This window comes from Coregonus clupeaformis, unplaced genomic scaffold, assembly GCF_020615455.1.
Source record: "Coregonus clupeaformis isolate EN_2021a unplaced genomic scaffold, ASM2061545v1 scaf1033, whole genome shotgun sequence".
Lineage (NCBI taxonomy): Eukaryota > Metazoa > Chordata > Actinopteri > Salmoniformes > Salmonidae > Coregonus > Coregonus clupeaformis.
Window position 1 is genome coordinate 77,270 of NW_025534487.1, and position 115,134 is coordinate 192,403.

Below are 115,134 nucleotides of genomic sequence, written 5' to 3' on the forward strand. Positions count from 1 at the left end.
CTGACGACATGACTCTTGGTAATAGCCTGAAATGCACATCTCCCATGTAGATAGAGATCATGAACATAACTCTCAGTGTTCAGCCCTTCTTTTTTGCCAAACATTCCTTTGTTCATTGAGCAGCTTTTCTGCATGAGCTAGGCGGTGGAGACCATAGAGAATGATAGAGGGCTCTAGTGGCCAAAAGGCTGTGTTAGTATGGGCAACGCCATTGAGGACTTCCACCATTTTATGTAGCCAACTGGATGTGACTTCCAACTTCATTGGCTGATCCTTCCTGATGACCCAGTTGGAGTCATGTCCAACCGGGTCATCAGGAGGGATCAGCCAATCGTGAAGAAGAAAATGGACTACTATGTGAAGAATGGAAATTGCCTCAGTGGTGCTGCCCATGCTGTCACAGATGCATACAGACACGGATACAAAGGTGAGTCCTCTATCTGTCTATATGATGGAGACCAACTTCAGCACTCTGCATAGCCACAGGAAGTAGGGGTGCTGAGGGTCCTGCGGCCTCCCCTGATAAATCTAAATTAAATAAATAATAGTACAAAATCAAAATCAAAATGTGTGAACTAGGTCTTTATCACTCCTGTATGAGTAGACAAAAATCCTCAAATTTTCTTGAACACTGGGACACTTTGGTCTATGAACCCAGAATGAAACGGCAGAGTTCTCCCATTTGTTGTTGTGTCTCCTCACATTAGCTCAGGTAGGAGCCCAAAAGACTGTAGCCATAGAGATAGATAGAGGACTCATCTTTATATCTGTGCCATTATATCGTCTGTGACATCATCGGCAGCGACACTGAGGCTACAACCCATAGGAATCCCCACCCAATTTACTACTTTAAAACATTGGAAGCCCTCAATGGCAATTTATTTGATAACAAAATAGATCAGTTGGTGTAGCACTTGCGAGACACAGCTGAGCATAAATTGAAATAATTAGCTTTATTTTATTTTACTGGACTGATAGTACCTGCGTCTGATGGTCATGGTGCTTTCAAGACAACTTGAAACTCTGAAAAAAAGCTAGGTACAATTATGACGTCAGTGATCTTCAGGTTGGAAAGTCGGAGCTATAGAAAGATGCCATAGTTTCCGACTTGGAATTCCGAGTTGAATGACCGTTCAAAATATTTTTCCCAGTTGGATCTCGTTTTTTCCCGAGTTCCCAGTTGTCTTGAACGCACTGAAGTCGGAAGTCAGAGATTTCCAAGTTCACAGTTGTTGTGAACACGGCATTAGTCTCAGTGAAGGGAGGGAAATAGCAGCAGAGGACCCTCCTCTCACGGTCCCTGCTCTCTCCTTCCTTTCCTCCGGTGAGACTGACCAGAGAGATGGGACACAGTCTTCCACCTGATGGCGAAACTCGAGTCGCACCGCATTCCTATGACCAGAGAAAGTGAAATACTCCTCGATATCAAACTAGACACGACGAGCTGCTAATGATAATGCAAAAGCGCAGGGGTATCGATACACTTGGCTACTCATTCATTGCAGCAGCAGCGCGAGTGGTAGTAAGGAGAAGCGCGTTTAATGTTTTGTAATAGTGTTGAGAAAAAACAGTGCTGAATAAAAACTTTAACATGAACTGACTCGTAAAAAAGCATGAACTGACTCGTAAAAAAGCAGCTATTTGCAGTATTCTTTGACAGTCTCTCTGGTCATGGTTTTTAAAAGTTATGAAATCTCATGTAGGCTAGTATCAAACTTTTCTGTTAGCTGTAGACACAGTGAGTGAGTGATTTGAGCAGTAGGCCCACTTGATTTAGCCACAGATCTCCCAGTTCGCCGGGTAGGCGGAGTTTGTATTTTCAGACAAATGAAAAGGTTCATATTGGGAACACTTTGCCTACCTGGTGCGCAGGGCGTCTGAATCAAGTGGTCCTTCCGTCAACTGCGCAACACGAATACAAAAAAAGGGGCAAGCCTTCATAGTTGGCTTTTCTGCAGAAATGTTTGGTGATCGACTAGGAATGCCTTAAAGATCGACCGGTTGATCAATTGGTGACCAGTGCATTACGATAGCGTGTTTTCTGGTAGGGAACTGAGTCGGATGTATTTTCTGGTAGGGAAACTGAGTAGGATGCACTCTCATGCAAAGATAAAGATCATAGCTACAAAGCATTCCAAGCAAAACGTTTGAAGCACACTTATTCAATCTTCCATAATCAAAATTATAGCAAATCGTTTATTTAATTTTCGTGCCTTATCAAAAATAACTTTGATATCAGGGGTAGAGTGAGGCTAGCCTAGCGAGGGTGCTGTTTAGCAAATGTTCAATTGTGAAAGCAAACACAGTACACACGCACGCACACACACTCACAGCAAGATCTAAGTGAGATATGTCTTTCTTTGTATTTCAATAGAAATATTATCAATTTAAAAAAGTGTTAAATAGCTCCATTTACTTGGCTCCCACATTCTTTATCTTTATAATCGTTTTAAGTAGTTATATTACAGTGAATTTGGAAGACCCTATGTAAAAATGTTTTACTGTAATAATGGCTGGTAGACATTTTTTTGTGTGCCACTAGTAGATCATTAATCCAGTGTGATGACCACTGTATACCACACGAGGCCCATATTATACCAGCTTAAAATATGAGGTAAAATAATTGGTTATTCTATATTGCAGTGAACGTTGAGGGTATATAACGACAGTTTTTCACAGACAAAATGGCTGTTAAACATATTGAGATGTGTGCCGCTAGTTGATCATTCATCCAGTGTGATGACTATTGCATACCATAACATGCCCATATTATGCCAGTTTAAAGAGAAAAGTCAAAAATGTTCAACTCCATATTCATCTTCTCCAGCACCACCCCAACATCATCATATGTGAAAATTGCGTTTTTCTATGTTTTAGAGTAAACAAGATAGAAGATAAGCGTTTCCAATGACATCATCAACCAATTAGTAGACAATTAGTAGGCAATGCCTACTCATAACTGGTTAAAATCACATGATGTGAGGGCCTCCCGAGTGGCGCAGCGGTCTAAGGAACTGCATCGCAGTGCTAGCTGCAGACACATTGGTGCGGCTGGCTTCCGGGTTAAGCGTGCATTGTGTGAAGAAGCAGTGCGGCTTGGCGGGGTTGTGTTTTGGAGGAATGCACGGCTCTCGACCTTCGGCTCTCCCGAGTCCGTACGGGAGTTGCAGCGATGGGGCAAGACTAACTACCAATTGGATAATGATGAAAATATATATATATTAATCACGTCATTGGAAACACTTATCTTCCTCTATGTTTTTTACCACAAAACATAGAAATGTGACATTTTCACATATGTTGATGGTGGTGATGGAGATGATACATTTGTAAGTCGCTCTGGATAAGAGCGTCTGCTAAATGATGTAAATGTGAATGAATATGAAGTGGAAACATTGTAAAAAATGTCCCATTAAAGATGTTTTGGATTAGATCAATAATCCATTGTCATTAACATAGCAAAGCATAACATGCCCATATTATGCCAGTTACAAGATTGGAACACTAGTTTACTGTATGTTACAGTGAACTTTGAGGTAACATAATTCAATTTTATCACAGTAAAAATGGATGGTAAAATGATGTCACGTGTGCCGCTGGTAAATCAGTGTGATTAACAAGGCACACCATTTGAGACATTCTTATTTCAAGGTAATACACACCTTTCCCTCTTGATGAACCTGTTTCTTCATCACACTCCCAGGTCACTGAATGTCTCTGGTCCCTTTACCCCCTGAGGAGAACCACAGCTCAGAGACAGTCATCACAGACAGGAACTGGATCTCACCAGTAGGGGGCAGCACTAGTGGAGGGAAAATATATCTTGGTATTACAGTTTTTCTCAATTGCTAAAACACTAAAACCCATTGGCTGAACAAAGTTCTCAGTTGCCTGGACTCATTTAGCTAATTATGCTGTCTGTTGTCAATACCTTAAACCATTTCACATGGTAAAACACAATTTGCAGATCTCACTTAGACTTTTCAGCAAAACTCTAAACACATTCTCATTCTCAAAACACATTCTGCACTCTAATGCACATGTCATCCATAATGGTAAACACAAGTGGCAACAATCAAATACAAATAGAGAACACATGTCATTGATTGAACACAACCACTCAAAATTGATTTAACCTGTTTCAAATGATGCGACACAACCAATATAAGCCAGTTCAGAGAGCAAACAGGTTGTTGAAGGTGGGAAGGAGAAAGTCTGAGAATGGATAGAAGAAACAATGTGAGAGGACGAGGACGAGTGCGTATGCGAGGTGGGCAACGAGGAGGAAGAGGAGGAGGAGGGCAAGAAAGAGGAAGAGGAGGACAAAGAGGAAGAGGAAGATAAAGAGTGGAAATATCTGATGATATTCAAGCAACAGTCATAGACCATGTTCTTGTCCATGGACTGACAATGAGGGAAGCAGGACTTAGAGTGCAACCCAATTTGGGCCGATTTTCTGTGTCCACCATAGTAAGGACATTCAGAGAAGAGAACAGGTACAGTATACTACTGTATTTTTGTAATGCAAATTTACTGTACTACACTATATGCAGCTGTTTCAATAGACATTTGTAAAGTTAATCACTGTATGTATTGTACTGCATGAATATGTTTTGTAACTACACAACTACAACTACACCTGCATGCTGCCACATGCAGGTGGAAGGACAGCTATATTCACTCGGGAGCAAGAGGCCGTTATAGTTGGCATGGTCCTTCAAGATAATGCAATACGACTCAGAGAAATCCAGGAACGAGTGATACAAGACAACACACACTTCCAGGGAATCGACAGTGTGAGCATTTCCACAATTGACCGTGTCCTCCATCGTAACAGGATGCGAATGAAACAAGTATACAGAGTACCTTTTGAGCGCAACTCACCAAGGGTGAAAGAACTGTGAGCTCAGTATGTGCAAGTAAGTGTACATTCAGAAACATTTACTGTAATCCAGATTGTCTACAGTACTAACACATACTATGTGAATGACATTACTCTTCAGTACATACAATGTATGTGAATCAGAAGTGCATACAGTTGGCCTAATTGTACTCTACAGTATAGCACTGTCTCTGTACGACTTACAAAATCCTACATACAGGATATTGTATTTCTACACAGACAATATTTGACTTGGAATCCTTGGACAGACCCCATGAGTTCATCTTTGTCAATGAAGCAGGCTTCATTCTAACAAAGAGAAGAAGGAGAGGCCGAAACATGATTGGACAGCGGGCCATTGTTGAAGTCCCTGGTCAACGAGGCGGCAATGTCACAATCTGTGCTGCTATCAGCAACCATGGTGTTCTACATCACCATGTTACACTCGGGCCATATAACACCCAGCACCTTCTAAGATGTATTGCCAATCTAAGAGATATTTTATTTGAGCAGCAGGTTCAAGAGCAGCAGGGTCAAGAGCTAAATGAGAATCCCATTCCCTCAAGAGCTAAATGAGAATCCCATTCCCACCTATGTGATAGTGTGGGACAATGTCAGTTTCCACCGAGCTGCTCAGGTAAGGGAATGGTTTAACATCAATGGGCAGTTTATGACCTTGTACCTCCCTCCATACTCGCCTTTCCTGAATCCGATTGAGGAGTTTTTATCCTCTTGGAGATGGAAAGTGTATGATTGACAACCCTACACCAGAGTAAATCTGCTGCAAGTCATGGATTTAACCTGTGGTGATATAGGTGAGGAATCATGTCAGGGCTGGATACGGCACACAAGAGGCTTCTTCCCCGTTGCCTCAGGAGGGACAATATTGCTTGTGATGTCGACGGAAGTGCTCTGGCCTGACCCAGCCCAAAGACAAGAAGAAGCACATTGATCACATGTTTACTCCTTTGATTTTTGTCCCTTTTAGTATTGTATACTGTAGTACAGTATGTGGTCCTCTGTAGCTCAGCTGGTAGAGCACGGCGCTTGTAACGCCAAGGTAGTGGGTTCGATCCCCGGGACCACCCATACACAAAAAAAAATAAAAAATGTATGCATGCATGACTGTAAGTCGCTTTGGATAAAAGCGTCTGCTAAATGGCATATTATATTATTATTACAGTGCATTGTAGGCTGTATACTGTACAATGGACAAATTGTATGGCCCTGAACATTGTGCTTTCCATTTGTTAACAGTACTGACTGCTCAATAGATTTTGACTGGTTGCAGGTTCATATCAACAAAGAACAAGAATCACAGTATCACAGAGACAAAGGACAAGTTTGTGAGATGCAGGGTACAGTACTGTAAAAATAGGGGTACAAGGAGGAGGAAGAACAAAAAACTAAAGTAGTAATTTCTGATCAATTTTGAGCTACTATGATAGAACATGTTTTCGTTCATCAAAAGACAATGACGGAAACATATGAAATTTGTTTTGAGATTTAAAATGTACTTCTCCCTGAGAACTGTATGTTTTGAACAATGTGTTTTCTATTTTTCGGTGTATTGTTTACTGACTGCTTGAGAGTGTTTATCATTTTGATCACTTTGTTTATGATTTGAGAGCAGTGTTTGATTTTGAACACAGGTAAAACTGTTTTGAGGCGAATGTTTCATTTTGCGAGAAGAGTCAGAGGTTTTGTAAACAGTGCTTGAAGATGAGGTTTTGTGTTTAATGTTTTCAGGAAATGGAGCAATGTTTCAGAAATTGAGTTTTAGCAATTGAGAAAAACTGTAAGATGAAATGTGGCAAATTATTAAATTAGTTTTCAGCATTTGTGCATGAAGATATACAATTATTATATCTTTATTAATCTTGAGGAAGTTACAGATCTCATTTGTGTATTATTTATTTTTTAGACGTGCGTAAACGAGGAGGAGTATTATAACATTTGTAAACCTACCTTCAACTAAAAGGCTGTAAGTTTCCGTTCCTGGAAAAAGAGGGTTATCCATTGACTGGTCACTTTTCATTGATAGGCAGTGTTATAATAATGAATAGGTGACTCTGGTCCCTCCAGATGGAAGAAACAGGGGGCTGCAGTAGGTTTACTATAGATAACTGTGGGTTGGAGACTCTGCTCTCTCCACATAGACCCTGCACTTAGTAAAAGATAAACCCCTACTGAGACAATGAGGGCGACATTTTCCTGACGCTAATTGTTTTGCATTCTTTACATTTCATGGCTAAATCATTGCTGCTCAATGATTTGATTTGAAATGATTTTAGGTAATTTGGGCATGACATTTAAAACATGCTGAATGGGGAGAATGATTTAAATCAGGTAAATCCTGAAACCTACGTCTTCTCCATCTCCATCTTCTCTAACAGGTCATTGTCCTGGAGGAGTGTCCCCAGGATGTACAATGTGATCTTCAGGGCTCCTTCTCTGTAGACCTCAATGATCTTCCCCACCATGTATGTTACATCATAGTGTTCACATGTAGGCAGATGACCTTTTTGGGATGTGTTTGAAACCCTCCAGAGTTTGGTCAATAAGATAAAACCTGAACCTGTTCAGCTCATCCTGCTCCAGGTGATCCAGCAGGTCAGTTAGAAGAATGAGGGCCGTACTTTTAACACTGGCAGAAAACCAGAACCACATGATCAGTTCAGGGTCAGATAATGACATGATGGTTTTAGAGTCCATTTATGGTGAGAAGTTGCCAACCACAGATCTAGGTTCAGATTTCACCACTGTCAGTACAAACCTTAATAGGAAGTGTATATTCATCTGGCAGATCCAAAGGTTAGGGTTATTAGGGATACAATTGGTTACATTTAGGCTAAGAGTTAATGTTACACATAGGGTTATAGGTTTAGGGTTACACAGTGTTATAGGATTAGGGTTACACAGTGTTATAGGATTAGGGTTACACAGTGTTATAGGATTAGGGTTACACAGTGTTATAGGATTAGGGTTACACAGTGTTATAGGCTTAGGGTTACACATAGTGTTATAGGATTAGGGTTACACAGTGTTATAGGCTTAGGGTTACACAGTGTTATGGGATTAGGGTTACACAGCGTTATAGGATTAGGGTTACACAGTGTTATAGGATTAGGGTTACACAGTGTTATAGGATTAGGGTTACACAGTGTTATAGGATTAGGGTTACACAGTGTTATAGGCTTAGGGTTACACAGTGTTATAGGATTAGGGTTACACAGTGTTATAGGATTAGGGTTACACAGTGTTATAGGCTTAGGGTTACACAGTGTTATAGGATTAGGGTTACATAGTGTTATAGGATTAGGGTTACACAGTGTTATAGGCTTAGGGTTAAACAGTGTTATAGGATTAGGGTTACATAGTGTTATAGGATTAGGGTTACACAGTGTTATAGGATTAGGGTTACACAGTGTTATAGGCTTAGGGTTACACATAGGGTAATACGGCTCGGCTACCAATACAGTCACTATCCCCCAATTAGCATGTGTTAAATTCCCATGCCCAAATCATACCAACATTTCTGAAATTGATTATGTAGCTCAATTAAGTAATTTTAAGATGATTTATTAAAACATGCTAATTTGGGGGATATTGATTTAGGACTAGGTTTGTTTTGGTTCCAGAGTTAAGAACCGAGACACATCAAAAATACTTCTACTGACTACCTTGGACCGGATTCTCTTACGAAATCTTATTTTATTTTTTAGTTAAAGATGCATTGGAAGTCACAGGTCAGACTTTCGTTTTGTGTAATTTGTACAACCCAATCGCCAAATAAATCGGCAACCCGTGGCATAACTGCAACAATAGAATTACGCCTCGATCACACCAACAGTGTTATCGCGTTTTAGTACACCAGAAGTACATTAATATCCAATGGAACGCTGCGTTTGCCTTGCAGCATTGCATTGCAGAGGTAGTTGCAGTGCGTTCTGTGTGGTGCATACTTTGGATTTATCGAAAGTATGCGTCAAACTGGATGCGTAGACGGCTTGACAGCAATGGTAGCAGAAGGTGAATGTTGAACTTTTATTGCACACATATCCAGATGATGCCGCATACCGTTTTTTGCTGTTGGTGTTATCAAGGCATTACACCATGGCTTTACATTTTATTACGCCATGTGGTGCCGTATCTTAGCTGTCAGTCAAACTGTGCAAAAGTTAAACTAAAACGTACGTTTAGCCATTAATTCCGAATGATTAATGTTATGGTTAAGGTTTGTGAAAGGCTTAAAACAAAAAAAAAAACAAGTGCCTAGCACTTTGATTAAACATGCGACCAGTGGCGGCTGGTGAAAAATATTCTCGGTGGGGCTGTGCCATACTTTTTTTTCCTGTAACCATCGCGATATATTTTAACACAAACTGCAGGACAGCAGTGCTCAGTGAAACATTCAGTAATTATTTAATGCCAATATTAAAAAGTTGAGGCATTCTTACACAAAAACATATTACACAAACCCAAGCCTTTCATTTGCATTTAAAGTGAACTTTTCACCATTGGTAGTAAACAGGCAACGCAACAGGCATGCTGTCAGAACAGAGTGGAAAGTGGACAATAACATGAAATTATTATAAAGTTTATAGGAAATCTTACACTGTATGAAAGGATGTATAATATAGAAATGGATATCAAGTGGATGAACTCAAACCTTTGACTGGAAGAATAGCATACAGTATTTTATGATCATACTAAATGTGACTAATTGTTAATGTGCTCCAGAACTGCAACAATTAATTGATACAAAACAACATATATACAGTAATATTAGCAAAGACACTATTAAGACTTTCTAGAGTACCATATATAACTGGATTTTTTATGCTAAGGTCAACTATATACAAAGAAACATGCGGCCAGAGCTGCTCTGTGTGTGTGTGTCTGTCATCTTATTTGTACAGGAATTTTGCCCGTCTGTCCTTCTGAGTGGCAAACCTCTCAATGACCCTTTGATTAAAGTCAGGAATGTCCCTGACAAGTTTCTTCTCCATGGAGAGCATGGCCAGAGCGTTCAGGCGATCCTGTGTCATGCTGTTTCTCAGGAAGGTCTTGATCCTTTTCAGTGTAGAGAAGCACCTTTCTGACTCAGCAGTTGTCATGGGTGTGGTGATGAGGATCTTGAGGAGGCTGGCAGTCTCTGTGAAAGTGCTCTGAAGGTTGTTCTCCATGAAGAACTGGTACAGGGCACTGCACCACTACAAGCCTTGAACTCACTGTTCTCATAGATGAGGGACAGTTTGGTTTTGAGCTTGGCCTTGTTCAACATGGGGGTACGCCTCCACGGTTGTTTCAAGCGCTGTATCGGGGAACTTCACACTGTGTTGTGGGAACAACTCTCCGTGCAATAGTGTTGCGCTGATGAGGTGCTGGGTGAAGGAGAACCTCTCTTTGGCATGACTCAGGATGGTATCACATACCTGTAAAAGATACATCATCAGCTTTAATTTGCAATTAGCTATTTTGATGCAAGTGATCCTGACTGACACATGCCTATGTCCAACTCAAGTATATGATTACCAAGGTGCTGATTGTTCAGGGTTTTGGCTACATACTACCAGGCCTGAAAAAAAGTTCTAGGTGGGAAACACTGACAATTACATCACAACTTACCTCTATAGCCAACCTCTGTTGTTCTCCTGGTCCCAGCATCCTCCGTCGCTTGATGGGCTGTTGCTGCTCGTCAGATGCGCTGTCCCCACACAAAGAGGGAATTGAGGCCCTGGGTCCAAAAAATAAAGTTTAATTTGATAACTTGCAATCAGACTTCTTAACTCACTGTAATTCCCCCTCAACACACAACCAGTGACTTATATATATATATATAGACAGACAGACAGACAGACAGACAGACAGACAGTGTGTATATACACACAAACTATGTCTAGTAACTGCTTTTAACCTGTGATGTACATAATTAACTGATGTTATTACGTTTTAAAGCCTTTTCTATTACATTTGTGAGAGGGATGCAACATAATTTTGTTCTGCTGTTCACTTAGCAATAAAGTTAATATTCAATAACAACTAGGCCTCTTCTAGAAATTGACCTGGTGGACACCTGAATAATTATTACAAACTGTGTAGTACTTTCCTGCATTATTATCAACGTCTGATTGTGTCTTCTCTTTCCTTTTAAAATACTAAAACAAATATAATTGTGACGGCTCTATGATAATCACTCACACAAGCACCAACTGGCAGTGGGTGGAAACGTCAGTCGTCTCGTCAGCTTGAATGGCGATAAAATCAGCACTCTTTACTTCCTCCAGGATGTAATCCTTAAGCATTGACAGCATACAGTCCAACAGCTCGTTCTGTATCGTCTTTGACGTGCCCTTAAAAACGGTAGCTGTCTTCAGGTGCTCCTCCAGCACACTGTCGAGGGAGGCAACAAAATCCACTAAGCCCCGGAAAATGCCGGGGTTGTCTGAGAGTCAGTCTCCTCGTGCCCACGCAAGGCCAACTCAAAAGCCCCACAGAACTTCACACAATCGATAATTTTGGATAGAATGTGCCTGTTTTTATCCACCTCCTCATTGTGTTTCCTCACCGCAATCCTGTGGCCGTCATCCAGCTGCGTAGCAATGTTCACCCTTCCTAATACAGCTAGCTTTACAGAGTTGTCCATGTGTGCCCTGGTGTTCTCATGTTTCTTTACCTTCTCTGACAGGTGCTTCATATCCCTCACTCCGGTACCTGTCCATGCTGAATCTGACCCCGTCGTTTTAAAAAGCAAGCACGGAAAGCAAAATAAAGCATTAGCATCAGTGCACCCAGCTAGCCAAGCCTTCCTGGTGTACCAGCTACGGGAGAAGCCGCGCATATACTGCTTCCCTTTCTCGCTAGCCTGCTGTCTGATTGAGAGGTCAGGTTGATCTGGGCCCAGCTCTTTCACCCGAACTTTCTCTGACAAAGTTCTCCTCTCAAACGGATCTTGGAGGAGAGATTTCACCGAGTTAGGGTTGGGTCTTGGAGGAGTAACGTTTGCGTTCAGCCATTGTTGTCTAGTAAAAATGGCGTCACTGGACCCCGGTCCTTATTTTATCAGGGGGCGAGCTTGGGGCGGTAAAATAATCGCCCTCCTTGGATTCGATTTAAGATCGCTTATTGACTACATTTTATGTCATACATTCATATCTTAAATTAGCAATTGGCTTAACTGCTACGTAGACCCGCCTCCTCGGGGCACTTTCTGTATCGCCCAGAGCTGACGAGGCGTTTGACAGGCAGAGGAAAGGTTGCGAATATGATTTTCTATCATATCTTACACATATTACTGTGTGCATTCCATATTTCAAACACACAAATATTGACATACTGATGTTTTTATTATTATTATTATTATTATTTTTATTTTTTTATTTTTTAAAATAATTTTATTTAAGGGGCGGCGCCCTAGCGCCCTCTATCGGCCAGCCGCCACTGCATGCGACCCTCGGAACCGGACTCGATCCGGTGGAATACGACAATATGAGCGCTTATTTCAGAGAGCTCTCCATAAGCCACGTCCCAGTGGGCAGAGCTAGTCATGTTGGACTGGGACACGTTTTAATATGGTGAAAAGCCTCGTTTTACAATGGGTCCACCATGGTTCTGTGTAGCCTAGTTATGCTAATATATTCGAGACCAGTGTATTGCAGTTAATTTAGTCTTTGACTTAATAAGTAAAATATCTTCTAAAGGCTTTCCCCAAAAACCTTCCCAGTTAGAAAGTAGGCCTACCTGGCAGAATGATTTCACTCTGATTTGTATCAATCGCGGGGAATTTGTTTAGCAAACTCTGTCATTACATGCAGCCTACACTGTACATTGTAGCCTACAGTACAGAAACACTGAATGGTGTCTTGCTAGGTGCACAATTGAATTAAAGGGCAACTACCCAGATAGCAAAAACATTCCCCGCTTGCTATTTTCCACTGGCGCTGCTCCCAAGGCTAGAAATTCATACCGCCAGCGGGCGAGTGGAGTTTGCAGTTCAAGACATGATTTGCATCTCTGGCGGGTAGCCCCCAGTCAGAGGACAGCTACAGTATAAGCCCTAGGCAAGCCATTTAGCCATGAATTCATTTCAAATTCGGCCTGCTACCTTCCAGCTAACCACAGCCAGCCAGAGGCTGCAAGCTGTTTTTGTTGTTTCTATAAATACCTTACATATGTTGTGATTTTAATTTGATTTAATTTAGTTGCCCATTTAAAAACTAAATAAAACCACACATTTGGACATAATCCATTTACAAGCATTGGGGATGGCACAAAAAGTCATAGGCCTACATCTAATAATTAGCAGTTTAAGTAGATTCATTATATTAATTATGCCCAATAATAGGCTACATTTTTACCATTGATGTAATATAGGCTACTATACAGTATATGAGGCAATACAAACGCTTCCTTTCTAACAATAAATGACACTCCCTAAACCCACTTGAAGAGAAGTGTTGATCACTATGTACAGTAGATGGCGGCACCTCTTAAACACCACAGAAGAAGCCGAAAAGCCTCAACAGGAAGTTCTTCGTAGCAACCATCCTCCATGGTCATCACTAGTTACCACAAACACAAAGTCATATACCTCGCCTATTTCTACATATGAGACACTACAACGGGCCAACGGTGCTCAAGTTTGGGCCGCAGACATGAAGGTAAGAACATAACTGTTACACAGTTGTCTTTACTGTCACAATAAATATAACATTTAGGGTGTGGAGGATGGAAATGTGTTAACATAGTGTGTCATTTCTAATACTGTAATGGGTGCCAAGGACCTGAAGTCGACAGTGTGGCGGATACTACCTTGCATTCTGTCAAACAGTCTTGCCATCGCCACCACCTGAGCAGGGGATGAGGTCTGTTTCAGGAACTTGTTTCTTCACGTCTTGATATTAAATATGTTACATTTGTTTTGTGTCCTATTAAGTAAATTCTTAAACTGGTTTAAGACCACGTGTGATTCAAATATAACTCGCACGTTCTTACTTTGTGTATAGGAGTAATTAGGAAGAACCCGGGATGCCACGGATGAAGGTGTCCAGATTCAGATCACCCGTTACGTGAACGGGGACTCTGATTGTGAATGCGGGAGTCGGCAGTGCACAGGGTAGAGGGATCCGCTGCAGTAAAGGTCAACATCAAGTCTCGGACCACCTGTCCCAAAGCCAGCCTTTACTCCCAAGCCTCAAGACTGTTCCAACAGCTGGACCCTGTGCTGACTACCTCACCCTGCCACACACTTACCATTTGTTCATATTCTGTACACACTGAAATCAGTTTTGTCTACCGGACAGTTTTGTTTCCCGTGTGTATCAAGAATGGTCCACCACCCAAAAGACATCCTGCCAACTTGACACAACTGTGGGAAGCATTGGAGACAACATGGGCCAGTATCCCTGTGGAATGCCTTCGACACCTTGTAGAGACCATGCCTCGACAAATTGAGGCTGTTCTGAATCAAAAAATAAAAGTGGCGATAGGGAGCATGCCGCTGGCTTGATGCTGAAAAAGTGTCTTGCCTCCGACTGGCAGCTTTAGTGTCACCGGTCGGGAGAAGGGCGGGTGGGCTGTGTAAGGAAAATGGCACGTGTTCGGCAGGAGTACGGCTGGCATATCGCGGGCATCCCGTGAATGCGGCGATGGGCAAAATGAGGCGATGGGCCTCCCGATTGCTCATTGCTAACTGGGCACAACCTAACAATAAATTCAACCACACCTTTCTTTCATCACAAAACCGGAGAGCAAAGTCCACAAAGCATATTGCATGTGTAGTAGTGTGATGTTGTTCCCCTAGATTATGCACCAAGTTGCACACAAGGACAGTTCAAGTAGGCCAGGTGAAGAGGGGATGTTAATAATTTAATAATAATAATAATAATAATTCAATGTGTTTTCTTTATTTAATTACAGCTGCATAGCTGATGTTATTTTTCGGTGTACAAACATTATTTTGATATCTCTATTGTAAATACACCTGATTGTAAAAGTTGTGTATATTTTGGTTTGGTCCATCGAGGGTTATCTGTACTTACTTATTGTTCTCTTTAGCCTGACCTTCAACTAGCAAGGTATGTTGTCCTTGGCGCCATAATTTGTCATTATAAAACTGTGGTAAAGTTACACAAAGTGCTGTTACGCAACTATAGGTTTTGTTACAATGTGGACAATTATAAAGATTTATGTCAACAACTTTCACCGAGCTCGCTAATTAGGGTACCTATTGTAACTCGTGAGTATTTGGGACAGTGTTTGAGTGAGTTTCTATGTGCTCACGCAGGTGCCCGAGAGCTGTGACTGCACCAAGGGCTAACATATTGTGTGTTGTCTCTTCGTGTGCAGGTCGAATAAAAATGATCCAACCATCAGAATTCCAGTTGTGGCAGTGTCCTAAGTAAAAGTACACAACGCAGAACGAACCACGCTACAAACTGGTGCCGTGACCTGCCGACTGGTCAGCTCAAGCCGACCGCTGGAGCTGTGCATGTGGATGAGGTGCACGACCTGCGCATGCGCATTTGTTGATGGTTTACTGTAAGTGAATACAGTGAGGGAAAAAAGTATTTGATCCCCTGCTGATTTTGTACGTTTGCCCACTGACATAGAAATTACCAGTCTATAATTTTAATGGTAGGTTTATTTGAACAGTGAGAATCCAGAAAAACGTATGTAAAAAATGTTATAAATTGATTTGCATTTTAATGAGGGAAATAAGTATTTGACCCCTCTGCAAAACATGACTTAGTACTTGGTGGCAAAACCCTTGTTGGCAATCACAGAGGTCAGACATTTCTTGTAGTTGGCCACCAGGTTTGCACACATCTCAGGAGGGATTTTGTCCCACTTCTCTTTGCAGATCTTCTAAAAGTCATTAAGATTTCGAGGCTGACGTTTGGCAACTCAAACCTTCAGCTCCCTCCACAGATTTTCTATGGGATTAAGGTCTGGAGACTGGCTAGGCCACTCCAGGACCTTAATGTGCTTCTTCTTGAGCCACTCCTTTGTTGCCTTGGCCGTGTGTTTTGGGTCATTGTCATGCTGGAATACCCATCCATGACCCATTTTCAATGCCCTGGCTGAGGGAAGGAGGTTCTCACCCAAGATTTGACGGTACATGGCTCCGTCCATCGTCCCCTTTGATGCGGTGAAGTTGTCCTGTCCCCTTAGCAGAAAAACACCCCCAAAGCATAATGTTTCCACCTCCATGTTTGACGGTGGGGATGGTGTTCTTGGGGTGATAAGCAGCATTCCTCCTCCTCCAAACACGGCGAGTTGAATTGATGCCAAAGAGCTCCATTTTGGTCTCATCTGACCACAACACTTTCACCCAGTTCTCCTTTGAATCATTCAGATGTTCATTGGCAAACTTCAGACGGGCATGTATATGTGCTTTCTTGAGCAGGGGGACCTTGCGGGCGCTGCAGGATTTCAGTCCTTCACGGCGTAGTGTGTTACCAATTGTTTTCTTGGTGACTATGATCCCAGCTGCCTTGAGATCATTGACAAGATCCACCTTTGTAGTTCTGGGCTGATTCCTCACCGTTCTCATGATCATTGCAACTCCACGAGGTGAGATCTTGCATGGAGCCCCAGGCCGAGGGAGATTGACAGTTCTTTTGTGTTTCTTCCATTTGCGAATAATCGCACCAACTGTTGTCACCTTCTCACCAAGCTGCTTGGCGATGGTCTTGTAGCCCATTCCAGGTCTACAATCTTGTCCCTGACATCCTTGGAGAGCTCTTTGGTCTTGGCCAAGGTGGAGAGTTTGGAATCTGATTGATTGATTGCTTCTGTGGACAGGTGTCTTTTATACAGGTAACAAGCTGAGATTAGGAGCACTCCCTTTAAGAGTGTGCTCCTAATCTCAGCTCGTTACCTGTATAAAAGACACCTGGGAGCCAGAAATCTTTCTGATTGAGAGGGGGTCAAATACTTATTTCCCTCATTAAAATGCAAATCAATTTATAACATTTTTGACATAAGTTTTTCTGGATTTTTTTGTTGTTATTCTGTCTCTCACTGTTCAAATAAACCTACCATTAAAATTATAGACTGATCATTTCTTTGTCAGTGGGCAAACGTACAAAATCAGCAGGGGATCAAATACTTTTTTCCCTCACTGTTTATACTGTAAATAGTGAAGGTGAATGTAGCATATTCATTAGATACAGGTATTCGTGCTTATTTGTATGTTTTGGATGAATTTGTTTATTGCAATAATTTTTTTGTATTTGAATGCAGTAAATTACATTGTATTTTAGTGCTCTGTTGAGCCATGTAAGATTCTCAAGTCCATAAATTGAGTTATGCTGGGGATTTTAGTGTGGGTAGAGGGAGGGGTGCCCTTCCATTTACACCAATTGTACAGTCAGCTCCTGGGAGTAGAGCGTTTGCTAGTCCTGAGTTTGCAAGCACTGGGAGGGGTAGGCTGTTTGTTCCACCTGACCAGGGTATCCCACCTCTGTCTTTTGATGTACCATCATCCACAGTCCTCAGTGATAATGGGACGCCTCCGAGTCAGCTTAGTGACATTATTAAGCAGATTGGTTTAGAGATAGGAGAATCTATCAGAGCGAGTTTACTGCAGCCTGGGGTTTCAAGTCTTTCTCCTGCCCGTCCCCCTCACCAACCCCAGCAGTTTCCCCTGCCTGAGCAGTGTGGGTCAACCTTTATTGATGCGTCCAAGCTGAATCTGGTTGTGAAGTCAGATGTTAGTGCTCCACCTTTCTTTAGGGGTGATGGCTCAGATAAGTACTCTGTCTTGGAGTGGGAGGAGCTAATGGGAGTCTACCTAGAGAAGAGGGGTTAGACTGGGTCTGAGAATGTTGGGGAGGTGATGTCTAGGCTCATGGGGAGGGCTCGGGATGTGACCAAATTCTGGATGCGTAACAACCCTGTTGTCACAGATGTTAAGGCGGTGTTCAGTGTTTTCAAGCAACACTTTGGGGATACTGTCTGCTCAGGTATGCCATTAGCTGATTTCTATTCAATCAAACCATATGCTAATGATGGTCCAATAGATTTCTGGATTAGGCTCAACACAGCTGCAGAGGCAGCCGAACAGTACCTTGTGAGTGAGGGCAGGACCTTACCCAATCAATGCTCAGAGTTGGCAGTCATGTTTGTACGCAACTGTCCTGATAAAGAGTTGGCCCAAGTGTTCAAGAGCAAACCCTTTCCTGACTGGACAGCCAGTGAGGTACAGGATCGGTTGGATGAACTGTTAAGGGAACGTAAAGAATGTGGAACACAACTTTCACAGCTGCCATCTTTGACTCCCCCCAGGAGGGAGTGGGTCCTGTGAACAGACCTAATGTGTCATCTTTTTCTCAATGTGGCTGTGAACCAGACCAGACACCATCTGTATCTGAGGGTGAGACATTAGAGAAAGTTTTGACTTTGTTAGAGAAGGCTCTGGTCAGCAATACTCAGTCTGTGAACAGAGGGTCTCGTAAACAGTTCCACAAACGTCAGCGTGAGTGCGCTGTCTGTGGAAGCACTTATCACTGGACCAAAGCTCACTGTCAGATGCACCAGCTGTGCTTCAAGTGCTTCTCTCCGGGCCATATGAGCTTTGACTGTAGTGAGGCTGGGAAGCGACAGAGCCCTGGATGTGGACAGACTGGCAGGTCTCAGGAAAACTAGAAAGCCTCCATTCTGAGGAGGGCAATGTGGGGCATTCTTATTTTTCCTCCATTGATGATGATATCGAATCTGTTTATCCTTACTTTTGTGAGTCAGTACCCAAGACCAACACAGTAATTTTTCAGAACACAATGAGAATTACTCAGAATGACAGTTTGTTTTACACCACCGTGCTAGTACAGGATAAAGTTGAGCTGAAGGGGATGTTAGATAGTGGGTCCATGGCTACTACTCTGCGCGCAGATATTGTACCTCGGTTGAGGGAGGCAGGAGTGGTAGAGGGGAACTTTCTAGCTCCTTCAGACATCATCCTGGTGGGTTGTGGTGGGAAGCATACTAGCCCAGTGGGCATGTGTGACTTAAAAATGCAGCTTTATGGCTTCAGTTATGTAGTCCCCGTGCTTATTGTAGATGGGCAGGTTGATGAACTCATTGTGGGCACTAATGTGTTGAAGTCTCTGATTAGACAGTTCAAATCAAATGACAGCTACTGGCGGGTGGCGGGTACACCAGGTTCCTCTAGCCAGTGTGATGTCAAATCTGGAGAGATGGAGAGGAGACTCCATCCCAGATAAAGTGGGCACCATTAAGTTGAAGAGAGCAGTAACGCTCCAACCCATGAGTGAGCATCTGGTGTGGGGCCGCCTACCCCCAAAGACAAAACTCTCTGTGGGCAGTACTGTTGTTGTCGAGCCCAGCACGTCTCGTTGTGTGAATCGATACATACTAGTGAGGAGAGTAGTTACGCCTCTGTGGGGGGATGGATGGCTCCCTGTGAAGATTGTGAATCCAACAACATCGCCAGTTACCCTGAGATTAAATGCTAAAGTGGCGGATGTGTACCCTTGCATTGCATTGGAGGATTTTGATGATGTCAAGCAGCAAGCAACTTATCAGAATGTGGCAAAGGCTCAATGTGACAGCTCACATGGCAGTCTGACAGCTAAGAGTTCAGTTGGTGGCAGTGTAGTTAATGGCAACAGTACACTGAGCAATCTTGGACTCCAAGGCCTGTCTGTTGAGGAGTGTCCAGTTTCACAGATCTGGAAAGATAAACTTGTCAACTTAATTGGGAAATATGACACAGTGTTCTTTAGACATAGCCTAGATTGTGGCGAGGCAAAGTAGTTCTGCCATCGCATACGGCTGACTGATGACAGCCTACGATAAGGTAATCGAAATGGGCAGTCTCCAGCTCATTACTAAAAACTCAGGGAAACACTGGATGATATGGAGGAAAAGGAAATCGTTAGAAAGTCCAGCAGCGAGTATGCCTCACCATTGGTGCTGCTATGGAAAAAGAATGGGGACTTGCACCTATGTACTGACTTCAGGTGGTTAAATGCCCGCACAGTAAAGGATGCTCATTCCCTGCCTCATCAGGCTGATGTACTGGCCGCGCTGGGAGGTAATGCCTTCTTCAACACAATGGATTTGACGTCAGGGTATTACAACGTGCCACTGCATGAAGAGGACAAGAAATACACTGCCTTTTCCTCCCCTTTAGGTCTGCACGAGTACAATCGGTTACCTCAGGGCCTCTGCAACAGCCCGGCTACTTTTATGAGAATGATGCTGACCATCTTTGGTGACCAAAACTTTCTAAGTCTCCTTTGTTACTTGGATGATCTGATGGTTTTTGCTAAGACGGAGGAAGAGAGTCTGCAGAGACTTGAGATGGTTTTTCAGCGGTTGCAGGAGCACAACCTTAAACTGTCTCCGTCTAAGTACAAGTTTCTGAGGAGGTCTGTTAAGTTTTTGGGCCACGTCATTTCTCAGGAGGGTGTAGCCACTGACCCTGCTAAAGTTCAAACCATTTTGAATGTGACTGAGAGTGAGATAATGGAAGCTGATGGTGTCACGCCGTCTCCTAGCAAAATCCGTTCTTTCCTTGGTATGGTAGTATACTATCAGCACTACATTGAGAATTGTTCCATGGTTGATAGGCCATTGTTTCAGCTAACTACAGGTCAGAAGAAGCCTAGGAGAGGCAAGGGTAGGAAGAGGCCTGGTCCCACTCGCAGGCTCACTGCTGCAGACTGGACTGCCGAAGGTCGACTCGCTTTTGAAGCTTTGAAATCAGCACTAGTTGACCAGGCACTGCTGGCTCATCCAGATTTTTCTCAGCCATTTCTACTTTCCGTGGATGCATCTACTAGTGGTTTAGGAGCTGTACTATCCCAAGTGCAAGATGGGAAGGACATAGCCAGGCCGATAGCTTTTGCTAGAAAATCTCTTAATCATGCACAATCCAAGTATCCTGCTCACCGGCTGGAATTTCTAGCCATGAAATGGGCCATTCATGATAAATTCAGCCATTGGCTGAGAGGGCATTAGTTTACTGTGTGGACCGACAACAATCCACTCAAATATATTCTTACGAAGCCGAGACTTGATGCATGCGAGCAGAGATGGGTTGTAAAGCTGGCACCCTTTGATTTTGATATCCAGTACATACCAGGTCCCAAGAATGTTGTTGCTGATGCTTTGAGCAGAGAGCCATTTGTCAGCTCCACAGTTCTGCACCGACTGACAAGAATTCCATATGATGTCCTGCTGGAGGAAGCCAGAGGTCTTCAAGTGGATGATGTTCAAGACATGTTCCGCCTCTCCTGTGAACAGCCCGTGGATGGCTGTGGAACGTCTATGGCTCCTGGGAATGAGTTGAGTAGAGCTGGAGACGATGTCAGTGGATTGGTTTCCTGTGAAGAGGTGTCTGCTGTCCTCCATGCTCACCGCCGATGGGATGATGGTGCCACAGTGAGGGCCGTTTCACATGTGCAGCACCTTAAGAGGTTGACGTCCATGGGTCAGAGCCCTTTACCTGTCTATACACACAAGGAGCTGTATGATAACCAGTCACTGGATCCTGTCATCAGCAGAGTCATGTTCTTTGTAGATAGAGGCTGGCGCCCATCTAGGAGAGAGCGAGCCCTTGAAGCTAAGGAAACAGTTTATACTCTAAGACAGTGCGGAAAACTCACCACACGGTTAGGGATTCTGTATCGTGTCTCAAAACACCCAGTGAGTAAGAAGAAAATATTCCAGTATGTCGTACCTGTGTCTTTGAGAGGCCTTGTGTTGAAGGGAGTTCATGATGATGCTGGTCACCAGGGCCAGCAGCGCACATTGTGGCTTATGAGACAGCGGTTTTACTGGGACTCTATGGAAAAGGATGTCAAGGAATACGTGGCCCACTGTAAGAGATGCGTGTTGAGTAAAGCACCCGAGCCTGAAGCAAGAGTTCCACTTGTCTCCATTGTGACAACGGCACCTTTGGAACTCGTGTGTATTGATTTCTGGACTGCAGAAGATTCAAACAACAAGTCTATTGATGTGTTAGTAGTGACTGATCACTTTACTAAGCTGGCATGTGCGTATCCACGTCCAAACCGGTCTGCTAAGACTGTGGCTCGTGTTCTCTGGAATAATTTATTCTGCATTTATGGGTTCGCTGATTGTATCAGGGGTGGTAACTTTGAAAGTTCACTTATTGCAGAATTACTTCAGTTATCTGGTGTTGGAAAGTCCCGCACCACACCTTATCATCCCATGGGGAACGGTCAAGCAGAACTTCTGAATCGCACACTGGGTGGGATGATTAGAGCTCTGCCAGCTAGGTCCAAGGCTAAATGGCCTCAGATGTTGAACACATTGACATTCTCCTATAACTGCACTGTTCACGAGACTACTGGGTTTCCGCCCTTCTTCTTGATGTTTGGACGCACCCCTAGGTTGCCAGTAGATGTTATGTTTGAAAGTGTGCTGTTGGATGGGGACACGGTAGATGTGGATAAGTATGTCCAATCTTTGGGTGAGGATCTGAGAGAAGCCATGACATTGGCTCAGCAGCATGCAAGTAACCAACAAAAGAGACAAGCCAAGGTCTACAACCGACGGTCGAAGGGTCATTCAGTAGAGAAGGGAGAAAGAGTTCTACTTGCTAACAAGGGAGAGAGGGGCAAGAAGAAACTGGCTGATCGCTGGGACAGTGCGGTGTACATAGTTGCTGCGAAGAACAGCTCACTGAACACATATCGTATACAGCACCCTACCACTGGATGCATCAAAACTGTGCATAGGAACCTGACTATGCCAGTCAACTTTCTGCCTTTGCCTTCTTGGGAGGAACCTGAGAGTCACGGATCTCTATCGAGTGGTGACATGATCTCTGAGATGTCTGCAGCGTCCAGCAAAATGGATGGGAGTGACGCAAGGACTGTCCACTGGGTAGCAAGCCTTCCTGAGTCTTCTGGGAGGATACTCCAAGAGGATGGTGAAGTCCCAGCTGATGGAAGTGAAGTGGAACAACTGTATGAAGTCCCCTTGAGTGAGGTGTGCTCAACAGAAGTGGATCAGAGAGAGATCCCCAAAGCCTACAAGAGATCTGGTAGTGAAACTCCACTCAGCGGGGATGGTGCTGTGCCTGATGTTGTTAACTTGGTTGAAGATGCTTTGTCAGTGTGGTCTGTGACAATCTACCAGGATTCTGATCAGTCGTCTGACACTACTAGTGTTGAGTCGGAAATTGAAAGTGTGCTGGCTCCGGATATGCCAATCTGTAGTACTCCCCAACCTGATGTTAGACCTTTGAGCACGGTTAGTGCTGTCCGTAACATTCCTGCTAGGTTTTTGGGTGAGGGTGTTCGGACTAGACTAGGTAGACTTATTAAGCCAGTGAATAGGCTAATTCAAACTATGTCTTCACAGGGAATGAAACAATTGTTGGTTTCTCAGTGATGGTAGGATATTGCCTACCTTTTCTTCTTTTTTTTGTGTATGTGGAGATTTAAGTGGGTCTTAGATTTGTAGGTTTGTCTAATACTTTTGACAATTCCTGTAACTTTGTGTGTAGTATTTGGCATTTTTTGTATATGGTTGAATAAGGGATTAGCTACCTCTTATTCTTCCTAATCCTTCGCGGGATAGCTTTCCAGCTGATCGAGCATTTGTGGGTCTAGAATTAAGGGACTACACTGGGTTACTCTGTCGCCCTGTGGGTGTGAAATGTTTTTTTTTCTTTCTTTGCTTTGTTACTTTCGAGGTAATGTGTTTTGTCTTGTGCTTATAATCTAGTGTAAAACAGTGGGGGTGAATGTAGTAGTGTGATGTTGTTCCCCTAGATTATGCACCAAGTTGCACACAAGGACAGTTCAAGTAGGCCAGGTCAAGAGGGGATGTTAATAAATTAATAATAGTAATAATTCAATGTGTTTTCTTTATTTAATTACAGCTGCATAGCTAATGTTATTTTTCCGTGTACACATTTTTTTTATATATCTATATTGTAAATACTCCTGATTGTAAAAGTTGTGTATATTTTGGTTTGGTCCATCGAGGGTTATCTGTACTTACGTACCCTCTTATTGTTCTCTTTTGCCTGACCTTCAACTAGCAAGGTATGTTGTCCTTGGCGCCGTAATTTGTAATTATAAAACTGTGGTAAAGTTACACAAAGTGCTGTTACGCAACTATAGGTTTTGTTACAATGTGGACAATTATAAAGATTTATGTTAACAACTTTCACCGAGCTCGCTAATTAGGGTACCTATTGTAACTCGTAAGTATTTGGGACAGTGTTTGAGTGAGTTTCTATGTGCTCACGCAGGTGCCCGAGAGCTGTGACTGCACCAAGGGCTAACATATTGTGTGTTGTCTCTTCGTGTGCAGGTCGAATAAAAATGATCCAACCATCAGAATTCCAGTTGTGGCAGTGTCCTAAATAAAAGTACACAACGCAGAACGTACCACGCTACACATGTAACAAACAGTTATATGACCTACAGCATGGTCAAGCAAGTTAATGTTTCTGACATTTTCGCACCACTAAACAACTATTGATTTAGAACCGCAGAGAGTTACCGAAGAAAAAAGTTGCAAAGAAAACAGGAGCTGCCTCCACTATTCCAGCACCATTTCAACTTCAACATTTCAACATCATCAAATCACCTATGCTCAGTCTAATACAGTGACAACTAAGATACCAAAAACTATTTATTCCAATCAATATGATGTGGCTGTCCATGGTTCTGATTTATGTGTGTTTGTGTGTGTGTGTGTGTGTGTGTACATTAGTGCAAGTAGAAAAAACATGTTGACTCACCCTATTTGTAGAGAAACGCCAATGCCATCCTCCTCTCTTTCATGTTGATGAAACGGTCTATCACTCTGTCATACAGTACAGGCTTTATTTTTTGTTGTCCTAGGCTACCTGGCTAGAATGCTTACTCGCTTGCCTAACTTCCTTTCATGGGCAACGCTAGCTAGTTAACATTAGCTTTCTACATCTAGCTACATATTGAACTTCCATCCTCTCAGGTCAGGGGCACAATGTATGAATTAATGGTTGGATCAGAATCGCCGTTATAATCATTGGCCAGTAAGGAGAATTAAGTAAAAAGTCCAAATCCCTTTCTCCATCCATGGCTAATTTAGAAAAAGGCAAGTTTTAGCTAGCTAGCTAGCCACCGGAGGACAACAACACAACGAGATGCAACAATTCAAGTTGTTTCTGTCAATGACGTATGCTCTTGGTGCGATGTGATTGGAGTGAAGCCAAATCCAAACTGGCTTCCCTTGACACTTTTATTTGGTGCGCCAGGACCATTCACAGTTGAGCTCACTCAGTTTAGCTCAACGATGGTTGGCTATTTATTTTATTTATTTTCATCAAGGGAGGCCAAATGTTCGGTGGCTTCCCTTGCAATCAATGCTACGGGCGGCAACGATGTCATACCAGACAGCATCAGATAGATGGCCTACACATACAGAGACAGAGGGGTGCTGTTTTGCTCACTCTGATGCTTCCTCCGGTGAGATATATTCAGCCTCTTGCGAATTGAAGGAAAATTATGAAAACACAGAGAGACTAAAATATACATTATTTTATATATTTTGTTATTTATTTCTTGGTCAGTTTTAAGGGGAAGCCTGGCTTCCCTTGGCATCCATGAATACACGTCACTGCATATAGCTAATCCTGGCAACCAATGTTCTAGTATACATGTATTGGGGCAAGCAGCTCAGGGATGTCAAGTTGGTACCCAATTTACAGTGTAATTAACAACTATCAATAGCTCTACTAAATTATAGACATATAGTCAATCAAATAATTACTCTGGAAAACGAGGAATGCATTTACTCAATTTAACTAATATAATTTATTAGTCACAAAATTATTGACACAAACAATGAGTGTACATGAAATACATGTTACATTACAGAATAACACAGAATAAATGTCTATCACCAATAGGCTAAGATTTAATGTGGTTACACTGTCTTCAGTTCAGAATAATCTCTAAGAGAAAAACTGTGTGTCTGATACACAGGAGCTTGGTAGAAAGTATGAGCGAATTCACTGCCCTTTTAACGAAATTCAAGCGGGAATGCACCCCCAACCTGAATTAACATTTCTAAGCACTAGAAAAAATAAGACAAGAAAACACACCCAGATTCTAATCTAATCAACTCAGTTTGAATGTTCTGACCAGACAACATGGATGTGCCTGATAACCAGTGAACCCAGCATACAATTTCAATCCAGTCACTTTAAAAATACATCAACCAGAAAACATACAATGCAATAAGACATATCAAAATGTGCAGCTCTTTATCAGCTCTTGAAACAAACCAAACTCAAAAATATAATTCACACAGTAACATTAATTGAGTCAATTGAAGATTTCATCAGTCTTCACACCTCTCCTGGTGACAGTGACCCCAGGATTTCTGTGAGAACGTCTCATCCTGGAGATTGCCACGGCGAAGGTGTGACTCTCTCCTGTGAGATGGAAATATACAGCCATCCGTCCAGACATATTGAATCAACACGCCAGGCTGGCGTCAGCAAGTCGCTAGACGCATCTTCATCACCTGACCTTTATCATCATCACATTTGTTCACTCTCTAGTTTTCCACAACATTGTGGACTTTGTTGTTTAAAAAAAAAAAAAAATACTATAGGAAAACTCATTTAAAAAAGCTATAGGAAACATACTTTTTCACACAGGGCACATTTCCAAGCCATTTGGAAATAATTTGGCAAAATTAGAGTTACCCACTTCTCCAGGCTCTACTACACCACTGGCAATAGTTTGGTATTCAGCAAAGACATTCAACATATCCAGTCATCCATTACATACCTAAGTGTCTGTCCCATGTCTATGCTTTGGAGTTACAGTGCTGGAGTTATGTTCATGAGCGGGCTGTCGTAAATGCTCTTTGTCAAAGCACTAATCAATCCATGTCAAGACCATGTCTCATAATTTACAACAGGCCTCAAAGTCTGTGAGATGTGAGCAGAAGTAATGTACATGTTCCTTTCCTATATCACCTCTTCTACTCAAGAGGGGAGTTGGTTACACTGTTAACATCAGGGTCTCATATTGTTTCATGTTTGTGGACGGAAACTTAAATGAATCTTCTTTCAAACTCTCTTCATGCCGTAGCTAAATCATATATATTTACATAAATTCCAGTGGAGCCACACCAGACCATGCTGTCTTTCCTAGGATCAGCATGACACGGAACTTGTGCTCCCCTAAATGTTTCTCCGAAATGTCTCTGTCAAGCTTTTAAAAGCCTCTTCACGAGTGATGGAACTCCAGTCTCTTGGCAAAGAAGCTGGCAAGGCATTGTGCGACTCTGCATACTCCACATTGTACTTCACAAAGAGGAACTTCCAGTATGTGGCCTGGGAATTGCCTGACTGGAAGATCCATCTCATCTCAGCATGAAAAAAATACCACATCAATGTGTTTATCATTCTAGAAAAAACAGATTGTGAGCATATATCTGTAGAAAGTCTTCCTGTGAATGTACTTTTTTCACAACATCCAAGTCCTTTAGGTCTATGAATCAAAGCTGAGTGCCCTCTATGGCCCTCCCCCTCTACATCACAGGGGGCTTTGCAGAATGGACACTGTCTCCCACAACCAAACAACTTATTAAAAAGCTTTGCCTGAGGAGGATCAGGTAGATTGGCCAACTTCTCCAATATATCTTGATCTTTGTGAAATTCAACACTGAGTCGGCTCTCCATCTCTTCAACAGATGATAACAGCATGTCAGAAAACTCTTTGGTCTTGGAATTATCTAAAGTCATCCCTGTTGTATCAGTGGGAATAACCAGCATGCTAGACAATTCTGAGTGTAAATCCTGAATAAACAGATTAAAATTCAGGTCACCATCACCATCTTCATCTGGTCTGTCAGAGCCAGTTTGCAGTGATTTCTCAACAGCCTTCTTTATCTGTCCACTGATTGTCTTCAAGTGTTGGACCTCCATGTTTGTAATGATGCTGATGCCCTTATCTTCCCTGCTTCTCTTTGAAAGGTATTCAACTGTGTTATCCAAAATGAACTCAAATACAAATCTCTCAAAGTCGTCTGTGTACTTCACGAATGTCGAAAAATCTCCAGATAGTAGGCGTTTTAGCATGGAACACTGGAAATAACTCCTTGTGCTGAAAACATCACCACAGTTTGAAAGCATTTCATTCAAAATGTCTGGTCCAAGGGATTTGATGATGTACTCCTTTACTGCAGGTTCCAGACAGTGTTTGGTGAACTCTTCAGCCTTCCTTTTGCACTGGTCTCTCTTGTAGAATAGGTCCTTGAAGTCAGCCAAGAACTGCTGTTTCAGTTTCTTCAGGCTTTGTTGAGGATCATTGTCTATAATGAAAGCCTCATGCATTTTTTGGAATTCTCTTGCTGCATTACCACAGATGTGTATCTTAAGAGATGCTTCAAATTCAGCACTGATTTGCAATTCCTTTTCCCTGTGAAGGTTGTTCTTAATCAATTCTAGTAGTTCCTGGATGTAAGTGTTATGGTAGTCAGTTTTTTCTTTGACCTTGTTCGCAACAAACCTCTCACTCTGATTAATGATGTTATTGGCCATGTGTTGAATTTCATCCTTTTTAAAAATCTTACTCTCATATGACTCTATCTTCTTTAAGAACCTGTACACTATGTTGTGTTCATTTTTTACTTTAAATTTCTTAAGTCCACATTTCTCCAGGGGTTTTGCTTTGACCAACATATCTTTGACCGCACTACTTTGCATTTCCAAGTTTTTCCCAAGGGCAGTGTAGATCTCGTCTGAAACATTTCGATGCTTTAGACCATTGAATTGGCGCTCCTTTATTGTTTTGTCCCACATGTTATCAAATTCTTTCCCCAGTTGTTCGTCATCCATTGGATTTTCATCTCCACTAAATTTCTTAACAAGGTCAGACACGTTCTTGTCAAGAGCATCCCGGTTGTTTTTCTTAATGTTGTCTAACTGGTAGGTGCATTTTCTTAGGTCCACTGCAGCTTCCAATTTGTTCTGTACAACTCTCTCTGACTCGCTCACGCATAACTTTGCACTAATAATAAATTCTTCCTTATACTTCTCCACAAAACACATATTCCTCTCTCCTCTTTTGTAATAGGAAGTCACATTGTCAATAAAAATTTTTGTTCTCTTTGTAGCTCATTGCTGGCCTCAGTTTTCAGATTGCTTAAGAGGTCTTCCAGGCCAGACTCCTTTTGAGACCTCATTAAGCCGTAGTTTGCAATGCTGTGTTCCGCTGTTGTCAGCCAGCTGTGCATATGTTTTTGGAAAGCCCAGTCCCATCTATTAAACTCCACACACAGTTTGCTGTACGCCTCAGCCACAATACTATTGCGAAAACTAAAGATGAACTTCTCATACTTTACAGACTCCCATAAGCTTCTGATCCACTCAAGGAATTCAGGGATAGTTTGTGCTAAAGCAGTCTCCTCTTTGCATGAATATATCAGCTTCCTTTTGAAATTGGCTACAACTTCACTGTAACCTTCATTAACAGGTGCCATGGGTGGACTGCCATGCCAGAGACCTGGGATGTAATAGTTGTCCTCAGGTTTGTAGTCTATGATGTCAGTGAATTTAGTGTCATCACCTGCATTTTCCATCCTGCTTGCAACAGCTGTCATCTCATTCAGCTGCACTAGAAAACAATTCCTGTCCCTGAGGTTTTTGTCATGAGCAGATATATCTGCAACATTCTGGTGCACAAACTGACAACTGGTCTTCTTCCCTAATTCTTTCATTCTGAGGAAGGCATGGGCTACAATCTGCATTGTGTCTTTCATATCTGTGGTGTTCTCCATAGCAATATTCACAATTGATATGTCACTCAGTCCTACCAAAAGTGTGGCTAGTTCATTATCATGCTGATAATTGTCAGTAAGGTGGGTAGATTGAAGTCCCCTTAGCCCCTCTGTGTCAATGACCATGATGAAGTCACATTTTAGTTCATCCCTGAATTCCTCTTCGACTTTGATAAGCTGCATGAAGGCACCTCTGGTGCATCTTCCGCTGCTGACGGCAAACTGGACCCCAAACATGGTATTCAGAAGAGTGGACTTTCCAGAGCTTTGGACCCCTAAAACAGAAACCACCCGGATCTTATTGTTTGGCGTAGTCAAAGAGTGGAGCTCCTGCAGAACATCTGATATCCACTTCATTGGGATGTTTGATGCATCACCATCCATCAGCTCCAGTGGAAACCCCTCCAACATTAATTTGGCACAGATTATTGGCAGTCCTTGAACTTTCTGTTGAGTCTCACTGCTTTCAGAGAACATGGTTGCTTCGTATATCTGTCCAACTTCTCTTAAGAAATGTTCTGTTCCTAAGGAACTGTTTGAGATCTGTTTGTCTAAATCGGCAATGAGGTCTTTCTTGTCTGGGGTAATCTGACACAGTTTTTTATATTCTTCTCTGAGAGCGGACAGACGTGTTCTTGACAGGTTGTCCAGATTGAGCTTCATCCACTTTAGGAAATAGGAGCGCTCTTCTTTGGAAGTCCTCAAACCTTCCACAAAATGTTTCATACTATCACTAATTCCAAGAGACAGCTGCTTCTTCCTGAGTTCATATTTCTCTTGCTTGAGTTCACTCTTGTACATTTCAATATCCTTATCACCTACATTTTTCAGCTTGACCTCCTCTTTCTCCAGTTCAGTCAGACTTTTCCATATCTCTCCCTGTAATGGCAGCTGGCTCTCCTTATAGCTTGATATGCAAGATATTTTATCTGTAATTAAAGCTGCACTTTTCTTGGCTCTCAGACAGATATAATCGTCTTCATCCACAGGGATACCCAACTCATGCGCAACAACACGCATTTCCTCCACTTTAGTTTTGTGTGGGTTTGCCTTCATGACGTCTGTGACTGCAGACCGGAGCTTCTTCACAAGCTGTGCGTTGTTTATTTTCCTGTCTTTCCTTATTATGGCTCCAGAGTGTTTCTCAAATGTGGCTGCATCATAGCTCTTAGCCTCAGAGTTGCACACAATGACGAGTCGATCTTTCATCTTCTGGAGGTTCAGAATACTGCTGTCAGAGCCCAAATCATCACAGAACACAAACACTGCTGCTGACGTCTCGCAGAGGAAAGAGAACTGGGTCTGAAAATCCTGGATATCACCACGAAGATTAGCTACAGCCACAGCTTCAGTGAAGACGTCAATTTTTGGGTTGCCACTGGGCAGGTACCAGCTGATTTCCACTAACCCATCAGAAATAGTTCTTGGAATGTTGCCAGCTGGCATGTCACCATGAACAAAGGTGTTGTAATTCTGCTGAGAACAGCTTAGAACATCATTCAAAAGCTGAGACTTTGATAATGTGCTGTTGCCCAGTCTAACAAATGACACCATAGGGAGGTCAGTAAGCACAATACTGTTCTCAACATACCCTTTCTGGTCTTTCATTGAATGAGGCCTGTACTTTTTCACTATGTCCCTCATGGCCCACAGCATCAAAGTGCTTTGTTCTGTGTCACAGTTGGGCAGCAGGAGAGGAACAGCAAATTGACACATGGACATTTTCAGGGCAATATCCTGCTGCAGGAAACCATCTGAACACAGAAACAGGGCTGTTATGAGGTCTAGAGGGTTCATAAGATCTGTATCATCAGACTGCAAATCCCTTGCTGACACATTCACCCTCATCAGTTCTTTCAGAAAACACAATGGTAGGGACTGTAGAGTAGGAGCATGGTTGTCCTCTAACATCTGGCCATCGACTGCAAGTACGGTATTCAACGACATCTTCTGTGTGAAATACTGTTTCAGTCCAACTTTCTGCATATACAGTTCCAGACTGAGCTCTGCAATAACAAAGAGAACAAAATAAAAATCCAGAGTTTACCACTGAGATTGAGGCCAGGATTCACTCCAACGCAGATTAACGACATGCACACAGTGATAGACTTTTGAAGGCAATTTTACTGACGTTTGCCGAGATCCCATTCACTGTTAATGCCACATATTTTTGCTAAAGTAGAAATCCCCTTAAAAAGTTAATCACAGTGCATACATAGTTTATCTGTGATTGTTTGAATCCCAGGTCTGATAGTAAGAGTGTCATTCCACGAATAGAGTGCCTTTTATTTCCCTCAGACATTGTGTGTAAATTTTTATAACACTAAATGTAACAGTTGGATCACATACTGAACATCTAAACTAAAACACGTTAAAATGTCAAATAGCAGTGTGTTTTCATTCAAATAAATGATTTGTTTTCTCTGAAAATCCCTGTTTTGGAAATTCCCATGCAAGGGTATTATAGTTGTGTTTTATATTAGTTTTTATTTCTATTCGTTTTAGATTTTTATTCGAAATTACATTCAGTTTCAGTTAGTTTTCAGAACTGATTTGTTAGTTTTTTTATTTAGTTTTATCAAAATATTTATAGTTATATTATTTAGTTGAAATTTTTGTTTTAGTGTTAAGAACAGAAAGCATGGAAAGCTAGGAGCCATTTGTGTTGTATAGTTATGTGGGTGTTTCTTGGGATATCACTTATTCCAATGGGGTGGCAGTAATACATAATGTGATGGGTCAGGTTAGCTTTAAATCACAAAGTAAATCTCAATATGACTTGAATCTAAAAGGAATAGCACCGAGACCAAAAAATGGTGGAATGAAACTCTCTCTCGCCCATATTTACACAAATCCTATGCTTTTTCACCTCTATTTTACGCATACATTTTTCTGGTCCCCCTCCCCGCTGGGCAGAGACATCAGTTCAACATTTACACAGACTTCACTTTTGAGTTATGGCCATATGAGAGAAAAATGCGACCATTCGCACAATCATCCTGAGAATTTATAAGAAATGAGGTGGATTTTTTTGTCTTACAGTAAGATGCTATTATATTCGGTTATTTTATGTAGAATACTAGCTGTTGGAAAGAGGGGTCGTGTAAAGTCCGATCCGCAGCCACTGTAATAGTACATGTAAGAAGAATCAAGTTAGCTACCTAGCCGATTTATTCCCCGGTTCAAGGTCAATCCTGTAATGTGAACTGAACTCATGTTAATATGCTAAAAACAATTTATTTAAAAACATTTGTTTAAAGAAACATTGAATATTAATAGTCAAATCAAAGTATAAAAACAGGTGAGTTGGTTCTACTCTTTTTGGGCATTTTCTGGTGTTTTGTGATGGAAAACTGAGTGGCTTGAGCATAACATGTCAACCTTGTTACCCATAGATACAGTTGAAGTCGGAAGTTTACATACACCTTAGCCAAATACATTTAAACTCAGTTTTTCACAATTCCTTACATTTAATCCTAGTACAAATTCCCTGTCTTAGGTCAGTTAGGATCACCACTTTATTTTAAGAATGTGAAATGTCAGAATAATAGTAGAGAGTGATTTATTTCAGCTTTTATTTATTTCATCACATTCCCAGTGGGTCAGAAGTTTACATACTCAATTAGTATTTGGTAGCATTGCCTTTAAATTGTTTAACTTGGGTCAAACGTTTCGGGTAGCCTTCCACAAGCTTCCCACAATAAGTTGGGTGAATTTTGGCCCATTCCTCCTGACAGAGATGGTGTAACTGAGTCAGGTTTGTAGGCCTCCTTGCTTGCACATGCTTTTTCACTTCTGCCCACAAATGTTCTATAGGATTGAGGTCAGGGTTTTGCGATGGCCACTCCAATACCTTGACTTTGTTGTCCTTAAGCCATTTTGCCACAACTTTGGAAGTATGGTTGGGGTCGTTGTCCATTTGGAAGACCCATTTGCAACCAAGCTTTAACTTCCTGACTGATGTCTTGAGATGTTGCTTCAATATATCCACATCATTTTCCTCATGATGCCATCTATTTTGTGAAGCGCACCAGTCCCTCCTGCAGCAAAGCACCCCCACAACATGATGCTGCCACCCCCGTGCTTCACGGTTGGGATTGTGTTCTTTGGCTTGCAAGCATCCCCCTTTTTCCTCCAAAGGTCTTGGCTGATTTCTTTTGATTTTCCCATGATGTCAAGCAAAGTGGCATTGAGTTTGAAGGTAGGCCTTGAAATACATCCACAGGTACACCTCCAATTGACTCAAATTATGTCAATTAGCCTATCAGAAGCTTCTAAAGCCATGACATCATTTTCTGGAATTTTCCAAGCTGTTTAAAGGCACAGTCAACTTAGTGTATTTAAGTTCTGACCCACTGGAATTGTGATACAGTGATTTATAAGTGAAATAATCTGTCTGTAAACAATTGTTGGAAAAATTACTTGTGTCATGCACAAAGTAGATGTCCTAACTGACTTGCCAAAACTATAGTTTGTTAACAAGAAATTTGTGGAGGGGTTGGAAAACGAGTTTTAATGACTCCAACCTAAGTGTATGTAAACTTCCGACTTCAACTGTAGGCTAGAAAAGTTTTAACAAGTTCATATATTGTCTTTAAGCTTGCATTAAAATGCACACAACAAGCTTCCATTCCCCCTGTCACAAAGGGATTCATGGCTGATTTAAGATGAAATTGTCAACCCTGTTATGGTCACCCCTGTCACCTTTCTGTACTCCGAGCATGTGCTGACCAACTGGCAAGTGTCTTCACTGACATTTTCAACATGTCCCTGACTGAGTCTATAATACCAACATGTTTCAAGCAGACCACCATAGTCCCCGTGCCAAGGACTCTAAGATAACCTGCCTAAATGACTACCGACCCGTAGCACTGACGTCTGTAGCCATGAAGTGCTTTGAAAGGCTGGTCATGGCTCACATCAACAGCATTATCCCAGAAACCCTAGACCCACTCCAATTTGCATACCGCCCCAACAGATCCACAGATGATGCAATCTCTATTGCAATCCACACTGCCCTTTCCCACCTGGACAAGAGGAACACCTACGTGAGAATGCTATTCATTGACTACAGCTCAGCATTCAACACCATAGTGCCCTCTAAGCTCATCACTAAGCTAAGGATCCTGGGACTAAACACCTCCCTCTGCAACTGGATCCTGGACTTCCTGACGGGCCGCCCCCCAGGTGGTAAGGGTAGGTAACAACACATCTGCCACACTGATCCTCAACATGGGGGCCCCTCAGGGGGTGCGTGCTCAGTCCCCTCCTGTACTCTCTGTTCACCCATGACTGCATGGCCAGGCACGACTCCAACACCATCATTAAGTTTGCCAACGACACAACAGTGGTAGGCCTGATCACCGACAACGATGAGACAGCCTATAGGGAGGAGGTCAGAGATCTGGCCGTGTGGTGCCAGGATAACAACCTCTCCCTCAACGTGACCAAGACAAAGGAGATGATTGTGGACTACAGGAAAAAAAAGAGGACTGAGCACACCCCCATTCTCATCGACGGGGCTGTAGTGGAACAGGTTGAGAGCTTCAAGTTCCTTGGTGTCCACATCACCAACGAACTATCATGGTCCAAACACACCAAGACAGTCGTGAAGAGGGCACGACAAAGCCTATTCCCCCTCAGGAGACTGAAAAGACTTGGCATGGGTCCTCAGATCCTCAAAAAATTCTACAGCTGCACCATCGAGAGCATCCTGACTGGTTGCATCACCGCCTGGTATGGCAACTGCTTGGCCTCCGACCGCAAGGCACTACAGAGGGTAGTGCGTACGGCCCAGTACATCACTGGGGCAAAGCTTCCTGCCATCCAGGACCTCTATACCAGGCGGTGTCAGAGGAAGGCCCTCAAAATTGTCAAAGACTCCAGCCACCCTAGTCATAGACTGTTCTCTCTGCTACCGCACGGCAAGCGGTACCGGAGTGCCAAGTCTAGGTCCAAAAGACTTCTCAACAGCTTCTACCCCAAGCCATAAGACTCCTGAACAGCTAATCATGGCTACCCGGACTATTTGCACTGCCCCCCCACCCCAAACTTTTTACGCTGCTGCTACTCTGTTAAGTTAAGTATTTATGCATAGTCACTTTAACTCTACCCACATGTACATATTACCTCAACTACCTCAACTAGCCGGTGCCCCCGCACATTGACTCTGCAACGGTACCCCCTGTATATATAGCCTCCCTACTGTCACTTTATTTTACTTCTGCTCTTTTTTTTTTCTCAACACTTTTTTTTGTTGTTGTTTTATTTTTACTTTTTTTGTTTAAAATATATGCACTGTTGGTTAAGGGCTGTAAGTAAGCATTTCACTGTAATGTCTGCACCTGTTGTATTCGGCGCATGTGACCAATCAAATTGGATTTGATTTGATTTGATTTGATTACATTGCAAAAACGAACTCAGCAAAGGGACTCGGCTCCACCTCCTCCTGCTGCGTCGTCTATTATTTCCAAGGTAATGTACAGAACGTCAGCGTTTATCCCTTACTTATTTGATGACTTTATTATTTTTTTCCAATTCATCATCTCAACTCTATAGAGCTGCTGCCTATGCTGTCTGACAAAATCACTATTTTAGTAGTTCTTCAAAGTAAATAAGGCATACTTTTATGACTACTGAATACCAATTATCAATCACTTAGATCATGTATTTTTAGGTAGAGATACCTTGAAGCAACTGCTATCTATCCCTCTCGGTTGCGCTTTCTTCCGTCTCTTCTTTTGGTCTCGTTGTCTCGCCCACACAACCAAACAAGTAGGCGCACAATTGATTATGGTCATTGTAGTTAATTACCACGTTTTCTGCGCTAACCTATGTAGAATATTGGCCTTTTGGAAACTACAACTCCCTACTACATTGCACAGTTTGGGCTTGATCTGATTTATCTCTAGAGAAACTATGCATTGAGCTCACAATTTATTTTTCTTTACAAAATGGAATTCAATTAATTGAACAGATGTGGGTCAATTAGTTGTTTAAAAAACAAACAATTTCAGAAATGTCGGTTAATCGCTCAGTAATAATTGTGAAGTTGAACATGACATGAATGTTAACATTTGGTGAAATAAATAGATATTTTTGACGAAATACACTAACAAAAAGGTACTCTATTCATAGAATGAACCAAGTAATTAGTTCAAGGACCATGTCACGCCCTGGCTCTGGGGACTCTGTTATGTTGAGCCAGGGTGTGTAGAGTCTATGTTTTGTGTTTCTATGTTCATTATCTAGTTCATGTGTTTCTGTGTTGGTCGGGGTGGTTCTCAATCAGAGGCAACGAGAATCAGCTGTTGCTTGTTGTCTCTGATTGGGCACCATACTTAGGCAGCCTGTTTGCCACAGTGTATTGTGGGATCTTGTTCCGTGTATGGTTTGTGTATGTAACCAAGGACTTCACGTATCGTTTTGTTGTTTTTGTTCGTGTGGTGAATTAAAATATTAAAGTATGTTCGCTTATCACGCTGCGCATTGGTCCACTCTTTACGACGATCGTGACAGAAGATCCCACCAATACAGGACCAAGCAGCGTGCCCAGGAGCAGACAGCCTGGACGTGGGAGCAGATATTGGACGGGCAGGGGTCCTGGACTTGGGAGGAAATCCAAGCCGGGATGGATCGCCGTCCGTGGGAGGAGACGGTGGAGGCGCGCCGGAGAGAGGGCAGCGGCACCAACCGGGCCGTCGTCGGACAGGCGAGAGGCACCCCCAATACATTTTTAGGGGGGGGCACATGGCATGGGCGAAGGGGCTGCTGGAGGCAGATAAAGGGCGAGTTAGTGGACGAGGAGAGAAGGCCAACGGGTTACGGGAGCCATTGGTGTGTAGAGGGAAGGAAAGTGTAGAGGCACGGCGAGAGGTACTGAGGTGTGTTGCCAGTCGGTCCGGCCCGTTCCTGTCCTTCGCACCAAGCCTGTGGTTCCTGTCCCTCGCACCAAGCCTGTGATGCGCATCGCCAGCCCGGCCCGGCCTGTTCCTGCTCCCGCACCAAGCCAATGGTGCGGGTCGCCAGCCCGGCCCGGCCTGTTCCTGCTCCCCGCACAAGCCAATGGTGCGCGTCGCCAACCGGCCCGGCCTGTTCCTGCTCCCCGCACCAAGCCAATGGTGCGCGTCGCCAGCCCGGTCCGGCCTGTGCTTGCTCCCCGCACAGCCAGTGGTGCGGCGTCGCCAACCGGCCCGGCCTGTTCCTGCTCCCGCAAGCCAATGGTGCGCTGTCGCCACCCGGCCCGGCCTGTTCCTGCTCCCGCACCAAGCCAGCGCGTCGCCAACCAGCCGGCCTGTTCCTGCTCCCGCACCGGGCCAATGGTGCGCGGCCGCCAGCCCGGTCCGGCCTGTTCCTGCTCCCGCACCAAGCCGGTGCGCGTCGCCAGTCCGGCCCGTCCTGTTCCAGCTCCCCGCACCAAGCCAATGGTGCGCGTCGTAACCGGCCCGGCCTGTTCCTGCTCCCGCGCAAGCCAATGGTGCAGGGTCGCCAGCCCGGCCCGCCTGTTCCTGCTCCCGCACCAAGCCAATGAGTGCGGCGTAACCGGCCCGGCCTGTTCCTGCTCCACGCACCAAGCCAGTGGTGCGGCGTCGTCAGCCCGGCCCGGCCCGTTCCTGCTCCCGCACCAAGCCTGTGGTGCGCGTCGTCAGCCGGTCCGGCCCGTTCTACTCCCGCGACCAAGCCAGGGGGTGCGCGTCGTCAACCGGCCCGGCCCGTTCCTTCTCCCCGCCCAAGCCTGTGGTGCGCGCTCAGTCAACCGGTCCGGCCCGTTCCTGCTCCCGCACCAAAGCCAGGGGTGCGGGTATCAGCCCGGTCAGGCCCGTTTCTGCTCCCCGCACCAAGCCTGTGGTGCGCGTCGTCAGCCCGGTCCGGCCCGTTCCTGCTCCCCGCACCAAGCCAGGGGTGCGCTGGCGTCAGCCTGGTCGGCCCATTCCTGCTTCCCGCACCAAGCCTGGGGTGCGTGCCGTCAGTCCGGCTCAGGCCGTGCCCGGTTCACCGGTGCCTGGTCAGGTACCGGTCAGCTGCTCCACACCGGCCTGTTCCTGCTCCCCGCACCAAGCCAATGGTGCGTCGCCGCCAGCCCGGCCTGTTCCTGCTCCCCGCACCAAGCCAATGGTGCGCTGCCGCCAGCTCGGTCCCGGCCTGTTCCTGCTCCCGCACCAAGACAATGGTGCGCGCGACCGGCCCGGCCTGTTCCTGCTCCCGCACCAAGCCAATGGTGCGCGCCGCCATCCCGGCCCGGCCTGTTCCTGCTCCCCGCACCAAGCCAATGTTGCGCTGCTCGCCAGCCCGGCCCGGCCTGTTCCTGCTCCCCGCACCAAGCCAATGGTGCGCGTCGCCAACCGGCCCGGCCTGTTCCTGGTCCCCGCACCAAGCCAATGGTGCGCGTCGCTAGCCCGGCCCGGCCCGTTCCTGCTCCCCGCACTCAAGCCAGGGGTGCGCGTCGTCAGCCCGGCCCGGCCCGTTCCTGCTCCCGCACCAAGCCTGTGGTGCGATCGCCAGCGCCGGTCCGGCCTGTTCCTGCTCCCGCACCAAGACAATGGTGCGCGTCGCCAGCCCGGCCCGGCCTGTTCCTGCTCCCGCACCGGGCCAATGGTGCGCGTCGCCACCCGGCCCGGCCTGTTCCTGCTCCCGCACCAAGCCAATGGTGCGTTGTCGCCACCCGGTCCGCCTGTTCCCTGCTCCCCGCACCAAGACAATGGTGCGGCGTCGCCAGCCGGCCCGGCCTGTTCCTGCTCCCGCACTCAAGCCAATGATGCGTCGCCAGCCCGGCCCGGCCTGTTCCTGCTCCCCGCACTAAGCCAATGTTGCGCGTCGCCAGCCCGGCCGGCCTGTTCCTGCTCCCCGCACCAAGCCAATGGTGCGCTGTCGCTAACCCAGCCCGGCCTGTTCCTGGTCCCCGCACCAAGCCAATGGTGCGCGCTCGCCAACCCGGCCCGGCCCGTTCCTGCTCCCCGCACCAAGCCAGGGGTGCGCGTGCGCCAGCCCGGCCCGGCCCGTTCCTGCTCCCCGCACCAAGCCTGTGGTGCGCACGTCAGCCCGGTCCGCCCGTTCCTGCTCCCCGCACCAAGCCAGGGGGTGCGTGCCGTCTCGGCCCGGCCCGTTCCTGCTCCCGCACCAAGCCTGTGGTGCGCATCGTCAGCCCGGTCCGCCCGTTCCTGCTCCCGCACCAAGCCAGGAGTGCGGCGTCGTCAGCCCGGTCCGGCCGTTCCTGCTCCCCGCACCAAGCCTGTGGTGCGCGATCGTCAGCCCGGTCCGGCCCGTTCCTGGTCCCCGCACCAAGCCAGGGGTGCGCGTCGTCAGCCGGTCCGGCCCATTCCTGCTTCCCGCAACAAGCCTGGGGTGCGTGTCGTCAGTCCGGCACAGGCGTGCCCGGTTCACGGTGCCTGGTCGGGTACCGGTCAGCTGCTCCACACAGGAGCCTAAGCAATCCGCTCCACCGATGTCCAGTCCAGCTCCAGCCAGCGGGCCAGACCAGACCAGGGGCACTCACGGGGGGTTATTGAGGGGTGGTGGTCACGCCCAGAGCCGGATCCGCCTCCGAGGAGGAATGCCCACCCGGCCCTCCCTGTTCTGTTTACGTTTGGCGCGGTCGCAGTCCGCGCCTTTGGGGGGTACTGTCACGCCCTGGCTCTGGGGACTCTGTTATGTTGAGCCAGGGTGTTTAGAGTCTATGTTTTTTGTTTCTATGTTCATTATCTAGTTCATGTGTTTCTGTGTTGGCCGGGGTGGTTCTCAATCAGAGGCAACGAGAATCAGCTGTTGCTTGTTGTCTCTGATTGGGCACCATACTTAGGCAGCCTGTTTGCCACAGTGTATTGTGGGATCTTGTTCCGTGTATGGTTTGTGTATGTAACCAAGGACTTCACGTATCGTTTTGTTGTTTTTGTTCGTGTGGTGAATTAAAATATTAAAGTATGTTCGCTTATCACGCTGCGCATTGGTCCACTCTTTACGACGATCGTGACAGACCAGGTCATTAAATATACAAATGTACATGATTGTCCACTTACCTTGGCTATTGTTGATTCCCCCAGACAGTTTTAGTTTACTATTTTAGTGGCAAGTTTAGCAACTAATGTCAGTCCATATAATTAAATTAGTTGAGTCGTCTGGAAAAGCGTGACATTAATTTTTTTCAATGGACTTCAAGTGCTTATCATCAAATTCACAAAATCGCAATGGAATACCTTGATAAAAGGCATCAGGTATAAGTACATTAATCCACAAATAATTTCCTATATATCTTAAAGGTAGACACGAGCAGCACTGCAGATATTGAGATGAGCGCAATGCAAGACTTTGCTCTCAAATAGTGACACATAGCTTTTAAAATGTGGTAGATAGGGCACCAAAAGAGTGGAGAAGTTCCATCCTAGTTGTTGCCGAAATTGACCCGATATTGTGTTTACTTCGTGCATCGCTGAGTCTACCTTTAAATTACTGCAGTCATTGTGGGTAATACACTGGGAGTCCCGCCTACTTCCTGTATCATGTCCCTTGCTGTTTTTGAATGGGATTCAAGAGTATATAATCAAATTCATGAAAACACGGTCATTTAAGATGTGTCAAATTATATTCGAATTTGTGGATTCATTTACTTCTACCTGAAGCCTTTCATGAAGGTTTTTGATTGTGTTTTCTTTTTCATAATCTAAAACCTTTATAAAAGGCATTGGGTAGAAGTATACAAAACATTGGGAACATCTTCCTAATATTGAGTTGCACCCCCCTTTTGCCCTCAGAACAGTCTCAATTCATCAGGGCATAATAATTAATAATATGCCATTTAGCAGACGCTTTTATCCAAAGCGACTTACAGTCATGTGTGCATACATTTTTACGTATGGGTGGTCCCGGGGATCGAACCCACTACCCTGGCGTTACAAGCGCCGTGCTCTACCAATTGAGCTACAGAGGACCACATGGACTCTACAATGTGTCGAAAGCGTTCCAGAGGGATGCTGGCCCATGTTGACTCCAATGCTTCCTACAGTTGTGTCAAGTTGGCTGCTAGTGGATCTCTACTAGGAATAGCTTGTTCCATCTCATCCCACAGATGCTCAATTCAATTGAGATCTGGTGACTGGGCAGGCCACTGCAGTAAGCCGAATTCACTGTCATGTTCGTGGAACCATTCCTGACAATCATAGTCTTGTGGCATGGGGCATTATCCCGATGAAAAAATCTATTGGCAGATCGATCCACTGCTGCCATGAAGGGATGCACCTGATTGTCAATGATGTTCAGATATCCTGTGGCATTCAAACGTTGCTCCACTTTTTATCAAGGGGCCCAGTGTGTGTCATGAAAACACACCATCACACAACCACCACCAGCCTGCGATGTTAACACGCAGCATGATGGATGCATGTACTCATGTGGTTTTCTCCATACCCTAGTCCTCCTATCAGCGAGAAACAGCAGGAACCGGGATTCATCACACCAGGCAATGTTTTTTCAATTGTCCAGTGTTTTCATTCCTTAGCCCACTGCAACTGCAGTTTCTTGTTTTTTGCTAAAAGAAGTGGAACCCCATTTGTGTCAAGGTACGAGTTGTGCATTATTTTTTTAGTCTTTGGTCACCAATGTTCTACTGGACTGTAGCCCTACTGTTACTCTGCACAATTAATGTCAGCTTCCTTTGTCCTCTTTCATCAATTACCCGTTTTCGACCACTGGCCTGCCGTTGGCTAGATGTCCTTTGGGTAGTGGAGCATTCTTGATACACACGGGAAACTGTTGAGCGTGAAAAACCCAGCATCGTTGCAGTTCTTGACACACTCAAACCGATGCACCTGGCACCTACTACCATACCCCATTCAAAGGCACTTAAATATTTTGTCTTGCCCATTTACCCTCTGAATGGCACACATACACAATCCATGTCTCAATTCTCTCAAGGTTTAAAAATCCTTCTTTAACCTGCTTGCTCCCCTTCATCTACACTGATTGAAGTGGATTTAACAAGTGACATCAATAAGGGATCATAGCTTTCACCTGGATTCACCTGGTCAGTCAATGTCATGGAAAGAGCAGGTGTTCCTAATGTTTTGTACACTCAGTGTAATTGTACATACATCTTAAATGACCACAAGAGACATGATACAGGAAGTAGGCAGGACTTTCATAGCATGTTGACTGTTTGCAAAATAATGTAGGTCTCTTGATTGACTGGCTGACTAACCAATCACAGTGCTCCACTGCATAGCAACTATCGTTAACCACCGGGAGTCCGACAATGTTTATGCTCACATTGCAAAATCATAGCCTTCAAAACGGTGAGTTTCCATCTAAAATAAATTGTTAAAAGAACTTGTCAATTGAGCACTTGCTGTACTCGCAAAAATGATTCCCCAAAATTCAGTGTGTTAAATGTATTCAGAGATGTTTATTTAAACTTTATTTAACTAGGCAAGTCAGTTAAGAACAAATTCTTATTTACAATGACGGCCTAACCCGGACGATGCAGACACAATTATGCGCCGCCCTATGGGACTCCTAATCACAGCCAGCTTGTGATACAGCCTGGATCCAAACCAGGGTCTGTAGTGATGCCTTTAGCACTAAGATGCAGTGCCTTAGACCACTGCGCCACTCAGGAGCCCAAAATTCAGGGTGTTTAATAGTCACATGTACAGGGTTGTAGGTGTAATTCCCGGGTACAGTGAAATTCTTAAGCTCCGAGCTCCGATAATGCAGGACTAAGTGAAATAAAACAATTACATTTTTTTAACAATACTAAATACATGATATCAACTTTAGCAGTGATGAAACAATTAGAGAAAAACACTTGCAACATTAGAAACCTACAACGTTTTATCGGAACGCGAGGCAAGGCCCTTCGTCGGCAACATCTTAGCCAGTGGCCTATAATAAGTGAATTATGCACTAATCCTGGTGAATCAACAACAGCCAAATGGAAAATCATGTACATTTGTATTTTTTGTAAAATATTCCTGAAAGAACAAGGGACCTCTTACTTGTGCAGATGGTTGTAGAAACAGGTTCACTCTGTTCCCCATTCTTCAGCACAGTTGAGACACTGACAGTGTATTCAGTACCAGGTTGCAGGTCACAACATTTTCTGTGGCAGTATTCAGTGTACTCTTCTTGGGGATCAGTTATTTGGCTGCAAGAAAATCAAGAAAATCTTAGGCATTTTAGTAGGACAGAATGAGGAAATGGATTGAATCTAATTTCTTATGATTATTAACACACCACCCAGCTTTTGAGAGGAGCTGGCAAGTAGTTTCTGGAGACTTCCAGCAAATGTGCTAAGCTAACAAAATGCTACCTTCAAACTGCACGCAGAGACATACAAATGGTTTCCATGAGTTTATCTGACTCTAGGTAAGTAGGAAAAAATATTTAATTCCCCCAAATCCCTTTAACTTTTCAAATTGAATGCAAAAAACACCAAACTAATGTACTTCTATATAAGATAGGATTTCTGAATGTCTAAATTGTAGAAAGTAATTTTTTCCCAGGAGAATTATACAATTTTACGGGATAGTTCAGAAGTTTTGAGAGCTCTTACGTTTGGATTTTGGATCCTTCTAGGCCTCTGGCTACCCTGATGAGGAAGTGATGTGGGATTTGCTCCATTCCGTGAGCCTTACTCCAACTAATGGTGAGGGAGGTAGGTTTCAGCTGGTCTACCTTCAAGTCACCTGGTGCTTGGACCTCTAAGATACATTTGAAACAAAAATGTGTTATACAAAGGCATTTGAAAATACAGTCAGGTCCAACATTATTTGCACCCTTGATAAAGATCAGCAAAAAATACTATATATAATAAATAGAAATACAGAGTTATATTGTATGCACATTTTTTTTTAAATGATTTTATTTTAGAAAGAGATTATGTTTATCAAGTAATATTTATTTTTTCTCAAAAAGATAGGGGTAAAAGTTATTGGCACCCCTAAAGATTCTTATAAATAAAAACAAAACAAATTACATATGCATTAACATTCTATTTTTTAAATTAATCTCAGTTTAAGGAACTGTACTGTGGCCTTCCATGGCTTCCTGTTTCACTGGGGTATAAAAATGAGGTAACACGCATGTCAAATCCCTTAGTTAACCATCACCATGGGAAAAGGCAAAGAACTCACAAACGAAAAGAGACAAATGGTTGTTGACCTTGATAAATCAGGCAATGGGTACAAAACCAAATATACCACTTACCACTAATATGGCAACAATTACGAAGTTTAAAACCACTGGAACAGTGACAAAGTTGCCTGGTATTGGACGCATGTTTATCTTGTCCCCACGCACATGTGGGAAGATGGTTCGGGAGCAAAGAAAAGTCCAAGGGCCATAGAATTACAGAAATTGGTCGCATCTTCGGGTCACCAAGTCTCCAAATACAGCATTAGACGCGATCTCCATGCCAATAGGCTATTTGGAAGGGTTTCCATAAAAAAAGCCTTTTTTGATTGAGAGTAACCAACCAATGTAAACGCCTGGAGTTTGCTAAACGGCATTGGCACTTGGATTGGAACAGGTGCTATGGTCAGATGACATGAAAATTAAATAAGATTGTATTTGTCACATGCGCTGAATACAACAGGTGTAGACCTTACTGTGAAATGCTTACTTACAAGCCCTTAACCAACAATGCAGTTCAAGAAATAGAGTTAAGAAAATATTTACTAAATAAAGTAAAAAATGTAATAAAAAGTAACACAATAAAATAATAACGAGGTTATATACAGGGGGTACCGGTACCGAGTCAATGTGTGGGGGTACAGGTTAGTCGAGGTAATTTGTACATGTACGTAGGGGTAAAGTGACTATGCATAGATAATAAACAGCGAGTAGCAGCAGTGTAAAAACAAAGGGGGGGTCAATGTAAATAGTCCGGGTGGCCATTTGATTAATTGTTCAGCAGTCTTATGTCATATTCTCACATATCTTTGCTTACAACCTGCTTAACGCGTTCACATATCTAACCTAAAAAAGGTCTGAGGTATAGGCTATAGGTTTTCCATCATACGGTTTATCAGACCACACGGGACACAGCATTCTCTGAGGTCTCAGGAACTTGTGACAATTCAACATTGAGCTGGCTCAAGCAGAATTTAGCAGAAATCCCAAGAAGTTTCTGTTCTCATTGCTCAACTGTTTATCTATTAGCTTCATATCAACCAACATTTGTAAGGATGTATATACAGGTACTGTAACTGCCAAAATAAAGGAAACACCAACATAAAGTGTCTTAATAGGGTGTTGGGCTATGTGGGGATCTATTTTCTTATAACTAGATGTGATGCCTAGCTTAGAAAGAATACATTAATGATTAAACATAATAGGTTTGTGCTGTACTGATATAGATTGTTTAACATAACAAGCTGTGATTAATGTGAGGAACCGTTAGTGGGTAGGCTGACACAGACTTGTGATTCACACAGACACACACACTGCCTCTTTGTTAAACCGCTCAAGGACAAACTATGTCTGAGGTTGCTGACTCGAGACAAGTTGTAAAGATAACAACTAATGCCTGGCAACAGTGAAGCGCCAAGGGGCTGGGACCAGCCTGAGCACCAACAATAGGTTGGGTAATTTAAACCACACCCAGCCTATACTCTGACAGGCCCAGCTTGGAGCAGGAACTATCTCTGTCAGAGTATTAAAATAATAATTTTGGGTTGGGACAGTTAGTTCTCTGACTGCCCTGCATGGTTTTTCAGTGGGCCCGTATATACGAACATCATATTTACCATTCAAGTGTTTGCATTAATTAAAATACTAGTCTATTTTAGAAGACGTGTATTGACCTCTTTTGTTCCAATACCAGATTTGAATTGACGCAACTTAACAATTGGTGACCGCCGACGTGATCTGGTAGAGGGACTTCGCTGGGTATTGTCCGGCCGATTGGACATTGCTGTCGTCGGACGGTGTGTTTCACAAAGAGTCTGTACAACTAAAAACAGGTAAGCAGACACCTATTGTTATATAACTAAAGTTCTGCACATTAGCTTTATCCAAATTAATTTTGTGAAACACCTGTTTGATGTAAGTGAACTAAATTATGAATTATTATACGAATTATTATGAGTAGATAAGCACCATATTGTGACATGCAAACTTATGGTAAATGTGAGTGTTAAACCATGGTATTATAGAGTATTGTTCCACTGACACGTACGGAGGGCTAGGTACGGCTAGGATCGGGAAAATACTGAAACCCTCAGGCTAGGACCACCAGGGGTGGGAACTAGGGTATAGGAATTATTGGATTAAAAGTGTTGCGACTACTGACACTGCATGAGAGGGCTAAGTACGGCTAGGATCATTTACATTATATTTTAGTCATTTAGCAGACGCTCTTATCCAGAGCGACTTACAGGAGCAATTAGGGTTAAGTGCCTTGCTCAAGGGCACATTTAGATCATTTAGCAGACGCTCTTATCCAGAGCGACTCACCAATTGGTGCGTTCACCCTATAGCCAGTGGGATAACCACTTTACAATTATTGGGGGGTAGAAGGATTACTTTATCCTATCCCAGGTATTCCTTAAAGATGTGGGGTTTCAAATGTCTCCGGAAGGTGGTGAGTGACTCCGCTGTCCTGGCATCGTGAGGGAGCTTGTTCCACCATTGGGGTGCCAGAGCAGCGAACAGTTTTGACTGGGCTGAGCGGGAACTATGCTTCCGCAGAGGAAGGGGAGCCAGCAGGCCAGGAGGTGGATGAACGCAATGCCCTCGTTTGGGTGTAGGGACTGATCAGAGCCCGAAGGTACAGAGTGCCGTTCTCCCTCACTGCTCCATAGGCAAGCACCGTGGTCTTGTAGCGGATGCGGAGCTTCAACTGGGAAGCCAGTGGAGTGTGCGGAGGAGGGGGGTGACATGAGAGAACTTGGGAAGGTTGAACACCAGACGGGCTGCGGCATTCTGGATGAGTTGTAGGGGTTTAATGGCACAGGCAGGAGGCCAGCCAACAGCGAGTTGCAGTAGTCAGACGGGAGATGACAAGTGCCTGGATTAGGACCTGTGCCGCTTCCTGTGTAAGGCAGGGTCGTACTCTCCGAATGTTGTAGAGCATGAACCTGCAGGAGCGGGTCACCGCCTTGATGTTGGCGGAGAAACGACAGGGTGTTGTCCAGGGTCATGCCTAGGCTCTTCGCACTCTGGGAGGAGGACACAGCGGAGTTGTCAACCGTGATGGCGAGATCATGGAACGGGCAGTCCTTTCCCCGGGAGGAAGAGCAGCTCCGTCTTGCCAGGTTCAGCTTGAGGTGGTGATCCGTCATCCATACTGATATGTCTGCCAGACATGCAGAGATGCGATTCGCCACCTGGTTATCAGAAGGGGGAAAGGAGAAGATTAGTTGTGTATCGTCAGTGTAGCAATGATAGGAGAGGCCATGTGAGGATATGACAGAGCCAAGTGACTTGGTGTATAGGGAGAAAAGGAGAGGGCCTAGAACTGAGCCCTGGGGGGACACCAGTGGTGAGAGCACGTGGTGCGGAGACAGCTTCTCGCCACGCCACTTGGTAGGAGCGACCGGTCAGGTAGGGCGCTAATCCAGGAGTGAGCCGCGCCGGAGATGCCCAGCTCGGAGAGGGTGGAGAGGAGGATCTGATGGTTCACAGTATCAAAGGCAGCAGACAGGTCTAGAAGGACAAGAGCAGAGGAGAGAGAGTTAGCTTTAGCAGTGCGGAGAGCCTCCGTGACACAGAGAAGAGCAGTCTCAGTTGAATGACCAGTCCTGAAACCTGACTGGTTTGGATCAAGAAGGTCATTCTGAGAGAGATAGCAAGAGAGTTGGCTAAAGACGGCACGCTCAATAGTTTTGGAAAGAAAAGAAAGAAGGGATACTGGTCTGTAGTTGTTGACATCAGTGGGATCGAGTGTTGGTTTCTTGAGAAGGGGGGAGCAACTCGCTCTCTTGAAGACGGAAGGGACATGGCCAGCGGTCAAGGATGAGTTGATCAGCGAGGTGAGGTAGGGGAGAAGGTCACCGGAGATGGTCTGGAGAAGAGAGGAGGGGATGGGGTCAAGCGGGCAGGTTGTTGGGCGGCCTGCAGTCACAAGTCGCAGGATTTTATCTGGAGAGAGAGGGGAGAAAGAAGTCAAAGCATAGGGTAGGGCAGTGTGAGTGGGACCAGCAGTGTCATTAGACTTAACAAACGAGGATCGAATGTCGTCAACCTTTTTTTTCAAAGTGGTTGACGAAGTCATCCACAGAGAGAGAGGAGAGGGGGGCGGGGGGATTCAGGAGGGGAGGAAAATGTGGCAAAGAGCTTCCCTAGGGTTAGAGGCAGATGCTTGGAATTTAGAGTGGTAGAAAGTGGCCTTAGCAGCAGAAACAGATGAAGAAAATGTAGAGAGGAGGGAGGAAAAGATGCCAGGTCGGGCAGGGGAGTTTAGTTTTCTTCCATTTCCGCTCCGCTGCCCGGAGCTCTGTTCTGTGAGCTCGCAATGAGTCGCCAAGCCACGGAGCTGGAGGGGAGGACCGAGACGGCAGGGATTGCATTCTTTTTCTAGACTGTATCTAAAAAATACAGTCTAGAAAAAGAATGCAGTCAGAAATAGAAATTGAGAGCTGAACACGTGTGAAGATAGTTTATTAACCACACCCATATGTCTTGAGAGGTTTTGTGCCCCACAGGTGAACTAAAGGAGAAGGTGACCCACTCTATCTAACCAGGTGACTGGTGAGCATCCAGTCCCTAAAGAAGAAAAACTGGAAGCAGGCCTGTTGGGAAGGGCCCTATCAGGTTATATTGGTCACTGCCTTTGCCATTAGAATAGCAGAAAGAGCAACCTGGGTCCACGTTACCCACTGCAAAAAGGTAAGAACACATACAAGCACCACTGAACACACGCAGAGTTAGAGAGAAGAACTGAACCAATAGGGTCCGGGATCACCTCTGTTAACGAAGATCTCCTACCACGACCTATCATCACTGTAGTGTGTTCTTAGGGTGTGAGTATAGGGTGATACCAAGCAGAAAGACTGAGGACAGGAGAGGGTTGGCGGTTTTTTGGGAATAGGGGTAACTTGAGCTGCATCATAGTCTCGGCAATGGTCTTGATATGTCAAGATCCACCACCACCACGCTATGCCCTTACCATTGTTAAGAAGTAAAAGAGAAGAGAAGCGACCCGACATACTGACCGTCAAGGACGAGTGGCCTACAAAATGGGAGTCAGAGAAGGGCAGACTGTCGAATTCAAAATAAGGGGTTAGGGACGTAGCCAATGGGTGGGGTACATGTCAATAAGCAATTTGGGATTATGAAAATCCCATTATATTCGTGTTTGGCCCCCACGGTGGATTGTTCCTGGACTCAAGTGTTTAAACACACTTGGGGACGGGAATATGAGACCGGGCGGGACTGAACATCCAGATGGGGGGTAAAGAGAAACAAAGACATCACCAATTATCAATTGGGGATAGTAGTAATGTGATTGACTTGAGTTCAGAAGCACAGGAGAGAATTCTGAACCTTACAGCCCCTGTAACCGATGTGTGGTGGGCGCATGCCAGTAAAGGCAGTATAAAGCAGAGAATACCAAAAGGGTGGCTGGATACGTGCGCCCTGGTTTTACTGATTCAGCTAGTTAGAATTAGTCACCAGGAACCAAGGAAAGGGTTAAACAGACGTAGGAGGAGTTATAACAAGAAGGAGAATAGCCCTATTTAGATGGATGCGATTGGGATACCAAGGGGGGTATCGGATGGATAACAAGCTATGAAAGAATTAAGGGAAGGGTTTACTACCACGTTCTTTTGGTGGGTGACAATAAACAAAATTGTGAAGTGGATTAATTATATCTATTACGACCAACAACGATTTATTGGCGGGACTAGGGATGCAGTAAAAGGGATCTCTGAAATTATCCACCATCCCACTCATGACTTAGTAAAAGAGGTTGGCTCTAGATCAGGCAGAAAGGGCCAGTGTCTATAGAATGATAAGCCATTGTTGCACATTTATCCCTAACAACACCACACCGGATGGGACCGGTCACCAGAGCTCTTGCAGAATTAACTGCACTAAGTGAAGAATGAACTGAGAACTCAGAAGTTAGTACATCGTGGATAGGGTGGTTTGATAAAATGTTTGGTAAATGGAAAACCATAGCAGCCCTCATTTTAGGGGTGGTCAGTGTTTGTATGGGTATTCTTGTATTATGTGGTTGTTGTCTTGTTCCCTGTGTCGAGGATTGGTGAGTAAGGCGTTGGTGAAATGCAGTATCTCAACAATGATGAGAGATGGACCGACTCGGACTCTGACCAGGGGAATGTGAAAACGATCCTCCAGGCTTGGTGGATGACGAGGATTTTGACCCTGAAAGACCACCATTGCATGAAATGTTTATTAGTTCTGACATAATCTCTGAGATTAATCATGCTTGTAAATACATTTATCCTGAATGTGAAAACATTTAGTCAAGGGTGGATTGATAGATCAATTTGTATTTTAAGAATAATGACTAAAGGATTTCACCCCCAAATACAGTATAAATGTGAGTTATTACATTTACATGTTAGTCATTTAGCAGACGCTCTTATCCAGAGCAACTTACAGGAGCAATTAGGGTTAAGTGCCTTGCTTAAGGGCACATCGACAGATTTTTCACCTAGTCGGCTCGGGATTAGAACCAGCGACCTTTCGGTTACTGGCACAACCGCTCTTACCCACTAGGCTACCTGCCGCCCCATGTTATAATGTAGTGTAGATACAGTCAATACTACTACTCCAACAGTTATAATGTAGTGTGAACCCACTAACAGAGGGGGAGGAGTTAGAAACTGTTGAAAGCATTCCAGGGTGAAGGGGACTAAGAAACGGTTTAAAGGTGGGCGGAGCAAAGTGCCTTTGTGTGTCAAGGGATATAAAAGCTGTATGTATGTTTTTTGGCACCAGAGCTCTCCATGATTAAATCATACAGATCCTTCTTGTTGGTTGTGGACCTTCGTTTAATTCATGATTAAAACCAGAGCCTTACACCCTCTGGGAATTATTCAAAGCATTAAGTTTGATTAATTAGAGATAGAAATTCTCGTGACACCGTCTGAGGGGTTCCATATTCATTCAGTCTTCCAGGTTCTCCACTGAGCTCTGCCCTCGGACGTGGCAGACTTCCCTAAAGCAGAAGGAGGTTAGGCGTGGCCTTCTTAGTTTATGCCAGTCCAGTGAGGTGCTCTGGTCCTTGGTAGCGCCTTCACTGGTGTGAGCCATATCCCAGGTGGTCTCCAACTATCTGACATACAGCTGCTCCCTCTCACTGCACACTAACATGCAGTGTGATGGCTCCAGTCTGTAGTATCACTGCTCACTAACATGCAGTGTGATGGCTCCAGTCTGTAGTATCACTGCTCACTAGCATGCAGTGTGATGGCTCCAGTCTGTAGTATCACTGCACACTAACATGCAGTGTGATGGCTCCAGTCTGTAGTATCACTGCTCACTAACATGCAGTGTGATGGCTCCAGTCTTAGTATCACTGCTCACTAACATGCAGTGTGATGTCTCCAGTCTGTAGTATCACTGCTCACTAACATGCAGTGTGATGGCTCCAGTCTGTAGTAGTATTGACTGTATCTACTACTACTCTTCTATGTAGTTATCTAAGGGTAGGGGTGGTGGAGGAGGGGCATCGTGGTGTGAGACAATGTGGCTGCTTGCTGCTGTTCGGACATTCGACCAATAGGACCTCGCTGGTGATGCCCATTGTGCTGATCAATGGGGCCGTTTCAATGGGAAAGTCCTTGTACACCTCAGACACCGCGTTAGCTATCTAGCTAGCTACAGTAGTTACTTACCTTCCGATTACAATCTGATTACCATAATTCACAGTCATTTGTGGGAGATCCTGCAGACAGGGGGGTGTAAAATGACATACCTTCGCTAGCTCTTTTGTCAATGATGTTGTACGTTGCAACGAAAGTTGACCAGCTGGCTAATTGACATGTGAAAGTTTTGCCAAATTTGGCGTAACTAGAGGCTATTGCTAAGAGAAAGAGATTTTGTTTAAAAAGTAAAAAAATAAGTGTCCAAATTATTGCCAACCCTAAAGATTCTTAAAAAATTCAAATTAAATACAAATGATCTGCATTGACATTCTACTTAAGATCATTTCAGCTAAGGAACTGTATTGTTGCAATCCATGGCTTCCCCTGTTTCACTAGGCTTTAAAAATGAGGTAACACACATGTAAAATTCCTTTGTCATCCACCGCAAAGGCAAAGAGGCAAAGAACTCACAAATGAAAAGACACAAATGGTTGTTGACTTTCATAAATCAGGCAATGGTTACACAGAACTACTGAAAAAAACAAATATACCACTTGTATCACAGTGAGGAAGATGGTTCGGGAGGCAAAGAATAGTCCAATGGCACTAGTTGGAGAATGACAGAACTTGGTCTCATCTTGGGCTCACCAAGTCTCCAAATCTACAATTAGCCTTTATTGAGAGCAATGAAGAACTGTAAATGCCTGGAGTTTGCTAAGCAGGATTGGCACTTGAATTGGAACCGGGTGCTATGGTCAGATGAGATGAATATAGAGCTTGTTGGCCTCGAAATAAAGATGCATTTGCAGAAAATGACCTCATACTTATGGTGGTGGATCTTTTGATGTAACCGGCTGTTTGCTTCCACTGGTCCTGGGGCCCTTGTTAAGGTCAATGGAGTCATGAACTATACCAAGTAAGAGGATATTTTTGCAAAAAACCTGGTTGCCTCTGCCCAGGGGGCTGAAACTTCCCCTACAAATTGATCTTCCAGCAAGACAATAAACCCAAGCACACATCAAAATCAAATGGTAATTGACCACAAAATCCACATTTTGCAATGGCCATCTCTTTCTCGGACTTACTTGAACCTCATTGAAAACCTGTGGTTTGAATTGAAGAGGGCTGTCCATAATCGCAGAATGAATGTGAAAAAAATTCTCTATGGAGGAATGGTCTAAGATCCCTCGCAATATGTTCTTCAATCTCATTAACGTAATAGAAAAAAGAGTTAATTTTTATTACCTTTATTTAACTAGGCAAGTCAGTTAAGAACAAATTCTTATTTATTATTGTTTGCGTGCGGCCTACACCGGCCAAACCCGGGAACACACACTGGGCCAGTTATGCGCTGCCCTATGGGACTCCCAATCACGGCCGGTTGTGATACAGCCTGGAATCGAACCAGGGGGTCTGTAGTGACGCCTCAAGCACTGAGATGCAGTGCCTTAGACCGCTGCGCCACTGTTATCCTCACAAGGAGAGGGTGCACAAAGTGTTGAAAACAGGCGTGCCGATAATTTTAGCACTTATCTTTAAAAAAAATCTAATTGTTGGTAAGATACCGTACCTTTACATCCCATGCTGACACATCCATTATGATTAGTTCATTTACATTAGAGTCATTTTGATAACTAGTCAATGTTTAATAAAGTATATATTAATGTTCTACACAAAACCTAATACTTTACTACAGTACTTCCTTACTTGTTGTTGTGAGGGTTGTTAACACCAGTTGACTTTGCTTTCCATTTTCCAGCACAGTGCAGACAGTGACAGAGTATTCAGTAGCAGGTTGCAGGTCAGAGAGTGATGTTGTGTGAAGATGTGGTAGTGATGTGTGGTTCTGTCCCTGGACAGTGGTAGGAGATCTGGTAATGATGTTGGGTTTGGTCAATCCTGGTGGCTGGCTCCAGCTAACAGCAGCTGATGTGGTGTCCACTGAGTCAACATTCAGCTGGTCTGGAGCAGGGGTACTAAGGGAAAATACATTATTGTCAGTGCTATAGTTTAACTCCAGAAATATAGTTTACAGGAGGAAAAGTAGAATAAAGCCAGAGATAAACATGTCTTGCAATTCCTTTTGAAAGAAAGAAATAAATTAAACGCCAGAAGTCACAACAGAAGTAGTATTTGTAATGTAACAAAAATGAGTTTTCCGCTATATTCATTTAGCAACATCGCTTTGCCGCTGTTCAATTGTTTCATACGCCAGCAAAAATATATAAATTAAATGTTTCTTTTGGATTATAAATACTCACAATAATAAGCATTTCTACACTGTACTTTGGATAAGGTTAAAGCAAGCAGAGGCAGTTCAACTCTTTCCATACTGTAATACAGGGTTCCCAAACCTTTTGCCCACGACCACATTTGATATCAAACAATTCTCGGACCCCAACTATAGTAACTTGACAAGGAATGCCCACTACGCATTTCAATATTACTTTCCTTAGTTTCAACCTAAGAAATAAAAAGGTGTACAGCCATGTACAAACAGTACAAATACAGCAAAAAGCGTTACAGCCCACTCAACATGTGGTAGAGTCGCATAGTACAGATCTGACTCTGGGTGATGACATCATCAAAGGGGAAAGATCACGGTCAATGCCAATAACCATGCACATGAATAGTAATCATACTATACTGCAGGTAAGTACAACACATATTCAATGTAATTATGTATATCAACCATTAACAAAAATATAGTTAAATAATAGCCAATGCTTACTTTTTTATTTGAGGCTATCGCAGTCAATTGCAAAACATTCTGTGCCTTGCAAAAGTATTCACCCCCCTTGGTGTTTTTCATATTTTGTTGCATTACAACCTGTAATTTAAATTGATTTTTATTTGGATTTCATGTATTGAAATAGCCGAAATCGGTGAAGTGAAATGAAAAAAAATTACTTGTTTCAAACAATTCTAAAAAATAAATAACGGAAAAGTGGTGCGTGCATATGTATTCACCCCTTTTGCTATGAAGCCCCTAAATAAGATCTGGGGCAACCAATTACCTTCAGAAGTCACATAATTAGTTAAATAAAGTCCACCTGTGTGCAATGATCTGTCACTTGATTTCAGTATACATACACACACCTGTTCTGAAAGGCCCCAGAGTCTGCAACACCACTAAGCAAGGGGCACCACCAAGCAAGCGGCACCATGAACACCAAGGAGCTCTCCAAACAGGTCAGGGACAAAGTTGTGAGAAGTACAGATCAGGGTTGGGTTATAAAAAAATACCAGAAACTTTGAACATCCCACGCAGCACCATTAAATCCATTATAAAAAAATGGAAAGAATATGGCAACACTAGAAACCTGCCAGAGAGGGCCACCAAAACTCACGGACCGGGCAAGGAGGGCATTAATCAGAGAGGCAACAAAGAGACCAAAGATAACCCTGGAAGGAGCTGCAAAGCTCCACAGCGGAGATTAGAGTATCTGTTCATAGGACCACTTTGCCGTACACTCCACAGAGCTGGGCTTTACGGAAGAGTGGCCAGAAAAAGCCATTGCTTAAAGAAAAATAAGCAAATACGTTTGGTGTTCACCAAAAGCATGTGGGAGACTCCCCAAACATATGGAAGAAGGTACTCTGGTCAGATGAGACTAAGAATTGAGCTTTTTGGCCATCAAGGAAAACACTATGTCTGGCGCAAACCCAACACCTCATCACCCCGAGAATACCATCCCCACAGTGAAGCATGGTGATGCCAGCATCATGCTGTGGGGATGTTTTTCATCGGTATGGACTGGGAAACTGGTCAGAATTGAAGGAATGATGGATGGTGCTAAATACAGGGAAATTCTTGTGGAAAACCTGTTTCAGTCTTCCAGAGATTTGAGACTGGGACGGAGGATCACCATCCAGCAGGACAATGACCCTAAGCATACTTCTAAAGCAACACTTGAGTGGTTTAAGGGGAAACATTTAAATGTATTGGAATGGCCTAGTCAATGCCCAGACCTCAATCCAATTGAGAATCTGTGCTATGACTTAAAGATTGCTATACACCAGCGGAACCCATCCAACTTGAAGGAGCTGGAGCAGTTTTGCATTGAAGAATGGGCAAATATCCCAGTGGCTAGATGTGCCAAGCTTATAGAGACATACCCCAAGAGTCTTGCAGCTGTAATTGCTGCAAAAGGTGGCTCTAAAAAGTATTGACTTTGGGGGGGTGAATAGTTATGCATGCTCAAGTTCTGTTTTTTTGTCTTATTTCTTATTTGTTTCACAAGAAAAAATATGTTGTATCTTCAAAGTGGTAGGCATGTTGTGTAAATCAAATGATACAAACCACCCAAAAATCTATTTTAATTCCAGATTGTAAGGCAACAAAATAGGAAAAATGCCAAGGGGGGTGAATACTTTCACAAGCCACTGTAAACTGGGGAGTTTTTGAGTCGTTCAGTCAGAGTTTCCTCTTGATTGCTAGATATAGCATAAATTATTTGTTTCACAGTGTTATCTGACAAAGGTATTGATGTGAGTTGCAGTTCTTGACACACTCAAACCGATGCACCTGGCACCTACTACCATACCCCATTCAAAGGCACTTGAATATTTTGTCTTGCCCATTTACCCTCTGAATGGCACACATACACAATCCATGTCTCAATTCTCTCAAGGTTTAAAAATCCTTCTTTAACCTGCTTGCTCCCCTTATCTACACTGATTGAAGTGGATTTAACAAGTGACATCAATAAGGGAACATAGCTTTCACCTGGATTCACCTGGTCAGTCAATGTCATGGAAAGAGCAGGTGTTCCTAATATTTTGTACACTCAGTGTAATTGTACGCCACATCTTAAATGACCACAGAGACATGATACAGGAAGTAGGCAGGACTTTCATAGCATGTTGACTGTTTTGCAAAATAATGTAGGTCTCTTTGATTGACTGGCTGACTAACCAATCACAGTGTCTCCACTGCATAGCAACTATCGTTAACCACCAGGAGTCCGACAATGTTTATGCTCACATTGCAAATCATAGCCTTCAAAACTGGTAATTTCCATCTAAAATAAATTGTTAAAAGAACATGTCAATTGAGCACTTGCTGTACTCGCAAAAATGATTCCCCAAAATTCAGTGTGTTAAATGTATTCAGAGATGTTTATTTAAACTTTATTTAACTAGGCAAGTCAGTTAAGAACAAATTCTTATTTACAATGACGGCCTAACCCGGACGATGCAGACACAATTATGCGCCACCCTATGGGACTCCTAATCACAGCCAGCTTGTGATACAGCCTGGATCCGAACCAGGGTCTGTAGTGATGCCTTTAGCACTAAGATGCAGTGCCTTAGACCACTGTGCCACTCAGGAGCCCAAAATTCCAGGGTGTTTAATAGTCACATGTACAGGGTTGTAGGTGTAATTCCCGGGTACAGTGAAATTCTTAAGCTCCGAGCTCCGATAATGCAGGACTAAGTGAAATAAAACAATTACATTTTTTTAACAATACTAAATACATGATATCAACTTTAGCAGTGATGAAACAATTAGAGAAAAACACTAGAAAAATTAGAAACCTACAACGTTTTATCGGAACGCGAGGCGAGGCCCTCTGTCGGCAACATCTTAGCCAGTGGCCTATAATAAGTGAATTATGCACTAATCCTGGTGAATCAACAACAGCCAAATGGAAAATCATGTACATTTGTATTTTTTGTAAAATATTCCTGAAAGAACAAGTGACCTCTTACTTGTGCAGATGGTTGTAGAAACAGGTTCACTCTGTTCCCCATTCTTCAGCACAGTTGAGACACTGACAGTGTATTCAGTACCAGGTTGCAGGTCACAACATTTTCTGTGGCAGTATTCAGTGTACTCTTCTTGGGGATCAGTTATTTGGCTGCAAGAAAATCACACTTGTTATTTGGAGAAGAAAAATCTTAGGCATTTTAGTAGGACAGAATGAGGAAATGGATTGAATCTAATTTCTTATGATTATTAACACACCACCCAGCTTTTGAGAGGAGCTGGCAAGTAGTTTCTGGAGACTTCCAGCAAATGTGCTAAGCTAACAAAATGCTACCTTCAACTTCCTTCAAACTGCACGCAGAGACATACAAATGGTTTCCATGAGTTTATCTGACTCTAGGTAAGTAGGAAAAAATATTTAATTCCCCCAAATCCCTTTAACTTTTCAAATTGAATGCAAAAAACACCAAACTAATGTACTTCTATATAAGATAGGATTTCTGAATGTCTAAATTGTAGAAAGTAATTTTTTCCCAGGAGAATTATACAATTTTATGGGATAGTTCAGAGGTTTTGAGAGCTCTTACGTTTGGATTTTGGATCCTTCTAGGCCTCTGGCTACCCTGATGAGGAAGTGATGTGGGATTTGCTCCATTCCGTGAGCCTTACTCCAACTAATGGTGAGGGAGGTAGGTTTCAGCTGGTCTACCTTCAAGTCACCTGGTGCTTGGACCTCTAAGATACATTTGAAACAAAAATGTGTTTTACGAAGGCATTTGAAAATACAGTCAGGTCCAACATTACAGTGGGGAAAAAAAGTATTTAGTCAGCCACCAATTGTGCAAGTTCTCCTACTTAAAAAGATGAGAGAGGCCTGTAATTTTCATCATAGGTACACGTCAACTGTGACAGACAAAATGAGAATTTTCTTTACAGAAAATCACATTGTAGGATTTAAATGAATTTATTTGCAAATTATGGTGGAAAATAAGTATTTGGTCAATAACAAAAGTTTCTCAATACTTTGTTATATACCCTTTGTTGGCAATGACACAGGTCAAACGTTTTCTGTAAGTCTTCACTAGGGTTTTCACACACTGTTGCTGGTATTTTGGCCCATTCCTCCATGCAGATCTCCTCTAGAGCAGTGATGTTTTGGGGCTGTCGCTGGGCAACACGGACTTTCAACTCCCTCCAAAGATTTTCTATGAGGTTGGAGATATGGAGACTGGCTAGCCACTCCAGGACCTTGAAATGCTTCTTACGAAGCCACTCCTTCGTTGCCGGGCGGTGTGTTTGGGATCATTGTCATGCTGAGAAGACCCAGCCATGTTTCATCTTCAATGCCTTGCTGATGGAAGGAGGTTTTCACTCAAAACCTCACGATACATGGCCCCTTTCATTCTTTCCTTTAACCGGATCAGTCGTCCTGGTCCCTTTGCAGAAAAAACAGCCCCAAAGCATGATGTTTCCACCCCCATGCTTCACAATAGGTATGGTGTTCTTTGGATGCAACTCAGCATTCTTTGTCCTCCAAACACGACAAGTTGAGTTTTTACCAAAAAGTTATATTTTGGTTTCATCTGACCATATGACATTCTCCCAATCCTCTTCTGGATCATCCAAATGCACTCTAGTAAACTTCAGACGGGCCTGGACATGTACTGGCTTAAGCAGGGGGACACGTCTGGCACTACAGGATTTGAGTCCCTGGCGGCGTAGTGTGTTACTGATGGTAGGCTTTGTTACTTTGGTCCCAGCTCTCTGCAGGTCATTCACTAGGTCCCCCCGTGTGGTTCTGGGATTTTTGCTCACCATTCTTGTGATCATTTTGACCCCACGGGGTGAGATCTTGCGTGGAGCCCCAGATCGAGGGAGATTATATAGATCGAGAGATCTTTTATACTGATAACAAGTTCAAACAGGTGCCATTAATACAGGTAACGAGTGGAGGACAGAGGAGCCTCTTAAAGAAGCAGTTACAGGTCTGTAAGAGCCAGAAATCTTGCTTGTTTGTAGGTGACCAAATACTTATTTTCCACCATAATTTGCAAATAAATTCATAAAAAATCCTACAATGTGATTTTCAGGAAAAAAATTTCTCAATTTGTCTGTCATAGTTGACGTGTACCTATGATGAAAATTACAGGCCTCTCTCATCTTTTTAAGTGGGAGAACTTGCACAATTGGTGGCTGACTAAATACTTTTTTTCCCCACTGTATTTGCACCCTTGATAAAGATCAGCAAAAAATACTATTTATAATAAATAGAAATACAGAGCTATATTGTATGCCACATATTTTTTTAATGATTTTATTTTAGAAAGAGATTTTGTTTATCAAGTAATATTAATTTTTTCTCAAAAAGATAGGGGTAAAAGTTATTGGCACCCCTAAAGATTCTTATAAATAAAAACAAAACAAATTACATATGCATTAACATTCTCATTTTTTAAATTAATCTCAGTTTAAGGAACTGTACTGTGGCCTTCCATGGCTTCCTGTTTCACTGGGGTATAAAAATGAGGTAACACGCATGTCAAATCCCTTAGTTAACCATCACCATGGGAAAAGGCAAAGAACTCACAAACGAAAAGAGACAAATGGTTGTTGACCTTGATAAATCAGGCAATGGGTACAAAACCAAATATACCACTTACCACTATTATGGCAACAATTACGAAGTTTAAAACCACTGGAACAGTGACAAAGTTGCCTGGTATTGGACGCATGTTTATCTTGTCCCCACGCACAGCGAGGAAGATGGTTCGGGGAGCAAAGAAAAGTCCAAGGGCCATAGAATTACAGAAATTGGTCGCATCTTCGGGTCACCAAGTCTCCAAATACAACATTAGACGCGATCTCCATGCCAATAGGCTATTTGGAAGGGTTTCCATAAAAAAAGCCTTTTTGATTGAGAGTAACCAACCAATGTAAACGGCATTGGCACTTGGATTGGAACAGGTGCTATAGTCAGATGACATGAAAATTAAATAAGATTGTATTTGTCACATGCGCTGAATACAACAGGTGTAGACCTTACTGTGAAATGCTTACTTACAAGCCCTTAACATTTACATTTTACATTTTAGTCATTTGTAGCAGCTCTTATCCAGAAGCGACTTACAGGAACAATTAGGGTTAAGTGTTGCTCGAGGGCACATTTACGTCATTTAGTAGACTGATCTTATCCAAGAGCGACTTACAAATTGGTGCATTCACCCCACAGCCAGTGGGATATCCACTTTACATTTGGGGGGTGAAGGATTACTTTATCGCCTATCCCGGTATTCCCTTAAGAGGTGGGGGTTCAAATGTCTCCGGAAGGTGGTGAGTGACTCCGCTGTCCTGGCGTCGTGAGGGAGCTTGTTCCACCATTGGGGTGCCAAAGCAGCGAACAATTTTGACTGGGCTGGCCAGGGAACTATGCTTCCGCAGAGGAAGGAGCCAGCAGGCGAGGGTGGATGACTAATGCCCTCGTTTGGGTGTAAGAGACTGATCAAGGCTAAAGTACGGAGTGCCGTTCCCCTCACATTGCTCAACTCAACCAACAATGCAGTTCAAGAAATAGAGTTAAGAAAATAGTTACTAAATAAAGTAAAAATTAAATAAAAAGTAACACAATAAAATAATAACGAGGCTATAGGGGGTGCGGTACGGAGTCAATGTGTCAGAGTACAGGTTAGTCGAAGGTAATTTTGTACATGTACGTGAGGGTAAAGTGACTATGCATAGATAATAAACAGCGGTAGCAGCAGTGTAAAAACAAAGGGGGGTCAATGTAAATAGTCCGGGTGGCCATTTGATTAATTGTTCAGCAGTCTTATGTCATATTCTCACATATCTTTGCTTACAACCTGCTTAACGCGTTCACATATCTAACCTAAAAAAGGTCTGAGGTATAGGCTATAGGTTTTCCATCATACGGTTTATCAGACCACACGGGACACAGCATTCTCTGAGGTCTCAGGAACTTGTGACAATTCAACATTGAGCTGGCTCAAGCAGAATTTGTAGAAATCCCAAGAAGTTTCTGTTCTCATTGCTCAACTGTTTATCTATTAGCTTAATATCAACCAACATTTGTAAGGATGTATATACAGGTACTGTAACTGCCAAAATAAAGGAAACACCAACATAAAGTGTCTTAATAGGGTGTTGGGCTATGTGGGGATCTATTTTCTTATAACTAGATGTGATGCCTAGCTTAGAAAGAATACATTAATGATTAAACATAATAGGTTTGTGCTGTACTGATATAGATTGTTTAACATAACAAGCTGTGATTAATGTGAGGAACCGTTAGGGGGTAGGCTGAGACAGACTTGTGATTCACACAGACACACACACTGCCTCTTTGTTAAACCGCTCAAGGACAAACTATGTCTGAGGTTGCTGACTCGAGACAAGTTGTAAAGATAACAACTAATGCCTGGCAACAGTGAAGCGCCAAGGGGCTGGGACCAGCCTGAGCACCAACGATAGGTTGGGTAATTTAAACCACACCCAGCCTATACTCTGACAGGCCCAGCTTGGAGCAGGAACTATCTCTGTCAGAGTATTAAAATAATAATTTTGGGTTGGGACAGTTAGTTCTCTGACTGCCCTGCATGGTTTTTCAGTGGGCCCGTATATACGAACATCATATTTACCATTCAAGTGTTTGCATTAATTAAAATACTAGTCTATTTTAGAAGACGTGTATTGACCTCTTTTGTTCCAATAGCAGATTTGAATTGGCGCAACTAACAATTGGTGACCGCCAAGCGTGATCTGGTAGAGGGACTTCGCTAGGTATTGTCCGGCCGATTGGATATTGCTGTCGTCGGACGGTGTGTTTACAAAAAGAGTCTGTACAACTAAAAACAGGTAAGCAGACACCTATTGTTATATAACTAAAGTTCTGCACATTAGCTTTATCCAAATTAATTTTGTGAAACACCTGTTTGATGTAAGTGAACTAAATTATGAATTATTATACAAATTATTATGAGTAGATAAGCACCATATTGTGACATGCAAACTTATGGTAAATGTGAGTGTTAAACCATGGTATTATAGAGTATTGTTCCACTGACACGTACCAGAGGGCTAGGTACGGCTAGGATCGGGGAAAATACTGAAACCCTCAGGCTAGGACCACCAGGGTGGGAACTGAGGGTATAGGGAATTATTGGATTAAAAGTGTTGCACTACTGACACGTACCAGAGGCTAGGTACGGCTAGGATCGTTTACATTATATTTTAGTCATTTAGCAGACGCTCTTATCCAGAAGCGACTTACAGGAGCAATTAGGGTTAAGTGCCTTGCTCAAGGGCACATTTACAATCATTTGCAGACGCCTTATCCAGAGCGACTCACCAATTGGGTGCGTTCACCTATAGCCAGTGGGATAACCACTTTACAATTATTGGGGGGGTAGAAGGATTACTTTATCCTATCCCAGGTATTCCTTAAAGATGTGGGGTTTCAAATGTCTCCGGAAGGTGGTGAGTGACTCCGCTGTCCTGGCATCGTGAGGGGAGCTTGTTCCACCATTGGGGTGCCAGAGCAGAGAACAGTTTTGACTGGGCTGAGCGGGAACTATGCTTCCGCAGAGGAAGGGGAGCCAGCAGGCCAGAGGTGGATGAACGCAATGCCCTCGTTTGGGTGTAGGGACTGATCAGAGCCCGAAGGTACAGAGGTGCCGTTCCCCTCACTGCTCCATAGGAAGCACCATGGTCTTGTAGCGGATGCGAGCTTCAACTGGAAGCCAGTGGAGTGTGCGGAGGAGGGGGTGACATGAGAGAACTTGGGAAGGTTGAACACCAGACGGGCTGCGGCATTCTGGATGAGTTGTAGGGGTTTAATGGCACAGGCAGGGAGGCCAGCCAACAGCGAGTTGCAGTAGTCCAGACGGGAGATGACAAGTGCCTGGATTAGGACCTGTGCCGCTTCCTGTGTAAGGCAGGGTCGTACTCTCCGAATGTTGTAGAGCATGAACCTGCAGGAGGCGGGTCACCGCCTTGATGTTGGCGGAGAACGACAGGGTGTTGTCCAGGGTCATGCCTAGGCTCTTCGCACTCTGGGAGGAGGACACAGCGGAGTTGTCAACCGTGATGGCGAGATCATGGAACGGGCAGTCCTTCCCGGGAGGAAGAGCAGCTCCGTCTTGCCAGGGTTCAGCTTGAGGTGGTGATCCGTCATCCATACTGATATGTCTGCCAGACATGCAGAGATGCGATTCGCCACCTGGTTATCAGAAGGGGAAAGGAGAAGATTAGTTGTGTATCGTCAGTGTAGCAATGATAGGAGAGGCCATGTGAGGATATGACAGAGCCAAGTGACTTGGTGTATAGGGAGAAAAGGAGAGGGCCTAGAACCGAGCCTGGGGGACACCAGTGGTGAGAGCACGTGGTGCGGAGACAGCTTCTCGCCACGCCACTTGGTAGGGAGCGACCGGTCAGGTGGACGCAATCCAGGAGTGAGCCGCGCCGAGAGATGCCCAGCTCGGAGAGGGTGGAGAGGAGGATCTGATGGTTCACAGTATCAAAGGCAGCAGACAGGTCTAGAAGGACAAGAGCAGAGGAGAGAGAGTTAGCTTTAGCAGTGAGGGAGAGCCTCCGTGACACAGAGAAGAGCAGTCTCAGTTGAATGACCAGTCCTGAAACCTGACTGGTTTGGATCAGAAAGGTCATTCTGAGAGAGATAGCAAGAGAGTTGGCTAAAGACAGCACGCTCAATAGTTTTGGAAAGAAAAGAAAGAAGGGATACTGGTCTGTAGTTGTTGACATCAGTGGGATCGAGTGTTGGTTTCTTGAGAAGGGGAGCAACTCTCGCTCTCTTGAAGACGGAAGGGACATGGCCAGCGGTCAAGGATGAGTTGATCAGCGAGGTGAGGTAGGGGAGAAGGTCAAATGAGGAGATAGACAGATGGGTTAGGGGAAAAATTGAGAATGTCCACTTGGGAGAGGGACACTTACAATTTTAGATAGTATTGTTCCACTGACACGTACCAGAGGGCTAGGTACGGCTAGGATCGGGGAAAATACTGAAATCCTCAGGCTAGGACCACCAGGGGTGGGAACTGGGGGTATAGGGAATTATTGGCTTAAAAGTGTTGCACTACTGACACGTACCAGAGGGCTAGGTACAGCTAGGATCAGAGGGACACTTACAATTTTAGATAGTGTTGCACTACTGACACGTACCGGAGGGCTAGGTACGGCTAGGATCAGAGGGACACTTTAGAGTATAGGGTGTTGTATGAATGAGAGTGTGAATGATCCCAGTGTAATAAAAGAGTGAATGCGGGTTATTAAAATGAATAAACCTGTATACCTTGATAGAAAACTAATTAGGAGTTAAAGAAGTCCGTGGTTGCTTAAACCGTATAACCCGTTAATAACAATTGGGAATATAAAGGTAAAAATAATGAATAACTAGTATGACTAAACTGAAACATTTGAACTGATATAACTGAACAGTAACGTTTGATGTTTGACATAGCATAATACTGGTTTTAAATAATAAAATTGAAGCAATTTGGTTTATTATTTAATTTAACTTTTGATGTTTGACCCTGCAAAATACTGGTTAAATAATTAGACTGAAAATGTTTTATCGTTGAAATATAAATATGCACCGACTTTAACTAATTAGGTGGGAATAATTTGATTTAAATAAATAGATTAACGTACTTTTAATAACGGACAAATATTAAGTTAAAACGAAAAACAGAAAAAAACCTGTTCGGAGTGGAAACAGGAGGGAGAACCGCGTAGGGGTAAATTTAAAGAAGCAGTGAGAGAGAGAGAGAGAGAGAGAGAGAGAGAGAGAGAGAGAGAGAGAAAGAGAGAGAGAGAGAGAGGAGGGGGCCAGTACCCACTGATAGCCTTACCTAATCTATTGGCGGGGAATGAAAGAGGCCCCAGCAATCTTAGAATGAGGTGAGAGCTAGTGCGGTTTTCATTTGGTGACGTCACTTGCTCTATGAACTGGAAGTATATACTTTGAAAGGATCGCGGAATGTGTGGGGTGACTGGCAATGTATGTAGAGAGTCCCTGGTTCGAACCCAGGTAGGGACAGTGGGTAAAGCTTTCGCATTGGGGCTATAGACCTAGATTACTACGTGGATTGAGAAATGTGAAAGGTTGAATTAGATAGCTTAAGTAGAAGTATTCTAGAAAGGTCTATGAAAATATGTTACAAGGGTCCCCGCGCCTCCCCGTTGTGTAGGAAGGAGCAAGGGGAGGGGTGAGAGATAGTTCAAATGATAGGAATATCATTAAATGTATGCTTATCAACGATAGCAAGTATTTGTTTTATTAATTAGGGCCTAATCAGAGAGCACAGTTAAAGAAATTGGATAGCAAACTGAAATGGCGATAGAGCTGTGAAAATTGAGTTGAGGACAAAGGAGAATAATATATGGCTCTGGTTAGCGAAAAAAAAAAATTGAGACAGTCCAGCGAGTTAGATTGAGCTGTAAGATTTCAAGTAGAGGTCTAAAAAACTTGACTGTAAGGCAGTGCTTTGATAAATTCTAATTGTTATTACTTTATTCGATAGGTTGCTTAACACCAGTGGTGTATGCAAATAGTTGGTGAATTCTAGAATGATAATTTATTTTCGTTACGGGGACCAGGGGATGCAAGTAGCTTTAGCTATTATGCTGAGGGAATAGCACCAACCTATAGTGGGTTCTAGATTTGTTAAATAAACAAACTTATATTTTAAACTAAAGTAATGCAATAGGCTACAATTATAACATTATCAGAAAAAGGCACAATTTAATGTGAAATAGTTATTACAATTATTATTAATACTTATTACAGTTATTATCATTGATCCAGTAATGATAGAAGGATAGTAGAGGAAAGGCAAGGGATTAAATCTCATTTAGGGAAAGAAGAAGAGTATGAAGATATATTAGGGAGAAAATACCATTAACTGAGGGATATATAATGTTTAGCTGAAAAAGACATTTACATTACATTTACATTATTTAGCAGACGCTCTTATCCAGAGCGACTTACAGTTAGTGCATACATTATTCTTTTTTTTTTCTCATACTGGCCCCCCGTGGGAATCGAACCCACAACCCTGGCGTTGCAAACGCCATGCTCTACCAACTGAGCTACCTCCCTGCCGGCCATTCCCTCCCCTACCCTGGACGACGCTGGGCCAATTGTGCGCAGCACCATTGGTCTCCCGGTTGCAGCCGGCTACAGCAGAGCCTGGATTCGAACCAGGATCTCTAGTGGCACAGCTAGCACTGCGATGCAGTGCCTTAGACCACTGCGCCACTCAACAGGAATAATTTACCTTACACCCTAATATAGACATTAGACCACACCAGAAGTAGAGATGGCAGGATCACCAGTAGCAATGAGAAAACGGACCAGAAAGATAGTAACTAAATGGCCAAAGGAGGGAACATTTGATGTAACCGTGATTGTATTGGCAAAAAAATGAAATATGACATTTACAGGGGGGACAGGAACAATAGAAGGGGAGACAGATTTCCCTAGGGGGTTGATCAAATAATTGATAATGGATCATTTGAGATGAGATCACATGTAGCAGATTTAGGGTAATCAATTAAATAATCATTGTATACTCAAGGAATCTTGAGTGGTTTTATGGACTAGTTTTGAGAATTAGATTGATACAAACAATTATTGATGGGTTAGGACTGGGGATATCTGTATCATGTTTTGTGTGTACTACCATCTTTAGATTACTGATGGTAATTGAAGGTTAACAAAATGTATAACTGTCACGGTTTCGGCCGAGGCTGCCTCTCCCTTGTTCGGGCAGGTTTTCGGCGTTCGTCAGTCTCGAATTCTAGCTGCCACCGTTGTATGTTCCATGTTTCCTGTTTGATTAGTTTTGTCTGTTAGCCACACCTGTCTTGTGTTATGTCTCATTAAGCACCCTATTTAGTTTCCTTGTTGTTAGTGTAGTGTTGTGTGTAATTGTTTCGTGTCAGGTGTTTGTGCGTTACCCGTGTTTGGTACGCCAGTTATGATTAGCTTCCTCCTCGGTTGAGGAGAGTTTTGCGCCCTGTGTTTGTGCGCTCGTATTTGACGCCTGTGTGCGTCTGTTTGGCCTCAGGCCGTTTTTGGATTATTTTGCTCTCACTAGTAAAGTCTTGTTGGACTGTACATCTGCTTCTGCGCCTGATTCCACACCACACCATTTAAACACCGTGACAGAATTACACACCCGACATGGAATCAGCAGGAGCCGAAGCAGCCCCGACGAGACTGGAGGTCCAGGTTCGGGAACAACGGGACCAGATACAGCAGATGGGGACCGCCCTGCAGGAGGTGATCACCACGCTCCGAGGCTGGGGAGCGCCTCCACCACCTCCCTCACTGCCAGCACCATCGGCCAGTCCGCCCATTCCAGCGCCAGAACCCCGAGAATCCGACTCTCTCTCTCCCGAGGGCCTACGACTGAACCGCGGCTGGGTGTCAGGATTCCTCCTCCAGGTGGAGCTGTACCTGGCCACCGTACACCCGGCACCCTCGGGGCATGAGAGCGTGTCCGCCCTGATCTCCTGCCTGTCCGGGAAGGGCGTTGGAATGGGCCAACGCGGAGTGGAGGAAGATCGACGCCGAGACGATCACCTACAACGAGTTCTCCCGCCGCTTCAGGGCGGTGTTTGACCATCCCCGGAGCGAGCGGGGAGCGTCTGGTCTTCCTCCGGCAGGAGGAGGAGTGCCCAGAATTCGCTCTCGAATTCCGTACTCTAGCGGCAGATGCAGGGTGGAATGAGCGGGCCCTCGATCGATCTATACAGATGTAGCCTACGAGAGGACGTCCGTCGGGGAGCTGGCTTGTAGGGACACCAGTCTCTCTTTCGACCAGCTGGTCGACATGTCCATCAGGCTGGATAACCTATTGGCCACCCGCGGACGTCCTGAGGGGTCCGTCCCATTTCACCCTCCAGCGCCTCCGAGCCGTGTCCTATGGAGCCTGGGGCGCTGGCGCTAGAGAGAGGAGGAGTCGGTTGGTTAGGGGGTCCATCCACTGCACCAACTGTGGTCGGGGAGGACACACCGCGGCTAGGTGCTGGGGATGGCCTCCTAGGGAGGATGACGACAGGTCCCGCACTGGGGATTCCCTCCAGGTGAGTAGGCGCCCACTCACCCAGAGCTCACTGTTGCCCATTTTGGATGCCTGTGCGTTTTCCACAGGTAGCACCTCATTCCCAGCATAAGGCGCTGGTAGATTCAGGCGCGGCTGGGAATTTTATTGATAAAAGTTTTGTTTAGCGTTAGGGATTCCCCTTATTCCTGTTGATGTTCCTTTCCCCGTTCATGCCCTAGATAGTCGTCCGTTGGGTACGGGCTTAATCAGGAGGTCACGGCGCCACTTAGGATGTGTGCGCAGGGGGATCATCAGGAGATGATTCAGCTGTTCTGATTGACTCTCCTGCGTATCCGGTGGTGCTGGGCATGCCCTGGTTGAGTACCCATAACCCAGCTATTTCGTGGCAGGAGAGGGCTCTGATGGAGTGGTCTGCTCAGTGTGTGGGTAGATGTTTGGGCGTTTCCGTAGGGGGCTACCTCGGTGGAGAGTCCAAACCAGGTGCCCCGCATTGCACGTTCCCCCTGAGTATGGGGATTTGGCTATTGCGTTTAGTAAGGCGAGGGCGACGCGGTTGCCACCCCCATAGGCAGGGAGATTGTGCGATAGACCTCCAGGCAGGAGCTGCGATCCCACGGAGCCATGTGTATCCTCTGTCTCAGGAGGAGAAGAAAGCTATGGAGATTTACATAGACGAATCTCTGAGACAAGGATACATACGGCCTTCCACTTCCCCTGCGTCTCGAGTTTCTTTTTTGTGAAGAAAAAGGATGGTGGTTTGCGCCCGTGCATCGATTACCGTGGTCTCAATCAGATTACAGTGAAGTACAGTTATCCACTCCCGCTGATTGCGACCATGACTGAGTCGTTGCATGGGGCGCGTTTCTTCACGAAATTAGATCTCAGGAGCGCGTACAACTTGGTGCGCATCAGGGAGGGGGTGATGAATGGAAGACAGCCTTTAGTACCACCTCGGGCCATTACGAGTATCTGGTCATGCCATACGGGTTGATGAACGCTCCGTCAGTTTTCCAATCATTCGTGGATGAGATCTTCAGGGACATGCAGGGGCAGGGGGTGGTTGTGTACATTGATGACATTCTTGTGTACTCGCCTACCCGTGTCGAGCATGTGGCCCTGGTGCGTAGAGTGTTGCAGAGGCTGGTGGAGCACGACCTGTATGTGAAGGCAGAAAAGTGTCTGTTTTTCCAGGAGTCGGTCTCCTTTTTGGGTTATCAGTTGTCTGCGTCAAGGGTGAAGATGGAGGTAGACCGGGTGTCAAGCCGTGCGTAATTGGCAAACACCAACCACTGTGAAGGAGGTGCAGCAGTTTTTGGGGTTTGCAAATTACTACAGGAGGTTTATCCGGGGTTTTGGACAGGTGGCAGCTCCCATCACGTCTCTGTTGAAGGGGGTCGGTGCGTCTGCAGTGGTCGGCCGAGGCGGACAGGGCGTTTGGGAGGCTGAAGGACCTGTTTACCTGGCCCGGTGCTGGCGCATCCGGATCCCTCTTTGCCGTTCCAGGTAGAGGTGGACGCGTCAGAGGCCGGTTTAGAGCCGTGCTTTCACAACGGTCTGGCGCGCCACCTAAACTCCGCCCCTGTGCTTTTTATTCTAAGAAGCTCAGTCCGGCGGAGCGGAACTATGACGTAGGGGACAGGGAGCTGTTAGCCGTGGTACAGGCTCTAAAGGTGTGGAGGCACTGGCTTGAGGGGCTCAACACCCTTTCCTCATTTTGACGGACCACCGTAACCTGGAGTACATCCGGGCGGCGGAGGCTGAACCCTCGCCAGGCAAGATGGAGTATGTTCTTGACCAGGTTTACTTTTTAAGATCACGTACATCCCTGGGTCACAGAATGGCAAGGCAGATGCGCTGTCTCGGCGGTATGACACAGAGGAGAGGTCCGTGGAGCCCACTCCCATACTGCCTGAGTCGTGTCTGGTGGCACCGGTAGTGTGGGAGGTCGATACTGAACTCGAGCGGGCGTTACGCACCGACCCTAGTCCACCACAGTGCCCGGAGGGTCGGAAGTACGTTCCGCTCGAGGTTCGGGATCGATTGATCTATTGGGCTCACACGTCACCCTCCTCTGGACATCCGGGTATCGGCCGGACAGTGCACTGTCTTAGTGCCAAGTACTGGTGGCCCACGTTGGCAAGGGATGTGAGGGTTTATGTTTCCTCCTGCTCGGTGTGCGCCCAGTGTAAGGCGCCAGACATCGGCCTAGGGGTAAGTTGCTACCCCTGCCCGTTCCATAACGACCATGGTCCCACCTCTCTGTGGACTTTATAACAGACCTTCCCCTCTCCCAAGGGAATACTACTATCCTGGTCGTTGTGGACCGGTTCTCTAAGGCCTGTCGTTTGCTCCCCATGCCGGGTCTTCCTACTGCCCTACAAACTGCCGAGGCACTGTTCACCCATGTGTTCCGGCACTACGGGGTACCCGAGGACATTGTGGCTGATCGGGGTCCCCAATTCACCTCCAGAGTCTGGAGAGCGTTTATGGAGCGGTTGGGGGTCTCGGTGAGCCTCACCTCGGGTACCACCCGGAGAGTAATGGGCAGGTGGAGCGCGTAAACCAGGATGTGGGTAGGTTTCTCAGAACATACTGCCAGGACCGGCCGGAGGAGTGGTCAAGGTACGTTCCCTGGGCCGAGATGGCCCAGAATTCCCCTACGCCATTCCTCCACTAACCTAACTCCATTTCAATGTGTGTTAGGTTACCAGCCGGTTCTGGCACCCTGGCAGCAGAGCCAGATCGAGGCTCCTGCGGTGGATGAGTGGGCGCGGCGCTCGGGAGGAGACTTGGAACGCTGCACACGTCCACCTGCAGCGGGCCCTCCGACGTCAGAAGGCGAGCGCTGATCTCCACCGCAGTGAGGCACCGGTGTACGCACCTGGTGATCGAGTCTGGCTCTCTACCAGAAACCTGCCCCTCCGCCTGCCCTGTCGGAAACTGGGTCGGCGGTTTGTAGGGCCATTTAAAGTCCTGAGAAGGTTGAACGAGGTATGTTATAGATTACATCTACCTGTGGAGTATAAGTGTATTAACCCCTCGTTCCATGTGTCCCTTCTCAGGCCGGTGGTAGCGAGCCCGCTCCAAGAAAATGAGATAGGGAGACTCCCCCGCCCCATTGGACATCGAGGGGGCACCGGCGTACTCCGTGAGGTCCATCTTGGATTCGAGACGTCGGATGGGGGTCTCCAGTATCTAGTGGAGTGGGAGGGTACGGTCCGGAGGAGCGGTGCTGGGTGCCGAGGAGAGACATTTTGGACCCGTCGCTCCTGACGGAATTCCATCGGGGTATCCGACGCGCCCTGCTCCACGTCCTCCGGGTCGTCCCCAAGGCCGAGTCGGCGCACGTCTGGAGCCGCGTCAAGGGGGGGTACTGTCACGGTTTCGGCCGAGGCTGCCTCTCTCCCTTGTTCGGGCAGGTTTCGGCGTTCGATCGTCTCCGGAATTCTAGCTGCCACCGTTGTATGTTCCATGTTTCCTGTTTGATTAGTTTTGTCTGTTAGCCACACCTGTCTTGTGTTATGTCTCATTAAGCACCCTATTTATTTTCCTTGTTGTTAGTGTAGTGTTGTGTGTAATTGTTTCGTGTCAGGTGTTTGTGCGTTACCCGTGTTTCGCACGCCAGTTACGATTAGCTTCCTCCTCGGTTGAGGAGAGTTTTTGCGCCCTGTGTTTGTGCGCTCGTATTTGACGCCTGTGTGCGTCTGTTTGGCCTCAGGCCGTTTTTGGATTATTTGCTCTCACTAGTAAAGTCTTGTTGGACTGTACATCTGCTTCTGCGCCTGATTCCACACCACACCATTTAAACACCGTGACAATAACCAGGAGAAAGAGATTAGTTTATCTCATTGGAATGTTGCCCAGGGCTAGGGGGAGCAGTAGTGTAGTTAGGCCGTATTTAAAAATAAGGGATGGCAATTGGATGATAAATTACCAATATTACCTAAGTGATTGTTTAGGTAGGTGGTAATATTGACACATGGGCAAAACATGTGTCAAAAGGGGGATGGTAGGAGATGGTAGGATTAAATAATAAATATATACGAAGGAGAGGACAAAATACAAAAAAAAAAAAAGTGATGCAGTCTAGAAAGAGAATGCAGTCAGAAATAGAAATTGAGAGCTGAACACGTGTGAAAATAGTTTATTAACCACACCCATATGTCAGAGGTTTTGTGCCCCACAGGTGAACTAAAGGAGAAGGTGACCCACTCTATCTAAACAGGTGACTGATGAGCATCCAGTCCCTAAAGAAGAAAAACTGGAAGCAGGCCTGTTGGGAAGGGCCCTATCAGGTTATATTGGTCACTGCCTTTGCCATTAGAATAGCAGAAAGAGCAACCTGGGTCCACGTTACCCACTGCAAAAAGGTAAGAACACATACAAGCACCACTGAACACACGCAGAGTTAGAGAGAAGAACTGGACCAATAGGGTCCGGGGATCACCTCTGTTAACGAAGATCTCCTACCCCGACCTATCATCACTGTAGTGTGTTCTTAGGGTGTGAGTATGGGGTGATACCAAGCAGAAAGACTGAGGACAGGAGAGGGTTGGTGGTTTTTGGGAATAGGGGTAACTTGAGCTGCATCATAGTCTCGGCAGTGGTCTTGATATGTCAAGATCCACCACCAATTACGCTATCCCCTTACCATTGTTAAGAAGTAAAAGAGAAGAGAGCGACCCGACATACTGACCGTCAAGGACGAGTGGCCTACAAAATGGGAGTCAGAGAAGGGCAGACTGTCGGATTCAAAATAAGGGTTAGGGACGTAGCCAATGAGTGGGGTACATGTCAATAAGCAACTTGGGATTATAAAATCCCATTATATTCATGTTCGGCGGATTGTTCCTAGGCTCAAGTGTTTAAACACACTTGGGGACGGGAATATGAGACCGGGCGGGACTGAACATCCATATGGGGGGTAAAGAGAAACAAAGACATCACCAATTATCAATTGGAGATAGTAGTAATGTGATTGACTTAAGTTCAGAAGCACAGGAGATAATTCTGAACCTTACAGCCCCTGTAACCGATGTGTGGTGGGCGTATGCCAGTAAAGGCAGTATAAAGCAGAGAATACCAAAAGGGTGGTGGGATACGTGCACCCTGGTTCTACTGATTCAGCTAGTTAGAACTAGTCACCTGGAACCAAGGAAAGGGTTAAACAGACGTAGGAGAAGTTTTAACAAGAAGGAGAATAGCCCTATTTAGATGGATGCGATTGGGATACCAAGGGGGGTATCGGATGGATAACAAGCTATGAAAGAATTAAGGGAAGGGTTTACTACCACGTTCTTTTGGTGGGTGACAATAAACAAAATTGTGAAGTGGATTAATTATATCTATTATGACCAACAACGATTTATTGGCGGGACTAGGGATGCAGTAAAAGGGATCTCTGAAATTATCCGCCATCCCACTCATGACTTAGTAAAAGAGGTTGGCTCTAGATCAGGCAGAAAGGGCCGGTGTCTATAGAATGATAAGCCATTGTTGCACATTTATCCCTAACACCACCACACTGGATGGGACAGTCACCAGAGCTCTTGCAGAATTAACTGCACTAAGTGAAGAATGAACTGAGAACTCAGAAGTTAGTACATCGTGGATAGGGTGGTTTGATGAAATGTTTGGTAAATGGAAAACCATAGCAGCCACCATCTTAGGGTGCGGTCAGTGTTTGTATGGGTATTCTTGTATTATGTGGTTGTTGTCTTGTTCCCTGTGTCCGAGGATTGGTGAGTAAGGCGTTGGTGAAATGCAGTATCTCAACAATGATGAGAGATGGACCGACTCCGGACTCTGACCAGGGGAATTGTCACGGTCGTCATAGTAATGAGTAGACCAAGGCGCAGCGTGAGAAACAAACATGACTTTAATTAGTTAAAGTTTCTAAACAAAACAAAACACGACTCGTGAAGTCCACGGTGACAATGACCGAACACGGAACAAAAACCCACAAACCCAAAGTGAAACACAGACAGTTAAATATGGCTCCCAATCAGAGACAACCAGCAAACAGCTGACACTCGTTGCCTCTGATTGGGAGTCACTCAGTCAAACATAGAAAATGACGAACTAGAACACCCAACATAGAAACAGAACACATAGAATGAACACACCCTGGCTCAACATAATGAGTCCCAGAGCCAGGGTGTGACAGGAATGTGAAAAACGATCCTCCAGGCTTGGTGGATGACGAGGATTTTGACCCTGAAAGACCGCCATTGCATGAAATGTTTATTAGTTCTGACATAATCTCTGAGATTAATCATGCTTGTAAATACATTTATCCTGAATGTGAAAACATTTAGTCAAAGGGGTGGATTGATAGATCAATTTGTATTTTAAGAATAATGACTAAAGTATTTCACCCCAAATACAGTATAAATGTGAGTTATAATGTAGTGTGAACCCACTAACAGAGGGGGAGGAGTTAGAAACTGTTGAGAAAGCATTCCAGGGTGAAGGGGACTAAGAAACGGTTTAAAGGTGGGCGGAGCAAAGTGCCTTTGTGTGTCAAGGGATATAAAAGCTATATGTATGTTTTTTGGCGCCAGAGCTCTCCATGATTAAACATACAGATCCTTCTTGTTGGTTGCGGACCTTCGTTTAATTCATGATTAAAACCAGAGCCTTACACCCTCTGGGAATTATTCAAAGCATTAAGTTTGATTAATTAGAGATAGAAATTCTCGTGACACCGTCTGAGGGGTTCCTTATTCATTCAGTCTTCCACGTTCTCCGCTGAGCTCTGCCCTCGGACGTGGCAGACTTCCCTAAAGCAGAAGGAGGTTAGGCGTGGCCTTCTTAGTTTATGCCAGTCCAGTGAGGTGCTCTGCTCCTTAGTAACGCCTTCACTGGTGTGAGCCATATCCCAGGTGGTCTCCAACTATCTGACATACAGCTGCTCCTTCTCACTGCTCACTAACATGCAGTGTGATGGCTCCAGTCTGTAGTATCACTGCTCACTAACATGCAGTGTGATGGCTCCAGTCTGTAGTATCATTGCTCACTAACATGCAGTGTGATGGCTCCAGTCTGTAGTATCACTGCTCACTAACATGCAGTGTGATGGCTCCAGTCTGTAGTATCACTGCTCACTAACATGCAGTGTGATGGCTCCAGTCTGTGTATCACTGCTCACTAACATGCAGTGTGATGGCTCCAGTCTGTAGTATCACTGCTCACTAACATGCAGTGTGATGGCTCCAGTCTGTAGTATCACTGCTCACTAACATGCAGTGTGATGGCTCCAGTCTGTAGTATCACAGCTCACTAACATGCAGTGTGATGGCTCCAGTCTGTAGTATCACTGCTCACTAACATGCAGTGTGATGGCTCCAGTCTGTAGTATCACTGCTCACTAACATGCAGTGTGATGGCTCCAGTCTGTAGTTTCACAGCTCACTAACATGCAGTGTGATGGCTCCAGTCTGTAGTATCACTGCTCACTAACATGCAGTGTGATGGCTCCAGTCTGTAGTAACACTGCTCACTAACATGCAGTGTGATGGCTCCAGTCTGTAGTATCACTGCTCACTAACATGCAGTGTGATGGCTCCAGTCTGTAGAATCACTGCTCACTAACATGCAGTGTGATGGCTCCAGTCTGTAGTATCACTGCTCACTAACATGCAGTGTGATGGCTCCAGTCTGTAGTATCACTGCTCACTAACATGCAGTGTGATGGCTCCAGTCTGTAGTATCACTGCTCACTAACATGCAGTGTGATGGCTCCAGTCTCTAGTATCACTGCTCACTAGCATGCAGTGTGATGGCTCCAGTCTGTAGTATCACTGCTCACTAGCATGCAGTGTGATGGCTCCAGTCTGTAGTATCACTGCTCACTAGCATGCAGTGTGATGGCTCCAGTCTGTAGTATCACTGCTCACTAACATGCAGTGTGATGGCTCCAGTCTGTAATATCACTGCTCACTAACATGCAGTGTGATGGCTCCAGTCTGTAGTATCACTGCTCACTAACATGCAGTGTGATGGCTCCAGTCTGTAGTATCACTGCTCACTAACATGCAGTGTGATGGCTCCAGTCTGTAGTATCACTGCTCACTAGCATGCAGTGTGATGGCTCCAGTCTGTAGTATCACTGCTCACTAGCATGCAGTGTGATGGCTCCAGTCTGTAGTATCACTGCTCACTAACATGCAGTGTGATGGCTCCAGTATGTAGTATCACTGCTCACTAGCATGCAGTGTGATGGCTCCAGTCTGTAGATATCACTGCTAACTAACATGCAGTTTGATGGCTCCAGTCTGTAGTATCACTGCTCACTAACATGCAGTGTGATGGCTCCAGTCTGTAGTATCCCTGCTCACTAACATGCAGTGTGATGGCTCCAGTCTGTAGTATCACTGCTCACTAACATGCAGTGTGATGGCTCCAGTCTGTAGTATCACTGCTCACTAACATGCAGTGTGATGGCTCCAGTCTGTAGTAGTATTGACTGTATCTACTACTACTCTTCTATGTAGTTATCTAAGGGTAGGGGTGGTGGAGGAGGGGCATCGTGGTGGGAGACAATGTGGCTGCTTGCTGCCGTTCGGACAGTCGACCAATAGGACCTCGCTGGTGATGCCCATTGTGCTGATCAATGGGGCCGTTTCAATGGGAAAGTCCTTGTACACCTCAGACACACGTTAGCTATCTAGCTAGCTACAGTAGTTACTTACCTTCCGATTACAATCTGATTACCATAATTCACAGTCATTTGTGGGAGATCCTGCAGACAGGGGGTGTAAAATGACATACCGCTAGCTAGCTCTTTTGTCAATGATGTTGTTGACGTTGCAACGAAAGTTGACCAGCTGGCTAATTGGAATGTGAAAGTTTTGCCAAATTTGGCGTAACTAGAGGCTATTGCTAAGAGAAAGAGATTTTGTTTAAAAAGTAAAAAAAATAAGTGTCCAAATTATTGCCACCCCTAAAGATTCTTATAAATAAAATAAAATACAAATGATCTGCATTGACATTCTACTTAAGATCATTTCAGCTAAGGAACTGTATTGTTGCAATCCATGGCTTCCTGTTTCACTAGGCTTTAAAAATGAGGTAACACACATGTAAAATCCCTTTGTCATCCACCACAAAGGCAAAGAACTCACAAATGAAAAGACACAAATGGTTGTTGACTTTCATATATCAGGCAATGGTTACACAGAACTACTGAAAAAAACAAATATACCACTTGTATCACAGTGAGGAAGATGGTTCGGGAGGCAAAGAAAAGTCTAATGGCCCTAGTTGGAGAATGACAGAACTTGGTCTCATCTTGGGCTCACCAAGTCTCCAAATCTACAATTAGATGCCACCTATAAAAAAGCCTTTATTAAGAGCAATGAAGAAATGTAAATGCCTGGAGTTTGCTAAGCAGGATTGGCACTTGAATTGGAACCGGGTGCTATGGTCAGATGAGATGAATATAGAGCTTGTTGGCCTCGAAATAAGGATGCATTTGCAGAAAAGGACCTCATACTTATGGTGGTGGATCTTTGATGTAACCGGGCTGTTTTGCTTCCACTGGTCCTGGGGCCCTTGTTAAGGTCAATGGAGTCATGAACTATACCAAGTAAGAGGATATTTTTGCAAAAAACCTGGTTGCCTCTGCCCAGGGGGCTGAAACTTCCCTACAAATTGATCTTCCAGCAAGACAATAAACCCAAGCACACATCAAAATCAAAATGGTAATTGACCACAAAATCCACATTTTGCAATGGCCATCTCTTTCTCCGGACTTACTTGAACCTCATTGAAAACCTGTGGTTTGAATTGAAGAGGGCAGTCCATAATCGCAGAATGAATGTGAAAAAAAAGTATATATGGAGGAATGGTCTAAGATCCCTCGCAATGTGTTCTTCAATCTCATTAAACGTAATAGAAAAAGGTTAATTTTTTATTACCTTTATTTAACTAGGCAAGTCAGTTAAGAACAAATTCTTATTTATTATTGTTTGGCCGGCCTACACCGGCCAAACCCGGACGACACTGGGCCAGTTGTGCGCTGCCCTATGGGACTCCCAATCACGGCCGGTTGTGATACAGCCTGGAATCGAACCAGGGGGTCTGTAGTGACGCCTCAAACACTGAGATGCAGTGCCTTAGACCACTGCGCCACTGTTATCCTCAAAAGGAGAGGGTGCACAAAGTGTTGAAAACAGGCGTGCCGATAATTTTAGCACTTATCTTTTTAAAAAAATCTAATTGTTGGTAAGATAATGTACCTTTACATCCCATGCTGACACATCCATTATGATTAGTTCATTTACATTAGTCATTTTGATAACTAGTCAACGTTTAATAAAGTATATATTAATGTTCTACACAAAACCTAATACTTTACTACAGTACTTCCTTACTTGTTGTCGTGAGGGTTGTTAACACCAGTTGACTTTGCTTTCCATTTTCCAGCACAGTGCAGACAGTGACAGAGTATTCAGTAGCAGGTTGCAGGTCAGAGAGAGTGATGTTGTGTGAAGATGTGGTAGTGATGTGTGGTTCTGTCCCTGGACAGTGGTAGGAGATCTGGTAATGATGTTGGGTTTGGTCCAATCCTGGTGGCTGGCTCCAGCTAACAGCAGCTGATGTGGTGTCCACTGAGTCAACAGTCAGCTGGTCTGGAGCAGGAAGTACTAAGGGAAAGTACATTATTGTCAGTGCTATAGTTTAACTCCAGAAAAAGGAAAAGTAGAATAAAGCCAGAGATAAACATGTCTGCAATTCCTTTTGAAAGAACTAAATAAATTAAACGCAGAAGTCACAACAGAAGTAGTATTTGTAATGTAACAAAAATGAAGTGTTTCCGCTATATTCATTTAGCAACATCGCTTTGCCGTTTTCAATTGTTTCCGCCACGCCGCAAAATATATAAATTAAATGTTTCTTTGGATTATAAATACTCCACAATAATAAGCGTTTTACACTGTACTTTGGATAAGGTTAAAGCAAGCAGAGGCAGTTCAACTCCTTTCCATACTGTAATGCAGGGGTTCCCAAACCTTTTTGGCCCACGACCACATTTTGATATTGTCACGATCGTCGAACACAGTGGACCAATGCGCAGCGTGATAAGTGAACATCTTTATTTATTATTCACCATACGAAAACAAAACAACAAAACGATAACGTGAAGTCCTTGGTTAAATACACAAACCAACACGGAACAAGATCCCACAAAACACTGTGGAAAACAGGCTGCCTAAGTATGGTTCCCAATCAGAGACAACAAGCAACAGCTGATACTGCGTTGCCACTGACTGAGAACCACCCCGGCCAACACAGAAACACATGAGCTAGATAATCAACCTAGAAACAAAACACATAGAAACAACACACCCTGGCTCAACATAACAGAGTCCCAGAGCCAGGGCGTGACAGATATCAAACAATTCTCGGGACCCCAACTATAGTAACTTGACAAGGAATGCCCACACGCATTTCAATATTACTTTCCTTTAGTTTCAACCTAAGAAATAAAAGGTGTACAGCCATGTACAAACAGTACAAATACAGCAAAACGATACAGCCCACTCAACATGTGGTAGAGTCGCATAGTACAGATCTGACTCTGGGTGATGAAATCATCAAAGGGGAAAGGTCACGGTCAATGCCAATAATAACCATGCACACATGAATAGTAATCATACTATACTGCAGGTAAGTACAACACATATTCAATGTAATTATTTATATCAACCATTAACAAAAATATAGTTAAATAATAGCCAATGCTTACTTTTTTATTTTAAGCTGTCGCAGTCAATTGCAAAACATTCTGTGCCTTGCAAAAGTATTCACCCCCCTTGGTGTTTTTCATATTTTGTTGCATTACAACCTGTAATTTAAATTGATTTTTATTTGGATTTCATGTATTGAAATAGCCCAAATCGGTGAAGTGAAATGAAAAAAATTACTTGTTTCAAACAATTCTAAAAAATAAATAACGGAAAAGTGGTGCGTGCATATGTATTCACCCCTTTTGCTATGAAGCCCCTAAATAAGATCTGGGGCAACCAATTACCTTCAGAAGTCACATAATTAGTTAAATAAAGTCCACCTGTGTGCAATGATCTGTCACTTGATTTCAGTATATATACACACCTGTTCTGAAAGGCCCCAGAGTCTGCAACACCACTAAGCAAGGGGCACCACCAAGCAAGCGGCACCATGAACACCAAGGAGCTCTCCAAACAGATCAGGGACAAAGTTGTGGAGAAGTACAGATCAGGGTTGGGTTATAAAAAAAATACCAGAAACTTTTAACATCCCACGGAGCACCATTAAATCCATTATTAAAAAATGGAAAGAATATGGCAACACTAGAAACCTGCCAAGAGAGGGCCGCCCACCAAAACTCACGGACCGGGCAAGGAGGGCATTAATCAGAGAGGCAACAAAGAGACCAAAGATAACCCTGAAGGAGCTGCAAAGCTCCACAGCGGAGATTGGAGTATCTGTTCATAGGACCACTTTAAGCCGTACACTCCACAGAGCTGGGCTTTACGGAAGAGTGGCCAGAAAAAAGCCATTGCTTAAAGAAAAAAATAAGCAAACACATTTGGTGTTCGCCAAAAGGCATGTGGGAGACTCCCCAAACATATGGAAGAAGGTACTCTGGTCAGATGAGACTAAAATTGAGCTTTTTGGCCATCAAGGAAAACACTATGTCTGGCGCAAACCCAACACCTCATCACCCCGAGAACACCATCCCCACAGTGAAATTCTTGAGGAAAACCTGTTTCAGTCTTCCAGAGATTTGAGACTGGGATGGAGGTTCACCATCCAGCAGGACAATGACCCTAAGCATACTTCTAAAGCAACACTTGAGTGGTTTAAGGGGAAACATTTAAATGTCTTGGAATGGCCTAGTCAAAGCCCAGACCTCAATCCAATTGAGAATCTGTGGTATGACTTAAAGATTGCTGTACACCAGCGGAACCCATCCAACTTGAAGGAGCTGGAGCAGTTTTGCATTGAAGAATGGGAAAAAATCCCAGTGGCTAGATGTGCCAAGCTTATAGAGATACCCCAAGAGTCTTGCAGCTGTAATTGCTGCAAAAGGTGGCTCTAAAAAGTATTGACTTTGGGGGGGTGAATAGTTATGCATGCTCAAGTTCTGTTTGTTTTTTTCACAATAAAAAATATTTTGCATCTTCAAAGTGGTAGGCATGTTGTGTAAATCAAATGATACAAACCGCCCAAAAATCTATTTTAATTCCAGATTGTAAGGCAACAAAATAGGAAAAATGCCAAGGGGGGTGAATACTTTCACAAGCCACTGTAAGCTGGGGAGTTTTTGAGTCGTTCAGTCAGAGTTTCCTCTTGATTGCTAGATATAGCATAAATTATTTGTTTCACAGTGTTATCTGACAAAGGTATTGATGTGAGTTTCTGTGCCTCTGCCTCCCCTTACCATACAGTATGTTTCCACCATATCAATTGCGGCCGGTAATATCAAACTCTGTAGTAGTGTGGTGTCATAGTGTAGAGGGCCTAGTGTGGTGTCATAGTGTAGAGGGCCTAGTGTGGTGTCATAGTGTAGAGGGCATAGTGTGGTGTCATAGTGTAGAGGGCCTAGTGTGGTGTCATAGTGTAGAGGGCCTAGTGTGGTGTCATAGTGTAGAGGGCCTAGTGTGGTGTCATAGTGTAGAGGGCCTAGTGTGGTGTCATAGTGTAGAGGGCCTAGTGTGGTGTCATAGTGTAGAGGGCCTAGTGTGGTGTCATAGTGTAGAGGGCCTAGTGTGGTGTCATAGTGTAGAGGGCCTAGTGTGGTGTCATAGTGTAGAGGGCCTAGTCATTCACTGTGTGATTGAAGTGCAGCCTTTTTCCCACAAAGGGCTCTCTGGTTGAATTTGATCTTTTAGATTTGAATAATTTTCATTTATATTTTTAAGGTTAACCACATTACAATGCTTGAGATACAAAGATGGCATTATAAAATATATATATACAGTAAATATAATATATACAGTACAAGTCAAAAGTTTGGACACACCTACTCACCTACTCAATCCAGGGTTTTTCTTTATTTTTACTATTTTCTACATTATATAATAATAGTGAAGACATCAAAAGTATGAAATAACACATATGGAATCATGTAGTAACCAAAAAAAGTGTAAAACAAATCAAAATATATTTTATATTTGAGATTCTTCAAATAGCCACCCTTTGCCTTGATGACAGCTTTGAAAACTCTGGCACTTTTTCAACCAGCTTCACCTGGAATGCTTTTCTAACAGTCTTGAAGGAGTTCCCACATACAGTGGGGGAAAAAAGTATTTAGTCAGCCACCAATTGTGCAAGTTCTCCCACTTAAAAAGATGAGAGAGGCCTGTAATTTTCATCATAGGTACACGTCAACTACGACAGACAAATTCAGGAAAAAAAATCCAGAAAATCACATTGTAGGATTTTTAATGAATTTATTTGCAAATTATATGGTGGAAAATAAGTATTTGGTCAATAACAAAAGTTTCTCAAAACTTTGTTATATACCCTTTGTTGGCAATGACACAGGTCAAACGTTTTCTGTAAGTCTTCACTAGGTTTTCACACACTGTTGCTGGTATTTTGGCCCATTCCTACATGCAGATCTCCTCTAGAGCAGTGATGTTTTGGGGCTGTCGCTGGGCAACACGGACTTTCAACTCCCTCCAAAGATTTTCTATGGGGTTGAGATCTGGAGACTGGCTAGGCCACTCCAGGACCTTGAAATGCTTCTTACGAAGCCACTCCTTCGTTGCCCGGGCGGTGTGTTTGGGATCATTGTCATGCTGAAAGACGCAGCCATGTTTCGTCTTCAATGCCCTTGCTGATGGAAGGAGGTTTTCAGTCAAAATCTCACAACACATGGCCCCATTCATTCTTTCCTTTACACGGATCAGTCGTCCTGATCCCTTTGCAGAAAATCAGCCCCAAAGCATGATGTTTCCACCCCCATGCTTCACAGTAGGTATGGTGTTCTTTGGATGCAACTCAGCATTCTTTGTCCTCCAAACACGACGAGTTGATTTTTTACCAAAAAGTTATATTTTGGTTTCATCTGACCATATGACATTCTCCCAATCCTCTTCTGGATCATCCAAATGCACTCTAGCAAAATTCAGACGGGCCTGGACATGTACTGACTTAAGCAGGGGGGACACGTCTTGCACTGCAGGATTTGAGTCCCTGGCGGCGTAGTGTGTTACTGATGGTAGGCTTTGTTACTTTGGTCCCAGCTCTCTGCAGGTCATTCACTAGGTCCCCCCGTGTGGTTCTGGGATTTTTGCTCACCGTTCCTGTGATCATTTTGACCCCACGGGGTGAGATCTTGCGTGGAGCCCCAGATCGAGGGAGATTATCAGTGGTCTTGTATGTCTTCCATTTCCTAATAATTGCTCCCACAGTTGATTTCTTCAAACCAAGCTGCTTACCTATTGCAGATTCAGTCTTCCCAGCCTGGTGCAGGTCTACAATTTTGTTTCTGGTGTCCTTTGACAGCTTTTTGGTCTTGGCCATAGTGGAGTTTGGAGTGTGACTGTTTGAGGTTGTGGACAGGTGTCTTTTATACTAATAACAAGTTCAAACAGGTGCCATTAATACAGGTAACGAGTGGAGGAAAGAGGAGCCTCTTAAAGAAGAAGTTACAGGTCTGTGAGAGCCAAACTTATTTTCCACCATAATTTGCAAATAAATTCATTAAAAATCCTACAATGTGATTTTCTGATGAAAATTACAGGCCTCTCTCATCTTTTTAAGAGGGAGAACATGCACAATTGGTGGCTGACTAAATATGTTTTCCCCCCACTGTATTCTGAGCACTTGTTGGCTGCTTTTCCTTCACTCTGCAGTCCAACTCATCCCAAACCATCTCAATTGGGTTGAGGTCGGGGGATTGTGAAGACCAGGTCATCTGATGCAGCACTCCATCATGCTCCTTCTTGGTAAAATAGCCCTTACATAGCCTCCATATCTGTTATTTCATACTTTTGATGTCTTCACTATTATTCTACAATGAAGAAAATAGTGAAAAATAAATTAAAACCCTTGAATGAGTAGGTGTGTCCAAACTTTTGACTGGTACTGTCTAACAAAACCGTTTGACATAGAAACACCGGATTTTCGGTGGGTTTTATGAAATAATGTTTATTAATTATAATATTATGTAAAATATTAATAACAGTCCACCCATGAGGCCACTAGGTTATTTGGCTATGAACTAAACATTTAAATATATCCCATTGAAGTCTATGGAGCTTTGATGCAAATGTAAAACAGTTATAGTTCAAAAAGTATACATAGTATCAAAAAGGTGTATTTAAGCAATCGATTGTGAGTAATTCTGCACATTTTAAAGTTGTTTGGTGTTGGTAGCTTTTAAGGTTTTGGCGCTACAGGTGGCAGCGGATAATAATAACTAGAAAAGTACATGTCCTAAACAAAATGTGTGCGCTTCTTAGCTTGTCTTGAATTCTTAATGGTTGATAGGATAGGATAGCCTGAACATCTGAAAGTTGGTTTTTGTTAATCTAGTTTGGTTCAAGAGTTACTATTAATGTTGGTGGCCTCTTTTATGCTAGGTCATGCTAATTTAAATAGTTACAATTGATAACGTTTTTTTAAATGTTAATTGTTTTAATGTTTGTAGCTGAAATGGTTAAAGAGCAGTAGCATGTAAAATATATACAGCCTGTATGTTTTGTTTCAACCCAAAAACACAGGGGAGAAAGTACCAGTGAATTGTGCCTTAAAAGTTTGAACACATACCTTCATTTAAAACCTGGTTTTGATGTTGCTCTTCACCTTGAGTCTTTTATATCAAAAAGGGCAACAGAAGAAAAAAATTGTGAGGATCACGAAGGAGCAACATGTCTTCTATGACATCATCAATATGAAATAGTTTTCAGAACAAGTGGTATTTTATGGAGAAACAAACATTTTGTATAATGGGATGCAAAAAATGTGCACTACTTTGTATTGGACAATGATGACAACAGAGGAAAGTCAGCATGTTTTCTGATAAAGGGGAGAAGAAAGCATAAACTATACCTGTCTTCCTGCTTGTTTTATCTCTTCATAGACTACATCATGTCCTTTGTGTTCTGTTACTACACACAGACTGCAGATCAGCTTCTGGTCTGTCCTGCAGAACACCTCCAGAGCTCTGTGGTGCTCCTGACAGAGTCTCTCCTCCAGGTCTCCAGTCACCTCCACCAGGGTGTGTCTCTGTAGTTTAGGTACTGTGTAGTGCTTCCTAACGTGGGTCTCACAGTAGCACTGGTTGCAGGTCAGACAGGACTTCACAGCTTTGACCTCACAGACATCACAGACCACCTCTCCTGTCCTGATGCTAAGTGGAAGACAGCACAATATATATTTATTTTTTATTTTTATATTTTTCTTTACACTACATTATGTTGTTAGATTTATTGAACATTTTAGCATTTCCATTTCCAGTCCTAATTCTTTCCTTACAGGCATCACAAGTTTAGGCCCTCTTTGTCTCTGTCATACATCCTTACAATTGTTGTCAAATATATTGCAATATTCTGACATTAATTGTTTACTAGATTCATCAAAGGAAGATATAATCTCACTTCTCTTTTTGAGTAGAGGCCTCCTCCTTAATAATATGGACAACCATTGATTGGTCGCTCTTTATTGATAGACAACTCGGGGTTGGTCACGCTGCTCTCTCCAAATTTGGTAGTGACTGGAAACGCCAACCGCATGCTTTACATTTATACATCCGGTGAAACATCTGGCTCATTGTTTTATCTGTGGCTATACGTCAACTTTGTATGCTAGCAGACGTTTAAAATGTTATATACACACTCCGAGAACATTAAACTATTAATTTGTGGGGCAGGGTGACTTGCTTACCTAGCCTACACAAGTCACCTCATAACTAGGCGAGTGGGGACCTCTAGTGGTGGTTACAATGCACAACACATTTTCTTGAATAAATATAGGAATAGAATAGACTTGAATAAGTTAGTGACAAAATGACTGATTACTCTGCTATTCTCCACTGCACATAATCAAATAGTAAAGTAAACAAATTATTAGTGACATCAAATTGGATAAAATAACATAAATAAAATGTATTATCTTACTCCTCTTCTTTAGTTAAGTCTCCCTCCTTGAATACAGAAGGGTTAGCCATAGATAACTCTTCATGGATAGATAACTGGGGGCTGGTGACTCTGGTCTCTCCAGATGGATCCTGCAAGCCGTAAAAGACAGTCCCACAATTCAATCGAACATACCAGAAACATGTGTCATGTTATACAGTGCATTCGGAAAGTATTCAGACCGCTTGACTTTTTCCACATTTTGTTACGTTACAGCCTTATTCTAAAAATGATTAAATAAATAAAAATCCTCATCAATCTACACACAATACCCCATAATGACAAAGCAAAACCTTTTTTTTATGTTTGCAAATGTATTAAACCTAATAAACAGAAATGCCTTATTTACATAATGATATAACGTCTTTTGATAAAGTATTTGTTAATGTCTTTAAACTCATGAGAGCTGTATGTGGGAGAGAGGGCAAGGATACGCCATGTGTTATTGATGTCACTGGTGGGTGACAGAAGGTCGGCGTGCCAAGATAGATTGGGGGTCACTGGTGCTAATCTTAGAAGGAGTACGTGATGGAATGGCCTGGCTAGGGTGCCACACGATACCATGTAGGGGGATCCTATTGAAGGAGATGAGTGACACTCAATAATCGTTGGTAACTGTTGGATGGAAGTAGCTTGGAAAGCATGATATAAACTGAGAGACTTCTATGTAAGTCATTCGGATGACAAGAGGCTACGCCGTACCGCTTGTCACACGAATCCAGTACTGTAACCATTAAATAACTATGAATCAACTGTCCATCTAAGTGTTCGACTACTCTCTTGCGTCCTGAACTTCTTGATACCAGAAAACTCATCATAACACATAAGTATTCAGACCCTTTGCTATGAGACTCAAAATGTATCTCAGGTGCATCCTGTTTCCATTGATCATCACTGAGATGTGTCTTCAACTTGACTGCAATTGGAAAGTATTCAGACCCCTTGACTTTTTCCACATTTTGTTATGTTACAGCCTTATTCTAAAATGTATTAAATCGTTTTTTACCCCCTCACCAATCTACACACGATACCCGATAATGACAAAGCAAAAACTGTTTTTTAGAAAATGTTGCACATTTATTAAAAATAAAGAGTGAAATATCACATTTACATAAGTATTCAGACCATTTACTCAGTACTTTGTTGAAGCGCCTTTGGCAGCGATTACAGCTTTGAGTCTTCTTGGGTATGACGCTATAAGCTTGGCACACCTGTATTTGAGGAGTTTCTCCCATTCTTCTCTGCATATCCTCTCAAGGTCTGTCAGGTTGGATGGGGAGTGTCGCTGCACAGCTATTTTCAGGTTTCTCCAGAGATGTTCGATCAGGTTCAAGTCCGGGCTCTGGCTGGGCCACTCAAGGACATTTAGAGACTTGTCCCGAAGCCACTTGTGCGTTGTCTTGGCTGTGTGCTTAGGGTCGTTGTCCTGTTGGAAGGTGAACCGTCACCCCAGTGTGAGGTCCTGAGCGCTCCGGAGCAGGTTTTCATCAAGGGTCTCCCTGTACTTTGCTCCGTTCATCTTTCCTTCAATCCTGACTAGTCTCCCAGTCCCTGTGGCTGAAAAACATTCTAACAGCATGATGTTGCGACCACCATACTTCACCATAGGGATGGTGCCAGGTTTCCTCCAGACGTGACGCTTGGCATTCAGGCCAAATAATTCAATCTTGGTTTCATCAGACCAGAGAATCTTGCTTGTGTCGTAGTAAATATAAAATGTTATAGATTGATCTGAGTAAAATGTTGTGTTAGGAGCTTGTTTTCAATAAATGCTGTTCCTATGCAAGAACAATGGACAGAGGACCATATCTTGTCACCTGGTGGCCAAGGACAACACCCACGCCACAGGCCACAATCACTTGTTGCTCCCCACGAGTTTCCCTTGAGACACACACACACACACACACACACATCTCACTGTGGACGCACACTCATTCTCATGCCTCACGAGTTCTTTGACACACACAGACATTTCTCTGTGGACGCACACACAAACTCCACTTCCTTCTACTGGTCGGGTGCCAAGGGCAGAGGACTCTGCCGTGCACCAATGGGGCTTCTACTCTGGACAGAGCAGACCCGCCTCCTACGCCTCGGGAACCAATCAAGGGACTAGAAGAAGGACCCCTTCCTTATTGTTACATTGTATAAAATAATGCTGTAACTCTGTTTATGGATCCTTTCTCAACTGTCTCCATAAGAGGCAATTGAATGGGTCCATGCATGTAGCTTGAGCAGTACCAGCTATCTCTGTTTTAATAAACTGCCTTTTTGCTTAAACCTAATTCCACTCTGTCCAGCGTCGTTGGTTTTGTACTTCCTCTCCTTATTATGGTTTCACCAACAAATGTCATGGTCTGAGAGCCTTTCGATGCCTTTTGACAAACTCCAAGCGGGCTGTCATGTGACTTTTACTGAGGAGTGGCTTCCGTCTGGCCACTCTACCATAAAGCCCTGATTGGTGGAGTGCTGCAGAGATGGTTGTCCTTCTGGAAGGTTCTCCCATCTCCACAGAGGAACTCTGGAGCTCTGTCAGAGTGACCATTGGGTTCTTGGTCACCTCCCTGACCAAGGCCCTTCTCCCCCGATTGCTCAGTTTGGCCGGGCGGCAAGCCCTAGGAACAGTCTTGGTGGTTCCAAACTTCTTCCATTTAAAAATGATGGAGGCCACTGTGTTCTTGGGGACCTTCAATGCATCAGAAATGTTTTGGAACCCTTCCCCAGGTCTGTGCGTCAACATAATCCTGTCTCGAAGCTCTATGGACAATTCCTTCAACCTCATGGCTTGGTTTTTGCTCTGACTTGCACTGTCAACTGTGGGACCTTGTATAAACAGGTGTGTGCCTTTCCAAATCATGTCCAATCAAATTAATTTACCACAGGTGGACTCCATTCAAGTTGTAGAAACATCTCAAGGACTTACGAACAATGTTCTACTCCGATACGCTTTGTGGATACGGGCCCAGTTTAAGCCACCTTAACACTAATTGGCAGTGGTATTTAGAATAGATTAAAACAATTATATTCATGACCTACAAAGCATTGCAAGGCTTTGCCTCTAAATATTTAGCAGAACTTTGAGTATATTAAAAACCAGGTTTGTTTACAGGATTCCCTTGACAGGATTCCCTTGACATATCCAATACAATAGGTGAGAGAGTGTTTAGTGCAGGCTCCAAACTTGTTGAATTCATTGCCAGACAGCATTAGAAGTGCAGAATGTGTTTTAAATATTTAAAGGGGAATGGAAACACTTTAGGAAGTAAAGCTAAGCCAAAGAGATGTATTCAATTCACTACGGTAATACTAAACGTGCATTTAACATAAAAACATCTCTATATTTAGTATTTTGAGCATTGACAAGGTTTAGGCTATTTGAGCTATGGCCAGCACCATTTTAAATTGCCATAGTAACGACTGATGGCAGAGTATCAGTGGCAGGAATCAAAAAATTGTCTGTGGTGTGGTATTGCGTTTTAGCGTGAATCGAAGAGAGTGAGGTTACATGCGGACAAGGAAGATGGCAACAACAAGTAGTAAATCAAACATGAACTGTATAGCGTAAGGCTGTACGAATTGGCACAAAAACAAAATCCCTTGGTAAGCTACCATTGGCTACCCAAGGACCAACAACTGTGGCTCCATATCCTAAAGAGGAAGGACGTGCCAGCTCGAGCTAGCAGGATCTGCAGCCAGCATTTCGTGGACGAAGACTTTGCAATGAAGGGCACTTTCGATGCGGCAACCGGGAGTTTCGAATGGAAGGTAGTCATTGACCAACTAACAGATTGTAGTGGTAATATGAAAAGGGATACATTTTTTGTGCCATTTAGGCAAAATGGAATTCTAATCATCATTCCAGTCCAAATAAGCTCTGCGAACGTTCGATTCAATTCATTTGCTATGGGCTCGCGCTAGTGTTCCAGCTTAGCCAACGTTCTATTGCCGTTTTTCAGCCTTGGGTGAATTTTGACTCGTTCAATTGTCCAGCCTATCTATAGCCTAATAGATGCCTTAATCTTTTACAGGAAAGAATGGTTAGTACAGCCAAACTGACCGCTGGGTGCCAGTGTTCCTCTGCTGCGGTGGAGAAGAGGTCCACTGGGACCATCACTAAAGAGCTCAAGGCCCAGCTAGATTACGCGCACGACCATCAGTATAGGACCGAGTCCTGCCCATAACCGCCATAGATTAAATACAATTGATTGATTGTTTGCTGTGCTGCATGCTGTATATTCACTAACGGTCTGATGTGACATTTCTATAGTATCTGTAACATATTTTGGTGTGTATTTAATCTGCAGCTTAACTTCTTATAGCAGCAATCAGCAGTAGAAACAACAACAAAGGGACTCCCCACCCCTTGTTCGGTAAAAAGCTAAGGGATGGGGTTGGAGATATGTTTAACCACTCTCAAATCCATAAACAGAGCTATGGATGTAAGGACTGACTATCCATGGTATCAAAATGATCGTTTTAACCGTGTTATGAGGCTATATAGTGTTTGTTTACATACACTACCAGTCAAACGTTTTAGAACACCTACTAATGTCTTTATTTTTACTATTTTCTACATTGTAGAATAATAGTGAAGACATCAAAACTATGAAATAACACATATGGAATCATGTAGTAACCAAAAAAGTGTGAAACACATCAAAATATATTTTATATTTGAGATTCTTCAAATAACTACCCTTTGCCTTGATGACAGCTTTGCACACTCTTGGCATTCTCTCAACCAGCTTCACCTGGAATACTTTTCCAACAGTCTTGAAGGAGTTTCCACATATGCTGAGCACTTGTTGGCTGCTTTTCCTTCAATCTGCGGTCCGACTCATCCCAAATCATCTCAATTGGGTTGAGGTCGGGGGATTGTGGAGGCTAGGTCATCTGATGCAGTACCCCATCACTCTCCTTCTTGGTAAAATAGCCCTTACACAGCATGGAGGTGTGTTGGGTCATTGTCCTGTTGGGATGGCTGCAGAATCATGTGGTAGCCATGCTGGTTAAGTGTGCCTTGAATTCTAAATGAATCACAGACAGTGTCACCAGCAAAAGCACCCCCACACCATAACACCTCCTCCATGCTTTACGGTGGGAAATACACATGCAGAGATCATCCGTTCACCCACACAGCGTCTCACAAAGACACGGCGGTTGGAACCAAAAATCTCCAATTTGGACTCCAGAACAAAGGAGACATTTCCACCGTTCTAATGTCCATTGCTCGTGTTTCTTGGCCCAAGCAAGTCTCTTCTTCTTATTGGTGTCCTTTAGTCGTGGTTTCTTTGCAGCAATTTGACCAAGAATGCCTGATACACACAGTCTCCTCTGAACAGTTGATGTTGAGATGTGTCTGTTACTTGAACTCTGTGAAGCATTTATTTGGGCTGCAATTTCTGAGGCTGGTAACTCTAATGAACTTATCCTCTGCAGCAGAGGTAACTCTGGGTCTTCCATTCCTGTGGCGGTCCTCATGAGAGCCAGTTTCCTCATAGTGCTTGATGGTTTTTGCGACTGCACTTGAAGAAACTTTCAAAGTTCTTGAAATGTTCCGTCTTGAAAAGTAAGATGGACTGTCGTTTCTCTTTGCTTATTTGAGCTGTTCTTGCCATAATATGGACTTGGTCTTTTACCAAATAGGGCTATCTTCTGTATACCCCCCTACCTTGTCAGAACACAACTGACTGTCTCAAACGCATTAAGAAGGAACATTAACCCTCCCGTTGTCCTAGGGTCAAAATGACCCGCCACTGTGTTGAACCAACTTTATTTAATTTTTATATTTTGGGGATCATTTGTGAGAAGGAGGCAGTGATACTTTCTTTAAAGTCTCACTGCCTCCTTTTCACAAATGATCCCAAAAATATAAAAATTAAATAAAGTTGGTTCAACACAGTGGCGGGTCATTTTGACCCTAGGACAACGGGAGGGTTAAGAAGGAAAGAAATTCCACAAATTAACTTTTAAAAAGGCACTCCTGTTAATTGAAATGCATTCCAGGTGACTACCTCATGAAGCTGGTTGAGAGAATGCCAAGAGTGTGCAAAGCTGACATCAAGGCAAAGGGTGGCTATTTGAAGAATCTCAAATATAAAATATATTTTGATTTGTTTAACACTTTTTTGGTTACGACATGATTCCATATGTGTTATTTCATAGTTTATGTCTTCACTATTATTATACATTGTAGAAAATAGTAAAAATAAAGAAAAACCTTTGAATGAGTAGGTGTTCTAAAACTTTTGACCGGTACTGTATATATAATTTTTAATAATCGGCGTAAAACAAGCTTATATTTTGGCTTCTGATGGGGTACGACAGTTGAACTAAGCTCATGAGGCATTTATTTATAAGTTATATTCTTCAATAATCAATGGATACACATCATTAATTTATAAGTGCAAAAATGGATGTAGCAACTGCTGATTGCCCCTTTTAAGATAAGCTATTGTTGTATTGATCTTGTGAATCAAGCCTTTCATGTTAATCCTCTTCTTGTTTCATTGGAACTTGTTAAAACACATTAATAACCCTGTAATTTACTAGCTAGCTATGTATTTTTGTAATCCTGTTTTTGTGATCTCTTTCAACTACCATGTACCCAGTTCGCTTTGGATAAAAGCGCCTGCTAAATGGCATATATTATATAATTGAAGTCTGTTGATGCTGCCAACATGCTGCCTGGTGTAGTTACCATTCCTTTCCAATAGGTGGCAGCCAAAGCTTGTTTAAGTCACTATAGCAACAGGGACAGGGGGTTAGTGCGCGTTGAAAGTAGTTTCATCTTCAAAGCAAGTTTATCTGGTTACATTTGACTTTAACCTGTTGTTATAGCGGACAAGCTAACTACTACTATTTTTACATAAGGTGTTGGCATTAGGCCAGTCTCCTTGTCCATAGACTGCTTTCAAGGTAAGGACACAAACATGTTGTATTTTGTAATTTGGGTGAACTCTCTCTTTAAAATAGGTCTCTCTCTTTAAAATAGGTCTGGAAGAAAATCCTGCTTGCTCTCCAGGAGGGTTGGCCACCCCTGATCTATGTTTCCCAAGTACTGGGTGATTGAAAATGTTTTTGTTCCAAAAAAAAAAAAAAAGATCAAAATCACCCAACCTTCAAGACAAATCGAATGAATATTAATATTCAGGTGGTTTATGTCTACTCGTTGAAGATCCTTGCTATCATCTTACTGTACATAGACAACATGTTATGTGTTTATGAGTTGTGAATCCCCCTACCATCTCTGCCTAGCATGTGCACAAAACTAAAATGTCAAAAAGTATATTTAATTCCTGGAGCATTTAATATCCAATGCTTATTTGTATGACTTATTCAAAACTGTCCATGAATGGCTGCAAAAATAGCCTCATATAATTCATTTTCAAAGACACAAGTAGGCATATAAGATTTGAAATATGTGATTACACTGGCAGAACTGGGAAGAAGTGGAATAATAATGTGTGGGGAATAACAGTAGTGTTCTTGCTGATAAGCACACTAATTACCCTATATTTTAGCCCATTGTTAACAATGCGAATTGTTCCACTGATCAGACTAAATAAAGTAAAGAGATAATCAAATCTACTGAAGACAAGATTACATTAATCTGCCCCACACCCTAACCAAATTATTTTTCTATTTATTGTCCCCCCTCTAACATCAAACGTACACTTTTGGGTTCACAATCTGACAAAATGATTTTCATAGTTACAAATCAGGTCACCCTACCAAACTTCCCTGCTAAAACATACTGTAGGTAAGTTTGCTGCCTTTTCGTTGTCACAGCCTAAATGCCCATCACCAAACGAGGGGACTAATGCAAGTGTGGATTAAATCGACTTTAGTACATGCTGTCAAAAGGCTACATTCTGCAATAGGGACGGGAGTAACAACAACCTAATTTTGTTGACAACATTGTATATAAAACAGCGCTACCGTGCTACTCTTTTTACAGTTTTATTAACTCAGCGGATAACTTTCTCTCTCCATTCAGCTCCACTCTAATCTTGAGGGGCGTTTCTTTAAAATATGCATCCAATCCCCTTTAACCCTTTACGTAACTAGACCAATCATATGCTTCAATGTGCCCGGGTTCACAGTGCTGTGGCAAGACAGGACAATGATAGAGGTTCTGCTCATCTTAAATTGCAGGCGTAGATGCTCCGATTTCAAAATGATTTGGAGCACAGTTGAAAAGTTAACGCGCTGACTATACAATGGACTAATTAGAAAAATAAAAGCAGTCATTTTCATTGCGTGAGATATAAGAGGTGTGCCGTGAGAGCGTGAGAAGAGGGTCAAATGCGTGTTTACGGCCAATGGGTCAGAGTTGGCAGCTCTGAAAACTTTCTCTCCTGCCAGTGATGCAACACCGTCAATATGGCGATTCACAGTTAGCTGGCGTTCTAAAGCCTAGTGTTTCCATTCTCCTTTAAGTCCATAATAGTCCCATTTTAGGAATGTGCTTAATGCTTTTATCATAATGCCTTTAATTACAATAGACATGTTTCCATTAGTTACTCTAGGATGCGTTCGTAAATTCACTCTGGCTATCTACTGCAATTTCAGAGCACTCTCGTCTGAGTGTGCCAGAGTGCAGAATAACTGATGCGCAACACCCATTGAATATGACCGGTGTCAGTAAACGTCAGCAAAAAAACGTAATTATATTGTTGCCAGCAGCACAGTTAGTCACCAACGCTCCAGATAATTAATATGCCATTTATCAGACGCTTTTATCCAAAGCAACTTACAGTCATGCGTGCATACATTTTTACGTATGGGTGGTCCCATACTGGCCCCCCATGGGAAACGAACCCACAACCCTGGCGTTGCAAACGCCATGCTCTACCAACTGAGCTACACAGGGCCACCATGTTCTCTCATTTATTTCTCTCAACTTTAGCCAGTTAGCTTGGATGCTTGACCGCTGTTGTGAGGTCCGAACGCTCGGATCAACCCCTACTCCCTCGGGCCAGAGCATCCAGTGTGCGCTCTGAACGCTACGAGAGCGAAACAATCTGAATTTACGAATGGACAATCTGACAACTCTCTGAATTTACAAACGCCCAGAGCCACTCTGGTACTCCAAGTGAATTTATGAACACACCCCTAGTCACAATAGTCCGCCACAGTGGACATGTCATAATACCCATAAAAACACGGAAATGGTTCCAATTGTTTTTCCTCCATTTTTCACATTGTGAATATGACAAAAGATTTGAATTAATTGTGTGTATGGTGTAGGCGTACCTTGGCGTGATGTTTTAATATCCGTGTAATCAAGTGGCTCTGCCCCTCCTGCCCTGAATGACAGGTCGCCACTGCATGTAATTCTCTCTTGGACAAGGTGAGTTTTATCAATATATTCGCCTCAATTTACTCTAAAAAAATGCTACTTATTTATAAAAGTTACCTTGTCTGAGAGAGATTTGCGCGGTTATCAAAACGTCACGTGAGGGTAAGCCTACACGAAACACAGACCTTATATGAAGTAGTTCTAAAATCCCAGTTGGAAAAATGTGTGGCGATAAAACGATTGGAACCATTATGACTCATAATGTGGTACTCAATAAACGTATTACAGAAGGCTTTGTATAAAATACAATTGCATATACAGTCTTTACAGAAGTCATACTTCATTTTTTTATGTCAATTTGGAAAGACCAAAAAACGTTTTGTTGTATCAAAACATGAAACAAGAATGTGGTTTAGGCTTGTCTCTTGAAATAGTAACTTTAAAGAAGTCCTTACCTGTTGAGTTGGTACCCAGAGTCATATATGTCTACAAATGGAGATGAAGCTTTATAGCTATGTGGGGTGTAGGCTTAGTTGTACTTCGTGATGTGATAGGTCACCCTTATCTTGAAGGTTTTTCCTTTCTAGTCAGTCAGGTGATTTCTTGTAAATCATGGAGGTTGTTCCAGTCTATTTAGTTCAGCTGCAGCAGCATTGCCCCTTCCTCGCATGCCTCCTGCCTCACCTGGGACAACTTTAGAGATTCCTGTTTTTCTAAGGTGAAAAGACTACAACAGTCACAAGGCTGTTGACAACCAAGTCAACCATGACTGCAGTTGTTTAACATATCAGTTAAAACCACCGGTTAACATAAGTTCTGTTAACGTCATAAGATTAATAATGTAATAATAAAGTTATGACGTTATCCGGTAGTAATTATGTTATCAGATGAGTAACAATGTTTTTGATGATTAATGTAATAACGTCAACTGATCATGTAATAACATACAATGTTTTCATGCACTATTTCCCTCATTTTGATGCACATACCACCCTGCACCAATTGGAAGCACACACACACATGCACATGTACGCATATACAAACACACACTCACAACCACACATTGAACTGTACACACATGCAGTCACACACACACATATGCAGTCACACACACACACACTTTATATGAAGGCGTATACATCTTAATGAAACCAGTGATAACACCATTATGGGTGTTTCAGTATCATTCATAACACTAGAAGTCTTCAAGGGTCCACTCGAATCCGGGTCAGAAATTCTGTAGTTTACCCTTGGATCCGGGTCGGATCTGATTTGATTGTCATTGGTCTCGGGTATGTGTAATTATAATTATAGACCCGAAAGCAACTGCTCAGTGGTGTAAAGTACTTAAGTAAAAATACTTTAAAGTACTGCTTATGTCGTTTTTTTGTGTATCTGTCATTTACTTTACTATTTATATTTTGGACAACTTTTACTTTTACTTCACTACATTCCTAAAGAAAATAATGTACTTTTTACTCCATGCATTTTCCCTGACACCCAAAAGTACTCGTTACATTTTGAATTCTTAGAAGGACAGGAAAAATTGTCATCAAGAGAATATCTCTGGTCATCCCTACTGCCTCTGATCTGGTGGACTCATTAAACACAAATGCTTTGTTTGTACATTATGTCTGAGTGTTGGAGTGTGCCTCTGGCTATCCATGAATAAATAAAAAACAAGACGATGTTGCCGTCTATTTTGGTTAATTTAAGGAATTTGAAATGGTTTTCCCTTTCTAGTCAGTCAGGTGATTTCTTGTAAATCATGGAGGTTGTCCTAGTCTGTTTAGTTCAGCTGCGGCCGCAGTTGCCCCTTCCTTGCAGGCCGCCTGCCTCACCTGGGACAACTTTAGGGATTCCTGTTTTTCTAAGGTGAAAAGACTACAACAGTCACGAGGCTGTTGACAACCAAGGCAAACATTACTGCTGTTGTTCAACATATCAGTCAACCTATTTACTGTGTCCTCAAAATGATTAAACATTTTGTTTAATGTAGTAAAGTTTATTTTCAATTTCTACTTCAAATGGAGCACACTTTATTAATATAATGTATTAAATCATATTAAATAATGTCATTCAAATAAGTTGACTCACCCACATACAGTGGGGACATAACTATTGCCCTTGATAAAGACTGTGTGAAATAACTCATACAAATATTGAGCTATATTTTATGCTCAACATTTGTTATACTAATACAATTTCTCAGAGAAAGAGATTTAAATAAACCTACCATTAAAATTATAGACTGATCATGTCTTTGTCAGTGGGCAAACGTACAAAATCAGCAGGGGATCAAATACTTTTTTTCCTCACTGTATATATATATATATATATATATATATATATATATATATATATATATATATATAATTTCCTGAGCTGTCTTATATCTCTCAGATGTAGAACAGACACTTCAAAGCATATTTACGTTTGATGAATCTTTGATGAATCTGTTATCCAATGTGTTTCTATTGGCTAATAGCAGGAAGGCCAAATTGTATGTTTCATCAAATACTTTATTTTATATTTTTGATGCCTACAGAGGTCCTAAAATTCCAACTCAAATAACAAAATGATCCTTTGTATATAAATATAAATAAAGTATGATCATCTTAAAACAATTCCATATGTTAACTTAGTAGAAACCCAGCCCCGGGCAGACTCTAAGGTTAAAACCACCGGTTAACATAAGTTACGTTAATGTAATAAGATTAATAATGTCATAATAAAGTTATTACGTTATCTGGTGGTAATTATGTTATCAGGTGAGTAACAATGTTTTTGATGAATAATGTAATAATGTCAACTGATCATGTAATAACATACCAAAGTCAATGTTTTGATGCACTATTTCCCTCATTTTGATGCACAAACCACCCTCCACCAATTGGAAGCACACACACACATGCACATGTACGCATATACAAACACACACTCACAACCACACATTGAACTGTACACACATGCGGTCACACACACACCCTTTATATGAAGGGGTATACATCTTAAAGAAACCAGTGATAACACCATTATGAGTGTTTCAGTATCATTCATAACAACTAGAAGTCTTCAAGGGTCCACCCGAACCCGGGTCAGAAATTCTGTAGTTTACCCTTGAATCCGGGTCGGTTCTAATTTGATTGTCATGAGTCTCGCGTATGTGTAATTATAATTATAGACCCGAAAGCAACTGCTCAGTGGTGTAAAGTACTTAAGTAAAAATACTTTAAAGTAATACTTAAGTCGTTTTTTTGTGTACATTTAATTTACTTTACTATTTATATATTTGACAATTTTTACTTTTACTTCTCTACATTCCTAAAGAAAATAATGTACTTTTTACTCCATACTGTTTCCCTGACACCCAAAAGTACTCTTTACATTTTGAATTCTTAGAAGGACAGGAAAAATGGTCATCAAGAGAATATATCTGGTCATCCCTACTGCCTCTGATCATGCAACTCACTAAACACAAAAGCTTTGTTTGTAAATTATGTCTGAGTGTTGGAATGTGCCTCTGGCTATCCATAAATAAATAAAAACAAGACAATGGTGCCATCTATTTTGGTTAATATAAGGAATTTGAAATGGTTTTCCCTTTCTAGTCAGTCAGGTGATTTCTTGTAAATCATGGAGGTTGTTCCAGTCTATTTAGTTCAGCTACAGCAGCATTGCCCTTTCCTCGTATTCGGCCTGCCTCACCTGGGACAACTTTAGGGATTCCTGTTTTTCTAAGGTGAAAATACTACAACGTCCAGAAGGCTGTTGACAACCAAGTCAACCATGACTACTGTTGTTCAACATATCAGTCAACCTATTTCCTATATTCTCAAAATGATTAAACATTTTGTTTAATGTAGTAAAGTTTATTTTCTATTTCTACTTCAAACGGAGCACACTTTATTAATATAATGTATTAAATCATATTAAATAATGTCATTCAAATAAGTTGACTCACCCACATACAGTGGGGACAGAATTATTGCCCTTGATAAAGACTTTGTGAAATAACTCATGCAAATATTGAGCTATATTGTATGCTCAACATTTGTTATACTAATACAATTGCTCAGAGAAAAATATTTTGTTTAACAAGTAATAAAACAAATCTAAAAGAGAAGGGTCAACATTATTGGATCCTCTGTTTTCAATACCTTAGTACCCTCCCCTTGCAAGGATAATGACACAGACTTTTTCTAAAATGTTTTATGAGATTGGAAAACACATATTGGGAGGGATCTTCGACCATTCCTCCATAAAAAATATTTCCTTTACCTTGGTATCCTTCATCTGCTCTTATGGACTGCCCCCTTCAATTCAAAGCACAGGTTTTCTATGGGGTTACAAACTAATACAAACCCATCGAAAGCTGAGACTCATGAACACGTACATACATGTCTGTTGTTTTGCTCTACAACCCCCACAAGCCTCAAGACTCGTCTGAATGTAACCCATTTAAAAAATGAATGGAAGTACTTTACTGCCCAGAAAATGGTTAAATGTGGGTAATATATATATATATATATAAATATATATACATATATATATAATTTCCTGAGCTGTCTTATATCTCTCAGATATAGAACAGACACTACAAAGCATATTTACTTTTGATGAATCTTTGATGAATCTGTTATCCAATGTGTTTCTATTGGCTAATAGCAGGAAGGCCAAATTGTATGTTTCATCAAATACTTTATTTTATATTTTTGATGCCTACAAGGGTCCTAAAAATCCAACTCAAATAACAAAATGATCCTTTGTATGATCATCTTAAAACAATTCCATATGTTAACTTAGTAGAAACCCAGCCCTGGGCAGACTCTAAGGTTAAAACCACAGGTTAACATAAGTTACGTTAATGTAATAAGATTAATAATGTCATAATAAAGTTATTAATATCATGTATTAAATCATATTAAATAATTTCATTCAAATAAGTTCACTCACCCACATACAGTGGGGACAGAATTATTGTCCTTGATAAAGACTTTGTGAAATAACTCATACTAATATTGAGCTATATTGTATGCTCAACATTTGTTATACTAATACAATTGCTCAGAGAAAGAGAATTTGTTTAACAAGCACCGTCCCCTTCCGAGGATAATGACACAGACTTTTTCAAAAATGTTTTATGTGATTGGAAAACACATATTGGGAAGGATCTTAGACCATTCCTCAATTAAAAATTGTTCCTTAACCTTGGTATCCTTCATCTGCTCTTATGGACTGCCTTCTTCAATTCAAACCACAGGTTTTCTATTGGGTTACAAACTAATACAAACCCATCGAAAGCTGAGACTCATGAACACGTACATACATGTCTGTTGTTTTGCTCTACAACACCCACAAGCCTCAAGACTCGTCTGAATGTAACCCATTTAAAAAATGAATGGAAGTACTTTAGTGTCCAGAAAATGGTTAAATGTGGGTAATATATGGTCCTCTGTAGCTCAGCTGGTAGAGCACGGCGCTTGTAACGCCAAGGTAGTGGGTTCGATCCCCGGGACCACCCATACACAAAAATGTATGCACGCATGACTGTAAGTCGCTTTGGATAAAAGCGTCTGCTAAATGGCATATTATTATTATTATTATATAATTTCCTGAGCTGTCTAATATCTCTCAGATATAGGGACGGACACTTCAAAACCTTATTCATTATGGTTTATTTTTTGACTTATGTTTCTAAGGGCTTTAGTAGTGAAGGCCAATTTCAATACTTTATCCCAAAAAAAGTACATAATAGTTTTGATACCTAAAGGTACCCCCCCCCTAAAGAGGATCATATATTTAATTCATCAAAACCAATCGTGCTGAAATGTGATTAAAGGGTCAGTTGTTTGAACTGAAAGTGTTCTTAGACTACAGGTCTGGGATGTGACATGTCATAGTTTTCTGCATCTATTGCTCTCTGGGGGGTGATGACATCACAATCACTTTATTAGCCAAGAACATTAAACATTCCCAGAATTTGACTTAGTGACTTGGTGCTGCCAACAACAGACCCCGGAGACCCCGGAGTCCCCAGACAGTTTGGTGACGACAGTGAGTTCACCCCCATTCTCCTCCTCCCCTTCCTGATACTCAACTCCAGCACCCCCTCCCCTGCTCCCCCCCATCCCTCCCTCCTCGACCAGTCCCTCCATCAGCTCCCCCAGACTCTGTCTGATCCGGACGCAGAAGTTGGGACAGCTGAACACGTACACCGGGTTCAGGAAGGCAAAGAATGTCGCCATGGGCAACCCCACCTCCACCAACGCGACCTGGAGCTGCCAGTATTGGGCGGCGACCTCGATGAGGCAGAACACGTGATAGGGCGCCCAGCAGAGGGCGAATGCCGCGATGACCGACGTCACCATTTTGGTGAAGCCACGGGATAGGCCGGGCTCGGTCCGTCTGGAAGACAATTGGACAGAGGGGGAAGTAGGGGTGGAACATTTTGGATTGGGGGTGGAGCTTTTGATGTTTGTGTTGGGTTTTGACTCTCTACGTTCCACGTTGGTAACAATCAACGCCCGGTGAGTCTACTACCGCTGTCCTTCCTCCCCCCTCTTCCTCCTCTGGCTCAGACTGATGCCGAAGAGGGCGTAGCTCCTGCAATCACCACTAGGGGGAGTAGGAACGCCAGGAACGTTTTTGGACACAGCGGTCGCCGCCTGCCGTACCCTACAGTCCCTCTGCAGGTGTCACGAGTTACAAAGCCAGAACCCAGAAGCAGACCAGGACAAGGTAAGTGAAACTTGAAGGTGAGTGTTTATTTACAAAGTCAAGAGTGATGCTGAATAATCCAGGGAACAGAGCGAAGGCGGGCGTTGATTAGTTGTTGGGGGTGCAGTGGTTGATCCAATCATGGCTCGGCAGCCGACCACCAGGCAGAGGTTGGATGAAGGTTCCGGACGAGTGACTGCAGATGGAACAAAACGGAGGTAAGTAAACAACAAACCAACAAGGTGCAAAACAACAAAACTAACGCTAGAAGCTCTAAGACTGATACTCTGGTAAACCTACTGTTCATGGCTAACGATCCGGCAGGGAATGGATGTTAGCCAGAGCCTAAGAAGGGTGATGATCAGGACCAGGTGTGCAGATTGCTGATGGGATGCAGGTGCGGAAAACAAGAGGGTAGCTCGCCCGCCGCCCAGGCAGGAGCGTTCCAGAACCCTCGGGAAACTGGAGATCACGAGCAGAAAAACTAGTACACAGACCGGACCCGACTCAGACTGCCGGGATCGTTGCAGTACCCCTCCGACGAACGCCACCGGGGCGGACTCCCGGAGCGCCAGGATGGAGGCGGTAGAAGTCACGAATGAGGTCAGCATCTGGGATCTGTCGCCGCGGAATCCAACTCCTCTCTTCAGGACCATACCCCTCCCAGTCCACGAGATACTGGAAACCCCGGCCCCGCCGTCTGGAATCCATGATGCGTCGCACCGTGTAGGCAGGACCACCTCCGATCATCCGAGGAGGAGGAGGAGGAGGCGGAGGAGGCAACAGAGGACTGAGGAAAACAGGCTTGAGGCAGGAGACATGAAAGGTGGGATGGACTCTGAGCCGTCCTCGGGAGTTTGAGTCGAACTGCCACCGGATTGATCACCTTCTCCACCACAAACGGACCAATGAACTTCGGTAACAACTTCCTAGACTCAGTCCGTAAAGGGAAGATCCCGTGTGGCCAACCAGACCCTATCTCCGATGGTATAGGTGGGAGCGGGGATCCGCGACCGATTCGCCTGGAGCTGATACCGGTCCGAAACTCTAAGGAGTGCCTTTCTGGCCCGATGCCAGGTCCGGTGGCAACGACAATATGGGCCTGAACAGAAGGCACTGAGAGCTCCTTCTCCTGAGAAGGGAACAAGGGAGGTTGGTAGCCATACAGGCACTGGAAAGAGACATCCCAGTGGCAGATGTAGGGGAGAGTATTGTGGGCATACTCAACCCAAGGCAACTGAGAGACCCAGGAGGTGGGGTTGGAAGAGGCCAGGCAGCGTAGCGTGGATTCCATCTTCTGGTTGGCTCTCTCCGCCTGACCATTAGATTGGGGGTGAAAACCAGATGTGAGACTGACTGTAGCTCCAATGGCCAAACAGAAGGACTTCCAGACAGCAGAGGTAAACTGAGGGGCCACGGTCGGAAACTTGATATCACTGGGCAAACCGTGGACCCTGACTCCCCCTAACCCAGGATCTCGGACGTCTCCGAGGCAGAGGGAAGCCGTTGGCAATTGGCACAAAGTGGCGAACTTGCTGAATCTGTCCACGATAGTCAGAACGACCGTGTTCCCCCTCAGAAGCGGGCAACCCAGTGACAAAGTCCAGGGCCAGATGCGACCATGGTCGCGGGGGAATAGGGAAGGGGGTGAAGTAGTCCAGAGCTGGGCCGATTGGTACTCTTATTCTGCGCACACACTGGACAGGCAGCAACATAACCCCCGAGTATCCTCGGCCATGGCAGGCCAACAAAAACGTTCTGCGAAGAAACGCCATCGTCTCGAGCCACGCCAGGGTGACAAGCCATCTTGCTGGCGTGGGACCATTTGAGGACCGCAGGACGAACCGACTCAGGCTACAAACAACCGACCGGTGGACCGTTACCGGGACCGGGCTGCGTCCGAAGGGGCCGCCATCACCTCCTCCTCAATCTTCCACCTAACAGCTCCCACGACGCAGTTCCGGGGGAGAATTGTCTCGGTCTTGGACCCCACTCTCCTCCGTCTTGGAGAACATCCGAGACAAGGCGTCCGCCTTGCCGTTCTTAGATCCAGGTCGGAACGTCAGGGAAAAAATTGAATCGTCCGAAAAACAACGACCACCTGGCCTGGACGGGAGTTGAGACGCCTAGCCGATTGACGTAAGCAAGATTCTTGTGGTCAGTCCAGACAATAAACGGTTGCTCCGCCTCCAACCAGTGGCGCCACTCCTCCAAGGCAAGTTTCACCGCGAGAAGCTCCCGGTTACCCACATCGTAATTCCTCTCCGAGGCGAAAGGCGACGAGAGTAGTAGGCGCAGGGATGGAGTTTAACTGTCCGTGGAGCATCGCTACACAGGATGGCGCCAACTCCCACATCAGACGCGTCCACTTCAACGACGAACTGACGGGCCGTGTCCGGTTGAGAGAGAATCGGTGCGTTGGTGAATCGCCTCTTCAAATCCAGAAACGCTCGAATCCGCCTCGGATTCCACTTGAAGCTCCTGATACTGGAAGTCAAGGCAGTTAACGGAGCAGCCACACGGCTGTAATCCCGGATGAATCCGGTAGAAATTCGCAAACCCCAAAAATCTCTGGAGCTGCAATCTCGTGCATCGGGCTGGGCCCATTCCAGAACCGCTCTAACCCTTCTCCTGGTCCATCCTAATCTCTCCCCTGGAGATGATGTACCCGAGAAAGGATGTCGTGTGGGCGTGAAACTCGCACTTCTCGGCCTTCACGAACAGGCGATTCTCCAACAATCGCTGCAGAACCTGCCGGACATGCTGGACGTGGTCGGAAGGTTCCTTCGAGAAGATCAGAATGTCATCCAGGTAAACAAACACAAAGAGACCGATCATATCTCTCAGGACGTTCACCATACTCTGGAATACCGCTGGAGCATTGGTCAGTCCAAACGGCATCACCTGATACTCAGTGACCCATCGGTGTATTGAAACCCGTCAACCACTCGTCTCCCTCTCTGATCCGGACCATGTGATACGCTGCGTAGGTCTAGCTTGGTGAACACCGTAGCACCCTGTAAGGAGTCGAAGGCAGAAACTCATCAAGGGCAGGGGATACTTGTTCTTGACCGTGATGTCATTCCAACCCCGATAATCAATACACGGTCGAAGAGAGCCATCCTTCTTACCCACAAAGAAGAATCCTGACCCCCAGGGGTGATGACGAGGGACCAACGAGACCAGCAGCTAGGGACTCCTTGATGTAGGTCTCCAAAGCCTCACGTTCAGGGCGGGAGATACTGTATAACCTTCCCTTGGGGTAGACACTCCAGGGAACAGGTTGATGGCACAATCATATGGTCGAGTGGGGGAGGGAGTGACAGAGCCTTCTGCTTACTGAACACTTCCCCAAATCGTGATATGTCTCGGGAACCAGGGACAAATCTGGGGGTTTAGCCTCAATCACCTGACTGGGAACCGAATGGGGACAGGCAGTCTTGAGACAGTTAGCATGACAATCAAGGCTCCAACTCGTTACCTTGCCCGTCACCCAATCGAACGTGGATTGTGTTCCTTCAGCCAGGGGTATCCAAGGACCAGAGGAACATGGGAAGACGGCAGAATGAAGAATGAAATCATCTCCGAATGATTCCCCGACAACAGCATCTTAACCGGTTCAGTCCTCCCATCGTGATACGTGGCAGACTACTGCCGTTCAGAGTGGTCGCCTAATGGCTTCCGGCAATTGCTCCTTGGAAAGCCCCAGCTGTTCCACCAACTTCGGCATCGAGAAAGCTTCCATCGGCACCTGAATCGGATAAAAGCGTTAATCGCTAAGCTCTGATTCCTGTTCACAAGGGTAGCGGAAACGGGTTCGACAGAGGTATTGAGAGAGGTGAAACTGGCTCGCTAAAAGTCCTCCCAACTTTAGCGAGCCGCGCAGTTTGACGACCGCCGGGAACAGGTGGCGAGGTAATGTCCCGAACCACCACAGTAGAGGCAACAGTTAGTCCCTACGTCTGAGTTGGCGTTCCTCCTGGAATTAACCCGTGCCGCCCTACTTGCATTGGTTCAGAATCGGGAGACAGGACCTCTCCACTAATCCTGTGTGGTGGACGATGATCGACGTATTCTGGTCCAATCCCGACCCGACTGGAACCTGAGAAGCTGATCGATTGGACGGACCCATTGCTTCTCCTCCTTCGGCTCTCGGACTCGATTATTCACCCGACAGACAAGGCTACCAAGCTGTCCAGGTCACTAGGCTCCGGATAGGAGATCAACTCATCCTTGAGCTGCTCCGATAGGACCCTGGTAAAAGGCCGCTTGCAGAGACTCCTCATTCCACCCACTCTCCACAGCCAACGTCTTGAACCGATCACTAAGTCGGCCACGCTGCGAGTTCCTTGGTGAAGCGAAACAGGCGCACTAGCGCGTCCCTCCCTCGGACGGAATGGTCGAAGAGCTTCCTCATCCCGGCCGTGAACCCCTGGTATGAAGCCATGCAGGGGTCTTGTCAGTTAAACGGCTGAAGCCCACTCCAGCGCTCGACCACGCAGCAACTCAATCACAAAGGCTATCCTAGCCTTGTCTGTAGCATAAGAGTAGGGCTGTAAGACTTCAAACACTAACCCACACCGCATAAGGAAAAGAACGGCATCTTCCCAGCTCCCCCTCCCCCATATTTATCCAAGCGTCGGAACCTTGGGCTCACGGAAGGACACAGCTCCAGACGCGGCAGGCGAGATGTGGCGAAACCGTAGTGGATCCTCCATCGGAAACTTGCGCTGGTTCTGGACCTCCGTCAGATGGTAGAAAGGTTCCGAACTGCCAACGTGATCTCCTGTAGCTCCGTGCTATGATGGCCCAACATCTTCTCCTGATGGGTAATGGCATGACGGAACAGAGTCCAGGTCCGCTGGGTTACATTACTCGGATCGTTCTGCCACGAGTTACAAAGCCAGAACCCAGAAGCAGACCAGGACAAGGTAAGTTGAAAAGCGAAGGTGAGTGTTTATTTACAAAGTCAAGAGTGATGCTGAATAATCCAGAGAAACTTTGAGAGCGGGCGGCGTTGATTAGTTGTTGGGGGTGCAGTGGTTGATCCAATCGTGGCTCGGCAGCCGCCCGACCACCAGGCAGAGGTTGGATGAAGGTTCCGGACGAGTGACTGCAGATGGAACAAAACGGAGGTAAGTAAACAACAAACCAACAAGGTGCAAAACAACAAAACTAACGCTAGAAGCTCTAAGACTGATACTCTGTAAACCTACTGTTCATGCTAACCGAATCCGGCAGGGGAATGGATGTTAGGCCAGAGCCTAAGAAGGGTGATGATCAGGACCAGGTGTGCAGATTGCTGATGGGATGCGGGTGGGAAAACAAGAGAGCTCCCCGCCTAGCAAGCGTTGCCCGGCAACCAGGCAGGGAGCGTTCCAGAACCCTCGGGAAACTGGAGATCACGAGGCAGAAAAACTAGTACACAGACCGGACCCGACTCAGACTGCCGGGATCGTTACACCCAGGTCTAAACCAGTCCCTGATTAGGAGAGGAATCACATTTTTAAAAAGCAGTGGAACTGGCTCTGGTCCAGATTTGAATGTGAGGGGGTTAGGCAGCTATATCGAGAGAAAGATGGCGTTCCAGATCGTCTTTTTCTGCATACGAAGAACATTATCACATCTCACACACCGCCTGGAGAAGATGCATCATGTCAGGAAACCCATTAATGTGACATATTATTATATTAGCCAATCAGACTCTCGCAGCGCAACTGCAAAAAAAAGACTACCTGGAACTGCCAGATAGTTTGCCTGTAGTGTTTGTTTTGCAAGTAGTAACAAAATATGTTAACATTTGACAATTTCATGTATGCTAACAATAAAATCCCTTTGTGAACATCCTTACAATCTGTCAAAAGTGAGATCCTGGGCCATTCGACGAAAATTTTGTACCTGTTCAAATTACCTGAGAGGAATAGCAATTGTTACGACGTTGAGTCCCTAAAGTCTTCCCCAATTTGAATAAGGAATAGCCTACCTGCCGTCAAACATATCTTAACCTGATACGTTTATAAAACATGTTGACTTACATTTTCTGCTGCATTCAGAGTAGCCCTAGCCTGGAGCATGTACTGACACGGTCATAATAAAAGGTGGAAGCCTAAGGTGACGTTACTGAGGTGAGAGGTGAGGAGAGGGGAGCATCTGTGCATCCATACACCTCGGTACAACTTTAGTAAAGAGTGGTGAGCATGAGCACGCTCGCGTGAGCTCACTGGTTCCTCCCGCCTCGCCCGCCTATCCAGAAAAAGATAGCCAAGGTGAGATGTCTTGCCCTTGGGGCAGCCACTCCCACGTGGCTGGGGGCAATAAGTAGACCACTCGAGTGGCCCCGCTCCGATCCGTATAAATGAGGGATGAGGTTTCGCTTCTCTACAGTATCAGAGATCCCTGTTGTCAAAAGACTACAATAGCCACAAGACTGTTGACAACCAAAATGGCAGCCATTACTGCAGTTGTTTAACATAGCAGATTAAGGAGATAAGGGAATTTTGTAATAGAAAAAAGGAATAAAAACTTTAACAGCTATTTGCAGTATTCTTTGACAGTTTGGTACATGGTTTTAATATGAAATCTCATGTAGGCTAGTATCAAACTTTTCTGTTAGCTGTAGACACATTTGAGCAGTAGGCCCACTCTTGATTTTAGCACAGATCTCCAGTTCGCCGGGTAGTGGAGTTTGTATTTTCTCAGACAAAGAAAAGTGTATATTGGGGAACACTTTGCCTACCTGGCGCGCAGGGCGCTGAATCAAGGGTCCTTCGTCAACTGGGAGAATACTAATACAAAAAGGATAGTTGGCTTTTTCTGCAGAAATGTTTGGTGGATCGATTAGGAATGGCTTAAAGATCGACCGCTGATCAATTGGTGACCAGTGCATTACGATAGCGTGTGGTAGGGGAACTGAGTGATGTATTTTCTGGAGGGAAAGTTAATTAGTGGAATTTATTTCGCCTTAACGCGTTGGAGCCAATCATGTCACGTTAGAAGACGACAAGAGAGGACCACAATTAACGGCCACACTATGAAAGTTTATTAAAACTTAAGGAGAAGGGAAGTAGGGAGTGGAAGTCTAGGGGTTATCCTTCGGCCAAGGTGTGGGTTGTGGGCCCCCAGTGGCAGCGGTGGTCGAAGACTGTTGGTGGTCCAGAAGTCTCTGGGGGGAGGAAACACAGACAACGGGGTGATGAAACAAGGCAGAAGTTACAGTTAAGGGAAATAAATATTGAAACAAGGCAGAAGGCTGGCTGAGGAGTTACGGGGTCGAAGAGTAGTAGGAGTGTAATGGCAGAAAGCAGGTTGGTTTTCCTAGGGCAGAAGAGTATCCAAGAATCAGGCAGGTCGGGGTCACAAAACAAGGGGTGAGCTAGAAGCGTGAGCACACAGGTTCCGGGTGTGAGCTTGCAGACGATCGGACAAAGGGAGAGCTTGAGAGAGGACTTTAAATATGGGAGAGGTTAGTGGGTAATGTAGGAGTGGCAGAGTAATTAGAGCCGCAGCAGAGCAGGGACAGGTGGGAGCTCATAGGTTGAGTAGAGAGAGAGAGATGAGCAGAGGGTAGGGGAACAATTAAGGTGGTAACCCGGTGGAGTGAGAGGGCTATGACAGAACACCCAAGGGAATGCCCAGAAGTCCAAGAGCAACACCACGCGGCGGGAGGAGGCGAGCCGGAGGAGGGCTAGAACTCCTCCGAACACCGAGCGAACGCCTCATCCTCGGGAGGAAGCCGGAGGGGCGGGTGGGAGATGGGATGAGGTCGAGACAGGATCAGGCACAGGACAAGAGCGGCAGGAGGTATTGGGGCGGCACGGATTGCAGGTGATAGGATGCGGGTGGTGGAAGGGGGATGAGAGTTTATCCACAATCCGACTAGCTGGGCACCCAGGTCCTTCCCCAGTCATAGCCCTCCCAGTCAATGAGGTATGAGACCCCTACCCTCCGTCTGACCGAAGTGAGGCGGGGGAGGGTAAATAGACCACAGATTTGAGCCGTGGAGGAGGAGGACAAGGCGCAGCAGGGACCAGCGGACTCTCATGAACGGGCTTAATCTTTAGACACATGGAAAGTGGACCATGGAATTAGGCAGTTGGAGCCGACAGCAGTTGGGCTTAATCACTCTTATGATAGGGAATGGGCAATGAACCGAGGTGCCAATCTTATCCACCCTGAGGGAGGGTCCTTGATCGACAACCACAATTGACCAACATGGTAGGTGGGGAGTAGGATTTCGAGGTTGGCCCGGAGTGTAGCTGGCAACGGATCTGGAGAAGGTGGCCTGGGCCTGTGACCAGGTGCGGCGACATCGACGCGGCAAACGCAAGTGCAGATGGGGCAGTAACCTCCCCTTTCCTGACTGGCAAATAGAGGAGGCTGGTATCCATAAACACATTGGAAAGGGGGAATACGATGGCAGAGCAGGTAGAGAATTGTGTGGTACTCCACCCATGTCAATTGCTGCGACTCAGGGAGTGGGGGTTGCGTGAAGTATGCAACGCAGTGCCTTCTCGAGCCCTCTGATTGGCCCGCCTGACTTCTGCCCATTGATTGGGGATGGAATCGGAAGTCAGACTGGATCAGGGGTCCCAGCAGGTGACAGAACTCCTTCCAAAAAGCGGAGGAGAATTGTGGACACGGGTAGAGAAATCCTTTGCAGTCGGGATGGAAGATCGTGGTTCAGGACCACCTGGGGCGGCCCCCGGGGCTGGGAGTCTGGGGAGGGGAAATGAAGTGTGCATCTTGCTGAATCGGCCAACTATGGTGAGAATGACGGTTTGCCTCTTGAAGGGGGCAAGCCGGACAAAAGAAGTATGTGAGACCAGGGACAGCTCTGGGGCACAGGGGCAGGGCTGCAGCAACGGGGCAGGAGAATTTCACCGGTGTTGGTTGAGATGGGGAGGCAGGAATGGACGAATGCAGGGAATCCTTTCTGCAGGGGCACAGAACCTCGGGCAAGTAGTGAGGTTGTAAGTGGGGTGGAGCAGGGTGACAAGTCAGGCGGAGAGATCAGTCTCACTGAACGACCGGAGACTTTAATTTTGGGGAAAAAAGGGGTATGGGAAGTGGGGACGGGGTTAATGGAGAGCTTCCAGCACTTCCTCAACAGCCCAGGTAGGAGCTGCTACATGATGAATTGGCAGAATAATGATCTTGGAGTGGTTGTATCCTTTGGGAATGACGGAGAGGGCGTCTGGCTTGGTGTTGGGTGATCCAGGCCGGTATGACAGAGTGAAATTAAAACCTGGTGAAGAACAGGACATGGGGGACTGCCGGAGAGTTAACCGCTTGGACGGGGGATGTAATTATGAACGGCATCCAAACGAGAAATGGAATGGTGGAACCCCCCAGCCAGGTGAGCACTCCTCCAAGGCAAGCTTCAACAGCAGCGGTTCGGATGATAGAGGGGGACAACCGACGGAGAAAAGGCACATGATACTCCGCAGCCCACTGAGAAATAAGCACCAAATTCTCCCACATCCGAGGCGATTCACCTCTGACAATGAATTGCCGGTCCACGTCAGGCATCTGGAGGATGGGAGCCGGAGGCGAAACCTTACCTTGAGGGTACTGGAAGGCCTTGTCGGGCTGCTGGGGTCCAGGTGAAGGAGGGTTGGTGCTGGTTAGAGCAGGAGAGGGGAAACGGAATGAGGTTAAATCTATAGAAGTAAAAATCTGAGAAACGTTGCAGCTTCTTCTGCTGAACTGGCCAGAGGACTGCTGATACTTTGGCAGGATCCATTTCTGGATACTTCCTCTGCCACTTCAGTACCCAGAACTATCTGTTTTGACGTGAAACTCACACCTCCCCTCTGCCTTTGGCGTAGAGGGAATCCAGAAGAGATGAAGGATGGAATGGGGGGTAGACAGTGGGTATAGGTAAAACGAAGACAAACTTGTTTAACATGTCCCCGCAGTAATATTACTAGGCCGGAACACAGCAGGATTGGGTGAGGCCAAAAGGCAAGAGGTGTTGGTGTATTGAATGCGGTCTTCCATTCATCCCCCCCCGGATCCGCACTAGTAAGCTGCTTTGAGATCCAACTTGGTAAAAAGAACAGTGGTCCCTGGAGCAACTCAAAAGCAGAGGTGAGCAGAGGGAGAGGGTAACTTTTACTGTGATGGATGAGTCCTAGATGCAGGGGCGAAGAGATCCGTCCTCTTCCCCACAAAGAAGAAGGCAGCAAACCAAAGTGAAGATGAACGGATCAACTCGTGGAAGAGGCGAGTCATGGATGTAGTCCTCATGGACCTTTTCAGGAGCAGACAACGAATAAAGAGGGGGAGGATCAGGGGAGGAGGTGCGAGGGCACAGTGGGTGAGGAGGAGAGAGATGTGGTTTGTTGTAAACACTTCTCTGAGACCATGGTAGCATTCTGGGACATGGGAAGGTGGGAGAGTAGGACTTGGCCGAGGGGGGGAGAGAAAGGCAGCAAGCAGGAGGGTGGAGAATACCCGGGTACCCAGTCGAGCTGAGGGTTGCACATGGAGGAGGGGAACCAGGATGAGGGGGGAAGGTCTGGAGAGGGGGAGCAGGTGAAACTGGATAGTTTTTGATGGTTGGACAGACCCATCGTCAAGACGGGGCCGTGACATGAGTGACGATCGAGTAAGTGTCGGTCCAGTGCCCGGGCAGGAATAGGAGGAGTCAAAGGAGGTTCAAAGTCCCAGCGATATGGGGCTAGCTTGATGTCATTATGTTGGCTTCGCGCCAGAAATCCACCAGAGCAGCCAGGGTGTGAGTAGAGTCAGAGAGGCGTGAGGTGAACCATAGCAAGGGTTTGCGGTCGAGTGACTGGATGGTCATTGAGCTCAACCGATCCCTATGCCCGGTGAGCTTCGGCTTAGTAAAAGGCAGGTTACACATCGATGTCCATCACCTTCACAATAGAGGCAGAGGTTTGAGGTGGAAGCAAGGCTGGCGCTTGCAGGAGTGAGAGAGGCTCGCCCACCTCCATAGGCTCCGAAATGGGATCAAGCTGACTTGGGTGAGTGGCAGTAGCTGACAGGAGCCCAGTCGGATCTCCTCCGAATGCTGGTAGTTGGTGGACCTTGGCGCCCTCTCACGACGACGGGCCTGTATCCTTCTGTGATCCGACAGCCAGTGCGATGGGTTATCAAGAGTGGAAGGCAGTTGCGCAGACCAACTCGGCCTGATATAGTCAGCCAAGCTAAGGGAAGAACGCTACCCACCAACGATGGGTGTGTTCAAGAACTGGCCTTGCCAGGTTCGAATCGATGGAATGGTTGCGACTGCACGCCTGCCTTGTCGAATACTGAACAGTTGTTTCAGACGCCTATGTGTTGGTGAATCCAGGTCAAACACCTTCAGCATCTCTCCCTCAGCAAACAGGTCGAAGGTTGTACACATGCGGGGTTTGACGCTGAATCCCCAAGGTTCCCCAGAGTCGAGCTCTGGGCCCGTCAGGGTGAGTGATGGCATATCGACCCTAGCCCCCTCCGTGGCGGAAGGGTTCGGCTGCAAGGAGAACTGAAGTCGTGCCAGTCGAATGGCCGGAGGTAGAATCGCCGTTGAACCGGGCCGTTTCCAATCTTGGGTTCCGGGCAGCGCTGAACAAGGGCAGGTGACTCGGAGGCAGGGTGGTGGGCAGACTGGCTGGGGCAAGGGTTGGTGAGGGCTGAATGATCCTGGCGGAGGTTGTTGCTGCTGCTGGACCGCTGCTGGTGCTGCTGGAACTGCTGATGCGTTGGTGGCCG

General features: G+C 44.4%; 2 protein-coding genes across 2 annotated transcripts; both read right to left on the reverse strand.

Annotated features, from left to right (window-relative positions):
- Nucleotides 1–7,384: 7,384 nt before the first annotated feature.
- On the reverse strand, nucleotides 7,385–54,247 carry LOC121536024 (up-regulator of cell proliferation-like). The gene is made up of 8 exons (XM_041843301.2): nucleotides 54,151–54,247; nucleotides 44,217–44,364; nucleotides 43,660–43,808; nucleotides 29,362–31,683; nucleotides 28,072–28,249; nucleotides 21,594–21,698; nucleotides 20,994–21,188; nucleotides 7,385–7,529 (listed from the first exon to the last, which is right to left on the reverse strand). Exons 2-8 carry the CDS (start codon nucleotides 44,282–44,284, stop codon nucleotides 7,385–7,387), a joined length of 3,162 nt encoding a protein of 1,053 aa, XP_041699235.2. The 5' UTR covers nucleotides 44,285–44,364; nucleotides 54,151–54,247.
- A 3,200-nt stretch (nucleotides 54,248–57,447) lies between these two features.
- LOC121536025 lies at nucleotides 57,448–113,035 on the reverse strand (the record flags this gene model as incomplete). The annotated part of the gene is made up of 9 exons (XM_045217367.1): nucleotides 57,448–57,467; nucleotides 58,159–58,307; nucleotides 58,744–58,891; nucleotides 86,026–86,068; nucleotides 86,308–86,608; nucleotides 87,375–87,484; nucleotides 102,714–103,104; nucleotides 103,240–103,385; nucleotides 112,918–113,035. Coding segments are annotated over 9 exons (1,426 nt in total), but the record flags the coding sequence as incomplete, so codon positions are not given.
- Between the last annotated feature and the right edge of the window lie 2,099 nt (nucleotides 113,036–115,134).

Excerpts from the sequence above, each read along its gene's own strand:
- LOC121536024 (XM_041843301.2), bottom strand. The coding sequence starts at position 44,284 with ATGGAGCAAATCCCACATCACTTCCTCATCAGGGTAGCCAGAGGCCTA. Across the intron at positions 43,809-44,216 it reads GAAGGATCCAAAATCCAAAC|CCAAATAACTGATCCCCAAG; the intron begins GTAAGAGCTCTC and ends ATTTTCTTGCAG. Across the intron at positions 21,189-21,593 it reads AAGGCCTCTCAAAGACACAG|GAGCCATAGACGTTCCACAG; the intron begins GTACGACATACT and ends ACTCATTCCCAG.